The 118,796-nt window shown below is 42.4% G+C and overlaps 3 protein-coding genes and 1 pseudogene across 4 annotated transcripts; 3 read left to right on the top strand and 1 right to left on the bottom strand.

Annotated features, from left to right (window-relative positions):
• Positions 1–41,630: 41,630 nt before the first annotated feature.
• On the top strand, positions 41,631–59,092 carry PNLIP (pancreatic triacylglycerol lipase). The gene is made up of 13 exons (XM_010969847.3): positions 41,631–41,709; positions 41,846–41,891; positions 43,332–43,486; positions 44,106–44,228; positions 45,444–45,578; positions 47,629–47,740; positions 48,993–49,112; positions 49,218–49,337; positions 49,847–49,965; positions 52,098–52,227; positions 53,312–53,420; positions 54,523–54,687; positions 58,971–59,092. Exons 2-13 carry the CDS (start codon positions 41,846–41,848, stop codon positions 59,032–59,034), a joined length of 1,398 nt encoding a protein of 465 aa, XP_010968149.1. The 5' UTR covers positions 41,631–41,709; the 3' UTR covers positions 59,035–59,092.
• Positions 59,093–59,204: 112 nt separating this feature from the next.
• LOC141579000 (inactive pancreatic lipase-related protein 1-like) lies at positions 59,205–79,722 on the top strand (annotated as a pseudogene).
• A 321-nt stretch (positions 79,723–80,043) lies between these two features.
• On the top strand, positions 80,044–101,475 carry LOC105080757 (pancreatic lipase-related protein 2). 2 transcript variants are annotated; one of them, XM_045506572.2, is made up of 13 exons: positions 80,044–80,075; positions 83,427–83,479; positions 86,105–86,259; positions 87,642–87,767; positions 89,523–89,657; positions 90,366–90,477; positions 91,430–91,549; positions 92,765–92,884; positions 94,952–95,070; positions 95,522–95,651; positions 97,796–97,907; positions 98,774–98,941; positions 101,362–101,475. In XM_045506572.2, exons 1-13 carry the CDS (start codon positions 80,053–80,055, stop codon positions 101,423–101,425), a joined length of 1,437 nt encoding a protein of 478 aa, XP_045362528.1. In that variant the 5' UTR covers positions 80,044–80,052; the 3' UTR covers positions 101,426–101,475. The 2 variants fall into 2 exon arrangements, with proteins under 2 accessions (XP_045362528.1, XP_010968152.1); XM_010969850.3 differs by lacking the exon at positions 80,044–80,075 and adding an exon at positions 83,047–83,115.
• Positions 101,476–111,311: 9,836 nt separating this feature from the next.
• Positions 111,312–117,683, bottom strand: SPMIP5 (sperm microtubule inner protein 5). Its single transcript, XM_010969851.3, has 5 exons — positions 117,629–117,683; positions 115,975–116,193; positions 112,377–112,563; positions 111,791–111,891; positions 111,312–111,671 (listed from the first exon to the last, which is right to left on the bottom strand). The coding sequence occupies exons 1-5, from the start codon at positions 117,681–117,683 to the stop codon at positions 111,526–111,528; spliced, it is 708 nt and encodes a 235-aa protein (XP_010968153.2). The 3' UTR covers positions 111,312–111,525.
• Between the last annotated feature and the right edge of the window lie 1,113 nt (positions 117,684–118,796).

The following is a 118,796-nucleotide window of genomic DNA, read 5'->3' as shown; positions in this document are numbered from 1 at the left end:
CCTTGAAATTTAAGAACAACAACATGTGTAAAGTTAGAAAACCACTTTAAAAATCTCCTCTGAGCAGTGAACTGTTGCTCTTGGAGTAACAGTGTGCTTTCGGTTATATAAAACATAGAGGACAGTCCATTTTGTTCACCAGATGCATGAATTACATCCATGAAGAAGGAGAAGCTTGAGGTCCTGGACGGTTTGCTGATTTGCTATTTCCCCGAGCACAGATGTCAGGTAAGACAGGGGCTGTGCCTGTGGAACCGCGAAGGTGAGCACTAACTATGATAGTGATGGTCCAGCCGCACAGGATACCTAGGATGTGGGAGCAGAAACGACACACATTTTAGATGTGCTTCAGGTGTCATCAGGTTACATAAGAACTTGGGGGCCCTACTCACTAACTTGTTTTGATGTAATTGCTGTTGGCGTAGTAGTCAATAAAGATGTTTCTCTCCAGAGATTGATTTCCCCTTGGTTGAACAGCACCCAACATTGTGTGAGCACAACATTTAAGCTCTGTCCACAAACCAGTTTAACACAGTTAAATGGTCAGTTTTATTTTTAAAAAGTGACAAAAGCATTTTAGTCAAGCAGCAAAGTTAATATTTTTAAACAGTTTTACCACTTACTGATTCAAATTTAATATGTCAGTGCACCAATTCATCCAAATATAACATTGGTTGTATATGGAGAGAGTGTTACAGAGAAAATAGAAAGCTAGAAAGAGATGTGGATACAGGCACCCCAATGTTCACAGCAGCACTATATACAACAGCCAAGACAAGGAAACAACCTAAATGTCCATCGACAGATAACTGTATAGAGAAGCTGTGGTATATTTATGCAACGGAATACTACTCAGCCATAAAAAAGAATAAAATAATGCCATTTGCAACAACATGGATGGACCTAGAGATCATCATTCTAAGTGAAGTAAGCCAGAACAGAAAGAAAAATACCATGTGATGTCACTCGTGTGGAATCTAAAAAAAAGCAAAAAGAGGACACTAATGAACTCATCTACAAAACAGAAACAGACTTGCAGGCATAGTAAACAATCTTATGGTTACTGGGGGAAAGGGGGTGGGAAAGGATAAATTTGGGAGTTTGAGATTTGCAAATGTTAACCACTATATATAAAAATAGATTAAAAAAACAAGTTTCTTCCATATAGCACAGGGAACTACGTTCAGTATCTTGTAATAACCTTTAAAAGAATATGAAAATGAATATATGTATGTATTTGTGTGACTGGGACATTGTGCTGTACACCAGAAATTGACACATTGTAACTGACTGTACTTCAATTTAAAAAAGGAAGAAAGAGATGTGGTAACTTGAACGTCACAAGGATAAATAACTACCTTGATTAGTATTTTATAGGGCGACATTTGGTGTGGTAAGTTTCTACAACAACTCTTCATATTAAATTTACATTACTCCTCATAGCAAAAGGACAATGGGTAGCTCTATGACAACTGATTTGAAAGTTAGATGCATTTCCATTTTTATGTAACTATGGGAAAATGTTATGATTCATCAGTCTTTGTGGTGCTGATACTTCTTGCATTGAAGGGGACAAAACCTTGACATTTCTTTGTAGCTCTTGTCATCAGAGTGGCTCATGTTTGCAGGACTTCTCTACGCCTTTAATCCTCACACTTTAATCCTCCCCTTCATTCACTCCATTGACCACAGGCTGGGCTGCCACACTACTGGGCAAGTTAGAAGTAGGATAAATGGGGCCAGTGGGTGAATCACATGTTGGTAAAAAGAGTGTAACCCAGGCCACTGTATAGGACAGAAGACTCCAGGGGAGGGACTGCCATGGTTTGCTTTCATTTAAATTTTTTTTTAGTGAAGTAGAACAAACATACAAGAAAGTGTTCAGATCATAAACATACAGCTCAATCTGTTTTTTCAAAGTAAACACCTATGTAATTTAAACAACAACAACAAAAAGAACATTAATGACATTACAGAAATCTCCTTTGTGCCTTTCTAATCATTATTCACCCAAAAGGTAACCACTATTCTGATTTCTAGTACCCTATGTTACTTTCGTTTGTGCTTATTAATGTGATATAAATGGAATCAGACAGCATTTATTCATTCTCAGTTTGGCCACCATTATGTCTATGAGATTGTTGCAAATAGCAATAGTTTGATCTTTTTCAGTGCTGTGTAGAATTCTTTTGCATGACAATTTTATCTATACTTTCTACAGTTGATGGACACTTAGGCTGTTTCTAGTTTGAAGCTATTACAAATAATGCTTCTGTGAATATTTTTGTGTGTATAAATACTTTGTATGTTTTGGGTGTATTATTTTGAGTATAAACCTAGGAATGGAATTGCAGGTTCATGAAGTGTGCACATACTCAGCTTTGATAAGTATTGCCAGGAAGCTCTCCAGGTGAGTGTAGCCATTCATACTCCTATCAGCACTGCTGAGAGTTCTTTTTGCCCCACATCCTCATCAACTTGGTATTATTGTCAGTCCTTCTATCTTGGCCATTCTGGTGAGTATGTAGTGATAGCTCATGTTTGTTTTAATTTGAATTTATCCGATAACAAATGATACAGAAACACCTTTGTATGTCTTTATTGGGCATTTACATATCCTCCTTGGTAATTATTAAACACTTATGCCCATTATTGATTTCTCTATCTTTCCATCTTTTTCTCATTGATTTCAAGAGTTTTTTAATATGTTCTGGATATTAATCTTTGCTGGATATATGTATTACTAACATCTTATTGTCAGTAGCTCACCTTTGCTTTTTTGCTTTCTTAATAGTGTGTTTTGATAAATAGAAGTTCTTAGCTTTAATCAGTTTTTAATTCAACCTGTCAGTCTTTCTCTTGACAATTACATCTTTTATGTTCTGATTAAGAAATCCTTTACTATTTCAAATTCATGCAGATAAGAACCCATGTTATCTTATAAAAGCTTTAGTGTTTTATTTTTAAAACCAAGGAATTGATATCTTAGTATGATGTGAGGTAAGAGGAAGATCCACTTCAAGATGGATATTTTGTGGATACATTCTTGAAAAGATCACCTTTTCCCCCACTGAATTGCATTGATACCTTTATCATAAACACAATGATTTGCATATCTATAAGTTTGTTTCTGGACTCTTCTGTTTCATTGATCTTTTGGTCTATCTTTGTTTTCATCTTATTATTTTAATTACTGTGTCTTTATAATTAATATTGACATCTAGCAGTGCAAGTCCTCCCAACTTTGATTTTATTTTTCAAGGTTGTCATTACTCTTCTTTAATCCATCTTTTCCATGTAGCTTGTTTGGGGCAAATTAACAAATTAACATCTTTATAATATTGATCATTTCAATCCATGATCATAGTATATCCTTACATTTACTCTATTTAGTTAGCATACACATACGTCATGAAATGATTAGTACTTTAGAATGTTTGAAGAAGATTAAATAGGTTGACCTGACCTCATATAGAAACAATCTAAATCAGGAAGAAGTCAGCAAATTTTATAACTAAAATCCATTGAGCACATACTGCATACCAGCTGTAGTTCCAAGGGTTTTGCACATTTTCTGATTCAGTTTTCACAACAACCCTATGAGGTAGGTATTATATACATATGAGGCGCCTGAGGCACAGAGAGGTTAAGTGACTGGCCAAAGATCATGCGGATAGCCAATGACAGAGACAAGACTCAGATCCAGGCAGTCTTCCTCTGGAGTCACCAAGCAATACTGCAAAAGGATGAATTAAGTTGGTGTCATTTAGTACTGATAGTTTTGGCAGGGGAGAAAGGAGGCACAGATGCAAGATTAATGAGATAAAGTAAAATCTTATAGTACTGAATTTGAATTGGAAGTTCCAGTATGAACTCATAATCCAGTTTATCTTCTTTAAAAAAACTTTTCTCTAAAGCAAAATTTTTAAACACCAAGAAACAATAACCAATCCAGTAGTGATGAGCACCCTAAGCATCCAGATTGTGGCCTCTAAAGGCCATTTCCTGCTAAAAAGAACCAAGGCTCCTTGGAGCAATGACTGATTCCACATAAAAGATAAAGCTGGAACATCTTGTCAGACCTAAAAGCAAGGAAGCCAGCAAGTGTTGGTAGAAACATATCAAAAAGACTAAGGAGCCAACAACTCCTTAGAAGTGCCTGCTGGTTGCAGATAGAGCAAAATAAGCATCAATAAACAGTAATTATATGACAATGGACTGAAACATTTTAAGTATATTTTTACTCATGAGTTCAAATTGATACTTTAAAAAAAACAAATTTTACTGATCACCTCTGGAGGATACTGAACTCATTATTTTGAAAATTAACAAATAAACAGGAAATTAATCCTTTATCCTTCATTTCCTATATGAAATGTAACTCAAAATAATTAAATAGTTACTAGAGAGGCAACTAATAGTAATTAAAGGGCAAATTTCTCTTTATAGAAATATTCCAGCTAAAATATGAAAAAGGAATGACATCTGTAGAATATCATTATTTTTAAACCCTAGGAGGATCTAGGCAATGATCCCAATGGCTACTAACATCACAAAGAGACGACCAGATACCTGGACATCAGAGTCCAGAAATATACTACTTTCATTGCTGTGTAGAATCCCTAAGCAGCAGCTTTGTCAAACAGCTTCCTAGGCATTCTGTTGGGAAGGACTCAGCTTTCAGTTCTCCCTAGGAGATTTTATCACTGTTTCTCAAACTTGCATGTGCATCTGAGTCATCAGAGAATTTTTTTAAAACACTGAATCCTAAATATTGCCCTTAAGTGCATGATCCAGTAGGTCTCAGATGAGGAATTGATATTATAAAGTTTCACAGGTATTTCAGTTGTTCAGTTAGGTATGAGAACCACTGATTTGTGTCACTTACTGTCCCCAAAGCCTCACCTAGTATCCTACATGGAGCAGGCTACAGGCAGGTGAAACCTTGGGATTTTGGGGGAATTCATCAAAAGGCTGATATTCTCAATCACATCCCAACCCTACTTAAATTCCACCATCAGCATTTAAAGTGTTTAGTTTTTTACTGTCAAAATAACTAACTGAAGACCGGAATGGAAAATACATGGCCAATGAGATGCCATTTTTCACTCCCAACCCACAGCCCCACTATTAATTGATCACCATCCTCTTTGCCACTGAATTCAGATGTGACCTCCAAATCCTTCTCACTCCAATGCACCAGGCAGTCACTACCAGTTAATTATCGTTGACACACAAATCGAAATCGATTTGTCATCCTGGGCTCAAGGTGTGACTGTTATCCCTTGTGCACTTTGAATAGGCAGAAAAGTATAATTTGTTTGCATTTACTCTTAACCTGCACAGGGCTCTGAGAGTAGAAGATAATAAAGTGGCAGAAATCATGAACTCTTCACGCAGCTGAAGCTGGTGATGGTGGATGTGCGCACTCCTTCAACAAGTATGTACAAAGTTGACCATGTTCAGGAGTTTCCTGTTCCACATTTCTCGGGGGATTTGTCGAGGGGTGAGCATGTGGCTTGGGAGTTTCAGACAGATGAGGAGGTGAAAGTTTGGTTCATAAACATTTGACAGATATGGAATGTAACATTTGCTATGATTTCCAAGGAAATCTTATTCGTTTGTTAACAATTGCAGCATGTGCTGTAAGGTTCCAACAAGTCCTTTGGCCTCAGCAACCATTTTACTTAACAAGAGCAATTCTCAGATTCCCACATGATTTGTGGGCTTATTTGTCAACTGAACTTGTTAATTTGTGTAAGTTTTTGTCATTCCTGTGTTTGATACATCCTCAGCTTTACTAAAAGAATCAATGGCTCAAAAGTTGTTCACTGAGATGGAAAATCAGTGATGATCATCACCTAAGCACAGAATAATATAATAAACCCAAAAGCATCTCTGCCTCAAATGAATCTGGAAGGATGAGAGGAACAAACTGAATAGCAAAACTTCTTCCATTTTCCTTGAAGGCCCCAGTATGTAAATATTTCCTCAAAAGTGGCATAAAGTTTCAACATTCTTAAGACATTTTTAAGCAGAATATAGTGACCTCTTTGTTAAGTATATTGAGTATTTTTTAAAACAAGCAAAACATCATACCTTCTAATATGAGGCTTATTAATAGTGGATGAGATCAAGAACACAAAGGCATCCTTCAAGCTTGCGTTCCTTGTAGCAAAAACAGGTGCAAGTCACAGTATCCCAGAGGAGCTTATAAAACCAGGTTCAAGGTCAGTGACAGACACTTTTTTTTACTTGTAATGATTTTTTTTGAAGTATAGTCAGTTTACAATGTGTTAATTTCTAGCATACAGCGTAATGTTTCAGTCATACATATATATGTATGTATATTCACTTCATATTCTTTTTCATTATAGGTTACTACAAGATGTTGAATATAGTTCCTTGTGCTATAGAAAATTAACTTGCTTATCTATTTTATATACAGTAGCTAATATTTACAAATCTTGAACTCCCAATTTATCCCTTCCCACCCCCAGTGACAGACATTTTTGAGAGAGCACAGAATAAGCTGTTGTTGAAATTCCTTTATCAGGTGAAATTGTTGGACTTGCGTAGTATTTGTAGGGTAAGAAAAATATACCTTTTCCCTCTACCCTTTACATTTTTGACCCGTGTAATAAAAAACAGATTAACAAGAGAAAAGCATACAGGTTTATTTAATATAAGTTTTATGTGACTCAGGAGCCTTCATCAGGAAATGACGGCTTGAAGAAACAGGTAAGCTTGAGTGGTTTTATGCTAGGTTTGAAGAAGAATGGAAAATCATGGAAAGATGTGATGAGCAAAGAGTGTGAGCTAAGTGTGATAAACTGGGGGAAATTTATCAAGATCTATGCCTTTAGATTCCTCTCTGTGTCCCTTCTTCTGGGTATGAGGAGGGCGTCTCTCACATGAGGATTTTATGACCTGCTTCAGGGGAGGAGCAGAAAGTCCTTCCTGTACATGCCATTTCTCAGATTCCTTCCATTTAAAATGTGCAGCATGCCAAGGTGTCATATTTCGGGGTGGTGTGTCCTGAACCCCATCAGTATCAATAACACAGCACCTCGTGGAATTGCTGTCACCTGTGTGTGCTGTAGGCGTGTAGCTGTAGGAAACCAGACATGTAAAGCCGTGTGAGGGGAGACATTTGATGACTTTTCCTCCCCTCCGCTGAAAGTCCATGCTGCAGGAGGAAAGGCTTCTGTCCAGTCAATGCCTGGTCTGTGAGCCGTAAGATAAACTGGAAGAGGTGTACTGGGATCAGTACAGACAGTACCAGCTGTGCTTGCGGCGAAAAGGCTGTGACTACACAACCGAGAAGCACCAGAAGGCCAGTTAACACGTGGCTGGATTCAGAAAGGACAGCTGGTCAACAAAACGCCTTCTGATCCCAGCACAGGTTGAAAAAAGTGGTGATGTTCTGCATATGAGAGTGTCGTGGCCGTGGAATGTGTGTTGAGCACACTTTGTGTGAAGAAATGCACTTAAATTCCCAGGGGAAGTGTGTTCTAGTGATGGAGACAAAAGCACTTTCAATACCCATTTCCAATGCCCCTGTTGATACCTATTCCATGATTTCAAGTGGGGCACCTCAGCAGTATATTCATTTTCTCAAACAGCCTGCATCTCTCACTTCTTGGATAAAATACAAATTTTAATGCTGACGATAAAATTTTAGAATTTCTAAGAACAGCAAAATGTGGTGAAAAACGGCTTGATCCCCAAGATTTTATTCTTTCCCATCACTTGATAATTCTCCCTTCCACCCTCTGCCAACAAATAGGCACATTTTTGAGAGTAAAGAGATTTCCTGAATGTCCTCCTCTAGGATGTTAAGAATTCCTAGATTCTCAGATATTCTTCATTCTCTCTGCAAAGCACATCAGCTGATATCTACAGCACAGTGACTCAGTGTGTGCTCCTGCTTACATGTGATCTCAAAGATATTTGCCAATTGTTAATATATGCAGGCAATTTAATTAAACATTTTGCCATTAGCATTGTAAGTGATTATACCATATCATTTTAACTGATGATATAAAAATACACACCAGAATCTCACAGGGAGCTTTAAAAACCCCCAACATCCAGATGACCCTCCAGCCCAATCACATCAGCATCCCTGGGGGGGTGGGTCCCAGGCATCAGTATTTCCTTTAAATCTCCAAGTGATTTCAACGTGCAGCCAAGGTTGAGAAACAAAGATTGATCACAAGGCTATCTTAGGTAGGGAACAAAAGAAAAATTTTGGCACAAATTATTAGCTTAGTGTTTTTTTCCCCCTCTTTTTATCACAGCTCACAACCAACCAGGCTATCTTCACTGGTTCTGAAGAAACTTTTACCTCTTTTCTCTTCTGATTCCTCTTACTGAGTAGTGGCATTTGACAAGTCCTGTGATGACCATTTTCGGGCTCTGGAATGTAGCTCACCTCTATGTAACAGCAGATGAAGTTTGAAATCTTGTGAAAGAAGGCCTCTTCCCTCTGCCTGTACCCTGCGCCGGGAAGTCTAGCGTGTGTAGGCATTTTTGAACACCTTAATAGCCAACTAAACAGACAGTGAAATATTTAAAAAGAGGATGAGAGAAAAAAATAGTGCAGGGGATCTGGGCTGGAGGAGAGCTCCAAAGGACAAGATTTCATGCCCAGGAGGGAATTACTGTACAGATACCCACTTACTGCCAGTGTAGCTTGGTGGGTCGTTGGTGAGGGAGGCTCCCCAGTGTTGCCAGGTGTGGGGGAAGCAGGAGATAATGCTTCTGCTTGAACAAAAGTGGGGAGGGAGGAGAGGGGAGAGGCTGTCAGCCCTGTATCCCCCGGGCCTTTGGGGAATTCCACTGCTCTACAGAGCTTCATTCTCGGAATCCAGTCTGTCACCTCTCTGGAACCCACGTGGAAAGACACAGGAACAACTGGACTTTCTGCAAGTCTTTATTTCTCAGACTTTCAAACTCATGCTCATTTATTCACTTAAGTATTTGCCCCAAATAAGAGCCTGCTTGTTACGTCTGAAGAACAGCTCAGGGTACAGTGTGGTCGGAGCCTAGAGCACTAGGCCGAAAGTGAGAGGACATAAGTTAGGAAGCAAAGAGTCCAGCCCTAAGAGTCATGGTAAGGAACTTGGAGTTCATCCCAAGAAAGTTGGGAAACCAGTGGGAGATTTTGAGCAGCTCTGTAAGTTGACTCCCTAATGGAATACCTAGCTTTTGCAGAGCAGTTGGCTAAAGATGTGACCCAATTTTTGTGAATAGGTTTGCCATTAACAGACTAATATCAACCTGGTGACTTTGGCAATCTTGTGTTTCCTTAAGTTCTTGTTCGGTGATTTAGTTAATGAGCCAGTCCTTCTGAAAAATGACTTCCTTGCAACTTCTCTGCAAGAACTGTCTTCTTTTCTTTCTCAAACGTTTTTGTTTCTGAGTCCTTTTTTCATACAACCCACAGTACTTAGTGACATCCTGTGCTCAGAAAGGAGAGCAGATTCATGAGAACTGTCTTCCCTCCTGTCTGCAACTGAGACTCGTGGGGACCTGAGCTGAGCAAGGGAGACCATGGTTGGGCAATCTCAAGATGTGATGTGTGCCCAGAGGACAGGTTTTGGTAGCAAGTGCACGTAGCCCACCTGTGGTATTTGAGTGCCCTCTGTGCTAGCCCATTGGACAAACTCAGTCTCTCAGAAACAGTGTCTGAAAATCTAGGCTGCACTTGGTAAATATGCAGTGGGACTTTGGGTTTCACTTGACCTCAGCCTGCCTGGGAATCAGTTCCCAGAGGCATGACAGGTAGCAAGGGTTGTATTCAAGTGCTCTACCAAGTCATGAATTTTAGGTAACTTAGGGACAGCAAATGGAAAGGAATTGCTTTTCTCATATAGAATAGCTCCTTATGTACAAATAACATTTCTTTAGAAATATTCATAAATATGACCCAAACCATTAGGGATGTTTGCAGCCCCATAGGAGATTTTCTTTTCTTTTCTTTTCTTTTTTTTTTAACTTGAACTTTTAATGGACTGTAGGGGGAAATCAGTGAATAATGAAATACTGAAATACTCTAAACTACTTTTCTACTGGGAGATAAATGGCACTCTAGAGGCCTGAATAAATCACTATAGCTAATAAAATTTCCTGATATTGCCTCTAGTAAATTTGCACCAGGAAGATTGCATTTGTATAGATTTATATAGTCAAATAAGGGCAGTCTATATAAAGTTATGCTGTTTACCCAGCATTTGGGCCACATAAATTTCAACTATTCATCATGCAATCACATTTGCAGGGGGTGCCCTTTGGAGATTTCCTGAGACTGGAGGATAGAAGGCTTCCATTGCTAGTAATACTTATTACTGCCAGTAAGAGAAGGCACTGCAGGATTCATTCCAGGCGACTTGACTCAAAAGTCTGTGTCTTCAGTCATTGCAGGTTTTTGTTTTTTTCCTTGGTCAAAATGATATCTCAATTTGATTTTTCATTACTATATTTTATTATTGTATTTTATATAATTTGTATTTTATATAAAATTTTCACTTTTCATTATTATATTTTATCTATATTTTTTCATTTCTGCACATCCTGTTTGTGTCTTTTGCCTGTATTAACTGTATGTTTGTCTTTTCCTTATTGATTCATAAAAACTCTTTGTATATCAGGGATATTAATTTTTTGTCTGACATACATATTGCACTTATGTTCCCCAGATTGTGGTTTGTATCTTGTCTTTGTTTTTATGCTGTGGAGATTTTTTTAAAGTTTTATGCACTGTCTGAGTTGGTGTAAGAAAAGAGGTTGGGATTGACTTTTTTTTCAAGTGGTTTATTAATTATCTAAAATTCATCATTTTCCACTGGTTTAATGACACCTTTATGTGAGGTTATATTTCTGTAGATACTTTGGTCTAATGCTATATTCTCTACTCTGTTCCATTCATTTGTCTATTTTAGTCTCTCAACCTTGGCACTATTTACATTTGGAGGCCAGATTATTCTTTATTTGGGGTCAGATTATTGTCAAGACTGGGAATGAGGGGCTGTCCTATGTGTTGCAGGGTGTTTAGCAGTGAGCTTGACCTCCATCTGCCCAATGCCAGTAGCACCCTATCCCTTAGTTGTAAAAATCAAAAATGTCTCCAGACATTGACAGATGTTTTCAAGGGGCAAATTTGCTCCAGTTTGAGAACCCTCGTCTCTCTATCCCAGTACCTCATTACTCTGAAGACTTCGGCTTTATAATATATTTCAGTATTAGCTAAGGCAAATTACCCTCCTTTTTTCAGATTTTCCTTATTTAAACTTCCAGACACAACATTGTAAACTGACTATAACTCAATAAAATAAAATGAAAAAGTATGTTAAGAGGGTAGATCTCATATAAAATGTTCTTACCACAATAAAATAAAAATTAAATTTAAAGAATAAATGCCAAGTAAAAGGGTACACAAGGAGATCCATGGGACAAAAGACAAAACTCACACAGATATGGAAATGATACATTATGGAGCCAGCATCTGCAGACCAGTGGGAACAGATTGGATTCTTCAACAGATACGGCTTGGACAATTGGTTATACATGTCAAGTTGGGCTCCCCACATCATACTATATATTTTAAAATATCAGTTCTAGAAGTATTAAGACTTTAATATAAAAGGAAGAAATATAAAACAATTAAAAGACAGTATCAAATATCTTTTTAATTCCTGAGTTAAGAAGAGTAACTGTTAAAGGAAATAGTATATATTTAATTACATTAAAATTAATCATCTCTGTTCATGAAAGCATAAGGAAAGTAAAAATCCCACAGTCCCACAACCAGAATAATACAGTGCAGTATGTGTAACTGACAAGTTTTTTATATCCGGAATATGTAAGGAATGCTTATAAATATGAAAGAAAAAAAAACAATTAAAAATGGTCAAGAGACATTTTACCGAGGAAGAAACCCAAATAGCCAAAGAAAAGATGCTCAGTGTCATTGATAATCAAAGAAACACTGATTGAAACCACTAGGTGGTTTTATTGACAACAGATTGGCAAAACTGTAAAAGTCGGATAACATTGAGTTATTGTGAGGATGTGGAGCAACCGAAACAGTTGTACAGCGCTGATGGAGAGGTGACATGGAGCAATCTCTTTAGAAATAATTTGACACTATCCAATGAAGACTAAGAACAAAAAACTCTACAGCTGATCAAGTCCATTCCTAAATATGCCATTTGAAAACACACAATCACACAGGTTCTGTATAAGAATGTTCACAGAGATAATTTTTGTAACACCACCTCTGATAGGGGAGGAAAGGATGGAATAGAGGAGGGTCATGCATGCATCCCCAAATCATGCAGGGGATTTGTCATACTCTGTCAACTGAGTGGTAGATACAAGGGTGTTTGCTCACATATATGCTCAAGAAATATTTATTCAGAGCCCTCAGTGTATCAGGGGAGATGACAGTGAACAGAACAGACATTCTGCCCTTTGGCGCTGACTTCTGGCGATTAGAAATAGACAACAAATATAATTAATAAATAATGAATGTTATCTAGTGATAAATGCTAAAGATTTTAAAAGTGAAGCACAGAAGGAGATGAGGAAGTGTTGACTGGGGAGAGTATTGAAGGCCAGGGAGGGCTCACGTGGAGGTCGCATTTGGGTGAAGCCCTGAAGGAACTGAGGCTCAGCCCTGTGGCAGTTACAACAGAGGAAGGACAGAGGCCTGAGTTGGGAGCAGTCAGCTCAGTTCCAGAAACAGCAAGAATTCCGGCAGCTGGAGCCGTGCTGGGGAGGGGGCAGTGGGAAGCAAGGTCGGGGGTACCAGGTGGGAGTAGATCACAAGGAAGATTTTGGTTTTACTGTGAGGGAGACGCAACACTATTGGGAGTTTTGAGAAAAGGATTAACCACCATTTTATCATGATTCATTATGCCATACGTGTATTTTATGTGTTATTTTGTGATAATTCAATATTAATGTTTAAAGCTATTTAAGAACTAAAGTACTTCTCTCTCTCTCTTTCTCTGCTTTATTCCCATGGATTTATGGAACGGGAGGTAAGTGAACATGCAATTCAAATGATTTAATTGGTAAATAAACTTAGAACACAATTAGAAATAGCCAAGGCTGCTGTCATTAGGAATTCGATGGTATATTTTCTACATAGTGGTCAGGAGATGCTGTGCAGAACTCACCTCTGTGACAAGCCCAGCCTTAGTCTCTGGCTGTGACTGAAAGGTTAGCTTGATGTTCACATGACCAAATGCCTTGAAGAATTAAGACTCTGGTTCTTAGAAGTTTCTGTTCTCTGATGTTTTAACCCAGTTCTGAGATAATGAGAGCTCATTAAAATCCCCATGCAAGATTTTACAGGCAGCCGGTGTGACTAGGCTCATTGTACGAGATAATTTACTCTCCCTCTCTCCATAACTAATGTGGTTTAATCAGAAGTAGTTCTTTTCTCTGTGTATGTCATGACAAGCAGGTCACTCACCAAACCTCTCCATCATTCATTATGCACAAATGTCTCTGCCCTTTTATTCACCCTGATTTCTTTTTTTCTGCACCTGCTGTCTTATGTGGGCACAGAGTCATCGTTTTAGGGACACATAGTCAGGACTCAGTGGCACTGACTCTTTATCATGATCCTCCTGGCCTCACAGAGTATGTAAGCTGGTAGACCAGATAGACACTGTCCACAGGCTCTCCAGTTCTCCTGGTGAGAAGACCTGTTTTACTTCCTAGACAACATTTTTCAAATTGAATCTTGGCTTTCTCTCTCTCTTTCTCTCTCTCTCTCTCTCATAATTTCATCAGGTAGCCTATAATTCATTCTTCCCTTATTCTTTAACTATTGCTCCTTCAGTTAGCTCACTTTTTCTTCTGCATTTTTGTCGAGAGGTAAATTGGCCAGGCATACTTTATTTTCTAAATCAAAATAACACTCATCTTTCTAGAGTGACTGAATTATTTTATTGGGTTAGCAGTGAAGAATTATCTTTAATTTTCTGTTTCTGAATTTACTGTGGGTTAGACAGGCTGTTCATAGAAAAAAATACATGGGCAGATTATTTTTAATGTTTGCTTCACAGCCTTCCCTAACAGGCTCTGATATAACAAAGTCCTTTCAACCACAAGTGTATATATACTCAGAATTGTGAGATAAAAAAGAACCATATTGAAATAGTAATTCATTTAAGCATTGATTATTCAAATGTAGAGATGAATTTTATGTATACATTTGTGACCTTTCCTCAGTAGTTATTAATATGTTTTTCAATGGTTAATATTGGAAACATATACTTGGACCCTTCTCTTTTTTGTTCTTTTTCCCATGGAATTACAGGTAAAATGAAACATTTATCCATAAAAGGGCATTTGTACTCTAGCATGATATATGGAACCCCCTGGAACTGCCTGGTAAATTGGGAAGATTTGTCCTATTTAGTCAGATATTAGAAATGCTCTTTTAAATATGTAAAATTTATTTCATATCTATCTATAGTTAAATTAAATTTAAATATATCGTGGTTCTGAGTTTTCTGAGTCATATCCACATTAAAATATCAGTTAAACATCTTTGAAAGTTTTTTAGGTATAATTTACATGTAGTAAAATGTAAAATATGGCTTGATACATTTTTATGTATACTGTGGAATATCTACCCAAATCAAGATTTGAAACATTTACACCACCCTAGAGAGTTCCTTCCTGACCTTTTCCAGTCAGCCCTCCCCCACTCAGAGGTAGCCACCTCTCTGACTTTGTCACCATAACATATTTTTCCTGTTCATGACCGTCATATAGTAGGAACCATACAATATTATTGCAAATATTTTTAAGTTTTTAAAAATTGATTTATTAAATAAAATTACTATGTGATCCAGTAATTTCATTTCTGGATATATATACCCAAAGAAATTTAAAGCATGGCCTCAAACATACCTGTACACTCATATTCATAGCAGCAATGTTCACAATAGCAAAAGGCAGGAGTAACCCAATTGCCCTTCGATGGATGAATAGATCAGCAAAATGTAGTACATATGTATAACAGAATATTACTCAGCCCTGAAAAGGAAGGAATTGCTAACAGAAGTCACAACATGGATCAAACTTGAGGACATTACTCTAAGTGAAATAAGTCAGTTACCAAAGGGCAAAAACTGAATGATTCTGCTTCAGTGAGGTACCTAGAGTAGTCAAACTCATGGAGACAGAAGGTAGAATGGTGGTTGCCAGGGACTGTGGGGAGGGCAGAGTGTGGAGTTATCCTTTAATGGGCACAGAGTGTGAGCTTAGCAACTTTAAAAGAGTTCTGGAGATAGGTGGTGGTAATGACAGCACAATGTGGATGTACTTAATGCCACAGAACTAAACACTTAAGAATAGTCAACATGGTAAGTGGTATGTTATGTGTGTCTTATCACAATTTTTAAACTGAATTATTTGTTATTTTTTCATTATTTTAAAGCTAGATTCAACAATTTTTTGGACTTGTTTGTAGATGTTGCTGTTGGGTGCAATGGCAGATAAACACAAATAGTGTGTTTAAAGAGAAGTCTCATGAAAGCTTCTGTAAAGTGCAAAAATTGCATGCTTTCAAATTACTCGGTGTGTAAAAGTTTGGATACACTGAATTTTTTTCTGTAAAATCTGTATTCATAAAATAGTCTTAGAATCTTGAAAGAAACCCACACACTGTTTTGTTTATAAAGGCACTTACATCCAGGACACCCCCAGCTCAAGCCAGAGGGAAAAGTTCAGCTCTGCATGGAAAGGAGAGACTTCTAGCCAGGATGAGAAACTTAAGCTCTCGGTTGAAAGCCTAAACCAAGAGAGCTTGAAAACCAATATTGCTCTTCCCTCTGAATTAATGGTCAGGGCTACCAGCATTGGTAGGAAAAAAAAAAAAGATTCTAAAAGTATGACTGACCTGAGAAGCAGCAGGGGTAAGACACATCCTTGCTTAGAAAAGAGCATTATCGCTGCTGATATTGAAGTTAATTATTGGCACATTTGTTTAGATGTTTGGATGTGACTTGCTAGGAAGGAGGAAACAGGGAAAAGAGATACCTGCTACAATGTGTGTGCATGTGCACGCATGTGTGTGTGTGTGTGTGTGCGTGTGTGTGTGTGTAGGTAGTAAGAACTCTCAACATGAGATCTTCCCTCTTAACAAATTTTTAGGTGCACAAAACAGTACTGTTGACTCTAGGTACAATGTTGTACAGCAGATCTCCAGAGCTTATTAATTTTGCTTCACTAAATCCTTACACCATTTGATTAGAAACTCCCCATTCCCTTCCCCAGCTCCTGGCAACCACCATTCCAATCTCTGTTCCTATGAGTTTTGACTATTTTCAATGCCTCATTTAAGTGGAATCATGCAGTATTTGTTCTTCAGCAACTGGCTTATTTCAGTTAGCTCATGTCCTCAAGATTTATCCACATTGTCACATATTACAGAATTTCCTGCTTTTTAAAGGCTGAATAATATTCCATTTAGGTATCTGCCACATATTCTTTATCCATTCATCTGACAATGGACATTTAACTCAATAGCATAAAAACTAATAACCTAATTTAAAAATGGACTAACGACTTGACTAGCCCTTTCTCCAAAGATATAAAAATGGCCTACAGATGTATAGAAAAATGCTCAATGTCATTAATCATCAGGGAAATGCAAATCAAAATCACAATAGGATATCACCTCACATCTGTCAGATTGGCTATTATCAAAAGAACAAAAAACAACAAGTGTTAATGAGAACATGGAGAATTTGGAACTCTTGTACAATGTTGGTGGGACTGCAAAATGGTGCAGCTGCTATGGAAAACTATATGGAGCTTCCTCAAAAATGTCAAAATAGCACTACCATACCATCCAGCAATTCCACTTTAGAGTGATTATCCAAAAACATTGAAATCAGGATCTCAAATAGATATTAGCATTCTCATGCTCACTGCAGCATTATTCAACAATAGCCAAAATGTGGAAACAAACTTTGTCTTAACTCATCATGTACCATTTGGCAGAGAGAGGCCCTCAAATCACATTCTGGATAAACTTGATGCTCATTCTGGAGTGCTTTCCACATAATTTTCCATGAGCAGCCATTCTGGAGGGAGCCTCCTCTGGGGAAACACATTAACATCTGTTCCTCTAATGGTAACAAAAGCAACCTTCAAATCAGACGACTTATTATTTTTTGATTTAATACCTACGTATTTTATCTAGTCAAAATAAAGTTAATCTTACAGTGCTTTTCTATTTATGATGCTGTAATTCTACTCTTGATTTACATCCACCAGAAATTATGGTTTCTTCTTGCTGAAGAGATGTGATCCAGAATACTCATAGCGGCTTTATTGTAATAGCCAATAAGCAGAGACAACCATTGTCTGTCAATAATGGGGTGGCTAAATAAATTGTGGTGTGTTCACGCAATGAAATAACACACAATGTTAAGAAAGAAGGAACTACTGATACGTTCAACAACATGAGTTACTCTCACAGACATAATATTGACTGAAAACTGTAAGACACAAAGAATACATACCATATGATTCTACTTATATAAAGCTCAAAAATGGACAAAACTAATAATTGAAGTTGATTTAGGTCAGAATAGAACTCTTGGGAGTAATTTCTGACTGGAAGGGATCCCAAGGAAGTTGTCTGGGTGCTGGAATATTCCATACCTTGATCTGAGTGATGGTTACATGGGTGTATACATGTGTAAAAGTTAACCAAGTGATGCACTTAATATATATGTACTTTATTCTAATAAGCCCTTAATTTTTAAAATGTTAAATTTTTTAAAGTCTAGATAGCTTCAAATAGTGAAACTGTATGTTTGGAGATTTTTTAGAATCAGTAAGCCCAATTATCATGTATGTAATTTAATTTTAGCTGATATATTACATTCATACTATTTTTGTTCTTCCATGTAATCAACATATTCTATCATTAATTGCTTTTTTCTATGAAATGAGGATTTTAGTAACATTCCCTCATAGGGCTATCTTTTAATCAACTTTGTTATAAAATTTGGTGGGGCTTTTTTGGTGTTTGCTTTATTGTATATATATATATAATTGAAGTATAGTCAGTTTACAATGTTGTGTCAACTTCTGGTGTACAGCATAATGCTTTAGTCATACATGAACATACATATATTCGTTTTCATGTTCTTTTCACCATAAGTTACTACTTGACATTGAATATACTTCCCTGTGCTATACAGTATGAACTTGTTGTTTGTCTATGTCTATTTTATATATAGTAGTTAGTATCTGCAAATCTTGAACTCCCAATTTACCCCTTCCCACCCCCTTCCTCCCCTGGTAACTCAAAAATTCCCTCTTGCCCCTTTGCAGTCCATTCCTCCCTCCACCCTAGATCCAAGCAACCACTTATTTTCTCTTTATGCAAAAAAGATTTACTTACTTTTTTTTAACTTTTAGATAAATGGAATCAGACAGTACATGTCTCTTGTGTCTGGCTTCTTTCACTCAGCATCCTGATTTTGAGATTCATCCATGTTCTTGCATGTATCAGTAGCCCACTCCTTTATACTGATAAATATTATACCATTGTATGGTTTTGCTATATTTTGTTAAATCCATCTACCTATTAAAATATACTTGGGTTTTTCCAGGTTTGGCTACTGGGAAGAAAGATGCTATGAACATTCATGTGTAAATCCTCATTTGACACATTTTCATTATTCTTGGGTAAATACTTAGGAATAGAATGGCTGGGTCATTTGGTAAGTATATATTTAACCTTAAGAAACCAACAAATATTTTTCCTAAGTGGTTATATCTTATTATGTACCTACTAGCATTATATATTCCAGTTTCTCCATATTCTTGTCAATCTTTTAAATTTTAGGCAATCTAATAGGTGTAGTGTTCTCTTATTTTGATCTTAGTTTGCATTTCCCTGATTATGCTAATATGTATAATAGGATAAAGGAAATTATGCTAAAAGGAATAAACACGGAGGAAATCTCAACACAGAAATAAAAGCTACGAAAGAGAATCAATTGGAAATTCAGCATGAAATGTAAAATACATTAAATTAAAAATTCCACAGGCCTAATAGAAGATTGATTATGATAGAAGAACTTGAATATATATCACAAGAAATTATCCAATCTTAAAATTAGAGGAAAAGATTGAAAAAAATAATAAAGAACAGAGCCTCAAGGACCTGACTAATATCAAAAAGTCTTAGATACTTATTATAATTTAAAGCCTAGAAGAAAAGAGACAGGTGGTACAGAACAAATATTTGAAGAAAAATCTCCAAATTTGTTGAAAGATATAAATTTGCAGATTCAGCAAGCTTAGCAAACTCTAGGAAGGATAAGTACAAAGAAACCACATCTGGGCACAATATAATCGAATTGCTGAAAAGAACTCTTTAAAGATAAAGAGAAACTTGAGAGCAGCCAAGGAAAAAACACATTACACATAATTTAAATAGCTGCTCCTTTCTCATCAAAAACTGTAAAGGCCAGAAGAAAACAGAATGTCATTAAAGTACTAAAGAAAAAGCCATTAAGCCAGGTATCTACATCCAGCAAAATATCCTTTAAGAATGAAGTGAGAAGAAAACAAAAACACTAGCTCAAAAAATACATGCATCCCTATGTTCATAGCAGCATTATTTACAATAACCAACATATGGAAGCAACCTAAGTACGCATCGATAGTGAGTGGATAAAAAAGATGTGATATAGGTATAGGTACACGTACACACACACACACACAAAATGGAACAATGGAATACTACTCAGCCATAAATAAGAATAAAATCTTGCCATTTGCAATAACATGGATGGAACCTAAGGGCATTATGCTAAATGAAATAAGTCAGAGATGGATTCTGTATGATCTCACTTACATGTGGAATCTAAAAACAAAACAAAACAACAGCAAAAAAAAAATGCAAAAAACAAACAAACAAAAAAAACCCCAAGCTGATAGATACAGAGACCAGATTGGGGCCAGGGAGGGGCAGGTGATATGGATTAAGGAAGTCAAAAGATAGAAACTTCCAGTTATAAAATAAATAAATGATGGGATGTAATGTAAAGCATAGTGACTATAGTTAATAATACTGGATTGTATATTTGAAAGTTGCTTAGAGAATAGATCTTAGAAGTTTTTATCACAAGAAAAAGAATTGTAGCTATGTATTGGGACAGCTGTTTACTGGGCTTATTGTGTTGATCATTACACAATACATACAAGTATTGAATCTATGTTGTACACCTGAAACAAACAAACAAAAGTTATATTTCAATTATACCTTAACAAAAAAAAAAAGGTTTTTAAAACTCAAAGAATTTGGGGTCCCTCACTAAGAAGAGTAATGCAAAATTATGAATATAAAGTTAGGCACAGAACCTTGGAAGGAACCCATGCACTTGAAAAGGGCCCTGAAATTTAAGCTCCATTAGTAAATCTGGCTTGGTATGCTTCCTGCTGGTATTCTGATTGCAGAAACGTTTCAGTTTCTCCTTTTTCAAAGACATAACACCAATCCTTAAAATATAACCTTCTGTCTTGTCTGTCTTGACTAGGGCTTAATAACTGGACTTCTGTTCCTCATTCTGTTTCTATTTCTGTTCCTAATTGCCATTTCTCAATTTGAATTAACTTGAGAGCTATCAGAAATTGAAGTCTCCTGGGAAATTCCTTCACAATGTGAAAGTCCTCTGCTCTCACCAACCATTCTTTTGTAGTCTGAATCTTATTGCATGCCATGATTTTAGGCAAGAAAAGTATCTTTACACTGAATTTCTTTTTAACCTAGAGGACTCTCCCATCTGCATCCAGAGCCCTTTCCTCGGTAGTCTGAAGTCTCTCCTATTAGGAAGTCTTTGTTCCTTTTCCATTCGTCTCTAATCCATGCATTAGCTACTTTTCTGAGTTGGTGCTATTTCATCACTCCATATTCCTGCTTATGAATAACTGGCATGATAGACAGACTGTCGGATTTCAAGTCAGAGGAACTGGATTTCAGTCCTGACTTACTCTACTTGCTAGGTATGTTGAACTTAGTACTCTGGCCTCAATAACTTTTCACTGAAAAGTTACTATGAGAGGAAGTCATATGGGAAAGCATGTTGTGAAATTCTTAAAACGTGTTTTTGTTTTAAAAAAAATGAAGTAAAATGAAGCCATTTTCAGATCAAAGAAAACAAAGTGAACGCATGCCCACAACCCTGAACTACGAGATATGCCAGAGATGGAAACTTGGAATGAAGCACATGGGAAATGGGAAATGTGTGGGCAAATAAAAGAGATTGTCTTTCCACCATCATTTCAAAAAAAATTGTGACTTGATTTTAACATTGTCTTGTGGGGTGTGTAAGTAACATAGATGGAATGAATGGATAGACAGCCATAGCATAAAGGGTGGTGAAGCGTGGGAAAGGGACCTACACAGTTGCCAAGTTCTTAGCATTGATGTGGAGTGGTACAATATTAGCTCTAAGTAGACTGTGAAGTGTTAAAGATATGTGTCTCCCTAGAGCAACCACTAACAACCAATAGAGAAATTAAAGTAAGATAGTGGAAATTAAAATCAATGAATTTACATGATCAGAACTAGCGACAGCGACACCTGAGGGGAAGCCTGGGACATAATTTAAGACCAGAGGCATGTGGTAGGAGGAGCACAACTCCACCTGTAGTATTACCTGATGCTTAGCCCAAAAGTCAGTTCGAGACTTTTCCCAGCACTTGAGAATCAGAAGGATATTTATTCTAGATAGATAGAGATGTCAATAGAGGTGGAGAATACTGTTACATCAGACAATAGTAGGGAGTGCACAGAGCTGGTGCTTAGAGTCTTGTCCAGACACTGTAGTAACTGGCACTCTGGCCCCGGGCAAGTTATTTCCCCTCTTTGAGCCTTGTCTTCTCCAATTTTGGTGAAAATGAGAATGTTAAAGATTATTTATAAAATTGCTTCCTTTTAAAAAAATTTTAGAGTGAGGATAGGGTATTTGTAAATTAATTATTTTTAATTTTTTTTGACGTTTCCATCCAGCACTAACACAGTAAGATTCTATTTTTTTAAAATTTTGCTTATGATATTCTCCTCTGATCACAGATTCCCCACCTTATAAAGTGCTGGTTGAATATCTGTATGTTTTCATTTGAAATAACTTTGCACTGATACACATTAATGGTAGAGATTTAAAAGCCTTTTGATTAAAAAAAAATTTTTTTTTCCATCATAAAACAAACCTTTTTCACTTCCCTCCAATATATTTAGTTGAGGGGCCCTCTAGTGGAAGAATCTTGCATTTAGCACTACGACAGTCAAGCTACTTACAGGTTTAATAGCCCATGATACTACATTTTATATATTAAAAAATAAAGCATCTATGCCTATATTATAGTAAAATTCTCAAGATTCAAGTTGTCACTCAGATTTGAATTCAATATTAAAATATATGAAACTACAAATACAGGATTGTAACAAGTCAATTTTTTCTGTCCCAGTTACTGTTTGTGCAAATTAGATTAAGTGTGTGCATGAGAATGTACAAAAGAGAGGTGATCTTATGCTATTTCCCAAAATGTGTTAAAAGGGAAGACACTTGAGTTCGGAATCATTTACTTCTTTCCTAGGGTGTTCTTGCATTTTTCAGGCGAAAGAGAAACACGTCTGCGTGGACTGGAGAGAAAGAACACTAAGGAAATAAACTCGGGTCCCACAGAGTGATGGCGGGAGCTGGTGTGCATCTTTTGTGGGTGTTGATCAGGTAACTATCTCCAGATTCCACAGGCTCCATTCTCAGGAGTTTGTTCCAAAGCAATTGCATAAGTGCAATCATGGATAACAGACGCTTCTCCCTTAATTTAACAGAAAATTATTATGAATGGCAATGATTTTTAAGCTTCATTCAGAAGCCAGTTTGACCTCATTTGCCAATCAATTCTGCTTAAGAAATATAAATATATCTAAAGCAATTTAATTAAGTAATTAATCTGGTCTTTAAACTGAATTTCAGCCATTATTAGTTTCAGTTTTAACAAATTGATATAATTCATCTAAAACATCACACTGATTATACTGTAAGAAACCTCAAGGAGCAAATGAAAAGCTGAACTTACTTACTCAGCAGAAAGAGATATGAAAATCATCTTAGACTTTAATTTCATGGAATTAAGTGATTATTTCATTATTAGTTTTTAAATCAATTTCCTAAATTAGTTTCTAATAGCAAATTCCTAAAGTGACTCATTAAATTTAGCATTCTTTTCACTGTAGAAGGGAAAGATAATGACCCATGACAACTACCTTAACAGTTAGATGTACCCTTATTTTTTTAATAAAGGCTAAGGAATATTTGGAATGCTTTCATATCTTCCCTTGAGTGGACCTAAATCCCACTGTTTCTCTGTAGATGTTATTGTCAGATTATCTTGGCAAATCAAGAGGTTCCCATTATTTACATTGTTTTATTATGGACTCATTTCGGCACATTCTGAAGCAGTTTACTCTGCAGAAGTGGGCACTCGTCTTCTGAGATTCACATCACTGGAGACCCCTAGGCTACCAGCCTGTTGGGGAGACTGGAAGGAGGACAGATGGGGCCATCAGGCAAATCACAGCCTGTCCATCCTGCAGTCCTGGGTAGGAAAGGCAATGCATGTAAGAGGGGACTTCAAATAGTTACATGTGAGCTTGGGAGAGTGGATCCCAAGTGCTTTCTTTCAGTCCTGGACCACGTGATCAGAGATCTAGTGTCCAGGGGCTGGTGATAAGTAGGGTGCTCTTTTTTTGTTGATAACCAACCTTGGAGTTGGCAGAGCACGTGTTTCACATATAAATATTACCCGAGATCCCAAAGCAGTCATTGGGTGCTTTAGAGCCCTCATTCAGGAGGTTCATACGCTATATTTGTGGATGCAGTTTCCATCATCTCCAAGTGGCTGAGCTCCTCAGCCCATTTCCAAGGTTGATCAGCTCTTATTCTTTAGTTGGCAGTTTATTAGGTTCACCTTCTCCCTTTTAAAGTATATCAGGTTTTGGAAAGAGCCAAATTGGGGCCATCCAGATTAGCGTTTCTCAAATTTGAACGTGCACACAAAAATCTCCCACAGATCCTGTTAAAGTGCGGATTCCAACTCAGCAGATGCAGGTGGCTTTTGCATTGCTGACTAATTTAGCTTCGAGGTGATGCTGACCCTGCTGGCCCACAGACTACATTTTGAAAAGCAGTAATCTAGATTTCTAGCAAATGGAGGAAAGGAGGTATCACATGTAAAAAGTATTCTCTCCTACACTCTGCAGACAGACTGAGTCTGGAACCGTAAAGCCATTATATGTATAAAGAGATTTCTCTGGGAAAATATTATGTTTTGCCAATCTTGCTAAATATTTGATATTATGTAGTTCTTTTTTCTTTATGCAGAAGAACTTTAATTATCATTCCAAAAACTTTCAGTATTCTGTGAGGATTCTACTAGGGTGAGAGAAGATAAGAAAACTGTTGTCCTAATTGACAGGAATCTATCCCATTGATATATCCTGATCAGGATACTAACTAGAAAAAAAAAACTGTCTTTATTATGTAATCTAATCTGATTTCATAAGGGAATTTATGGTGTGAAGATATATAAGAAGTGGTTACTCTAGTAACATTCTCAACTCAGGGAGCTTTGCAGGATATCCTTGCCCTTCCTGTAATGTTTAACTGAGAAAAGTTATTTGTCATGACATGGCAATGACTACGGAATGATATCACCCATAAAAATAGGATTGTATTTCCAGTAATTTTTATGACTCATGTAATTTTTTCATACATTTAAGAAATGCTTTATATAACTGCTTATCCAGGAAAAGGAAAGGATATCTTAGAGAAAACGGAATTTAATTTAACTTTAAACTATATTTAATTTAACTTTGGTTATCCAAATGACTACCTCATCTGAAATATTTACTTTTCAGCTACGTGTTCAGTACTCTCTCGACAAAGTTACAGTCATCATATAAATGAAAAAAAATGTAATTTGCGTAATTATCTGTTATTGTGGTAACTGTGATTTTCCTTATGCACTATTAATTACTTGTCAATTATTTCATATAATCAAGTTTTAGAAAATTACATGTACTTCTTAAACTCAGATGGTTCTATGTATCACTTAACAATTAAAGTAGCAAATTACACGATAAGCATGTAGTATTAATCAGAGACAAGATCTATTGGCTTAGAGGAGGGAAAGATATTGAGTTTAATTAGAAAAAATAAAATAGATTGTTGGTAAATTCTGCAAAGCCTTATAGAAGCACAAATAAAAGAGGAGAAGTTCATCCGAATAACAAAAAGAATAATAATACCTATTAAGTGCCTACTATGTGCCAAACCCTATTCTGCATGCTTTACCTGTCTCATTTATTCCTCACAGGAACCCAATGAATGTTCTAGAACATTCCTATTTTACAGATGAGGAAACTGAGGTACAGAGCATAGGCAATAAGTCCAAGACCACATCAGTACACAATGGAGTCTGGTTTCAGAGCCCATATACTTCAGCACACAAGTGTAGAAAGTTTTACATTCTTTAGACCTGGGAGCTGCAAACTATGGCCCACAGGACAAATCAGGCCTGTCACTTTAAGCCTGCTGGTCCAGATAGCCATTACCAACTGATTGTAATAGACACACAAACTAAAACCTATTTGTTATCCTTGGCTTTAATACCTGTCATTACTGTTATCTCCAATGCAGTTTATGTTGTCAGCATAACAGTGTAAATAGTATGCATCTCTCTTCATTTGCATAGGAGTCTGAGAGTAGATGCTGATAGTGTTCAAGAATACACGAATGCACAATGTTCCTGGAGCTAACAGAAGGAAATTGATTAATTAATTAATTTGGTAAGTACTTAACAGAATAAATTAACCCTGTAACAGGCCCTCATCTAGGTGTTAGGTGGCTGAAGTTGAAAATGTAGTTATGATCCCTACCTTCAATGGAGTTTTCTCTCTAATTCAATATTTCTCAAGATGTGGTCCATCAAATAGAACACAGGTGATGAGTCAGTTACTGCTGCATAACAAACCATCCCAAAACTCAGTCACTTAAAATAATGAGCATTTATGATTGTCCTATATGTCAGCTGGATGATTCTGCTTATCTGGGCCAGGTTTGGCTGATCTGGCTTGGTCACACTCATGTGAATGTGGTCGGCTGTCAGGTCAGCAGAGGGCTGGCTGGTTAAGGATGGCCTCATCTGCCTTGGCTCTCCTTGACATGATCTCTTATCCTTCCACAGGCTAGTGTGTGCTTATTAATCTTGGACTCCCAGGGGTCCAGGAAAATGAATGAAAGCACGAAAGGACCCTTAAGGCATAGGCTCAGAAGGTGTCATTGTCACCACTTCTAGTGGCAAAGCAGTCACAGAGCAAGCCCAAATTCAAAGGTGGATAAACAGACTCCAGCTCTTGATGGGAGGAACTAAAAAGTCAAATTGCAAAAGGCTTGGGTGGAGAGAGGTAGGGAACTGGGACCATTTTTGTAATCAGCCTAGGTGGTTTGTCAGTTTCAGTAGAGAATGTGATGAAACAATTTTATTCACTTCCACCTGACACATTTGAGAAGTAAAATTTATTAGAAATTCACAGAAATTCCTTTCCCTTCTTAATAATCGTGGCCATATGTGGTGCAGGTGGCCCTGGCATTATGCCCTCAGCACCACTTCCTTACCAGAGAACAGTTCTTATAGGTTAGTTATTTTCACATCATTTGTGTTAAATTTGTACTTTATGTCATTCCTATTCTCTTGAGTTATAGTCTCATTTTGACAAAGAAAGGATGAACAGCTTAAAAGTGGTTCATTGAAGTGAAAAGGCAGCGATGACAATGGTAACACAAATAGTAACACAGATGAAAATAGTAACACAGAATAAGCTCATAAACCTAAATAGTAGACTAGACTCCAGTGAAAATCTCACATATGAATCTTTAGGACTTGGAACAAATGTGAAAATGTGACGGTGATAATAGCTTATACAAGGATGATCAAAACCTGGATTGTATTAGATCACCATTCAGTTGTCATTTACACCCTGACCTCCAGTCTACAGTGGGATTAGTCATTCACATTCTGTCCAAAATGAAGCTGATGATGTTAATGTCTTCATAATATTTTCAATAATACACTGGTTTGCTCAAGTAAATAAATTATTTTTTCTCCAGAACAAGCAAAAACTGATAATAATAATAATGCTTTCCAGCATGAAATTAATTAATTTTACCCCTAAATACAGAAGTCAACTCAAAACTACACAGGCATTATTCAAAATTGCACTTTTTATAATAAAAATAGTTGCAAATCACACTATCACTGAGGAGCCTGTAAAACCATCCATCAGCCACAATGATCATGAAACATTATTTTGGGAGAGAAAAATGAAGAATGAGATATCAGCCAAATTCCCTTATCAAATGATATGTTGGATGTTCTGTAGTGTTAATGGCAGACTATGTGAAATGATTATTTCGAGTGTACTGAAGACCTATTTCACATTACAGTTGGATGGCCTCTCTCATGTGCAGAATGGGAATTGGCTGCTGGCCCGTGTGGCTCAAGAAAAATCACTTTACACATTTTTTTGTCTAGCTTAAACCGAATTTCAACACAATGGTTATTTTATGAGCCATAATACAGACTGAAGAAGACACACTGGCATCAGTAAGGACAGAAACCACTGGGTTTGCAGCAGGGAAGGGTGTGGTTCTCAAGCTATAACAGGTAGCACAGAGCTCGGAGCCTCAGAAACCAGCTCAACCAAATGCTTCAAGCCCCTGACTGAGTGTTGAAAGACAGTGAAAATTGTAACTGGAATAGAAATCTCTCTTAATTAGCCTCCATCTAGCCAAATCGCCATATTCTCTCCCATTTTTCATTCTAGAGGTCAATTCACTTTCTCAGCCTGGGAACCTTTTGTTCATCTCACCTCCTTAAAACAGTTTCTTCGCTGGGTCTCCATGACACCACTTCCTCTTGGTTTTTCTCCATCCTCGCTAATTGCTCTTTCTCAGTATCTTCTTCATTTCCCAGAGATTTTGACATTGTAATACCTCAAGGCTTAGTACTTAACATCTCTCTTTAAGTGATCTCATCTAGACTAGTGGCTTTATCAAAACCAAGTGAATCCCAAATTTATATTTCATACTGGAACTTTCCTCTGAACTCCAGAATAACTGCCTACTCTTCACCTCCACTTAGCCTCCACTAAGATATTTCATGTCCAACATGTCCGAAACAGATCCCTGGATCTCTGCCCCAACCCTGCTCCACTCACACACAGTCTTCCCCGTCTCCGTTAATGCAGCTCCAGCTTTCCAGGGGCTCAAATCAACATTTTGGAGTCATTCCTGACTCATCTCCATTTCCCATACTCCCATCCAAATCCTTTCCATCTTATCCTCAAAGTATACCTAGAATGTGATCAAGTCTCATCATTTCAACTGCTATAAGAAGGCTCTGGGACTTATTCATCCCCAGAACCTGGGACAGGAACTAGGAAACATGCAGTAACTTAGGAGGCATGCGGAAGATAACTGCCTTATAACTGAAAGAATGTATGAGTGCATGAGTGAATTACCAGCCTCAGAATTTCAAGAGCGAATTTAATTGGCAGAATCTTCCATGTGGTAGCCACCCTTCATAAGATTCAACTCCACAAATTGTTTCTGAGCACTTACCTTGGGCACTTACCTGGCACACTTTTCTCAGTGTTACTGAGGTATCGTTTACCAGTAAGGAAATGTATGTAAATATGTTTCATAACATGCATCCATTTTAGAAGTACACTTCAATAAGTTTTGACAAATATGCATGCAGGCATACCCCCATTTTACTGCACTTCACAGGTACCGTATTTTTACAAACTGAAGGTTTGTGGCAACCCTGCTTAGAGCAAGTCTATTGGTGCCATTTTTCCAATAGCATTTGGCTCCCTTAAACCAAATGTTATTTGAGAGGAAGAACCTAACTCTTCAGATCTATGAAGACATAGAGATGCAAAGGCTGCAGAAGAAAAAGTTTCAAGCTAGCAGAGGTTGATTCATGAGGTTTAAGAAACTCAACATCAGAGTGCGAGGTGAAGCAGGAAGTGCTGATTTAGAAGCAGCAGCAGTTTATCCAGAAGGTCTAGCTAAGATAGTTAATGAAAGTGGATACACTAAACAACAGATTTTTCAGTGTAGACAAAACATCCTTCTTTTGGAGGAAGATGCCAACTAGGACTTTCATAGCTAGAGAAGAGAAGTTGATGCCTCGCTTCAAAGCTTCAAAGAACAGGCTGACTCTCTTGTTAGGGATTAATGCAGCTGGTGACTTTAAGTTGAAGCCAATGTTCATTTACCTCCGAAAATCCTTGGGCCCTTAAGAATTACACTAAATCTGCTCCACCCGTCCTCTATAAATGGAATAAAACCTAGGTGGCAGCACATCTGTTTGCAACATGGTTTACTGGATATTTTAAGCCCACTGTTGAGACCTACTGCTCAGAAAAAAAGATTCCTTTCAAAATATTACTGCTCATCGCCAGTGCACCTGGTCACCCAAGCTCTAATGGAGATGTACAACCAGGTTAATGTTTTCATGCCTGCTAACACAACATCCGTTCTGCTGCCCATGGATCAAGGAGTCCTTTCAACTTTCAAATCTTATTATTTAAGAAATGCATTTTGTGCGGCTATAGCTACCGTGGATAGCATGGCTGCCATAAATAGATAGGAATCACCTCTGATGGATCTGGGCAAAGTAAACTGAAAACATTCTGGAAAGGAGTCACGATTCTAGATGCCATTAAGAACTTCATGGGAAATTTGCCTGTTCTAGAACCTGCCTTTTCTGAAATATCATATAATTGAAATCAAATAGTATAAAGCCTTTACAAATCAGCATATTTTGTTTAGTAATATGCATTTGAGGTCCCTCCATGTCTTTTAATGGCTTGAAAGATTATTTCTTTTTAGTGCTTAATAATATTACATTGTCTGGGTGTAGAATGGTTTACTTATCCATTTACCTACTGTAGGACTTCTTGATTGCTTCCAAGCATTGGCAGTATGAATAAAGCTGCTGTAAAAATCCATGCATAGGTTTTAGTGTAGACATAAATTTCAGCTCCTTTGAGTAAACACCAAGGAGAGAAATTGCTGGATTATATAGTTAGAGTATGTTTAGTTTTGTAAGAAACTGCCAAATTGTCTTCCAAAGTGACTGTACCATTTTGCATTCCCACCTGCAATAAACAAGAACTCCTGTTTCTCCACATCCTGTCAGCATTTGGTGTTGTCAATGCTCTGGATTTTAGCCATTCTAATAGCTAGCTGTGTAGTAGTATCTCATTGTATTTATTTGCACTTCCCTGATGACTTAGGATGTGGAGCACCTTTTCATATGCTTATTTGCCATCCTTACATCTTTGGTGAAGTGTCTCTTCAAGTCTTTGGCACATTTTTAATCAGATTGTTTTCTTATTGTTAAGGGTTAAGAGTTCTTCATATATTTTGGATAACAGTCCTTCATCTGACGTGTATTTTACAAGTATTTTTTCCTAGTCTGTGGCTTTTCTTCTTATTCTCTAGACATTGTCTTTGAGTGAATGTTTTTAATTTTAATGAAGTCCAGCTTGCCAATTATTTCTTTGATGCATCATGCCTTTGGTATTGTATCACCATACTCAAGGTCATCTAAGTTATCTTTAGTTTTATAGTTTTGCATTTTACATTTAAGTCTGTGGGTTTTGAGTTAGTTTTTGTGAGAGGTATAAGATCTGTAGTGCATGTGAACATCCAATTTTTCCAGCACCATTTGTCGCAAAGACTATCTTTGCTCCATTGTATTGCCTTGGCTTCTTTATCAAAGATCAGTTGACTGTTTTTATGTGGGTCTATTTCTGGGTTCTCTATTCTGTTCTGTTGATCTATTTGTATATTCTTCTGCCAAGACCATACTGTCTTGATTACTGTAGCTGTATAGTAAGTCTTGAAGTAGTATCAGTCCTCCAATTTTTTTCTTCTCCTTCAATATTATGTTGGCTATTCTGTGTCTTTTCCCTTAGAATTGGTTTGTCAAAATCCACAAAATAACTTGTTAAGATTTTATTGGAATTGCATTGAATCTATAGATCACATTGGGAAGAACTGACAGCTCTGCCAGATTGAGTCTTCATATTAATTAAAATGGAATATCTCTTCATTTATTTAGTTCTTTGATTTCATTGATCAGAGTTTTGTAAGTTTTCCTCATATAGATGTCTTTTGAATATTAGGGTTTTAATTAATGAAACCCAGTTTATCTATTTCTCAATAGAATGCTTTTTATTTCCTAGCTAGTAAATCTTTACCTATTCTAAGGCATCAAATTTTTTTCTTATGTTTTCTATATGGGTTTTGTTTGAGCTTTTCCATTTAGGTCTATGACTTTTAGCACTTTAAATAAGCCATTCCATTGTATTTTTGCTTGTGTCTGTTGAGAAGTCTGCAGTCATTCTCATTTTTGTTTTCCCTGTATATGATGTGCATTTTTTCCTTGTCTGCCTTTTAGACCTTTTTCTTTTATCATTGGATTTCAGAATAGGTTTACTATGTTGTGCCTCTGTATGATTTTCATTGGATTTATCCTGCTTGGGAACTCTTGAGTTTCTTGTATGTGTGGGTTCATTTAAAAAAAAATCAATATTGGACATTTTCAGCCATTATTTCTTCAAATATTTTATTTAATACTTGCCCCAGGATTCAGTTAGTGTATGTTAAACTGCTTGTTATTTCTTTTCTTCTTCATATGCCTAGTAATTTGTGATTAGATGTTGGGCATTTATAATTTCACATGATGGAGTGAATTATTGTCTTCTAATAAAGAGAACTGTAGGAACTTAACTTTTCTTTTTTATTTGGATGGGGTATGCAGTTAATTTATTTGTGGATCAGTATAATTTTTTGAGGTTTTTTGTTATGTTTTGTTAGGCTAGATTGGGATTGACCTTTATTCTTGGGCTATGTTAACCCTCCTCCTCCTAAGGCATGGCCTTTTGGGGGTTATCTACTGAATGCCTTGATCATTCAGTGAAATCTCTTACTCTGTTAGGCTGAATGTCTCCCAGTTTTGTGTGGGCTCCAGGGATTGTTCAGATCATAAATTCTCTCAAGAGTTGGTATTTCCCTAATAGTTGTTTTTAAATCAGCCTCATGGAATCTTACTCTTTGCAAGCATAGCTTAGTATTCATCCAAAGACTCTCATGGACCCCTATATCAGTTTCTAAAAACACTCCATCTTTGTAGCTTCCTCCACTCCAGTACTTTGCTGCACAAAATCTGACTGCTTTAGCCTCCTTGAACTCTGCTCTCTGTCTTCTCAGCTCAGTGAGTCCACTTTGCTCTGATTGGAATCTCCCACTTTGAGCTGGTGTCCAGGAAGTTCCTCCAGGCATATAGCTAGAGTGATTAAAGATCTCACTTCATTTGTTTTCCTTTTCTTTTCATTTGTTACAGTCTTGCACTACCCATTGCCCAACCTTTGCAAATCATTGTTTTATACATTTTGTCCAATCTTTTAATTATTTATGGTAAAAGAGAAAATCTTGTACCAGTTGCTCCATCATGGCTGGAAGTAGAAATCCCTCAGCTTATAATTTTTTTAAATGGAATTTGCTACTTGCCTTACAAAGCTGGTTATGAAATGCACATAGTGAGACAGCCTCTGGCTTTGCCTGCCCCTCTGTAAGTTTTCTCAGATCATTTCTAATTATTTGATCCCCAAAACATCCTAGGTATAAAACAGAAAAATTTGGTACAAATTATTAGTTCAGTATTTTTCTCTTTCTTTTGCTTCTTCTCTCTCTTTTGTCCCTCTCTCATCATAGCTCTCAGTATCCAAGCTGTGATCCCTGGGTCTGTTGAATTTTACATTATTTGCAGGCTCTTCCTGCTCAGTGACATCTGGTAAATCTTGTTATTCCATTCTTTAAGTACCCTATAGTTGGATCCCATTAAAACTTCTCAAGAGCTCATGTCTTGAAAAGAATTCAGAGTGACTGGAAAATGGGCCAAATGGGTATGCAACAAGGTTAGGAACCTCAGAGAAGCTATCAGATCTGTAAAGCCTTACTTGTGATAGGAAGAGTAAATTTGATCTAGAATTGTGCTATCCAATACAATAGGCACTAGCAACATGTGACCATTGATCACTTGAAATACACCACATGTTGAAATGATAATATCTTGGATATTTTAGATTAAATAAGTTATTAAAATATATTTCACCTATTTCTTTTACTTTTTAAATTATGACTTACAATATATTCCTATTAGGCAGTGCTGATCTAGAAAGTACAGAGCAGGGAAAGAAGGCAGTGATTTTAAGCAATAGCATAGGCAGTCTGCATTTTAAACCAGACTGCCAGGCACTGTGTAGAGGATAGAAATTGTCCTTCTGAAGGCAAGAAAAGCAATTAGAAGACTACTGTGATAGCCCAGGAAAGTCATGATTATCATATTTAATATGACAAAAGTTGTATTTCTATTTGATAGAATTGCCACTTGCTGCATTTGTAGTAGGGGAGCAAAATACAAATAAAACAATTATCCAAAAAGGTATGTGTGTGACTTTATTTTGGAAGGCAGATACCCAGTCTTATATAGTCTTATACACATGTATTTACACACACATATTAACACTTCCTGCTGCACCCATTCTTGACCATTTTTTAGATCAACTCTAGACTAACACATGGAGAACATGGCCTTTTGTAGATTTACACCAAAAAAGTCTTCTGGGACTGGAGGAAAGGATTTGGCCCTCCAGACTTACCAACAGCATGACCCTGGAAAGATTGCTTTAACTCTCTAAGTCTCACTGTCTTCTTAAGAAAAATAGCTAAAGCTTCCATAGGTTCTCCGGGTAGTTAAATGCAAAAACTTTAAAAGTATGTAAAACTGAATAATTAATGCTATAAAATTTTAAGTATGCTTATTCTTCTTTTTCACAAAGTAAACCATCTTCATGCATAACAGAATAGGGTTGACTATAATTTCAATCCCTGGATCTGGGTGAATTTAACCCCCTCGCATTTGGCAGGACAGTTGCTCTGGAAGGTGTGAGGGAACAATAGCTCCCAGGTTATTGCAATCTCCTTCTGCTCAGGGAGGTTGGGCATCCTTGGGCAAGCATGTTCTCCCTCCCACTGATGGCCCTGGCAGTGGACTGAGCTGGGTAAAAGAGGACAGGACAGACGCTGTGAAGGTTAAGTAAATGAGACCCCACTTGGCTAATATGCTGGTTATCTAGCCACACAGGTGTCCCAGGGTCTTTCTTTCCCTCACCTGAAATTTAGTATCACAAGGTTGCCAGGACAGAGCCTAAACATATGTCAATATTTAACTTCTCTGCAAACATAGCTACTAGATTAGAAACTTCTGTCTTTTTATTTTTATATGTCCAAGTCTTCAGAGTAAAAACTAAGTCAATGTAATGTAATGCTCTACTGAATCCAGGAAATGTAGAATTATTTTTCAATGAAAGCCCATTTTCAATGCCATGAGATACCTGGGGAAGGACTGCCATGGCTCATGGTTCTATCACCCTTTGCAGGGTCCACCTTCCAGCCCACAATCCTGAGATGTGAGGAGTAACAAAAGCTGGAGAGCAGAGTTTTGGTGGTAGCACCAATCCACCTACCTATGTTGAGAGTTTCCTATATACTCAGCCCACTGAACCGCTCTAACTACACGTAAGTTGCATGTTGAGGGTCCAGGTAACATTGGGTGAATTTTCACTAAAGCCTGAGGTATGTTATGACTTCAACTGCTTGTGAAACAATGGTCACTGAATTGAAAAAATGCCCATTAAAATTAAAATTATACGAAAATTGGGTGGAGAATTGAGCAATTACTTTTTATAATTTGGGAAATGGCAGGAAAGGGGATTTTTTAAATCTGTCAAAGTATTAATGTTTTGCATAATGTTTGCATTCAAATCTCATGGTAAAATTTGCAGCCCAGGATTCAGTCTTTGATTCCTAAACTGTTCTTGGAAGTAGGAGAAATCATTGTACAGTAAAATAATCTCTGTTGGTTAAGGTAATGCTAATTGCTATCACCTTAAAATATCAGTGACTTAAAACAATAGGAATTTTTTGCTTATGACAAGGTCAAAATGGCTGTCTGTGATTGTTGAGCAGCTTTCTTCTAAGCAGGGAAACCAGACTCCTTCCATCTTGTGTCTCTGTCAGTTTCAACACATGGTCTTCAGAGTCATTGTACTTGTCTGCATCAAGCCATGGAAAGCAAGGCAAATGGAAGATCATGTGTGGGTTTTTATGAAGAGGACTTGAACTGGCAAACATTTGTGTACTTACATCTCATTGGCCAGAAGTTGATCATGTGGGCCATCTCCCTGCAAAGGAGATTGGGTAACAAGAGTTTAGTTCTATTCCCTGCAGGAAGAGGCCAGCAATCTCTGCTCCATACCCTGTAACAGACATTCCTAGATACACGTCAGTGATCTGAATGAAACAACATGGTTCATAAAATTTTACAACCCAGCTAAGGAGTTTAGCAAGATTGGATTTAGGGGAAGTCATTCATCCAACGTTGATGTGATAGACTGCTGTTTATGTACAATTCCTTTCTTAGTTTTTATAACAGTTTGGGAGATTGACTCTTTCCAAAACCCTCAAAAATTTGAACCTATTTCATTTTATAAAATAATCCCCCATGGACTCTAGTCTCTGTTTCAGAACTTAGTGACTTTTGGTGTATTGAACAAAGGTCATCCTAATTGTGGATTAAACTTTGTACTGTCTAAAATGTCAACTGATAAATTTTGCGTGAATTATTTGGTTATTCACACCGAATGTGTTTTACTTTATAGTCACCTCCAGAGAGAGCATTAGCTCCTCCTTTTTCCTTTTCTTTCTTTTTTTGGTATGTTTATTTGCTTGTTTTGAGTTTAAAAATCTTCAAAAAATCACAGTTCTTTACTGCAAGATCGTGTAGGCAGCTGTTACTGCGGCAATTATGCAAAAGAAATTGCTTTTTATACTCATTCTCTCATTTGTTTGTTTATTCATTCAAGAAGGATGCGTTAAGGGCTGCTATGTGCCAACTGGGCGAGGTGCTGAGGTGTGTGACAAGGCCCAGAGAATTCCAGTCTTCTCCGAGTTTGTGATCAACCTAATGAGTGCTGAGAACAGTCCCTAAGGAGTGAATTCAGTTCTGAGACATGAAGGACTCGGTGAGAATTTGCCACAGCTCCCATCCATGGAATCCCTTCCTTATGCCTTCTGTCCTGATTTTAACATCTCCCTTGCCCACCTTTCTTGAATTTTCTTCATACACAACTACTTCTGTTGCTTTCTTTCTGTGCCTGTAAACTTTTATGAGTTCTCATTGCTGTGAGTGGTGCTCACGTTGGGATCACCAGTTGTGGGTTCTGTTCCTTGTGGGTTTTGTCCAGCAAAGGTCCCACCATGGAAGGATGAAATTACTCAAGACTTCATCAAGTCAAGACAGTGAAGGGAAGCCAGAGACCAACTCCCGGAGCTCCTCCAAAGCTCTTGTATTTATTGAGAAGAGTTAAGCAAAGAATCAAAGTGAAATATGTCATAGGAATGAGTAAGGGGCTTGGTATACAGCAGGGACGCAGGTCAGTAGTTTCAGTTGGTGAAAAACAGAAACACTATCATCTTAATTTATACTTAGAGAGAAGGTTACAATATTGATAGTACAAACCGTTATTTTAAACCTCAGACAATCATGAGCAAGGTTCCAGTGTGCCAAACAAGTGATAATGAAAACCGGACCACCACAGGGTCTCCATACAATGATCAGAAATCGTCTAAGCATGTAAAGCAGCCCAAGTGTTCCCATCTAAGGGCTAAGTCACTGTCTTCTGTGAGCACGAGCAGCCTGTTCTATCCGCCTGTGCCTTATAAGCAAAGCATGTCCTGCCAGTTAAGGCAAGGGACAAAGTATGATTTTCCATAAGCAAAGCAGCTCCGAATGTATGACCGCAAACTAAGCAAAGCAAGCAACGCATGTCTGCGCTTCCTATGGCAAGGAGACAGGTTGCAGCTGATTCCTGCTGGCAAAGCAGCTTCAAGGCAACTGAGCTAAGTTTCATAGTGACTGGTATTGAGAGTTCAGTCCGTGCCCTTAGACAATTTGCTGTGAGGTAGCAGTATAAAGACAAATAGGGAAAGCATTGGTTTTGATTATACATTTCTTACGTGCTTACGTAAAGGTGAGAATATGATTTGGTAAAAGCAATACAAGGTCAAAGTTTGTTAACCCAGGTTTGTGCCCCCATAATCCCCCTTTTTTGTTTGAAATAGAGTCCAAAGGTTTTGACTGAAGCAGAGTCATCATCAGATGTTGTTGCTTGGACGCAGCTTGCAGGGAACAGATCACTTTGCACACTACGAGAAAACCAATAAAGACGAGGACACCGAGCGCTCCAGTTACCCAAGTGCGGAGGTTAAGGCCGTGGAACCAATTAGATGGATTTAGCAATTTTAAATTGTCGTATAAATCTTGTTCCATATTGGTTTGAGTTTTTTTGTTTGTTTGTTTGTTTTTGGTTTTTTTTTGAATATACAGAAGCTGCTGATGGAGCTGCCTTAAAAGAGCATCAATGTTTAAGTGGAGACTGGAGGAAAATACACCTTGAAGGTGTTTTTTAATATAATTTTAGGAGTATTGAGAATGATTATAAGGAAAGGGAGTGACACATATTTTGTCATGTTGCCAATCGCATTGTGGCGGTTGTTGATTGACCAAATCTTGCTGTCTATCACCAAGCCATTCCAAGGCAGCTTTTAAGGCTTGAAGCCCATGTGTAATATAATTATTGATTTGGGTTTGAGCAATCATAGTGTGAGTAACATTGGTTATGACACGGCTTACAACTTGAGCTGTGTCAGTAGATTTGGTTAAAGAAACAGTAGCCACAGTAGCTGTGGCAAGGATAATTACAGCAGAAATAATAAAGGCCATAAGCCATCCAATAAATCGTTTAGGTCTCCATTTTGAAACTGTTTGACAGGAAGGTGTAAGGACTTTGGAAAAACAGATACGAGGAGAAGATGAGATAAAAGAAACAGATTTATTAAGAGAGAGCCAGTCACGGTGTAGGGTTAAGTGACCTTGTGGAGGAAGCCAGATTCCTCCGGTCCTTTTGAATATCATTAGTATTAACAGAGGGGTTAGCATCCCACCGAGTGACTGGCCTGAAAACCGGAGGATCAATAACGTGAGCCTAACAGATATGAGTTTGAACAGGAGGAAAAAGAAGCAGAAGAGAAAGAGTGGCAACACCTTAGCTGAATTATGAGTAACTATAGCCAGGTATGCCAGAAACCTGGTTGCCACTGTTCCCGTTGCATCACTTTCGTGTCCTGGATGCTGAGTTGTTTTAGTTGTGCCCAAGTGGCATCAGGGGCATTTCGAGTCATTGGACAGGTTTTCAGTGGACAGGTCTCCGTTGGTGGGTCCTGAAGGAAGAGACTAGCCATCTCCAGAGCGGAATCGTACATCCGCGGGTGTGGGAAGAACGGATAGTATTTTTAATTTATGAAAGGGCTTGACATGACAAGCAGGCAACCAAAAAGGGTCTGTGGGTAAAAGAAGCTTTATAATCTGTTATTAAAGGCAGATTAACAAGTTAAGAAAACTTTGTCCTCTTAACAGAGAGAAAGCCAGTTTTAGTCTTGTATCAGGTTACTTTTAAGATTCATTTACTTTGACTAAATTTATTTTAAACTTAGCCGATCCTGACCATGTAAAAACTCTTTTTGGGGGGTTCCTCTTCCACAAACCTTCCACAACTTTCTATATCCATATTATTTTGTCCCTTATTTTTTCCTTCTATTCAGAAGTAACCAGCTTTAGGACCAAGTCACTCTTTTTCAATCAACAAAATATAATTTCATCCCTTATGCCTTCCTTTACACATTCATCTTACCTTACTGAGATTTTTTTTAATAGTAGAGAATATTATGGTGGCACCAAACATTTATTAATATTTTTCAATACCTTTAGTTTTTTTTGTAAGAGGGACTCAATGTTCGGCAATTAATGTTTCAAGTTTATTTTATCTGAAAATGGCATAGCTATTTAATAAATTTCCATCATTTAACTTAATTTAGCACAACTCTAGACTTTTAAAACACCAAATATTTGTAGATTATTTTAATCATACATTTTTAAATATACTTATTTTAAAGCATTTATTCAAAAGCTCTTATCTCATTTGTGTTTATTTATAAGAACTTTATTACACTAATTACTTTTTTTTTTTTTTTTTTTACAAATTTGCAATAGATATAACAAGACCTTATTTGACCTTTATTAAACCTAGGTAAATGGCATTATACTTAATATTGACCTTTCTTAAAACATTTTTGTATGGCAGATTTTTTTTTTCATAATTTTAAATCTATTGTTCCATGATCAAGAAACCATGGACAAAATTCATGCACGATCTGAAGCAGCTTTATCAATTCATCCTCGGACACCATACAATGAGTTGCCTTTAGCAGCTGCTGCAATGTTCTAGGATAAAGGAGCTGTTCCTTCGTCATTTGTTGACCCGTATTACAAAAAGAAAGAAAAGAAGAGCTCTCACTGAAATCTAGACACGCTGGCAACTGTCCCGAGCGGGCAATTGCTGTCCCCTTACCAGGGCGAAGTTTTCTTTGAAGTCCGTGGATGAAGTTTTTCTCCTTCTGAGCACGCCGGTCCTGCCGCTGCTAACAATCACGTCGGTTTTGCTGCTGCTGACTGTCACATAGGGGTCCCCAGTTGTGGGTTTTCATCACCGCGAGCGGTGATCACGTCGGAGTCACCTGTTGTGGATTCTGTTCGTTGTGGGTTTTGTCCAGCAAAAGTCCCACCAAGGAAGGATGAAATTACTCAAGACTTTATCAAGTCAAGACAGTGAAGGGAAGCCAGAGACCAACTCCCCAAGCTCCTCCAAAGCTCTTGTATTTATTGAGAAGAGTTAAGCAAAGAATCAAAGTGAAATATGTCATAGGAATGAGTCAGGGGCTTGGTGTACACGCAGGGGTGCAGGTCAGTAGTTTCAGTTGGTGAAAAACAGAAACACTATCATCTTAATTTATACTTAGAGAGAAGGTTACAATATTGATAGTACAAACCGTTATTTTAAACCTCAGACAATCATGAGCAAGGTTACAGTGTGCCAAACAAGTGATAATGAAAACCGGACCACCACAGGGTCTCCATACAATGATCAGAAATCGTCTAAGCATGTAAAGCAGCCCAAGTGTTCCCATCTAAGGGCTAAGTCACTGTCTTCTGTGAGCATGAGCAGCCTGTTCTATCCGCCTGTGCCTTATAAGCAAAGCATGTCCTGCCAGTTAAGGCAAGGGACAAAGTATGATTTTCCATAAGCAAAGCAGCTCTGAATGTATGACCTCAATCTAAGCAAAGCAAGCAACGCATGTCTGCGCTTCCTATGGCAAGGAGACAGGTTGCAGCTGATTCCTGCTGGCAAAGCAGCTTCAAGGTAACTGAGCTAAGTTTCATAGATAATGTGGTGACTGGTATTGATTATTTATTCTTTTGTGTTTAGTCATTTTGCTGTGAAGTAGCAGTATAAAGACAAATATAGAAAGCATTGGTTTTGATTATACATTTCTTATGTGCTTATATAAAGTTGAGAATATGATTTGATAAAAGCAATACAATATCAAAGTTTGTTAACCCAAGTTTGCGCTCCCATTAAGTGTCAGGGAACTGAATTATTTGACTGTTTTTGACCTACAAATGTGGCAATTTCATATGATTCAACATATGTCTTTGATTCTGTCAGGCTACATGTCCCTGGTCTCTTAAAATTATGCTTCCGTATTATAGTCTTTTTAAAATTTATTTTTAACAACCCATCACCAACTGAAAACATCCCAAATCTTTTCTATCACAGACTTTTCTTTCATATTATATTTCCCAGACCGTTGTTTTCCTTGTGGAATTTTGTTTTTCTCTTATGCATAATTTCATTTTGGTGATGGGGTCACTGATTTCACCTCTATGCTCTTAGAAGTATCCCTAGTTTCTTTTATCAGTTCACTTATTCTTTCCTGGATGATATTGTTGAGAAATAAATGAGTCCAATGGACTATCAAAATAAAATATCAACAGCTTTCCTAAAAGAAATGAATTCTTTTGAAGAATTGCCTCTATTTCGCTGTTTTGGAGGGTAAGGCAAGGTTAGACAAAAATTGCATGAGCTGGGAAGCTTTTAGTATTTGTTGTCAAGACCGCTGCTATCAAATCTGTGAAAACAATTTAGTTTCACACATACCCACAGACCTGCACAGAGAATTATAAACTAAAAAACAGGCAGAAGAGAACCTTCACTACCGTGAAGTCCTGGTGATTCTGAGTGTTGTATAATCACATTAAGAGAGAACTCTTCATATCTACCCTTTCCTCATCTTTCCAAAAATACTGTGGAAAACTTTACCTACTCTATCAATCTTGGTTTATTTATGATTAAAATTAGAAATAGTGCTTGGTACCTCCTCTTTTTTTCATGCCACTTTCCCACGGAACTGCTCAAAAAAGATAAGGTCTGCCTACAAAAGGACCTTTGGGTGCTACTGGTTGTGCGCAGGACTTAATAGGACTGCCACGGTGAGTCGGAACATGTTTTCCAAGTCCTGTTTGTTAGAATTGACCCACTTTCCCCCAGAGGTCTAACTGCACTTAAATTATGCCAATCGTTTAAAAGCTTAGTCAGACTCAATTATATTCTTTTAATTTTATTTAGATGCTGCTAATCTGGACACTTTCGCTGTTGCTGGGAGCAGTAATAGGTAAGAAAAGATAGTTATGTCATGCTAGGGGAGATTTACTGTTCAGTACTTTGAAGAAAAACAGTAACGGCTGAATTCAGGCCACTACGAGAATGAGGAGCACAGTGAGCAGGAGAGGTCGTGATTAGGAGCACAGCACTGGGAGCAGGGCTGCCGGACAAAAGCGAAGCTGCCCAGTTAAATCTGAATTTCAGATAAACAACGAATATATGACATATATATATAAACAGTAAAATTTATTCTTATAAAAAAAAAAAACAAAATTTCGGGGGAGAGTATTATAGCTCAGTGGTAAAGTACATGCCTAGAACGCATGAGGCCCTGCAGAGGTTCAATCCCCAGTACCTCTGTTAAAAATAAATAAGTAAATAAAACCTAATTAATCCCCCTCAAAAGAAAACCAACAACAACCCAAAAAAAGGGTAAAAAAAAAAGTTTGCAAAAAAAATACAATGAATAAAAAATAACAAAAGTTAAATTTAACAAAATTTAAACTTATTGTTATTTTTATAATAAAAAGTATTGTTTATCTGAAACTTGAATTTAACTTGTATTTTTGTTTGCTAAATTTAGCAAATTGGAGTCGAGTGGAGGAGTTGAACCCCAGTTCCACCAGCCACAACTGTACTTCCCTGAGCAAAATTCTTAACCTCTCTGTGCTTCACAGTTTTCCTCTGTGAAGTGGGCATATAACACCGCCCCCCTGGTAGGGTACTTATGAGACTTAGGTCACGTGAATCATCTTACCCAGCACCTGGCACATAGTAGGATTCTGAGAATGCAGCCCCCACGACGATGACGACTCCTGCTCCCACTATTAATCTAGACTTTATCCTCCTGGAGAGCCCTTCCTTTGTGTTGTTCTTTTATGGATTAACATCCAAACACAGAGTCGTGTCAACCATGGACTTTCTGTTTGACTGTTTGAGAGCAGCTTCTCATCACAGGAACCCAGCACGTCCCTCAGATATAGGTCAGAGACCTGAATACTCAGACAGGTAGAGATCGAAAGTTTTGGCATTTGCATGAAACTTAAGGTCTCCACCCAAAGCCCAAAGCCAGAAGATGGCTACAAGGATGTGGCTGCCTCATCCCCCTCTACCAAAGCCTGGGGACACAAGGCTGCTCCCTTCTTGGGCACCAATAGCCCAAGGAAGAAATCTAACTTGAGAGGCTCAAACCAGCCCTCGCACGGGACTGGACAGAGACAGGCGGGGTGCAAGGCAGTCCTGTGCGGTGGAAACGAGGAGCAGCAGCCTCTCTTAGCTGGGATGTTGTCTACTGAAGCTGTTTTGTGAATTGTATACAGGAAGGTGCATGGGGATGTGGAGGAAGAAAAAATGCCACAAAATGCAATTTAACTCAATTTTGGAAGAGATACCATTAGAAAGAGCATTCCGGTTAAACTAATACCCTTCAAACACTTCTGGGTGACTGCAGGAAGTGAAGTCTGCTTCGAAAGACTTGGCTGCTTCAGCGATGATGCCCCCTGGGCAGGAATTATAGAAAGACCCCTCAAAGCATTGCCCTGGGATCCAAAAGATGTCAACACCCGCTTCCTCCTATATACTAATGAAAACTCAGACAACTTTCAAGTAAGAACATGCATCGTTTTCATAACTACGTTTCCTCTGTTTTGTGTAATAATGATATTGAATTTTGTCTTCTAAAGAGAACAAATCAGACAGTGGAATTTGCATCTCTGTGGACTTTTAGGGCAATGAGCTTAAGTATTATTTTATGCAACTTGTTTATGAAAGTTTTATTTTATAACTTGTTTAAAATATCCATTAACTTGATATTATTTTTATTCTACCTCTATGGTACCATTTAATAAATATGCTAAAAAGGGATATTATATTTATATAATCTTCAAGTATTGTATATTACCTTCAACATATTTTGCATCTATAAAACGCACATGCACACACACACACACACACACACAAAGTCTTTCACTGTGTAAAGACTAGACCCCTAGCACCAATATTATAGGAGACATGTAATCCCAAGTATAGCAAATGCAAAAATGTTATGACATCTGGAAAGCAGTGGCTTGGTGATGATTGCAAACAGTTTAGTTGTCGTGGGAGAATCCTTACAAGAAACTCACTCCCAGCAGTCATCTCCCACTAGCCACTTCTCTCCAGGTGAAAACAGTTTTATCGGATACTTTCAGAAACCTGACATTAAACACTTTTCTCCCCCAAATAGGAAATCGTTGCAGATCCATCAACTATCTCGGCCTCCAATTTCAAAACGGATAGAATAACCCGCTTTATTATTCACGGATTCATAGACAATGGAGAAGAAAGCTGGCTGGTCAATATGTGCAAGGTGAGACTGGAAATCTTGTAAGGGAAGATGGTTTCTGGAGTGATAAGTAACAATGGAGATGGCACAGGCTCCACTCAGTCAGGACAAATGCCTGCCACCATGACACTGGAGGATCCTCTGACCCTGCCTGGGGTTCCCAGGGGAGAACGTGGGGTGGAGGGGACCTGGGACAGTCAGACCAGCAAGGTTGGCAGGTACTTGGTGGCTCTGGGTGGTGGTTATTTAATAACTAATACAGAGATATTTCAGAATTTTAGCAACAGATGTTGCCGTACTGATGCAACATTTGTTGCATTTTCATTAGCTTTTAATTTCTTCAGTAGGTTTTGATTTCTATGTGAAGAACTATGATAACTCATTTTGCCCACACTAATTATTTTCCCTTGATTTTCCCTTGCTACTCTTTGATCTCCTACAGCAGCAATAGCTAAGGAAACTAGGTTTTCATTTCTGGCTTCTGTTGTTTCAACAGTAGGGATCCTATTTTCTTAAATTTGCCTTTGGCAATGTGCCCTGGGATAATGAAGAATTAAAAGACATAAAATCAAATAGAACAAATGTCCCTGGTAACTGCTAGTACTTGAGGAACATTCTCATTAATTCATTTCTTCAACAAGCTTTTGTGGCCAGCTGTGGCACAAAGATGAAGCCATTTCTTTAGAGGTCTTATGACGAAAGACACTAGGTCCCAGACCCGTTTAATTTCAGACCTGCCTATGACTCAAGCCAAAGGCTACATTGAGTTAACTTCGAGGTTTTGGCTGACCCTGAAGAGAGTTAAAATGAGAGGTCTAATTGACTTCACAAGTTTTGAAAAAAACAGTAAAACCATAACTTGTCTTCTAAAATAATTTATAATTATTGGGTAGTTGATGGTTATTGGAGTTGGGGAGGGAAGAGGGCAGTAACAGATTTCTATACAGTGAAGAAAAAAATGATTCTCAGCTCAAAAGGAATGTAGATTTTCAGATATGTGTATATAATTTATTTCTGAGATTCCATATGGCCAAACCTCTGGTTTGGACTCAATGTTGAACTTTAAAAGGGATTCCATAACCATAACAGATTAGAACTTTTGTTTATTGGTTTGGGGTTAAAAACGAGCATCATATTATACAGGTCAGGGAATGAATATATCCTAGTCTTTAAATGTGTTCATTAGTAATTAGTAAAGATCCTGAATTATTTACCTGTCTATTGGGCCTCTTCCACCAGAACCTGTTTCAGGTGGAAAGCGTGAACTGTATCTGCGTGGACTGGAAAGGTGGCTCCCGAACTACGTACACACAAGCCGTACAGAATATCCGGATTGTGGGGGCAGAAGTGGCATATTTTGCTGAAGTTCTTAAGGTAACTAGCTACCTCTGGGTTACATAAAAGACGGGCACATTACTCTCTAGATGCTCTCTTTTTTTATATATTGCTGTCAATTGCCAAAGATATGTTTCTGTTGAGATTCGGCTTTCTCCTTGACTGAAAAGAAAAATGCGGGGAAAAAATCTAGATTTGGGCTTCATCAATATATTTATTAAAGTGAATAAACTAATTTTTCAGTGCTATTATTCAAGCAACCAAGTAGGTTGTTTCTACTAAATTCCATCAATATTTCTTTTAATTTTACCAGTTATTAAACTAAGTTGACATGATAATGTCAACCCGAAGATTAAACTAGGGGTTTTTTGTTTGTTTGTTTTTTATTTTTTTAAGAAAAGTGCAATAATAACAAGCTAACCTGATTTGGTAACTAAAACTTAGAAAATGTTAAACTTGGAAGTACTTGAGTAATTTCTTTCATTATTTTGTTTTTCTCTTTAACTTTTAATTTTTGTCTTTTTCTTTTTTTTTAACTGAAGTATAATTGACATACAATATTATATTAGTTTCAGGTATATATACATATATATATAGTAATGTCTGGTTAGTGGAGCAGTCAGAACATTTATCAATTAAGTGTTCCATCTTACATGCGTGCAGTTTGTGATGCCCCAAAACAATTACAATAGTAACATCAAAGATCACTGATCACTGTCACAAGTATAAAAATAATGAAAAAGTTTGAAATGTTGTAAGAATCACCAGATAGGACACAGAGACCCAAAGCGAGCAAATGCTGTTAGAAAAATGGGGCTGATAGACTTGCTCAACCCAGGTTTGCCACAAACCTTCAGTTATTAAAAAAAAATACAGTATCTGCAAAGCACAATAAAATATGCCATGCCTTACCACGTCGTCTTTATCTATTCACCTAGTCAATGGACACTTAGGTTGTTTCCGTATCTTGGCTATTGTAAATAATTATGCAGTGAACGTAAGGATGCATATATCTTTTTGAATTTGTGTTTTCATTTTCTTCAGATAAATACCCAGAAGTGGAATTGCTGAACCATATGGTAGTTCTATTTTTAATTTTTTGAAGAACCGCCATACTGTTTTCCCTAGTGGCTGTACCAGTTTACATTACTACCAACAGTGTATGAGGGCTCCCTTTTCTCTACTTTCTCACCAACGCTCATTATCTGTTGTGTTTTTGAGAACAGCCATTCTGATAAGTAGGAGGTGGTATCTCATTGTGGCTTTGATTTGCACTTCCCTGATGCTTAGTGATGTGAAGCATCTTTTCATGTGTCTGTTGGCCGTCTGTATGTCTGATAGGAAAATGTCTATTCAGGTCCTCTGCTCATTTTTTAATCAGATTACTTGGGGGTTTTGATGTTGAGTTATGTGAGTTCTTTGTATGTTTTGAATATTAACTTCTTACCCAATACATAATTTGCAAATATCTTCTCCTATTCAGTAGGTGGTCTTTTTGTTTTGCTGGTGGTTTCCTTCACGGTGCAAAAGTGTTTTGGTTTGATATAGTTCCATTTGTTTATTCTTGCTTATGGTTCCTTCACCTGAGGAGACATATCCAAAAAACATTACTAAGATGGATGTCGAAGAGCATACTTCCTGTGTTTCTTCCAAGAGTTTTATGGTTTCATGTCTCACATTCAAGTCTTTAATCCATTTTGAGTTTATTTTTGTGTATGGCTTAAGGAAGTGGGCCAGTTTTATTCTTTTGCTTGTAGCTGTCCAGTTTTCCCAGGACCACTGATTGAAAAGTCAGTGTTATTTTCTAATCCAGATCCTTGCTTCGTCACCTCTGAGTAACAAGTCCTCATCTCCATCAAGGGTTTCCTCCACATAGTAAAACAATAAAAGAAAACACTGCTTCCACCAGTTTAAATGTTAAACCACTGACATTTTCCATTATAGATGAAAAGAAAAAATCCTTGAAAATCAATTGTTTTGAAGGGGCAGCATGTCTTCTTAAAAGCTGAGTTTTCGGAGAATCCTCTTCTGCGCCCATCTTGAATTTTGCTAATTTGAATACATTCTGAAGCAGTTTCCTTTCTGACAGTCATCATTTGGATACTCACTTTCCAACGTCCACATCATTGGCCATAGCCTGGGTTCCCATGCCGCTGGGGAGGCAGGAAGGAGGACCAATGGGACCGTTGGACGAATCACAGGTAAGTAAAACGATAAAAGCTGCAAACATAGACTAAATGTAGCCCATGTGGGGTCTAAAAGGGTAGACATTTGACACAGACCCGTTTTTGACCTGAGGAGACAAGTTTTCACATTTTCCCAATTAGGCCACGTAATCAGAGAAATCAGTGTGTTCTGAGACCCTGTGAATTTTTTATTAATACCGATCTTTGGTCTACAGAGCTCTGTTTAACATATAAATATTGCATGTGACTAAAATGTGAGTTAAGAACATCTGGCAGTCTTATTCATGTCTACTTTCTCTTTGTCAGGCATTCATAAAGGATGAGTTTCATGAATAGAATAAATAGCATAAATAATAGAATAAATGATAAATAGAATTAAACCCAAAGAGCTCAAAAATGTATAAGTAATTATATTCTGCTTCAATAGCAATTGATAATTATCCAAGTTCTCATCAGCCCCAACCCAGATATTGTGGGGACAGGTAGTCTGGCTGCCCTGGGCTGCCATCTCTGCAGACTACTAATTAGATTACAAAATATTATTTTACAAACCTCAGGTTGGTTGCATGCAGCCAGTGGAGTCATGTGTTGGATACCCAGGGTCCTACAGCAACCTTGTAACTTTCAAGACTTTGCTATCCTGGATCTGAGAAGTGACTGATTCAGGGAATGATAATTTTTTTCTTATATCTTCCCCCTCTGCCTCTGACCTCCTGATTCTCTTTTTTAATACTTTGGACGAGTTGGTTACATTTAGGTTGGTGGGGACATCCGGAATATCTCTCGCTAACTTGCTGGAGAGAACACTCTTTCCCATAGTCTGTACATGCCCATGAGACCCTGCTCAGCCAGGCACTGTGCCAGGCTGTGGTCCTGGGGGCTGCGAAAGCCAAGATCCTCGCCCTCGTGGGAGTTTGCAATACAGGTGGAACTTCGTTAGCCTGAAGATATTTTAGAAGTCCAGAATTTCCCGGAGCCTGGCTCTTTCCTTGTAACTGCTGCTAGTGAAGGGGATTGTCCCAGTAACTAAGCATCCATAATTAAGGCCAAATTCCATGGTTTGAGGAAAATTCACTTTAATGCAAATAGTAAATTAGACACAGATTTCTCTTCAGAAAATGGTAAGATAGGGAAGAACCGGCTTACCTCTTTCCACACATTACTCATGATTACCACTGATGCTAGCACTCAGGTCTGTAACTCATGAGAAAGGTGAACGGGCATGGACACTGATGGACACTAACATGACGCATCCCGTCTGCTTTAGGGTTGGATCCAGCTGAACCTTGCTTTCAGGACACACCTGAACTAGTCCGATTGGACCCCAGCGATGCCCAGTTTGTGGATGTAATTCACACAGATGCTGCCCCCATGATCCCCAACTTGGGTGAGTTCCTCAGTTTGTTCTTCTGGAGTCTATACATAAGAGTGTTTCAGAGTGCTTTGAGTCTGTATGTTAACATCAACTTTCCCACATTTAAAATTTCCTCAGGGCTTGGAATGAGCCAAACTGTGGGCCACCTAGATTTCTTTCCAAATGGAGGAGAAGAAATGCCCGGGTGTCAGAAGAACATTCTCTCTCAGATTGTTGACATAGACGGGATCTGGGAAGGTAAAACTATTATGTGCATGAAGAGATTTTCTTGGGGGAAAATCTGTGTATCCTTTCGATAAATTTGCTACATACTTTAGTATTATAAAGGCCTCACATTTTTTGTAACAAAGAATTTTTAATTGCATCCCCAAGATACAGGTTTTCACTGGGGGAAGTGGACTTGAGAAGACTATAGGAAAGAAAATGTATTTGTAGTCACCTTTCCAAGGATCTAATTATTCAGGGAATACATTACCAATTTATATTTACATCTATATGGACTAATCTTTTCCTTCTAGAGTTATTTTTCCATTTCATTTAGCTATGGCATAATTATTATTATCTTAAGCAGTACTTAACTTCTGGCTGCATCTTGAATCATAACTACCTTTCATAAACGATTTTGTTCTGTGACTACCGTGAGTTCACACTAAATAGAGAAATTTATCCAACAACTATATCCTGAAGGTGGTATTAACTTGGAAAAAACAAAATCTGCTGATGTGTAATCATGTCTGATTTCAAAGGAACTCGTGACTTTGTGGCCTGTAATCACTTAAGAAGCTACAAATATTATTCTGATAGCATCCTCAACCCTGATGGCTTTGCTGGATTTTCTTGTGCCTCTTACAGTGTTTTCACTGCAGTAAGTAGAATCTACCTTGCACCTAAAGTATTTTGTGCCCATCACTTCTCATGACCGATGTGATTCACTGTACACAGCATGCATTCAGTAAATGTTACAACAGGACTGCCACACTATTTCTACTTTCAATCATATATGTTTATTTTAATAGTGATAAGGCATTGGAGAACTTTAGAGAAATGAGCTTGTAAACTGAAATGTCCCACGTCTACCTGGTTCTCTGTCACTTCTGTGTGTATCAGGTTCAAACTTGTTTTGGAAGTAATTCTAAGTAAACAAATTGTCTGTAGAAATCTGAGCTAAGGCTACAGGATGCTGATGAACATGGAAATCTTGTCTTAAATGTTAACCTTATAGAAGTGTATGATTATGGACGTGTGGACATTTCTGTGCAGTCTCATAATTACCAAGATGTTTTTTGAGTCTTCATCTTTTTTGGTGTTCTCTGGGTATCTAAGTTAGGATCCTTAAACATGACCTTGAATATGGCATATCAATGGCCTGGGTTTTCTGTTGTTTTTTTTTTTTTTTATTATTATGGCTTTTCCTTTCACTATATATTTTTTTCAAATAAAAATGTGTATACCCTATATTAGTTACTAAAGTTTCAAGTAACATGCCAGGTGAAATTATATCAAGGGCATATACTTTAGCAATGAAGAGAGAGGATCTGAATCCTGGTTTCACCACTAAATAGTTTAATGATTTGGGCCAAAATACTTAACTTCTCTAAGGCAGTTTCCTCATTTTGCAATGTAAATAATAATGGTAGACTCCATAGATTTGGTGGGAGGATTTAGTGAGATATTCAGCTCAGGCCCTAAAATATAACAATTAGCATTCAACAAATGTCAGCTATTATGTGTAGGGAAGAGGGGGTGGGTGCATATTTTATTTGCTGTACAGCTTGCATATACAACAAGAACACCTCCCTTTCTTTGGTCTAGCTTTATTTTTATTTTCTCAAATCCCCATTTTCTAGGTAATGGGGAAAACAAACAAACAAAGAAGCTTTAGATTTCATCCAGTTAAAACTTAATCTGATTTAATAATCTAAATAGTCCTTTTAGGTGATGCTCAGACACTTTTATAAGAAAAAATTCTCAGTTTTGCAGACTTCTCAGCCTCTGGATCACCTCATCAGCTTCTCCCCAGTCTGGTATTGGGCAAGGTGATCACAGTGGTGGCGGTCAGTGTGGAGGGCAGAGAGGAAGGCCTGGGGGGGGGGGGTCCACCTTATTGATGGGCTCATGATTGACATCTGCAGATGACGTATGGGCACATCCACTCCTCTGGCTTGAGTAATGCCCTCAGAGAGCTTTGGCCATTTCTTCCTGGCTGGCTCAGCCCCCTTCACTTTTGTCAGATGCAGATTCAGATTCAGCTGAGTCCCCATCTAGTCCATTGATTCAGGACTTCACCACTTGCCTCTACCGTGGAGCAGCCTTGCCCTTCCATCACAGGAGTTTCTGTTTGTCTGCCTCCTCCCTCTCTTCTTCCCACAATTTCTTGGCCCAGAAAGAGAGGACATTTTCTTATATGATAGCCATCTTCTCCAGACCCTGACCTCATGGCTAAGCCTTAATGACCAACTGGGGCATTTTCTCTTCACTCTAGGAGAATTCTGAGATCTGAATCATTCAGACCTTGATATGCTAAGTGGGAGCTAAAGGAATTGAGGAAATCTTGACTTTTAAGCCTGTTGTCATCCCAGTGGGTCCTGTTGGGTACCCAGCGGGTATTAGAAGCTGATTATCTCCTCCAGCTCTTTCTTTTGCAATTTTTAGAAAAATAAATTTAACCACCTAAGGGCAGATCGGTGTCTTGGGGCACCTGGAGCAACTTAGAGACACAAAAGAGAAAAAAATTTAAATATATTAATATACATATAAATTCTCAAGTGATTTTTATAATATTTTTGTTGGTATCGTGTTATTTAACAGTGAAATTGCTGATTTATCATTGTAAATAGTGAGATTCGTTTTTAACCTTTGCTGAGACACTATTAAAGTCATCTTTTACTATCAGAACAGAATTGGCTTTAGAGTATTTGAGAATTCAACAACACATGGAATAAGATGGTACATGATTTATAAAAAGAGCATCCTCATTCATCATTTGTTTATTGCTAGAACAAGTGCTTCCCCTGTCCAAGTGAAGGCTGCCCACAGATGGGTCATTACGCTAATAAATTTCCTGGAAAAACAAAAGATGTGGGCCAGACATTTTACCTAAACACTGGTGATGCCAGCAATTTTGCTCGTAAGTCTCTATTTTATTTGTCTTAAATTCTCAATGCTGGGTATTTTATCATGTCTAGTGAAAATATGCGAAAGTGCTTTTCTATACCAAAGTTTTAAACACTCCTCCTCAAAATGGAAAAACACCTCAATGCCGTGCTCAGTGTAAACATGGCTAACGTGGGTGGCAGAACAGAGTTTAGGGCTTGAACTACCAACGATATAAAAACAAATGTCTTCATATTTGATTCTAGGGCTGAATTCAGGAGACTTCTGCTCTAGCCTCTTCATACTCAGTTAAGTTTCACTGCATAAAATTTGGAGGTTTTTTACAAGCAGAAAAGTAACCCAGGAGAGAGAAAACAGAGGTTGTGGGACTGGAAAGGAAGTGACAGATTCAAGAGATATTAGGTTTGTAGACTCCATGGCTGATGGGAATCAGAGGATGCAGGGATGATGAGACTTGGGGACAGACTCCACGTTTCTCTTCTGGGTAACAGGGGAAGAAAACTATTTGGATGGGAGTCAATAGGGTTAGCTGTACTGTAAAAACTAGAGCCAAATTGTATCCTCTTTCCAATTTGGCCCAGGCTAGCTCTAAATGGCAAAAACTGGTAGCTCACTATTGACTAGCGCCGTAAGATGGTTACCATAAATTAATACAGTGGAAAGCTGAATTATAGAATGTTAAAATAAATGTAGATTGTTTAGATAAAAAGATGACAGTACTCTCAAATTTCATGATCTATAAAAAGGAAATAAACTAATGAAAATATCACATTTTATTATTTTTCCATTATCTTTTAAAATAAAGTTCTTATAATGTCCAAGAGTAAATTATTAGGTTGAAAAAATTGAAAACAAAATATATTGCTTAGTCTCTTGGCTTGAAATCTTTTGACTTTGAAAAGATTCTGTGTTCCTCCCCTCCCCCAGTTTCTATCCTCTGAGCATTTCGATAAAGGAGTATCTATCACTATTTGATTAGAAGAAACCAAAACCGTATAAAAATTATTCAAAATTCAGCAGTAATGGAATCCAGGTTAGGTGGTTTTCAGAGTAATTTTTCTAAAAACGAATATTTTGTAAATATTTCCCCCTTGCAGGTTGGAGGTATAAGGCGACTGTCACGCTGTCTGGAAGGAAGGTTACAGGATACATACTAGTGTCTTTGTTTGGAGATAAAGGAAATTCTAAGCAGTATGAAATTTTCAAGTAAGCTGCTACTCCAAGCTTCTTAAATGTTGGAATACTTCACACATATAATATATGTTAGGGACGTAAGAGTTTACGGGAATGTAGGGAAGGACATTTTTTTCCTCTGCCTTTCTTGGCTCTTTGGCTGGTCTGACGGTCAAATTAACACAGGACATATTAAAAGGAGAAAAACTAATCTAATTATGTACATATGGGGGCCCACAAGAATATAAGAACCCACAGGCAGTCAGACAGTTCAGGCTTCCATGCCCCTCTGAGCTAAGGAGGAGGGAGTAGAGGTCTGGGACATCAAAGGGAAGAAGACAAACCACAGGAAGATGGGAAGAGCCGATGTTTGGTAAACCATGTCTGCCATGCAGAGACACTGGGACAGAGAGAAGAATTTGATCTCCAGGCCCAGCTGAACTCCCCGCCAGCTTAGCACACCAAGCTCCTATTCCTTGTAGTTATCTCTAGTGATAGTTCTCTTCCTGGACCAGGTTTTCTATCTAAATTCTTTTAGGCAGTTAAGGGAGAAGTAAAAATTATTCTTAAATCTGCTGGGTCTTGATTTCCTTCAGCTCAAAATAGTCCACATGCCAAAGTGGCACATTCAGGGGAGGCTTGTTCCGAACCTCTTCAGGAGTACAGTACTACCACGTGTCCTTAAAAGGAAGAGATTATGTCCCCCTTGTAACTTAATACATTTTAGAATTCTGTTTCTAAAGTTTTTCTTTGTGATTTCCTGAGAAAATCAGAGATTTAATTTGATGCATAGCATCTGATTTATAATCACTAAGTAATTATTCTACCCACAAAACAACTGGAAAAGGATGATATAATGTTATTACTTATTAAATTGTGGGAGGATTGTGACCAAATCATGTTTGAAGTTTCATTAAATTAAGGATGACTTTAAAGTAATATGAGTTATTGATGGCAAATGAACTACCACTGAGTTAGCACACGTGTCTGCATTTATTTAACCATTAGATTGACAGGTGTACTACCAATCATCTTACTAGGAATACATTGTAAGCTGGTTTTAGAAACATATATGTATATATTTATATGTTTATTTATGTACGTTCATGTATGTTTTAACTTCTCCACTCCCAAGGGGTACTCTTGAACCAGGCAGTACTTATTCCAACGAATTTGACTCTGATGTGGAAGTTGGAGATTTGCAGCGAGTTAAATTTATTTGGAACAACAATGTGATCAACCCAACTCTACCCAAAGTGGGAGCATCCCAGATCAGTGTGGAAAGAAACGATGGAAAAGTGTAAGTAATAAAAATCCAAAAAGATTGGAAGTATTGAGTCACATTTATAATTCTTTTCCCACTGAAAGATGACTTTAAGTTAAATCACCTACAGCAGTTCCCCTATATGTCAGCCACAGCTGCTTCCTAATACCTTTTGTTTCTTTAGGAGAAAGTATAGAGCTTTAGGAAAACAGCTTTGATAGATTTGTAGATGACTGTTGTGTTATCTGATACAAGTGTTAGAATAAGAATCTGGCTTCACAATCCTAAGGTGCAAAGAATGATTTCATTTAGCAGCTGTGCCTTGTGCTATGTGTGTGCTTAGTAAGTGCATCTTCCCTGAACTTCCTAGATTCACCAAACTGCCACTTAAATTACCAGGAAGATGCTTAACTTATTATGAAATACAAATAGGTTGTTGTGTATCATTGGCCCTTGTAGTGAAGACAAACCTCAACCCTTGGTTCTAATCAGGACTGAAGCATGTGTGAGCGGAAGGATATTTACCGTGGTGAACTACCAGAAAGAGTGAGCTGATGATGGCAGTAATCATAACAATACCAATATCAGCCCAAGTGTTCTGAGTGTAAAGCCAAATTCTGAGACGAGGTGTGATGCTTCTTCTACATCATATCATTCAGTCCTCCTTTAAGTCCAGTGAGGAGACTTTTTCTTCTGGCAAAGATGGAATAACAGAGACCAGATTTACCTTCCCAAGTGAAACAAACAAAAATTCAGACAAAATATATCAAGTAGCAGCTTTCAAGGCACTGAACATTAGGCAACAAAGGACAGTGATCCCTGAGAGATAAGAAACAAATAAGGTGGAACCTTAAAATTGTCCCTTGAGAGAGCCTCCAGGATGTCACACAAGAAGGAAAAATTCAGGCAGAGCCCAGAGGACTACCTGAGTTGAAGAGACAGAACTAAGAATCCAGAAAATCCAAGGCAACTAGATTTCACAGAAAAGAGGACCAGAAAGGAGAGAGCTACAGAGAGAGAATCTCAGAAATCTGGAAAATGTCCTTAAACACTCAGCAGAGTACTGATCAGCACATATATATCAGGAAACTAGCCGAGGCCTGTGAAAGATCCAGTCGAAAGGACTGTAGAGAATAGTACCCAGTACTCTTGCAGGGCTGAGAATCATGCCTGTTTCCACCAACCAGACCAGAGGAGCTCATAATTCAAGAAACACTGGGTGGAATATTTGGGATGGTCTTCCCTCCGTAGTGGAAAAAATTAGCATAGAATGAGAAAGACCTGAAAGGATCAAACTGTTTCCAAATAACTGTACCCCAGAACAGTGCTCAAGAAAATTTATAGGAATGCGAAATTATTCAGCAGCTACCAGGCTAAAATCCACAATATGTGACGTTCCATAGAAGTTTCACGTGTATATGAAGAAGCAGGACAACTCAGCTTGTAATGTGGAGAATAATCAATCAATTGAAACCAAACCATAACTGGCCCACCTGTTAGAATAGCAGACACAGACTTTAAAACAGTTATTAAACTTGTACTCCATTTGTTTAAAAATGTCAATAGAGGTATGGCATATATAGAAAAAAGGCCCACGTTGAATTTCTAGAGAGGAGAACTACAATATCTGAAATGAAAAATACACTAGATGAGATTAACAGCAGATTAGACATTGCAGGAGAAAAGATTAATGGAGTTGAAGACATAATAGAAAATATCCAAAATGAAACACAGAGAGAAAAAAGAATTTTTAAAATGAAAAGAATATCAGTAACTTGTGAAATAATTTCAAGAAGGTAATATAGTTCTCATTGAAGACTCAAAAGGAGGAGAGAAATATATATTTAAAGAAATAATGGCTTCAAAATTCTCAAACTTAGTGAAAACTTTAAACCAATAGATCCAAGTGATATCACACACACGCGCACACACACACAAAACTACACAAACACACATCAAAATCAAACTGCTCAAAACCAGTTAGAAAGAGGAACTCTTAAAAGCAGCCAAAGGAAAAAAATACACACATATGGAGGAATAAAGATAATTTAAGTACAGCTGATCTCTCATCAAAAACAATGCAAGTGAGAAAACAGTGGAACCTCTTTAAGTACTGAAAGGAAAAAATTGTTAACCTAGAATTCTATATCCACAAAATACCTTTCAAAGAAAAAGATGAAATAAAGACTTTTCAGACATATTAAAGCTGAAAGAATTCATCACCAGCAGGTCAATACTATGAGAATTGTGAAAGAAAGGTCTTCAGAGAAAGGAAAATTATACCAGTTGGAAAAGAGTCTACATAAAGGGATTAAGAGTATAGGAAATAGTTAACTACACTGGGGAGCACGTGAGATTTTTAAATATAGTTATTTAAATATTTAAAAATAATTGGCTATTTAAAAAATAAGGACAATATGGGGGCAGTTATAACATGTAGAAATGAAATATATGAAAAAAATACATGGTAGGAGAGAAGAAATGGAAACACAATATTGTAATGTTCTTTGTAATGTAAATTGGAATATTATCACTTGAAGGTAAAATGTGATAAGTTAAAAATACACAGGATAAATTTTAAAGCAATGACTAAAATAATAAAGAACTATATAGCTAATAAGCCAACAAAGGAGATAAAATGGAAAATTTTCAAGGCATAAAAAGATGGGGGGAAAAAACCCAAAGTAGGGAACAAATCGCAAGATAGTAGACTTAAGCCTAACCATGTGAATAATCATATTAAATTAAAATGGTCTAAATACAACAATTAGAAGGCAGAGATTATTGAATTGGATTTTAAAAAATCAACACACAACTGTATGCTGCCTACCTGATATATAAAAACTCAAATAGATTAAAAGTGAAAGAATAAAAAAATATATCCCACTAGTTATTAGGGGAATACAAATTAAAACCACAGTGAGATACCACCATAAACTTATTTAAATGGCTAAAATTTAAAAGATTGACAAGCGTTGGTGAGGATGTAAAGAATCTTGAACTCTCATACACTGTTGAAGGGCATGTAGAATGATACAATCACTATGGAAAACAGTTTGACAGTTTCTTAAAAAGCCAAACATACACCTACTTACAATTCAGCTATTCCTCTTTTAGGAATTTATCCAAGAGCAAAGAAAGCATATACTTATACAAAGATTTGTGCATGAATATTCATAGCTGCTTTTATTGCAATAGTCAAAAGCTAGAAATATCCCAACATCCACCAACAAGGGAATGGATAAACTAATTATAGTCTTCCAGACAGTGGAATACCACTCACCAGTGAAAAGGAAAGAATTGGTGATCTATGCAAGAGCATGGATGAATCTCTAAATAATTATACTGAACAAAATTACACTGAATTAAAGAAACTAGACAAAAGGATACATACACCTTTGATTCCATTTGTATAAAATTCTACACAGTTCAAAATACTCTATAATGACAGCAGATCAGTGGTTACCTAGGGGAAGAGATGAAAAGGAGAGATTACAAAGGAACAGGAGGAAAGTTTTGGAATAATGGATATGTTTACTCTCTTGATTGTGGTGATGGGAGGTAAATACCATTACTATACCCATTTTACAGGTAATTAAATGAAGGCTCAATGCTAGAATTCACATGTGGAGATTGGACTCTAGCAAATTTGAAACTACCACAAAACAAATTCAGTTCACCTTTGTTCATATATAACTTTATTTCTTATACCCTTATCAATATTAGTTTTTAATCTTTAATTTACTATTTGCACGTCTGCTAGCCATTAGATTGCAGGGAGGAAAATGAAGTTGAAAAGAGCATTTCCTGAACACTTCTTATGTGCCAGGCACTTTACATATGGTTATATATTTTATTAAAGAAAATTAGCTCTGAAGCATCCTAAGTATTGTTCAGTCTTAATGAGTAAAATCAGTCATTTCAATTCAATATTGAATTAAAGTAAGAATGCCAAGCCAGTGTAACACCAGGACCTGAGGATTTTTCCTCTGGCTGGTTTCTGGTCATGCTGCTAACCTGAGTCTCCCTCAGTTGCATTTGTTGCCAGTGTGCCTTGTTTAGTAGGTGATTTGTAGATGTGACAAATGAACCCTCCCTGTCCAGTGATAGCTCTTCTCTCTGCTATTACATGGCCATGGAATAAAATTGGAAAAGAAAATTCAGTCCTTTCTACCAAAGAGGAATTTCCTCAGCCAACGTCTAGTCTTGGGCACAAGGTATGCCCCTCGCTCAGACTGAGGGGACAGCAGAGGCTATCTTCAAACTCAACGCACCAGCTCTGTTCAGGGAAATGCCGAATTTTTGTTTTCTCTCCACAGGTTCAATTTCTGTAGCCAAGAAACTGTGAGGGAAGATATTCTGCTCACCCTCAACCCGTGTTAGGAGCCGCTAACCTGTGAATACTGAATCTTACTGCTAATAAAATCTAGTGATGAAGCAATACATTCCTTTCTTTGTCATCACGTCCAGTTTCCAATGAAACTTTTGGATAATGCGATTTAGATCCAAAATTTGGAGTTGGTCTGAAGAACCAAGAATGACTGTTGAATTTTGCTACATATGACCTCGCATTTGATCTTGGGAACACTGTTTCCTTGATACAGGCATCGTGCCCACTGCTAATGTTACTGATGTCGTTCTGATCACTTAAGGCAGATTTCCAGGTCCAAAATGACCCTCCTGAGGGTGGGCACATGTGACAAGTACACACCTTTGCCTCTTTATCCATCATCTTTAATCAGACATCTCAGGAGGGATAAGGAGTAAGGAATCTCCAGTTCTAACCTGAAATCTTCTCATTCAACTCCTTGCCTTGTCTATTTCTGTCTGTGTCAGCTGGATCTTCTGAGAAGCAGATGCCAGGATGGGATCAGACATGCAAAAGATTGATTCAGGGAAATGTCTGTAAAGGATAAAAGGGGAGAAAGCAGGAATAGGTGGGAGAAACCTCAGGCCTCAGCGCAGGTCATGAGAGGGGCAGAGGGGGGAAAGATGGATTGGGAAGTACCCCAGCCCTCAGCAAAGGTCTGGAAAAGCCTTGGCCAGGTCTGCGAGGAGTCCACAATTGAAGATGGCCCTTTACAGGAATCCCACTTCACGCAGGCGTGGACGGGCTCTCTCCTACCTTTGCCACGCTCAGTCAGGGTTTGAGGGCAGCCAGTGGAAGCACAGCCTCTGTGTGAGAGCCCCCGTGAACCCAGGGGGTGGCAGCTGGGCTGTCAGTCATCTCTGTTCCTGCAGCAAGTCCTCCTGAAGGGATCTGAGTGGCCACCAGTGTCTCACTTTGTTCCTTTTTTAGTTTCTCTGGAAGGGGCACCAACTTGGTCACTTCATTAGAACTGAATCTAAATATATTACTTCATTCAACAAATGCTTATGGAGCCCCCATGACTATATTCCAGACATTGCTGTCAGCACTGTGGATGTGAAATAGATGAAATACATTTCTCACCCTCCAGGAGCTTGTAGTCTGATGCGGGAGCTACACAGGAAACAGTGATGCAACAGTGTCAGGAAGTATGAGTTACTATCCTGGGAGGACAGAGGGGCTGGCATTCAATTTAGGGAGAGAGGTTGAGAGCAGGGGTAGGATGGGTGGGTAAAGGGGAAGTAAAGGGAAGTTACTTCCTCCAGGGGCAGCCCAAAGGAGGGCAGCGGGCAAAAGGAAGAAGGTAACCAGTGCCCCAGGTACCCATCGTATGAACAATTCTAACACTTTCTGTCTGTGGTTCAGAGAGCCCAGCAGAGTCAGTCCCTTTTAATAACACTTTTCCTCCTCCTCTCCACTCACTTACTCCTGCTTCCTGGAGTCACCTTTCAGATAAACTCTCTGCATCCAAGCCCTTGTCTCAGACTCCGTATTCAGGGGAGCCTAAAATAAGACCAGGGGTGGGCATTCCAAGAGGGGACAGCTTGTCCAAAAGTATAGTGCACTGAGTATGGAGTATTTGGCAAACTCCAATGTGTTACGTCTGGTGGACAATATTCAGAGAGGGGGTTGTAGGGGGTGGGATTAGGTTGGCCTTGATTGACCGTTTATTTCTCCAGTAAGCACGTGTCGAGCACCCACTGTGTGAGGCACTCTGCTAGGCACTAAGGACATGTGGTTAGCAAAGAGAGGACTGAAGGCCCGTGGCTGTCAGATGATGGAAGACTCCCTCAATGACAAGCAGAGACCCCAAAAGTCTTTGAGAAGGTCAGTGACTTGACCCAAGTTTGGGGTTTAAATCAATCCCATTGGTACTTGCATGGAGTGCAGGCTCCAATCATTTCTTGACCTTAGTCCTGCTCCAGTTGGCCCAGAAGTTCCCAGTGCTCTGGGATTCTGAAAGCTGGGGCTGTTATGGAAATTCCCCGGGCCCCTGCAGAGGGTGCAGACTTTTGGGCCTAATGCTCCCCATCTGGCACCAGGGTCTGTGTGATCTGAGACTTTTACTTGTGAGCCAGCCCACAAGGACTGGTGGGCTCTACCAACGGCCATCAAGGACTTCGGGAAGTCTGAGCTATGCTTGGAAGCTAAATTCACTTCCCACAGACAGGGCATCTCTGATCAAAGAAAAAGAAAGAAGTCAGTAGTTGACTGGTGATACGTTAAGTCTTGCATCTCACTTCCATTTACAACAAACTCAGGGAGAAATTCAGCCAGTTTGAGGGATATTTAGAACTGTGGTTCAAACAAATGCAGGTGAGTGTCCAGGCTGTGGAAAAGACTTTAAAAACTACTTTCTCAAGACAAAAACATCTTTGGAATTAGGGGCTGTAAGAACCCAGCTTGAACCAACTTACTCTTCCCCCAGAATTTACAAGATCTTTTTTTTTTTACAAGATGACAAGGTATCTGTACATTCTGAACTTGAAATTGAAGGAGAAAAGACGGACAGAGCTGACTGGCTGGAGGAAAGCAACTACTCAGCTTTGTCTGGACGTGTGGACATGGCAGATGATATCTGGTGACCTCATTCTTTACCTTTGTGACTTTCAAGGAGTCATATGTCTTGAAGACCGGAGAGCTGTCTGGTGGAAATGAAGTCATAGTTTCAAAAGAGATCCAAAGATTTGTGTGCATATGAATCCTGCCTTAACTCACTGAATTTGACCAGGATGTAAGTTCATTCAACGTATTTCAGTTGTTATTCTTATTTCAAAGCCTCACCAGGGAGTCCTTCCGTCCAGTGTGGAACAATGAATGACGCGGAGCACATCTATATGCACCAATGAGGAAAGGTTTTCAAGACACACAGGTAATTTTTGAAATCAGTTTGCAAAACAATGTTAGAATGTGTTAATCATTTATATTTTAAATAAAATATAGTATATATACACCTAATGCAGAGAATACCTCTGGAAGGACACACAAGTTGCTGGTAAAGCATCATTTTTAACTTTGTATTGTAAAGTCCTCTGACTGCACATACTAAGCCTCGATAAATCTTGGCTGCTCTTCCTTATTACTCTAGGGGAAGCCCTTCCTGTCTTCTTCACAGGAGAGCCCTCCAGCCCAATGTCCTGGTTATTCAGGAGCAGTGTGAACTTTGACACTGAGGTATGTTTAACTCAGGGGTAGGGTAGGACACCATGGTGTTTGCCACATGAAGGTTTATCTTACTGTCATGTGAACCAGCCACACTGCTCACAGATGCACTGGTCAGCGGGAGATTCGTGACCGCCTCAGAGGGTAAAGTCTTACAGGACAGGTGTGCACCCTTCAGAGGGTCTGGGGAAACACAACCAACTGTGTGTGGTCTGGTGACATGGACTTTTAGGGGCTCCTGAACCCAACTATTCAAAATTATAACAGGATAATATAATACTTGCTGTTGTTTTAAACCACTGCATTTTGAGTTGGCTCATCCAATAGCAACAGGTAACTGGGACACCAGCTAATGGGGGATGGTGGTTAGAGGCTATTTCATGGGCTGTTGAACTCTGTCTCCGAAGTTCATGTACTCAAGTATCATTAGACTGCCAGAGACAGACAGACAGACAGAAGGAGATTTCCTTCATCAGACCGTTCCCTTCACTGTCAGCGATTTGGAAAGGCACTTCCATCTATTCTAAGTGAGAAATACGACCCTCCATTATCAGAGTTTGCTGCAGTGTCCATACCAGAATTTGTAAAGTACTAGGTGATAAAATAGAAAATTGGACAGTGGGGCCCACTCGGCTCATAATTACATGCACAGGTACATAGGTGCAAAGTTAGAGACATTTCGCCTCCTTTTAATTAAGCGTTTTTTCATCTTCCAAGACATCTAGGAGGATTTGACCTCTATTAATGATTTTGTTTTGTGTGTTTGTGCAGATTAAAATATTAAGTTCACGCAGTGAGTTCTATCACCACCTGCTGTTCCCTTGAAGCAGCGTCTAAATGATACTGCTCCAGTATAAAAAAAAAAAAAAAAAATGACCTGGCCAACTGATCCAGAAGGAAGGCCCGGAACATCGAACAGGGTGAGTCTCCCACCAGCTGTGGAGGGAGGTAGGGCAAAAAGCCTTGAACTCCTGGGTGTTTGCTCACTGCTCTGGCCATATCTGAATTTATTATAGATGGTGAGCATCTGGACAATCGTGCTTTTCCTGCTGGGAGCAGCCAAAGATGAGAAGCATCATACCTGCCCCTTGGGAAGGGCTTAAATCCAACATCCCGGCACTGGCCAGAGAAAGTTTCAGCCACGGCAAGCCTTCCAGCCTCTCTAAGGTTCCAGAGAGAGGTGGGTGGGGCTGCCCTGCCTGGGAGAGGAGGCAGTTTGAGCAGGACCCACTTCAGAGCATCTCCCCAACATGCCCAGGGTGCCCAAGGCCAGACTTTTCTAGGTAAAGCATTAAACACCTGCCTGGGTTAACATATTGATGCATCAGTATCCATTATCATATTGGTCAAATAAATACACTGGAAGAGCTGGGAATGGAACATAGAACTTTTCAGTTCTGTTGGTGGTTCTGAGCAGAGACGTCTCTGTGGGATTCAGTGGGACTGTTCCCAGATCATAAGGTGGGCATAGGGCAAGGGGTCAGGGGCGAGGAGGTAAGAAGAGAGTAGATGGGGCAGAGGCAGGTGTCTGCGTCGTCCCCAAGCAGAAGAGTGACCAGGCCTGAGTGACAGTGATGTCTCACGGCCCAGCCTTGGGAGCTAATCCCTGAATGGAGTCATCCTTTCTCTACAGGAAAGGAAGTTTGCTATGATCCCATCAGGTGCTTCTCTGACTCTCAGCCCTGGGCCAGCACCACAATCAGGCCACTGAACCTTCTCCCCTGGAGTCCCGAGAAGATAGGCACCCGCTTTGGGCTCTACACCAACGAGAACGCAAACAACTTTCAGGTGAGACCTCTGCCATTTTAACACCATTGTAATCGGGTGAGGTGTAGACTCACTTGGGAATCGGGAGTTCCTTACCTCTGCACCCTCCTCCTCTACCCTTTCCTGCCAGCTGCCCCTAGGCCTAGCCAGACCTGGACAGAGTAGGTCTCCTGTAAAAATGTTGGCTTGAATGAATGAATGATTCATATTTGTTAGAAACTCTAATTGCTTATTTGATTCTGGTCAGGGGCAAAGAGCAATCCAGACCCAGTGGAGACAGTGATTCCTGACTTGGGGACGTGAGGCAGGGGAAAGGAGATCAGGGTGGGCTTCCTGGAAGAGGTGGCTTTTTGTTAAGTTTTGAAAATTTGTGGCATTGGGACAGGCAGCGATAGGAAAGAAAGAGACAGCCCTGAGTGGCTCAGCTACAAAAACGTGCAACCCTTCTGTGTTTGTCACAGATTCTCCTTCCCTCTGGTCCATCAACGACTGAGGCATCCAATTTTCAAACAGACAGGAAGACCCGGTTCATCACCCACGGCTTTATAGACAAGGGAGGTGAGAGCTGGCTGGTGAACATGTGTAAGGTAGGGTCCGGCTCTAACCCCTGCAGCCAGGACTGAGGGCCACTGCTGCTACTTCCTGCTAACATCCTTGCCTCCCTTTAAGCGATCGCAATTAGTGAGCTCCAAAACAAGAAATCCTGGCACACTGAGGTACCTCTATGCAATAAAAATGCCTCTTCGTAAAAATAAAAATCCCCTTCACATTTCAGGACTACATCTGTAGTCTGAAGCAATGACATTTGCTATGAGAACAAACACTTCCACTATCTCATTTCTGGTTAAATCAAGCCTAAATGTCATCTCCTTCCATTTTCAGCGAGGCTACTTTGTATTCCTATAAATGAGGGATTATGTTCCTTTTATTCAAGTCTTTCCCACGTCCCTGAGAGTCAGAGATGCATGCTCTGACCACTTATTTGAGCTACAGACAACTAAGACTGACCGGGTGATCAAAGTAGAAGAATGGAAAGTGGCAAAAGCCACTGTAATAGAGCAGCTTTCGGTCAGAAGGACAGACAACATAAGGACACACGTGTACACACACACACAAACTCACATGTTCACAGGCACACACACACACAAATACACACATAATATACCACCTTCCTGTCTTTCCATGTGAACACTGATTCAATCTATTTTTCTGACACCTAAGAATTTACCGTAGCAGCTTGCCTTCCACACACACATTAATAACTCCGACCTAAAATGTCAACAGGAGAAATTACACACCCAGAAGATGAAAATCATTCTATATTTGACCTTGGTTTACCAGGCATTTAAGTCTTGGTACCTCTTCGGCCCCATCATGAATAAATATGTTAATGTATAAACTGTAAGATATAGTTTATATCCCCAATTTTCCAGGCTTGTAAGAGATTCCTCAGGGTTGCTTTAAAAATTAAAGTCCTGTTGGGAAAATGTTTGTATACCACATTGGAAACAAATCCTGTAAACTCTGTCTTTTGTCAACCAGATCCCAAGGTTGATTTTCCATTTATATTCAATTCTATTGCACCATCTATAAAATTCTACTATTCTTTATATGTGATTTATTACTCAATAAGACCGATCTTTCCATACAAGGACTAGCACAGGAAATGCATATATTTTCTTATTGTGATGAACTGGCCAGAACTGGAATTAACTGGCTTTATAATCTTGGTGTACCATAAAAACTGTAATTTCCTGGATAGAGTTTTCTGTTTGACATGAGATTTCCAGGCTGTTCTGAATTCTTTTGTAACAGATACTTAAATTTAGCAAAATAAAATCCCTCTGATTTATTTTAAAAAAAAATTAAAGTCCTGAGAAAACAACTGTCGGTATCCATGTGTGTGTAATCACACATATTAGTATCGTGTAAGTGAAGAGATTCTACGTGGATGTTAAATATATAGTACTACTTTATTTTTTTCTTTGTATTTTATTTTATTTTTAAAATTTTTAAACTTTTTTTTTATTGAGTAATAGTCATTTTACAATGTTGTGTCAATATATAGTACTATTTTAAATTTAAGCTGGTCATACGTGCTACCTGGCAGAAATTCCAAGGATATTATCCGCTCCTTTGACATCCAAGAAGTTTCCCTTTCAGAATTCTTCTAAGTCAGTGCAGTTTTATTTTTCATGCATCTGCAGTGTGTGTGTTTTCTCCGTGAAGTCCAGTGTGTGTGTTTTCTTCATGAAGTCATGAAATAGTGACACTTCGCTCCCACCATAAAACCTCCGTAAACGCCCAGCAGACTGGGGTGAAGGCAAGCCCAGGCACTGCCAAGAGGCTGAAGGGACCTCTAGTGGCCAAATCCAGAAGATCATTTTGATACTGGCCACTAGAGATTGAACTTGAGACCTTTTCTTTTCGAAACAGGGCTCTTTGATGGACGTGGTTGTTTCAGTCACCTTATTGAATCGACCGTATTGAATTTGATCAGGGAAAAAAACGAAGAGTGGCCAGCTTTTAATTAATTGCTAAACTAGAGAGGGAATTGATATTTGTCTTTCTCATAGCATCCTCCCTGAGGGATAACTCCTATTGGCAACAGGATTCCTAACAAACTCAAGTTCATCTCAGCACTCCAGCTCAGAAGGGACAGAAGAACGGCCAGTAGTGACTCTTGGCGGCCGTTTCTGAGCGCTGGTTGGATGTGGTGTCACGAGCCCCCATGATAACCCCCCGGTGTCTCTCCAACACCAGAACATGTTCAAGGTGGAGGAGGTGAACTGCATCTCTGTGGACTGGAGGAAAGGCTCCCAGACCACCAACATGCAGGCGTGCGGGTGGTGGGCGCCCAGCTGGCCTGGATGCTGGCCACGCTCCAGGTGAGTGGCAGGTGGGCTGCTGCAGAGGTTGGGTAAAGAAGCAGCTGAGGGTTATATGTTTAAAGAGGAAATAGAGAGAATCAGTCTCTCTCTCAGAGTCTTAATTCTAAAACTCTAAAATTCACCTTAAAACTGAAGGCTGATGGCTAGACGGTGTTGACATGAACTGGGCAAGTGGTTGAGGGGCTGGCTGACAACAGGGAGAGGAGTCCAAACCAGACCCTGAGATGAGAGATTAGGGTGTATTTGAGGGCCTGAAAGTTCCACAAAGGGTTTGGCCAAAAAAGCATCTAGAAGAGTAGGTGTCCAGTCAGGAAAGCTCTGAGGCCCTCGTGATGAGCTGGGCTTGACCCTGAGGCCAATGGGAGCCATGGAAGGTTTTCAGCAGAAGAGTAATGGTGTTAGGTTGGCATGCTACAAAAACCCAGCCCAGAAATATCCTGAAAATACAATCTCCCCTCTCCAGTCGAACTACACCTACTCACCTACCCAAGTCCACCTCATCGGCCACAGCCTGGGGGCCCGCATGTTAGGAGAAGCAGGGAGCAGGACTCCAAGCCTGGGCAGGATTACGGGTAAGACCTGAGGGCCAGGGCCCCAGGTTTTATTGCCAGTGACCCCAGAACATGGTATAAGACAGCAGCCTTGCTTGGAGCTGGCCCGTAGGAGTCCATCCCCTCGGCTGTGGCAGAGCCGGTTAGAACCTGCACTGGACACTTTAGGAAGCCCCCCAGAAGCCTGTCTTTGGGGCAGGGGAGGTGGTGGCTTTGTTCCCTTTGCTTCTCCCACCTCTGTCCCCATCCATCCTCCCCAGATCCCTGTTTTCTGGTGATGTGGGTGTCTCAGCAGGACTGGGCACCCAGGAAGATGCAGAGTAAGGCTAATGTGAACATGAACAAACACAATTACGAACAGTCCTATTGTCCTTCCCTTACCCCCTTCTCTTTGAAATCAACGGCAGGATAGAACACAAAAGGTCTGCTTCCGCTGCCTTGGCTGGCAGAAGAAACCCAGCCGCCATCACACCTAAAGCATCCTTTTAACCCAAGCAAAGCCTGTAAATTATGACAACAAAGTGTATTCACATAATGTAATTATTATAATGCTAATGTAATTACTGTAGAAAGCACAGATTAAATGCCAATTATCTCAAATACTGTGCAGAGTGCTTTACATGTTCTCATTTAATCTTCAGAAGTAAAGGAAAAGGCTGAGAGAAGGAAATGACTTGCCCAAGGTCACACAACTAATCAGTGGTGGAACTGACATTCAAATGCAGTTCTGATGTTATTTGGCTCAAATAAGTCTCTATCTTTATATGAATGCTCACTTTTATTTTCAACATTTATGTTCATGCCTTTTCAGCTGCTCTGATCAAACCTTCAAAAAAAAAATTGACAAATCTAGGAGTCCTCTCAAGAAGGAAATCAGGAAGGGGAAATTTCTCTCCAAATTCTGCTAAATGGGCTAGGACATAGGGTAGAGCTGGGCATGTTTCAGCCACTTTGTGCCAATCTGCCCTGTGATAGTTCCCTAAGATGTTCACTGTAAAAAGACGCTGTGTTTATATAAATACATAAATATATCTTATATATATTAAGGTATAACTTATATATAGCAAAAGTCACCCTGTGTAGTGTATAGTGCCATGAGTTTTGATAAATGAATAGTCATGTAACCATCTCCACAATCAGGACATAGAACGTTTCCATCACTGTATACATTTTTTTAAAAAAGGCATTGGTTAATCAATCCTTCTGATGTAGTGATGCACGAAATACTTGCCCATATTTTAAAGCAACAAATTAAATATTCAAAAACCATATATTCATTCCTCGACTAACATTTATTTATGAGCCACAGACTATGCCAGACGTGGGGGATGTGGGGTCTAGCATGAAATATATAACCCGGCAGAGAAGACAGGACCTGAGCCAGCAACCACAAGTGTGCTGGGCTCCACGAGTTGCTGCTGTGACATTGTGACAAGAGGACCTGGCCCTGACCAGAGGAAGGGACAGGGAGAACAGCTCTGAGGATGTATAAGGACAATAAGGAGTTAGGCAAAAGATGTGTGTGTTTACATCCGTGTGTGCATGTGTGGGTGTGTGTATGTTGAGTGTGTGGTCATACGTGTGTAGGTTTGTGTGTGTGTGTGTGTGTGCGTGTGCATGTGTGTGCACTCATGGACACTGGGACAGCCCTTCAGGTATAAATCTGGATGACCACTATGTCAGAGACTGCGCAGGGTCCTGGAGAGGCAGAGAGAAGACAGGCTTTGCCCTTGAGGCTCACAGGACTGCAATTTTGAGTGACTTTTTCATTTGTGGGGACAAGTTCTGGTTCCTTCTCTCTTCACCCGAACTCAAAGTTCTGTCATTCTAGAGCAGAGCCATCCAACAGACCTTCCAACCCTGATGGACGTGCTCTGTGTTGTCTAATGCAGTAGCCATTAACCATAAGTGGCAAGGCAGCACTTAAAATGTAGGGAAAGTGAGGAATTGATTTGTTAGTCAATTTAATTTGAGTTTAAATTTAAGCAGCCACATGTGGCTAGTGGCCCCTTTACTGGGTGGGGCAAGTCTAGAAGGGGATGCTACCGATATGTACTTCTCCTTCTGGCCTAGTTTGAGTTGTAGACTAACACATAGAACTTCTCATACTTTGATGCCTCAGTGTAAGGATGGGGACAGGAATCTGAGATTGGAGTCAGCTATTTTGTGCGTGAATAAATGGAACTCTTTTCTGTGCCCTGTGCAGGCTGGAGATACGGAGTTTCTGTAGCACTCTCTGGAAGAACAGCCACTGGTCAAATCAAAGTGGCTTTGTTTGGAAATAGGGGAAATACTCAACAATACGATGTCTTCAAGTAAATTTCCCCTTTTTAGTATCACATCTCACCTGATGACTTTCACGGCCTTTGCATCCATGCGCTGAAATGCACGTCATCTCTTTATCAGTGGCTTTTTAATTACTTACTTTATGTATTGAAGTTAATTTCAGACTTCTGCTAACAATTGTTCTTTTTCTCTATTATGAATCCAGGCATTTAATTCTTCCTCTCTCAACAGATCAGATTTTTTTAAATAAATCTAATATTATCCCAGATGTCATGTTTTCTGATTAGCCTAGTGACACATGCTTGTTTTAAACTAAGTGGATAACTCATCACTGTACAAATAATTCTACCAGAAAAAAAATAATATGAAGGAATTGCGGAATTTTCTATAAGAAAGTTTTACGGGGAAATTAAATTTGAGGAAACAACATTTCAATTAATAGTTTGAGGCTGCCGGCATATAGGTGACTTTTTCATTTCTCTAACCCTTATTTGAGAGTTAATTTGGGAAAATCATCCTGTTAATCTAGAGTAGAAAAGAGTGACATGGCCTCCTATGGTCCTTAGAACTTGTTTCAGTGAATGAGAATGTGTCTATTTCTCTATTTCAGGGGGGATTATCAAACCGGGCTCCACCCATTTCAGCGAGTTTGACGCAGATCTCCATGTTGGAACCATTGAGAAAGTCAAGTTTCTTTGGAATAACAACGCGGTAAACCCAACCCTCCCTAAAGTGGGTGCAGCCAAGATCACCATGCAAAAGGGAGAGGATAAGACGGAGTACGTATCTTTGGTGGCTTGTGCCTAAAGATGTGTGCCTAAGGATTTGTATTTGTCCTGGAGACTCACCCCAGAAAGTCAGTTACAGCTCAGCCAGAAGAGTCAATACCTATCTGGGGCCCATTTTCCCCAGACGAATAAACAGCTGATAGATTGCAGACCATTTCCATTGGGTGTTCTCAGCACTCCCTGCGGGAGGCACAGAAGACATGGCCCTGCCTTCAACAAAAGCTAAGGATGGAAAATAAAAAAGAGAAATAAGAAATAATTTCTGAAGGTATAAGGTTATAAATATGGGCTAGAGAGTAGCTACATGTTAAAGAGGGCAAGATCAGTGAACGTTCAGGATAATAGAAGGAAAAAGAAATCAGTGTTAGCAGAAGATGTAAGTTTTGAGATAAGACAAGAGAGAGCTGAGGTGACAATACTTGCAGAATCTTCATCCTGACCCAATATGTCCCCAGTTGTTGCAGCTGCAGGGATGTGAGGGTAATGACCCCAAGTCTAGCCAGCAGGACACCCCCATGTGGCTTGGTGGGCAGGGGATCCTGGGCATTTGGTCACTGATGGAGGTTTGGGAGGTTAGGTGGGGTCCCTAAACTCAGGCCTCAGGGAACGTCACTCCCCCAGGCAGGCAATGGATTGGCAAACTTCACAGTCTTAAGCTGGATGGCCCCTGTGAGGTCCTCCCTGTCTCTGTGAGGAGAGGACAGAGGGGCGGGCCCAGGCAGGTGGTCAGCAGAACAAGAAGGTCCTCTCAGCAAAAGCATAGCATCGAGAAGGCTGGTGGGGAGCCCTGCGCAGGCTGGGGATGCAGCCAAGGCCTCGCCGGCCGGCCCTCATCAGAGGACACTGGGGATCTAAGGTCAGTTCCCCAGGGCCCGTTAGGAAGCATGGCCTTCTAGAAATGGAACAGAATGTACCCGAGGCCATGACCAAGGCCCTGCGTCCATCAGCTGCCACCAGGACCCTCCAGGAGCCTGAAGGCAGCTTCCCTGCCTGCCAACCCAGGAGGAAGAGAAAACCAACATCAAACCTCACAAATGAGTTTGTGGGGTAAAAACGCTGAATTTGTTGAATTATTCAATTATGTTGCTGTTAAGAAAACAGCCAATAAATAACATTTTTAAATAATGATAATAATAATGGGGAGGCTAAAGAAAATCAAGACTTTATCCAACCTCCTCTCAGATCCCCCCTCAGATTTTTCCAGTCACCTCAGCGAGGGTTCAAGTCTGATCAAGGAAACTGACAGGGATCCCACTGGTGACGTGGACTCAAAAGAAAAACGTAGTTCCCCTCTTGATTTCTCTTTACCCCAACACTTCCTCCCTGACTTTTTGATGTTCCAGATATGCCTGGCAGACAGGGGGAGGGGCAAAGACGGGGCCTGCTCTGTTGTTTACAGAGTAGCTGTTGAGAAAAATTAGACAGATGGTTCCCATGAAAGATCAAAGGACAGAATTAAGAACTCCCTGTAAGGTGCCCAAGGAGAGTGGCCGGGGAGGCCGGCAGAGGGCCGGGGAGGCCGTGAGGGAGGGAAGGGGGCCCTGAGGCATCTCTCTGGATGCGGGGTTTTGACTTGGAAGGGTGCTAGCAGGGGACCCGGCTTGGTGCGGGAGGGACGAGGACCTGGAATATGATTGGAGATAAGGGTTAGGGCTTCCAGGAAAAACAGATAAAATACAAAAGAGAAAGGGGGTGAAGATGAGGAAAGAGCTTGACACTTCAGAGATCAAATGTGGTGAGAGAAGCCCGTGGTTCTTGGAAGATCCATAAGGAGAACCACTTACATCGGCATTATTGTTGTTGTTGTTGTTTTAAGTTTATTTATCTATTTAATGGAGGTACTAAGTATTTTAATGAGGATTGAACCCAGGGCCTCCTGCATGCTAGGCATGCACTCTACCACTGAGCTATACCCTCCCGACCTGCGTTGTTTTTAAATTAATTATAAAGCTTTTTTACGTTTATTGTCATGAGATGCTGCGCTATTGACATGGGATTCTCACCAGACATGGGAGGGAGCTACGCCCTCTTCTACAAACAAAAACACCCATGCTGAAACTCAAGTAACCAGCCCAGTGTCACCGCCGGAAGGCTGGGAGGGGGGAAACTAGGGGGAGAGCCAGGCCCCCAACTCCAGGTTTGGAAGGCAAGCTCAAGGAAGGTTTGAAGGTGACCCCACCATAGGAAATGTGGAACATCAGATGGACCTGTATTGGCATCTTGGTTCTTCCACGTAGTAACTGAGAGCCCCCCTGCCTCAGTTTCCTTTCCTGCGATGGAGGACTCATAACAACACCTCCTCACATGTGTGTGGTGCTGGTGAAGCTCACACGAGTGAACCAGTTCGGGTCCTTGCCCACAGCTCGTAAGAGCTCAACATACTGTGGCTACTGTATTTTCTCAAGCTGCTATAAGGTTGAGTGGGTTCCCCAGAGTAGCTGGGCCAAGAGTGAGTCCATCTGTAAACCAATCCACTGGGTTTATGGGGCTGGGCGAATGTATTGTGGAGAAGGAGAGCTGGGAGAGGTCAGTCTCTGCCTCAAGGAGCCCACAGTCCTGGCCACCCGAGGACCCAGAGGCCAGGGGCCACTTCTAAGCTACAGCTGACCTAGTCCTGGGACCGCGCCAGCCCCTCCCTCTGGGAGCCCCAGGCAATCAGCTCTCCTGGAATTGTGTGAAGCTTCCACCCTCGTGCTGCCCTCATCCTTCTGAATTGTAAAATCAGCAATTATTTTTGCTTTACAACTCAAATTGCTGTGTAAGGATGCCCAGCACTGAAAAAGCGTTCATTTTTCTCCACAGGTGCAGTTTCTGAAGTGAAGACACCATGAGAGAAGATGTCCTGCTCACTCTCACGCCCTGTGAAACTCCAGGCATGACACAGGTGCCGTGTTAACAACCAATAAAATACGTTCCTGCATCAATCCATTCACAGCATCTGTCGCTGATGTCAGCTGCCCCGTGGGACATTTGAGAAGTATTTTTAAATGTCCTGCACATTTCCATCTATTTGGGTTTCCTGCCCTTGACCTCCAGTGACCACCCCTTTTCTTCCCAGTTTCCTTGGTCCTCGTGCCCACTGTCTTCTCACCGGAGGCGCTGGCGATGAACGAGCGGCAGAACTAGAGCCTGGGGGTGGGGCCTCAGCAGAGCCTTTGGCCCCGCCCCTCATCTTACAGGTGAGGAAACAAAGGCCCAGAGAGGAGAGGTCACTGTCCAAGCACACAGGGTGGATCAGTGTCCTGGCAGGACTCACTCTGGTCCCAGGGCCTCTCCCTGACTCTGCCATCACCTTGAGAAATCACAGAAAGGCCATGCTATGGCATGGCCTCTCTGTGGTAGTAAATTTGGTGGCGATGGCACCACTTGGTGGCTCTGGCTCTCGGTGAGGTTAAGGGGCTCCAGCACCCAGAGACTGTGGTGGGCACACTTGCAGAGCACAGACAGACTTCCAGCCCCCGCTGGCCCTCGGCCGGGGTTGCCTCATAGCCTCCTCTCTGCCTGCTGGGCAGGCGCTGTCCCAGGGCAGGACCGGGCGATGAGTTGGGCTCCAGGGGGTGGCTTCAGAGAGGAGCGCCCAGTGCAGACCCTGCTGGAGGAGGACTGTTCTGCCACCCCGGGAGCACTCAGCCAATCAGACCTCACCATGGGCCTTGCCGACACAGATGTTCTGCACCCGGGGGTGGGGGTGTTCTTCAAGGTGGCCCAGCCTATCCCATGATCATCCCCAGGGGCTGTACAGGACCAGGAAGGCCACTGCCCTGAGTGTCCCCCGTCTTGGCCACCCCCCACCGCAGCAGTGTCAGTACCCGGCTTCTGCTCCTAGCTCCCAGCACGTCAAGCTGTTATGGAGCCTCAAACTCGAGTGTGAGTGAACTCCAGGCTATGCCTTGAAAGTAGATGGTGTGGTGAGGACTCAAGGAGCGACTGTAGCAAAGGCCTCACAGTAAAGGGCACAAGGTGGATGCTCAGGAAATGGTGGTAATTGGGGTGGGGAGGGTGGAGGCACCGAGCAGAAGAGGACGGTGCCCAGGGCTGGGGCCCCTTTGTCACAGTTTGCTCAGTGCTGGCCGTGACCTCACACCCCGGGTGAGGTAGCACACTGTGGGCAAAAGGGCTCAATCAATGGGATGCAGGTCCTGCAAACACTAACAAACACCAGCTCTGGGTGGGGCACTGGAGGGAGAGGGAAGCCGACTTCGCCGACTTGGATTCAGTGTTCGAGGCGTGAACGGTAGTAGGGAGCCCAGCACCCAGATAAACACTGCCATGCTGCCCCATGGTGCAAAAAGCAAGGTATATCCCAGGAATAGGGGGGCCTAGGAGGGGGAGGAGCAAGATGGGGAAGGCTCCACAGAGCCGCTGGTTCTAGGCCCAGGCTTGCAGGAGAACAACTGACTGAGACGGCAGGCTGGGAGGCCAGCGAGGAGGAGGAGGCCCCCGCAGCTACACAGGTGAGAGGTGATGAGACCATCTGAGGGCGGGGTAGAAGCAAGTATAATGCAGGGGGCGGGGACTGGTTGGCCACGTGGGAGGCCTCTTCCCTGGTCAAGGATAGCCTGTCTCACCTGGTCCCCAGACTAACAGATGTGGCCGATGACTTTGGGGGAAAATTTTAAAATGAGGAGGAAGCTGAGAAGACCACACAGTGCAGTGGGGGAGGCTCCCCTAGGCTGTTGGCCACACCATATGCTCTCAGCTGAGGCCCTGTCTTGAGCCTTGAGTGACCTTGGTCTTGACCGCAGGTGCAGTGGTGACCGTATGCTCTGGGGACAGGGAAGGAAGGCAGCTGATGGAGACTTGAGCTGGAGCAGGGCCAGCCTCCTGCTCTCTCCCCCCAGGTCCCTTTCCTCCAATGAGCACAGGTCCTTTTATCAGATAAACAGCTGGAGAAAAATCCCAGGAAGGCAGAGAACAGCAGGTTCCAAGATCACAGCCACGGACCTTGTGTGTGTCACAGGGCCCAGCAGTAGGGACAGGTAAGAATCCCGGGACTGGAGATGTTGGAAAAGTAGTCAGTATTCAATTAACAAATCACTTGGTTAACTGCACACACATAGCACACCACACAGCTTAGTCAGAGTAAGGGAAACAGGAAAGCGGGTAACAAACCCCTCCAAGAGGAAGTCTGGGAAGGAGGCATCAGCACGAACGGTGGTCCCCGACCAGCCACAGGTCCCGAGACAAGCATAAACGGAAAGTTGCCCTCTGCTCTGACAGAGGCTCCAGCAGCTTCCACCTGCAGCAGCTCAGCACCGAGGGGTTGGGTCCTCCAGTGAGGAGCTGGGCTCAGGGGTCTCTTTTTCAGGCTGTGTCAGTAGGTGTAACAGTTACTCCCAGGGTGTCTTATCTCTGTCAGTTGCTCCTTCAGTTCCAGTGATGTATGTTGCCCATCAAATTTCTTATCTAAAATACCACTCTTAGTTTATTGCTCTAAGACACTCACAGTCCTACTGCAGACGTTTCGAAACAACTAATGTGGAAGTTCACATTGGCCACTGTGACTCCATTTTGAACTACTTAAAGTAGCTTAAATCCTGAGTTTCACACAAAGTGAGTAGGAATCACAACACAAAAGAAGTTATAATTGTGATACCTTGGACTTATCAGCGTGGCTATGGAACCTTCACTTCCCGCCACCGCTGGGGAGTCCATGCTCAGCCCCACTCATCCAGATTTCAGGGGCTGCATGTGGCTGGCTTGATTAGACTTTGTTCTGTTTTGTTTTTTAAACAATAGAGGTGAAACAAAATAAAACTGCTCGTTTTGCTACAATTTCATTTTCATTAATATCTACTCTCTCTCGAGCTCTCTGAAAAGATCTTTTGCTGTTTGTATTTGCGGCCAACACCAAAATTAGCTTGATGCAGGAGTTTATTCCATTGCCCAACATTTCATTTGTGACGACAAAAGATTTGTCTTCTTTCTCTAAAAGAGAAGGAGTGGATTTAAGGAGCAAAACAATTACATGTGATCTTTGGACTTGTTTGGATGATGAACTGAGCAAACCAACAACAAAAAGCCATCTTTGATATAAACAGAGGTGGTGCATTGTTCAGAATGCACATGGATAAGGTCTTTGGAGCAATGAAAACATGCCCCATTCATATTCAGTTTAACATAACACTCAGAAGGACATTCCGTCTGGTTGGAAGCAACAGGATAAGGCACTGAGCCAGCAGTCAGCATTCTAGTCAAGCCTGGTGACCTTGGGCAAGGACTTTCCACTTCCCTGGACCTTGGCTTTCTCATCTGTAAAATGGAAGCCACAGCCCGGCCCTTCCTTCCTGGTATTGTTGTCTTAAGGCTCTAACAGGACAATTAACAGCGCCACCAGAACAGAAGGCTCCATCCTTAAGTTAACTGTAAGATGCTGCAAGATGAGGGAGGCACCCTAAGGAGTGGTGGCCACAGTCTGACCCCAGACCCAAAGCTATCGGAAGACGGGAGGATGCAGAGCAGTGCTTGTTAGGGTGGGCTTCGTGCCCATCGATTCAGGCCCTGCATGCTCACTCCACGGTGCTCGAGGCTAGCCCTGCCTCCAGGGGCATCCGAGGGCTCATGGGACTAGCTGAGGCAGCTCTGGGAGTACCAGGCGTGTGCCATGAGCTGGCAAACCAGAACCACCTGCAAGCTTAAAAAAGAGGGGGAGTGGACCTCAGGCCCCACTCTAACCAATTCAAGAACAATCCCAGGTATGGGTCTTTTTGAAAAGCCCCCAGGTGGTCCTCCCATGCACCTCGGTAAAACTCTGCCAGGACACAGGGTTTCCATGATGCTCAAAGTGGAGCCTTCTCATCCTAGGGCTCCTGGCGTACTCTTGCCTGGGAATTTATTAATTTTGTGTTTTGATTTTGACGATAATCTTTTTTTCAGCCAGTTATAAGGGCAAAATGTTCTCTTTGTGGCGGTAATTCGCAGCAAGAGTTTTGTTTCCTGCGTTGATGTGCAATAAATTGAGGTTAATGGGAGTGTCCCCAAGGGTATGAGAATTTTTAACAAGGATGGTGTCCCTGCATTTATTTATTCAGGTCTGAGAAACTTTGGAGAGTAGGATCTGGGACTGAAAGTGTGGAAGATACGTCCAGTGTCACAGGCTTTGAGTGCAGAGAGAGTTTGCTGTGGGATCTGGAATGGAGGAGCAAATGTGGCTGGAGGAGCAGGGAGGGATGGGGGAAAACGAGTCTCAGAGCGCGAGGGCAGGGACCTCAGTGGGTTCCTCAGCCGGAGATAGATGCAGCTGACATCCCTGGCAGGGGCAACCACAGGTGCAAAAGCTCAGAAGAGAGAAAAGAGCCGGTTCATTCCAGAACTATGTGTCCTTCAACCAAAGCAATTTTGGGATGAGATGGCATCAGGGGAACAGCAGAAATGAAGCTGGGCAGAGGCCACATGGTGGCCATATTGGTTTGCTGGGGCTGCCATAACAAAGTACCACAACCGATGTGGCTTAAACAGTAGAAACTTATTTTCTCACTGCTCTGGAGGCGGAAAAGTCCAAGACCAAGATGTCACAGGGTTGGCTCCTTCCCAGGGCTGTGAGGGAGACCCTGTCCTCACCTCTCTCCTGCTGGTGGTTGCTGGCAACCTTTCCCATTTCTTGGCTTATACAAGCATCCCCCAGGTCTCCTTCCTCGTGCTCACATTGCCTTCTCCCTGTGCACAAGTCTCTGTGTCCAAAGTCCCCCTTTTTATCAGGACACCAGTCATACCGGATTAGGACCCACCCTAATGACCTCATTTCACCTCTGTTAATAACGCCGTATCCTGAGGTCCTTGGGGCCAAGACTCCAACATGTCTTTTTGGGGGGGAACACAACCCAACCCATAATAGTGGCCAACCTTGCAGGCCCAACTTAGGAGCTTGGATTCCACCTAAATTGAATCGCTTTCCACCCGATACTCCCAAATTCTTCTCTTTAGATAAAGCCTAAACTCCGTAGCCCTGGCACAAGCTGCCATCAACGTGCTTTTTCTTCTTGGCCCACTCAGTCACTTGTAATTGTGTATATATTTTAAGCCATTAGTGCCTGTGCCCTAAGGGACCATCAGTCCCGTGAGGGCAGGAAGGAGGCTGTTCTGTTCACTGCTGTACCCTCAAGGCTGGAAGAGCATCCAGCACATTGTGGCCACATAAAAATGAGCACGAATAAGTGAACAAACACGTGAGACACGCATCTGAGGGCATTCAGGAGCCACGCACAGGATTCAAGCTGGGAGGGAGCTGGGGGGGAGCCAGATGCGGTGGCCTGGAGAGAGGTGCTACCCACCCTCGAGGGCAAGGGCAGAGGGAGTGGACGCGGGGACAGATAAAGAGGTGATGAAAGCAAGGAGCAAACATGTCTCAGTGGGCTTCAGGGTGCAGGAGAAGGAGGACCCGAGCCACCAGCTCCCTTCTGGGCAGCTGCTAGGCCAGCTGGCAGGCCTCCCCCAGACCCTGACCCTGCCACCCGACAACATGTGGCCTGTGAACGACTTTTCCCACAAGTGCTGGCCTTCCCATCCTCCCCAGGGGAGACAGCTGGCAGAACCTCAGAACCTCAGGCCCCCAGAGAGGAGAGAGGAGCTGAGCTGGCCCCGTCACGGGCAGCCAAGTGGGAGGCAGCAGAGGGCTCTGCCGGCCTGTGCTGGGTCACCCTGCCACAGAGACCAGTCAGGCTCGGGATTGCTTGGGAACACCCAGTGGGTCTGCCCCCAACCACTGGTAACGGCTCCCTTGGAGAGCAGCTTGGTGTAGGGGCAATGCTCCTAAAGCTACCTAGATTCCACCCATTTTACAAGTCAGCAAACTGAGACCTACGTTTTCCAGAGAGCAGCAGCACCACAGTAGGAGGCAGAGCCCAAGATCAAGGCCTACACTTCCATTCGCACTTAAACTAAGCCCCTTACTTTCAGGGCCTCTGTTGCCTGGGCTGTAGAATGGGAAGAAGCAAGATTCTCTAAGAGCTACGATTTGCTTGCTGTCATTGTCTCTCAGAACACCTTTTGAAGCACCACCACCTGCTTCTCTTCTGGCACCCAGCTCTCCCTCTTGGCCCTCAACACCGCTTCTGGAGATGGTATTCCCCACGTGTTTGCACAGCGTGTTTCTCATTACCTTAGGTGATGTCGCCTGCTGGGTGATTTCTCAGCCACTTTGAAAAAGGGATTTAGATGTTGTGCTGCTTTGGGGTGACTCCTGCTTGAATGGAATGGTGAGTCCTTTCTCGAGGTTGAAGTTTTCAAAATTTCTTGTGGGATCCGAGATTTGAAAACGACCTTAGAAGTAGATCACCTAAGTCAGCTCTCACCTGAAGCTTGACGTCCATCTCTACTCAGTCGTACTGTCCTCCAAGTGAGGCAGGGGGTCCCTTCCCACCAGCAAAGCCCTATTCTCTTTCCCAGTGATTCCAGCCTTTAGAAAGTTTTCCCTACATTGAGTAGATCTGCCTCAGTGAGTCCCTTAAGGACAGGGGTGACCACCACCTCCCCTAGGCATTTAGAGTAGAGCCTGGTAGCCTGGAAATAATAAGAATTGCTTCTTGCCTAAAGGAATTATAATCGTCTCCTTTCTTTCCAGCTCTGCATCTGGGGTGGCTGTTGACCAGATGAAACACCACTGGCCACACAGGTGAGAAGTTTTCCCTGATCTTGACCAACCTATGGCTGGAACCAGGAGAGCTCAGATGATGGGAACCACAGGTTATCTGAAAGCATCTTAGTAAACCTTTATCAAAAATGACAAGTCACAGAAAGGGTAGGCTATTAGTATAGGTTGCAAAACCAAAAACCAAAGAACTACACCATCCAAAATTCTTCCCTAATAAGGATGGAAATTCCCTCATGAGGAATACAGAGTCAGGACAGGGAGGTGCCCAAGGCCTAGCTAATCCCCCCAGATGGACCGCAGGCTTCTGAACCACTGTGGCTGTCCTCTCTCAGGGGATGTCCAGTGACCTGCACCTGTTGGGGCCCCAGTAATAAGAAAGAACCCACTACAAGGACTGATCAAAGGGACTATTTACAGAGATGTGGACAGGGTTACATGAACCCACCAGGGCGCTAAAGCAGCCAGGGATTCACACCAGCTGGAAGCTCTAACTTCCTTGGATTCTGAAGCATGGAGGGAGGGAGCTGTCCTCAGAATCTGGGAAGAGCTGGGGCCCGGGGAGGGAGCTGCCTGAGAGGAGCTACAGCCCCCAGGAGAGAAGTGCCCCAAATACAGCGCAGAAGCGAGGGAGTCTGGGGAAGGAATACCCAAACCTCTCTGTCCTCCAACCCTCCGATCTCCAGATGGTGCCTCCCATTGACTGAACCCAACTAGAAGGCCAAGGGCAAGTAGCATAGGGAGGCCACCCCCAGAGACAGCCCCCAGGGCACAGAGCAGGGAGGAGAGGCAGGAGAGATCTGGAAGTTATCCAGCTCACCATTAGCTTTAAATGCCCTATTCTTTCATCCAGCAGATGTCTATTGGCCACTTAGTAGCTGTCAGTTGCTGTGCTGGGCTCTGGTGAGGCATACAGACCTTGACTCTGCTGCCAAAGCAAGATCTAAATAAATAATCACTGAAATGTAATTACCAACTGGGATGCATTTCATGGAAGAAACAGTAAGGACCATGAGAAGAGATGTAAAGGGAGGTCTGGGTCCTCCATGGGCACTAAAGATGGCTCCTTTGAGGATGTGACGTTTAAGCTGAGCCCTGAGGGAGAACTTCGAGTTAGGCAGGGGGAGAGTTAGGGTGGTGTTTTCCAGGAAGGGGAAACGGAATATACAAAGACTTCAAGAGAATACAGATGGCTGGCGTGCCCAGAGTTTGACAAGTGAGACTCAAGGTGAAGGAGGGGAGGCAGGCGTGGTCCAGGTAACACTGCACCCTGGGAAGGAGTTTGTATGTTTTCCCAAGGGCAGTGGGCAGCCACTGGTCCCATGTCATGGGTCTAGGGCTTCCATTCAGCCTAATATAGTCATTCTGGTCTCCTCAAAGGATCCTTTATGAACGTGATTGTCAAGCCTTAGACCCAACCTCCTCCCTCGGCTGCAGGACAACTCCAGGGGCCATGGAGTGGCCACATGAGGCATAGGCGACCTCATCTAGTTCATCAAAACTTTACCAGTTCCACAAATCTTAAGCCTGTTTGAGATAGAGAAGTTCATTCCTTGGTTCCCCTCAGCTCCACACTGCTCACCTCTAGCCTCAGAGTTCTCAGAAGGGAGGTTCACAAAAAAGAAGCCATTTTCTACACTTGAAACCCTCAGGAAACTGCAGGCAACCTTAATGCGTCTGGAGTTGTCGAAGGGCAGGAGTAGAATATGGAGCAACTGGAACGCTCACCCAGCTGTCGGGGGGAGTTGATGCAGGTACAATTGCTCTTAAAGTTAAGCGTGCACATACCTGAGGGCCCGGTAATTCCACTCCCAGGGACAAACCTGAGAGAATTGAGTGCATGTATCTACCAAAAAAAAAAAAAAAAAAACTGTACTGGAGTAGACTGTTCCCAGCCACATTGTTCATAACAGTCCCAAACTAGAAAGAACCCACATGCCCACCAAGGCAGAATGCATACACCAACTGGGGCACATTCACACAGAAATACATCCATATGACACAGCCATAAAAAGGAGCCAACCCCTGAGGCATGCAACAGCCTGGATGAATCTCAAAACCCTGTTGTGTGAAAGAAGCAAGACGCTAACAAGCACATAGCATATAATTCCGTTTCTACATGATTCCAGAAGAGACCACACTAACGTGCGGTGATAGAAGTTGGAGCATTGTTACAAGGGTGGTGGAAGAATCATGAGGGAAATGCTGGCTGCTGGACATGCTTTCATGCTGAGGCATATATCTAGAGGTATACATTTGTCAAAACCCACTGAACTGTACTTAAGTTTTAAACTGAAGATGGATGCACTTGGGACTACCCAAAGTATAGGTCAATTTAAATAACGGCAGAGCGGCACCCGGCTGTTCACCCAGGTTCTCCTCTCAGCCCTGAAGGAAAGAAAATACTTTCCATCTTCTCATCTCCAGGTCAAGTTCCAGCTGATGAGGCTCAGAATTGCTTTTAAAACAGACTATTGCTCCCAAACAAAGCTATATTTGAACAGAGTTCACTTACTCTTTTGAGCGCCTCCACCAGCAGGTCCAGGCTCTTTGGAGGGATGCTCTCCACCCACCCCACTCTCAAAGTAACCAGGGCCCGTGTTTTCATAAACAGGCCCTTCCACTGAACAGCACGTCTTCCATCTGTCCCCTCCTGCACAGCTTTGCCACTGTCTGCAGGGCCCCAAGATGGGTTCGGGGTTCCTGTTTCTGCAGGGATTTTTGAATGGGAGGCATCACCGCTTGGTATTTCCCTGCTACCACTTGGGGAATACAACTTTTTGGCACCTGTGCCTGTAACTTCAGATGAACAGAGCCCTTTCCATCCCCAAAGTCAGTTTTCTGTTCCTTGAATCTCACTTTTTAAGCAGTCCTGCTCCCCCCGGCTGAGCTGGCTTTATGTATTTATGATAACGAAGGTTCAAAGCAGGCATGTGCGGCGCCCTATCTCCCCCCTCCCACCCCCGTCCTTTGCTCTGAGGAGTCCATAGGATAAAGCCTGGTCATAAAAGGCTGTGCCCAAACCAGCCTCCTGGGCTGCATCTGGAAGCTCTGGAGCCGCGCAGTAATTCACGGCCCCGCATGAGCAGGGAGCTTGGCGGGGCTGGGGCTGCCAGAGGGACGTGGCCCAGAACCGGGGAGCCACTGCAGTGGGAAGACCCTGAGTCCGAGGTCCTAGAGAGGAGCTGCCTGATTCCTTGTGTGCAGGGAGGCCTCAGCCTCAAGGTCCTGGCCTCAAGGGAGGGCCCCGTGGAGCTCAGGCCGCTAGGCTTCTGCTTCACTCACTGTCCCGCACGTGCTGAGGGCTGCCTGCCCCATCTGCCAGCCTCACAACCGTGCACCTGGGGGTCTGTGCATGTCTCTGTCTTTATCCAGGAAGATGCTGCACTCCTGGACTATCGGCCTTCTCCTGCTGACCACAGTCAGAGGTAAGGATGCTGTCACCATCCCCTTGGGGAGAAAATGACAGTGCCTGGGCTGGCCTTTGGGTGAGACAGAGAGAGGCATCACATCCTTCTCCTCCTCCTCCTGATTAATAGCACTGTCATTATTTCAAGAAAAACAACAGTCACCACCATTCAGGGCATGTTGACTCTGTGTCACACACAGGGCACCATGCTCAGCACGGAAGATCTCGGGTAATCATCCAGCGTGTCTCGTTCCTCCTATGAAGGCCCAGGTGGCTGCGAAGCTGGTAGCAGAGGTGGCAGGCAGCTGGGGCAGGTGGAGAGTGGGGTGTTCCTGTCAGGCCCCCAGTACCCTCAGTCCCTGGGAATGGATAGTGCATGTCTGCAGACTGAAACCACGTGGCTGTGTCCTCCTGAGACTCCCATCCTGCCCAGGCTCCTGCTCGTTCACCCCCCACCCCTCACTCCTCTCACGGTTACCCTCCCTGTCCCTCCAGCACTAACTGGCCCTCTCCTCTGGCTTCTGTCCAGAGATACAGAAACCCAAGATCTACTTGTCCTAAAACAAAATAAGCTCCCTTGCCACCAAAGCCCTTTTGAGCCCCAACTTGCTGACTCCCATCCCCCCACCTCCTCACAGGTGGACTGTTTCCCACGCTGCCAGGTCCCTTCACCTCCTCTCCCATCAGTCAGAGCCCCCCCTGCCTGGCTTGGCCTCCAAATCTTGCTGGATGCACTCTCCCCAAGGGCAGATGTGGTCTCCTCTGGTCCCTGCAAAGGCTTTCTTCTGCATCCAGGCTCTTCCCTCCTTGTCTCCTTGGCTTGTCCCCAGCCCCCTCTTGCCTTTCTGGAATTCCATCCTGGCTATGCAGCAAGACCCAGCCCCTGAAAGCAGAGCTCCGGTGGGTCCGGCTGCTCCTCCTGCCTTTTCCCACCCCTCTCAGTCTCCTTCGCTGATCTGCTGCTTCCTCCTGCCCAAGATGTGGGCATCCCCAAAGTTCACTCCCAGGCATCCTCCTCATCGCTCTCTGCCTCGGGGCCACCTCTTGCCCAGTCACCCCCCGGCCTTCTCCCTAGTCGTCCCAAGTTCAAGGCAGCTCCACCAGGGCCTCTCACCATGCCTCAAACTCACTTGTCCCAAACCAGGCTTGGACACCACCCCACCCCGTCTCCCCACCTGTGTCTTCACTTCCACTGCCCTAAGAGGTCAGAACCCCCATCACCTCTCCAGACCCACAGGCCCTGCGTTCCCAGGCTCTCCTGCCTCTGAACTACTTACACTTGGCTCCTCAAAACACTCCAGGTAGCACAGCCCCCCACCCCACTCGCTAGCTCAGCACCCCCCAGCACTTCGCCACCATCCACCTAACAGCCCAGGTGTCTTAACCTGACCTTCAAGCCCCTGCATTTATCAACTGAAGCAAACATTGCTTTAGCCTTCTGTAGCCCTTCCTGTGGGACTGGACTCTTCCCAGAATGAACCCAACACCGTCACTAGTCCTTCCCGGTTAGATTTCCTCTCTTGCAGGGACGGGTTTGGCTCTGATTTGTCTTTGTGGCTCCCCAGTTCCCAGCTTTACTCCCAATTAAACTTCTCGAGTACAGATCCGGGCTCCACCACTGGCTGTGACCTTGGGCAGCTTACTTTGTCTCTTTGTGCCTTGGTTTCCTCTTCTGTCAAAGAGAGGTAGTACTAATTCCTTACTCATGGGGCTGTTTGGAGGCTAAAATGGGCCAATACTAGTAAAGCACTAGTGTGGTATCTGGCATATGGTAAATAAGTATTAACTAGAACCAATTTTGAATGAATGACCAACATTTGGCACCATGAGTTGAGGAAGCCTAAGAGAAGATTCATTGTAATCCTCTGGATTGGAAATTGTGTCACCCCTGGTTATACTGGGGGTGACGCAATTATGAAAAAGTGAAAATGTGTCATGGACCAGAGAAAAGACCCTCAGATTAGGTGGGGTTATTTAGGGCATCAGTTCTGTCTGTTGAGCCACTACCACAGTCAGTAGGATGCAAAAATAAATTCTCCCTATTCTTAAGACATGTACCTTTTCAAAGGACAACAGGGAAATCTAAAATAGCAGAGAGTAATTTGGAAAGAAAGGTGCAGACAAGGTGCCATGGAGACACATGGATTGGACAAATGCCCATGAATGCACGGCCTGTGCTGGGGGTAATGGTGACATCAAGGCTCAAGTAGCATCTCTGGGCTACGGCATTCATAGGCACTTGACAAACACTTCATGGTCGATGAATGTATGTATACGGCCATCTGAGAGTTTCCTGGAAGAAGTTGTTTTAAGGCTGAAGGAATTCTCAGGAATTCCCCAACTTGCCTGATAAAAGGGGCACTTACTAAATATGCTGTTTCCAGGGCCCCACCCCAGACCCTCTGAATCAGAATCTCTGGGGGAAGGGCCTAGGAACATGCATATGCAGTGCACATCTTCACCCAGAAGCCCCAGCTGATTCTTATCATGGAGGTTTGGGGAACACTGACAGCAAAGATACAGAGGAGCGGGGGCTCTGGCCAGCCCTGGGCTGCACCCTGCAGAGTCCTCCTGCGTAGCTGAGATGACATTGCTCCTTCTCAGACCCTCACAAGTGTCCTGTTTGTTCCTCTTCCTGCCCCAGGAAAGGAGATTTGCTACAGACCTTTTGGATGCTTTTCCGATGAAAAGCCATGGGCCGGGACCCTTAAGCGGCCGTTAAAGTTATTTCCCTGGGCCCCCGAGGACATCAAGGCCCGCTTTCTTCTGTACACAAATGAGAATCCAAACAACTACCAAGTAAGGGGGGCGCGGAGTGACGGCCTGGTGGGAGGATGTGGGACAACCCACACCAGAGCCTTCACATGGTTGTCCAAAGAAGAGGCACTGCCTTGGAACTTTCCAGATGATGCTTCCTCACCAATGTTAGACTTAGGGCCATCTCAGCTCTCAGGATCACAAACCCCTATGCGTATCTCATGGAATCTATGGACACCCAACCCAGAAACTGACACATCCACACACTCGTGCATAGAACTTTAGGGCTTCCCAGCTTTAGAACGCGGTTCCTGGGAGGAAGACGGGAAGAGCAGCTTTTATGGAGAAACCCAGGCCTGGTGTACCCCTGGGAGGGTCTGTGTTCTTTCCACACCACGCAGTGGAGGGAGAGAAGTCCCTCAGAGGATGGGGTTGGGGTGGGGGTGGTCTTAATCCTTCCTCAGAAGCTAGAAAACAGGCAAGGGACAGGGGACATTTAACCACAAAGGAGAAAAGTTGGGGACCCTCAGAGCAATCTTCAGTTCCCTGAAGGCCTGCCTGGTGGAGGCTGGCAGGCTTTCTCCAGATGCTCAGAAGTGAGTAGAAGGAACTTGCTTACAGCTCTGGTCCCAGACCAAGTTTTAAAGAGCCAGATGTCTGTCTCTAGGTCCCCAAGGTCACCTACTGCGGGATGCTTGGTGACAAACTTCCCACCCAAAGTCCCCATTTAAAAAAATAAATTTGAAAAAATAAAATTCATTTTATGCAAAACAAACAAAAGTCCTGAGAAGGGGCTTGTAGGCTTCCCCAGATGACGAAAGAGGTCCTGGCACAGAAAAAAAATGAAAAACCCCTGGACCAGAAACATCAGTCGTGAAGGGAGGAGATGTAGCTCAGTGGAGCATGAGGGGCTTTAAGTGCATAAGATAAAATACCTTGGATGACTAAGGATATTAATTATATTGGAAAATAGTTATCAGAACATTTAAATAAAGGTAAATATGGGGTATAATAATAGATGTGCTGCTTTATTATCTCACTGCATAACATGGTCCAGGGGTTGGTCTAATAATTTCTGTAATTTTAAATAGCAGTGAGTACAAGTGATATTTTAAGATATCTGTAACAACTGTAATGTGACATGAAAATATTTGTGACTTCCACTGGTGACAGAGTGTCACTAAGACTACTGTGGTTGTTGCCCAATTTTACATTCAACAAAAATGCCAGATTTCAGTATGGAAAGTCCATAAACTTGGAGTTTCTGAATTCTATCCTTGAACCCCAGGTCAGGAACTCCTGTTCTAGGCTGATCCAACTTCATGGGAGTTGAACCTGTGACCTCAGGCTTATAAGAACTGGCTCTATTCGGTCTGTGGCTTGGAGAGGCCAGCATTCAAATTCATCTTTTCAAATTTAACCAGCTGATCAACGTCACTGACCTAGCCACTATTGAGGCTTCAAACTTCCAACTGGACCGCAAGACACGCTTCATCGTCCATGGCTTCCTAGACAAGGGGGAGGAGAGCTGGCCCACTGACCTGTGCAAGGTAGGTGCCTACCCTCCTCACCTGGGGACACCAGCAGCCAGCACACAAAGTCAAACTATGCAGCTCCTGAGGGCAGCAAAGGCAATACTCCAGGGAGAGATGGGTCCTTCCTAAAACCACTGAGAAAAACCTGGGTCCTCAAGAGCATCCATTGTCAAGTTCTTCCAACTCACCAACCTCTAGCCAAATGTCTCCTCATGAGGCTGAAAAGACCCGGAGTCCAATCATGAAGTCTCAGAGGTGAAGACCACAGCAATCTACTTGGCATTTGTCTCTGATAGTTTACATAAAACCCCTGTGTGACATAAAAAAAAAATACTTAAACTTTACCCTCTACAGCATTACTAGCCAACAGAACTTTTTGTGATGATGGAAATGTTCTATATCTGCATTGTTCAAGTCAGGAGCCACTAGCCTGTGTTTACTGAGCACTTGACATATGGCTAGTGTGACCAAAGAACTGAATTTTAAATTGTATTTAATTTTAATTAATTTTAAAGAGCCACATGTGGCTAGTGGCTGCAGTATTGAACAGTACAGCTCTAAAGTTACCACGAATGTCAGTAATGAATTATTATTCATAACATCCATTTCCTGAGCACTTACTATGAGCCTGACTCTATGCTTATCATTTCAGAGTCTTTGTCCTGTTTAACCCTCCTAGCCACACTGTGAGGAAGGTAGAGGCATGGTTCTCATTTATAGATGAGGAAGTTAAGGCACAAAAAAGTTCAAAACTTGCCCAAAGTTAAATCCAGAGGGGGAATGCAAAACCAGGTCTTCTGTCCATAAGATACCCGCATGTCTACAGATTTAGCCTGTGGGAGATGCCCACCGCACGGCTCACAGAGGCTTAGTCTGCGCTGGGATAGACCTCAAGGAGCTTCTGCCCAAGGGCTCTACTCTTCTTGGGGTTGGGGTGTTCACACCTGCCCCACTGTGTCCCAGAAGGAGGCTGTGTGGACCTGGAGATAGGAAAGTCGGCATCTACCGTGATGCCCTGACCTCCAGCCAACTCATCCCCACCCCAAAATGCAGTCCAGGACCTCCAAAATGAACAAAGGATATGGGGTGACCCTTTCTAATGTTTATTTCCCCCCTCAGGGGGCCAGTTATCTATGGGCAGTAGATTGTGATCAAATCACATGAGAGAAAAGATGCTTGTACCAGGAAGAGTTGTTTCCTACCTCTATTTCCGTTTGATCTTATTAAATTTGCCCCTCAGTAGTTTTCATCTTCCACCAAAGCATTGTTGGGAACAACAAAAAGCACTCACTCAACCATCTAGTACAAGGGTCTGCAGATTATTCCTGCAGAGGGGCAGGTAGTAAATATTTTAGCATTTGTAGATCATACAGTTTCAAGTCAACTCTGTTGTAGCTATGAAGCAGAGATGGACAATATGTAAACAAGTGGGTGTGGCTTTATAGAACTCTATAAAGGCAGGTGGATTTGGCGCTGGGTAGTAACTTGCCAATCCCTGATCTAGTAAGCCATCTTTTTGACCTGGTTGTGTCAATGACAATCTGTAAGACCTTAGACAAGGCACTCCATTCCAGGACTCAGTTTCCACATCTGCTAAGTGGGGATCAGTACACCCAGTTCACAGCGCTCTGGTGGGGATCAGGACAAGTGTGAGGAAGATGGAAGCTCTGACACAAGCTAGATGCTTGGTGATTGTGAATTCCTATCTCTGGACTGTGCAACCTGTGGCTGTTAATAAATTGGTTTCTCCCTCTTGTTTGTCTTTCCCAGAAAATGTTTAAAGTGGAGAAGGTGAACTGCATCTGTGTGGACTGGAAACATGGAGCCCGGACGCGATATACCCAAGCAGTCCAGAACATTCGCCTCGTGGGAGCGGAGATAGCTTTCTTAATACAAGGGCTGTCGGTAAAGCCCTGCCTGGGCCACATCCTGTGGGGAGGGGGCTGGGAAGGGGTAGGCCAGCTCGGCGGGGCACCTAGAGGCAGCCTGGGGACCCGTGGACAGGGGCGAAGCCTGGAAGCCTGGGAGCCTGAGTTGGGCCTTTGCTAAAATGAAGCTGCAAATTTCCTCCTGCGGGGTTTTCCTGAAGATCCCTAGTTATGGGGCCTGGGGCAGACTAACGTCTTTGAGCCTCAGTCGCCTTTTGAAATAAGCCATCCTTGGAGGCTGTTCTAGGAATTGCAGAGCTGAGTGGGTTGCCCAGCAGTTCTCAGCCCAGGAAATGAGTCTGGGTCCGTAGGAAAGTCAATCTGGAGACTCTCACTCACGCTCCTCCAGGCTGGCCCACTCCCTGCGGGGACGAGGTGGGGGAGTCCCGCGGTGGGGTGCGGGTGGGAGCAGGCGGGAGCAGGCAGCGCACATCCAGTCCCAGCCAAGGCGCCCTGCAGTAGACGCGGTGGCCACTGGTCAGCACTGTTGCCCCGCGCGCCGGCCAGACCCCGGGACTGGCTGACTGTGGCCACCCCGGGACCGGATCGCGCTGTCCTAGGCGGCGGCCTGAAGCCGGGAGTCAGTCCTCCTGAGTTTCCAGCCCGGGTCCTGCCCCATCCCCGTTCCCGGAGCCGGCGCGTTCCCACCCGGTCCTCTGGGACCTGACGCTCCATTACTCCGCAGACTGAGCTGGGCTATGGCCTCGAGAACGTGCACCTCATCGGCCACAGCCTGGGCGCGCACGCGGTCGCGGAGGCGGGCAGGAGGCTGCAGGGCCGCGTGAGCAGGATCACAGGTACAGCGCCGAGGGAAGTGGGGCGCGGAGGGAAGGAGGTGGGGCGCGGGGCCCAGCCGGGAGGATGGGAGGTGGCAGGCGAGACCCCCGCCCCGCCCCGCCCCTGCGCACTTCCCAACGCCAAGGGCGCCCCTTCCGGTCTTCCTGGAACTGATTTTAGGTGGTTCGTGGGATTTAAAAAATAATTGTCCATGTATTTTCATGTGAATTAGAAAACATGTGATTGTAAGGAAAAATACATTTATTTTAAAAAAAAGAGAAATATAAGAGATTAAAATCATGACTTCAGGGTTATTATTGCTAAATTATGGCAAAGTTTTTTTTTTAAGTGAGCTGATTTTTTTTTAATCAATTCATCAGTTCCACAAATATTTATTGAATGTCTTTGTTGTGCCAGCCAGAGGCAGAAAATCAAAGTGACGGAGACCTACCACAGAAGGTGCTAAGTAAAGAATGAATTAATGAATGAAACACTAGGCAAAATGAATATGCACAAGACATAGACACAGACAACTATTTTTCGCAGCCAAATCAGCATGTACTTTGGCAAACCGTTCAATTCAACATTTAATAAACGTGTTCGTTGCTGGGGCCTGGGCCAGGCTAGGGAACTTGCAGTCTTGAAGAGCAGTGGCCTGATCGTAACACGTGTCAGGAAAAAAGATGTGAAAGATAAAAAGGAAAAGGGAGACAAAGGAGGGCAAGAGCACCAGCCCAAACCTCCGTGGAGCCAGGCAGTGGGGATTTCTTTGACAGGCAACGACCCCACTTCCAGCCTTTCTGTTCCAGCCTCTCTCCCAGGTAGACCAGGAACTGCACATCCAGTTCTCCAAACTATGAATAATGGGGTGTGGGGCCCTTTGCCTAGAAATCCCTGTGGTTTTGTGGATACAGGGTTTAGATCCTGATTCGTCTTAGAGCGTGGCCTCCCGGTCCCCCTCTCCCCTTTTAGGGCTGGATCCGGCAGAGCCATGCTTCCAGGGCACTCCCGAGGAGGTTCGGTTGGACCCATCCGATGCCATGTTTGTGGATGTGATTCACACGGATACTGCTCCCATCATCCCTTTCCTAGGTGAGGTCCTCACTCCATCTCTCAGTGACCGGGGCTGTCACTGTTGAGAATAAGTCCAGGTGTGTGCCCCCTGCCGCCCTTCTCCAACCCACACACACACATACGGCAGGTGGTAGTCAAAATGGTTAACCACTGGAACAGTTTGGGTACCAACCTGTCAAACGGGTGTCAGCCACAAATAAACAGCCAGTACAGTGCCAGCGATGTCAGCCTGAGGCCCCAGGTAGGACGGAAGTCTCTTCTCTAGCCTTTGGAAGGCTGTCACTCAGTCTTCCGACTCTGCACCCTTCCCTAGTCTGCCAGTATCCAGAGTGGCAGATTATTGGTGTTTGACCTGTGCTTGCAAAATGCAAAGTTGATTTTTGAATTTTTTTCTTCTTTTGTCAAATCTTTGGTTACAGTTTGTTTTATTGGAGATTAAATGTAGCCCTTTATTTAATTCTTCTAAACTCAACTGAGTTTTTTTTCAATATTTTCTTACATTACTTCTCATAAAACATGCTAATGGAAGGTACGTTTTTTGATGATAATGATGATGATGATATAACTTATGGAGCTTTGCCATATGCTGCATTGAACAATTGGAACACATTAGCTCGCTAATCATGTAACAACCCTCGAGAGTAGATACTGTTATTATCATTTCAGAGTAAGGAAACTGAGGCGCAACAAGGTCAAGTAATTGGCCAAGATCACTGAGTCTCTAAGTAGAACCAGGATGTGATCACAGCTTTGTGTTCTTCAAGATCTAAACCGTCTAGCCATTATGCCATGGTTCTCAATATAGCAACATAGTTTATATGGTCTCAATGTAACACAATAATGTAGAAATCAAAATTTTAAAATGAAACAAATAATAAAAATTGCACCCACCCTGATATGTTTCTTCTGGTGCATAATGGTATCAGGACATAGCGGTGTTTTTCAGAGCCTTCCCAAGATGAACAGACACGTACAAATACACGTGTGTGCATGCTTACCCAGAGCCTACACATCCCCTCATCTCTCATCCTCTGCTCGCTCCTCCCCTCTTGTCTTGCCAAGTGCTCATCTCTGAGAATTTTCTGCAGAGCCAGAGACAGGGTGGCTGTGCTGAGAGGAGAACTTGCCAAGAAGGCTCTCCTGCCTGCTGGAAGGAGTTGAACACTCTCTGTGGCCACCACCTAACTCTGGGACCACTTCCCTCCCCCCTCACCTCTGCTGCCCATGTTTCAGGTTTTGGGATGAGCCAAAAGGTGGGCCATCTGGATTTCTTCCCCAATGGAGGAAAGCAAATGCCTGGATGTCAGAAAAATATCCTTTCAACCATCATTGATGTAAATGGACTATGGGAAGGTACGTAAATTCGACTATCAGGACCGCAGCTGCTCCGTCCACCTGGGAGAAGGCGGAGGTGTGGTCCGGCCTCCCATATACAGATTTGCCTCCACTGATGGAGTGTTTATCTGTGCCAGGCATTTTCACCACAATGGCATGAGATAGTTACTCTGCTAGGCCCCATTTAATAGATGAGGAAACTGGGTCAGGAACATTATAAAACTTGCCCAAGGCCACCTTATACTTAAACCCAATTTCTGGCTGCAAAGCCCGACCATGTGGTCCAGCCTGCATCATCTCCCCCATCAGGATGCTGAGACGTGGGCTGCACCGGCACATCGCTGTTACCCAGCTCTGGTTTTGGCCCCCATCCTTCCTTCAGTGCAGGCTCCTTGAAGGACTCCACGGTCTAAGCAAAGATTTGAAGGGCTTTGACTTTCTCGCCATTTGCTGTTGTCAGGTGCTGGGAGTAGAGAGGGGCTGAGCTGGTAAGAAGACAATGGCGGGGGGTAGGATGTGCTCTGTGGGTCTGGGGAGCAAGTGCGTGAGGGTGGAGGCCTGGGGGCCTGGGGGATGAGCCCCTGTGTGTCCCTGTTTCTGAGAAAGCAGGCTCAGTGCCCCTAACATTAGGTGACTAAAGCACCATCTCTATTAGCTGTCCCTTGGCTATTCGTGTCATCTTCCCCTGAGAACAGGCTTCACTCTCCTCCCTGAAAGTGGAGGCTTTGGTCTGTGATGATCTCATTTTAGTCTTTATTTTTCTGAGCTGGGAGTCCTCCAAGGCCAGGGGCTGTGTGGTGGGCATCCCAGACGCCCAGTACCCTGCTCAGGGCCTGGCCCAAAGCAGGCTCTGGGCGCTGTTCCTTATGTTGAGCTGAGTGGCCTGCTGTGACGTTTTAATATTGCACGTGCTTGCTGTGAAAGAGCGGAGCTGATAAAACAACAGCCAACATCACCAGCGGTCAGGGGAGCTTTTGAGCTCCTCTCTGCTCAGCACCTGGTAACTCCAGGGAGGGCTCCCTGGCTGTTCTGCTCTCTGAAAGAACACCAGAGTCACCATGAGGGCGCCCCTCCGAGAAGGGCTGTGCAGGGCAGACATAATAGGAAGGAGCCCAGGTTTAACTAGGGAGGCGACGGAGAGCTGACAAGCCCCCAGCGCTGGATGTGCTTCTGTCGTGTGTCGCTCTGAGTCATCAGGTGCCTGCACTGAGGAACAATGAAATCCGTTCACCCCTCTGTTATGGAACCCCTGGGCAGCAATTTTGGATGAAAGAAACAATTAAGTTAGAAACAGGTTCTGTTGTCTGGTAATGAGTGTTGGTGTGGGGCACGCGGAGCCGGGGGCTTGGAGAGCTAATCCCGCACCCCCAGCACAAAGGGCAGTGACCCTCTCTCCACGGGTGGTGGATAGAGCCCACCAGACCCCCCGGAAGTGGTCCCCCGGTAAGTCCGGGGTCACTGTGGATCACTCCATGGAAGTTTTGAACCAAGTAGCTGGAGAAATGAAAAAATAATTTCCCAAACAAGAGGAAGTTGGTTTAAAGTGAAAGATGGCAAATCAAATGCAGTGGATGAGCAGCCAGCGGCCCCGGTGACCTTGCTCTCCACTGGTTTACTTTGTGCCTTGGAGAGGATGAAGGGGGAATATCTCAACCTGAGACCATAGGCACAGAAAAGCTAAGGTCATGTGAAAGGATATACATATATATATTTCTCACTACCCCACTGCAACCCCCCCCCCCCAGTCCTCATCATTCATTTACACTACGTGCCAGCCCCCTGGAGGACTGGACCAAGGTGCTTGTTAGGACTTGCTTAGCCTTGAGGAAGACCTCCCCAGAAGGACAGTGCTGGGGAAAGGACAGTGACTCTGGCCAACTACCACTACTAAACAAGTCCCCACATTTCCTACTTGCCCTGAAGTATGTCAAAATCAACGATAGAAATTTCAAATTGTGACCAAGGTGTTCAGGAGCACCGACACCCACCTGTAAAATGTGGAGGTGATTCCTCACTCGGTCAGAATGGTTCAGGCTTCAAAAGTTCAGTGCCTCCTGTGAACTCCCAGGGCCTTTGCTTTCTCAGGAACCCATGACTTTATTGCTTGCAATCACCTAAGAAGCTACAAGTATTACTCAAGCAGTATCCTCAGCCCCGATGGCTTCCTAGGCTACCCATGTGCCTCCTACAATGAGTTTCAGGAGGTAGGTCACACCAGGGGTCCAGGGAAGATGTTGGTGGTGGCCCTGGTGGTGGTGGCTTTGTCCCTGTGGCTTGGAACAAAACAGAGGTGTCACCCCATGGCTAATGAAAAGAGGTGCTAGAAATGCTGAGCGTCATGGAGCTCTCCACCCGGGAGCAGGGTGGGCAGGAGGGGGACAGCACAGTCCTGGGCCTTCCCTAGATCCCCAACTTTTCATTCTGGAAAATTCCCAATGGATGCATGCATGGATGCAAGGGCAGATGGGTGCATAAGCAGATGGTTCAGTGGATGGAAGAGGGGGTAGGATGGATATATGAATGGAAGGAAGGATAAGTAGATGAGAAGATGCATGAGGGATGGATAGGTAGATGGGAGGACGGAAAAGAATATGAATTAAGTGAGTGAGTGGGTGAAACGCCAACAACTTAGACAAAATTTTTTTTCTCCACTAGAATAGCTGTTTCCCTTGTCCAGCTGAAGGATGCCCCAAAATGGGGCACTATGCAGACCAATTTCAGGGGAAAACCAGAGCTGTGGGACAGACCCTTTTCCTGAACACAGGAAGCAGCGGTAACTTTACTTGTAAGTTTCCATTTTCCTCATTTAAAACTTCTTGCAAATTTTTAAAGTGTATCAGCCTTATTAGGACCCTTGGTAGCAACTGACAGAAACTCAACTCCAATCAGTTTAAGCTATAACGGAAGGGCAGTAGAATGGCATTTGTCTTGGATCTCAAATTCATCCCTTTAACCAATAATCCTGATCAGTGGAATAAAATACAGTGATTGGCCCAGGCTGGGTCACATATCCACCCACCCATGTGGCAGGAAGGATGCATCCATTAACAGAAGAGGGCAACGTGCGGCAAAGTCACAGTAAATCAACAAGTCACCCCTCTAATTATTTATCCTGCTAGTCCCCCTACACACACACACACACACACACACACTCTCACACTGTGTTTTTGTTATTTTGCCCACCTTCTCGTTTGAAAGGTGCAAGATAGTCAAATGATCAAGATTCATTTGTTATAAGTAATATCACATGGTAGCCAAATAGAAAAGCAATCATTTTCAAGGGAGTTTTAAATAAAAAATATGTATATAGCGCTTCACAAAACCCTTCACATACAGTCATTTCATGTCATCCTCACAATATTTATCACTAAAGAGAACAGTTGGGCAGTATCTATAAAGTCTTCTAGGCATATTCCTTTAACCCAGTCATTCCGCTGCTCAGAACGTAACTTAGGAAAACCCTCGCATGTGTGCACGAGCAGGGCTGCTCAAGGGGCCCCACTGCGCCATTGCTTTTAATACCAGAAGACTCGGGGGAGGAACCTAGATGCCCAGCAATTACTAAACAACCAAATACTGTATGTAACCATGAAAAAGGAGGAGGAAACCTCTAAGGTATGCTAAGTGAAAAGGCAAGTGATAAAACAGCCTGCAAAACATCCTGTGTCAGTCAGGGTCCCAACAGGAGACAGAACTCATCCAGTGGTTCAAGTAGGAAGACTTTACTGGAGGACCTCCTTTTAGAGGTGTGGACGGGTTACAGGAACTCACAAGGGATGCTGAGGCACCCGGAATCTTGCTGTGGCTGGGGGCTGCTGGAACAGAGAACCATCACAGTGGGAGGGAGGGGGTAGCTGCCAGACTCCTGGTACTAGAGCAAGGGAGCAAATATCCCCACCCCTCCCCTCCTGCGCTCTCATCTCCTGTGTGAGCCTCTCGTTGGCTAAATCCAGCTAAAGCCAGCAACAAGGATCCTGGGTGGGATTGGGGTGGGGACCTTCTGGAACTCAGCACAGTTCAGAGAAGGGCAGTGAATCAGCCTGGGGTGGGGATGGGTGGAGGGAAAGAGAGAATAACAGCTCATACTATTTTTTAAAAGGAGGAAAAGCGTATAATCTTTTAGATACAGACATAAAAGCTCAGAGAAAGCTCTGGACCAGTATCGCTCAGCCTCACACTGCTGACATTTGGGGCTGGATGATTCGCTGCTATGGCGGTTTTTCTGCACACTGTAGGATGTTTAACAGATTCCTGGTTTCTACCTACTCGATGCTGGTAGCTCCCCAACCCCATCTGAATTCGCCCCCCCGGGGGACAACCAAAAATACCTCCAGACACTGTCAAATGTCCACAGGGAGGCAAAATCGCCCCCTGACTCAGAACCACTGGGCTCAATTAAATATAGAGGCCAAACTGGTTGCCTCGGGGAAAGACCTGGGATGGAGGGCCAGTGGTCGGGGTGCTGATGAAGGGTGTTCTTTAAAAATTTATCTGGGTTGTTTTTCTTTTGAGAATGTGTCCTTTGGATGTGAAAATGGCAAAAACCTAAAAGAGCAGTAGGTGATTTATCCAAATGTTGGAGCCACAAACATCTCCTTCTCCCTGTGGCCTTTCTGGTGATGGCCAGTGATGTGTACTGAGGGTACACAGGCGTGGTAACCGGCTGCCCTTCATCGTCAGGGCACATGCATTGCTGTATTGACAAGAGGTTGTGCTGAACTGTAATATTTACTTCTGCTCTGAGTCCCTCGCCCCGACCTAGAATCTGGACTCCTGGGACCCCAAACTTTACCAAAGGAAATCATTACTTACATTCCCCAATACCTCTCATTCACTGGGGATTCAGAACTTGGAACAAGATTGACTCCCTGGGGCCTTTTTTTTTTCCAACAAGATGAGTTAATTGAATGATTGTGTTTCTTTGAACAGGTTGGAGATATAGGGTGTCCGTCACACTGGCTGGAAAAAAGAAAGTGACTGGGTACATCAGGGTTGCTTTGTATGGAAGCAACGGAAACTCAAAACAGTATGAAATTTTCAAGTAAGTTTGATAGCAAAGTGAAATGACCACACTTTCCAGAATAGACTTTTCGTAAAAGGTTGGGTATAAGCTGCTTTATAAATCTAGCCATCTATTATACAAAACCACTGAATCCTAGAGTGTCAAAGCTGGAAGGAGGTCTTAGCGTCTAGTTCAATGACCCCCATTTTATACATGAGAAGAGCGAGGCCCAGAGAGGGGGCTCGCTACTTAAGGGCTAACTCCTTTTAGATGTCAATCGGTGTTTCCTGACGTAGGTTTTATGAATTTATCAAATCCTCCTTAGGCAAAGCACATTGACATGGCCACTCCCTCCCCTCTGACACACACACACTCCGTCCCCAACACACGTGAAGCCTGAGGCCAGCTTCTCATTGCTGTGGCTCCCTCAGCACCTGCTTTTGCTGGGCTCGTGAGATGCTTGGTAAACGTGTGTTGCATGAATGCAGAACTGTGCTGTAAAATTAGATTCTGGTTTTTGCACTAACTTTGACACAATAATTTTCATATTACGTTAAAGTTCTTCAACAACTTCCTCTGTGCTACAGGTGATGGCCTAACAGATGGCCTCTGCACCTTTGAACGTAAGACGTTGCATTAATTAGTCCTGCAGTGAACTAATAGGATGAATATGCCACTCCAAATATTTGCCTTCCCTCTAGAGACAAAATAAAACGTGGAAATCTAGAGTCCAATATTTTTTAAAGGTGTGTTCTTCAAAAATACATTTGTGGATATGAATGACATCATACAGCTATTTGCAGAAAAGCAGAAATGGCAGCTGTTGTTTGGAGAACCAAGAGATCGCTATCATCCTGTGTATTCATATATCCAGCTTATTTAACATTCTGTGTCTACATTTTCAGAGGATCGCTCCAACCAAATACAAGTCATATGCATGACATTGATGTGGACCTCAATGTTGGAAAAATCCAGAAGGTCAAATTCCTCTGGAACAACAATGCGATAAATCTCTTCCAGCCCAAACTGGGAGCCTCTCAAATCACAGTGCAAAGTGGTGAAGATAGGACTGAGTATGTATCTCTTATTCCATCTAAGTTTTATTTTCTATATTTAGCTATCAATCTATTCACACATCCATCCGTCCAATCACCCACCTAACCATCTTCCATTCATCCAGCCCATTCTGTCCGTCCACTTACCCATCTAGTTAACATCCTGACATCTGTCTTCTTATCCTTCTGGTCATCCAGCCATCCATCTATTCATCTACCTAACTCTTTATCTCAACTCTCCATCTATCCATCTAATTTACTTTGAAAAATCAATCATTTTCCTTAAGCCAAATTCAGCTTGTCAGTGGTAAGGCATAGATTTGAGAAATAGGCACATAGGGCACTCTCATCTTAAACAATAAAGAAAACACCTGGGCAGGACTTGTAGGCAATCTCTGAGGTAATTTCAACTGGGGTGCAATTATTAATGTAAGTTGTTTTATTTGGCACATGTATACATGAATATATTGGGATCTAGTTTATAGTGGCAAGTGCTTCTTATTCTGAGGGAGCAGAATCTTACTTGTTAGGAACTGGGAGAGGATGTGACTGCTTAAAATACGGAAAGAAAGAAGGCCACCTTAAAGGAGAAGCATCAGAAAATAACGGGGTATAGAGTCTGAAGGAAACAGATATCACCTTTCAGTGGCTCTCATGTTAAGATGAGGAAAGTGACATTTGGAGAGTCAAGTAACTTGTCTAAGGCCACACAGGGAAGCCAGAGGGAAGAATATTGGACCTCAAAACATTTTCAGAAACACACCCCAAGCCCTTGCTCAGCTGCATGACTTAACTGTGCTGGATGTAAATGGTAATGTTTCCATTTCTTCAGCATGCTGTTGGAAAAATCAGATATCACCATGGCTGTGCCATTACTTTGTATCCTCAAGAGCAGGGCACACGCATTTAGGCACAACAAGGACTTGGACCCAGGTCTTCTGACGTCCAATCCAGCCTTCCTTCCGCTGTGTCCACCCTGCTCACACAGCCAGACGTGCAGCTGACGCATACATAAAGCCTGGTGGTGGGATGCCCTGTGGACCTGTCTGGAATTTACAGTCTTCAGGGGGTGGGAGTGGAGTTACTGTTCTTCAGGTCTAGTACACAGTACACATAGCAAACACCAAGGTCCCCACCGCACATGAGGGCTCCCTCGTCAGGGGGCTACTTTCTGACATTGAGCCCTGAGGGAGAGTTGGCTTGGTCAACTGTCCTCCTTTAACCAAAGACACCTCATGGGAAGGAGAAGACCAGAAGTGTCCTGTGTCTCATGGCAGAGTGGTTGTCCCAACCTGACCGGACCCCACACCCTCAGGAGTGACAACCCATCACAATCTTTTTTTTTTTAACATCTTCATTGAGATATTATTCCCATACTGCAAAATTCACCCCTTTAAAATACACAATTCAGTGACTTCTGTGTATTCACAGAGTTGCACAATCATCACCACAATCAATTTTGGAACATTTTCATCACCCCAGAAAGAAACCCATTAGCCATCACCCGTTAATCCCCCATCCCTTTTCTCAGCCCTAGGTAACTCCTAACCTACTTTCCGTCTCTATAGATTTTCCTATTTTGGATATTTCATACATATGGAATCATACAATATGTTGTCCTCTGTGACTGGCTTCTTTTACTCAGCATTATTTTTCCAAGGCTCATCACTATTGTAGCACGTATCTGTATTCATTCCTTTTCATTGCCTACTAATATTCTGTTATACAGATATAGCGCATTTTGTTTATCTACTTTATATTATATTTATATATTATAATATATAAATATTTCATTTTATATTATATTTATATATTATATAATATAGTGTGTTATATTTATTATATACTATAGATATACCGCTTTTCCACTTATCAGTTGATGGACATTTGGGTTGTTTCCACTTTGGGGCTATTATGAATAATGCTGCTGTGACCATTTGTATACAAGTTTTTGTGTGGACATACGTCTTCATTTTCTCTTGGGTAGATACCTAGGAGCAGAATTGCTGGGTCATATGATAACTCTATTCTAACCTTTGGAGGAACTGCCAGACTGTTTTCCAAAGTGGCTGCCACATTTTACATTCCCAGAAGCAATGTATGAAGAACCCTCCAGGAAGGCTGGCTGGGTGCCTCCTAGAACTCATGGCTGAGCCCAAAGCTGCAGGCCCACTGGAGGGACACTCCCTGTGTTTTGGGGGGAAAAAAATCCTTGATCTGACACAGCTGATTCACTGTCAGCTCATTAAAAGCCCACAGGAGGGGAGGATGCTTTCTGAGTGGGTTTGCTTAGTGAGAATCACTTGGACTCTGCCTAGTGGAACAGAGTTTTTCAAAGGGATCTGAATTCCAGGGGGGGTGACCACATGCTGGTTATTCATCTGAGGTCACATTTCCCAATAGAAGGCGTCTCATGCTGAAAACATTTTCCTCCACAGGTATAATTTTTGCAGCAACAACACAGTGCAAGAAGATGTTTTACAAACTCTCTACCCTTGTTAAAAATGGTGCCCTCTTTGTCTTTGCATTAATAAACGTTTTAATGCCCTCGGTTTGACTCTGAGGTGTAGTTTGCAATGCTCTGTGATCTGGGGTCTCATTTCAGAAATGATTTTTGTGTGCAGCCAGCTTGGCTGCAGATAATGCCTAAAACATCTCACTGGCCCACCTCTGCCCTCATCTCTCTCTTTCAGGGCACCTAGTGTAGCCTGTTCTAAAGTACTTTAGATCCTTAGTGAAATTCCGTCTTATTTGAAAAGGTCATCGTTGCTTCCACGTGTTGCCCACTCAGCCTTTAGCATCCTAGGGAGGGGAGCAGGCCCCACATAAGAGCAGCCTGAGGCATGAATGACCCCGAGAGAGTGTGTGCCTGTGCCTTGGAGGATGCAGGGCTTTAAAAAAAAAAAAAGCTCACACATGCACATGGCCCGAAATGCTAATGTTGCAGGAGCTCTTACTCGAGGTCCGGGCCTTCTAGCCTTGCCCTCAGGTCTCTCGTTTCCTCTTCCCAGAGACAACTTGAGTTTTTCCCAGAAATATTCTACATATAAATATTCAGGTACCTGTCTCACACACCCCAGCCACACCCACCTTTTTTTCCAGACAAATGGTAGCACACAATACACACCATCCTCACTAACAATAAAGTGAGTATTATTCTATAATGGTCCAGAAAGGGCTTCTTCATTCTTTGTGGGGCTTCACAGATTCCGCTGAGGGACGCGTGTGGTGTGATCCTCCCTGCCGATGGACGTGTACGATTTGCCGTTATGAATATTCACGCAACTACCATCCTTTGATGATATTCTAACAAGATACAGATTTGTCCCAGAAGCATTTAGGCTGCTTATTTTGATCAGCATTGCCAAATTACACTCCACTGTACACTCCGACCAATAATACAGTGGGAAACTACCACTTTTGCGGGCCAAAAAAGTCAACTATTCACAGCATCGTATGATTTGTTCTAACATGAGAGAGGTTCGGACCCTCATCAACATGGTGAATTGTCCGACCTTTGGTCAATTTGGCGTGTAAAACTGCTTTTCCTTACGTTGTAATTTGAGTTTGTTTTATTATGAGAGTGAACACCTTTTCAGTGTTTAATGGCCCTTTGTATTTCTTTCTCTGTGAGTTGTCCAATTGTGTGTCCATTTTAGGCATCTTTTTGATATAATTTTTACTTTAAAAGCTCTTTAATATTAAGAAAATGGAATATTCTGTCGTATTCAGATTCTTTCCCCATTTATCCCTCTGCCTGGGAGGAAACAGAAAGGCAACCAGTCAACTTGGGGCAGCCACTCACAGGGCCTATGCCCGGCGGGCAGGTGGAGGGGTGTGGGGGAGCTCAGCTCATCCACAGAATGTTTTACAGGTGCCATAACCCGGGGGCTACCCCGAGGGCTCTATCTGCCTTAACGCACAGCTGGTCAGGGCCAGGTTTCTGGCTTTCCTGCCCGAGCTGGATGGGGCCTCAGCCTGCATGGTCTTCTTTCAATGAGCAGGTAGAGTCTGCGCCCAGACCTTGGGGGGCTTGGTACCACGGGAAGCGGAGCTGCTGGGGCGTGTGCAGACTGCGGCCCTTCCAGCCTGGCCTGCTGCCCACGCACAGCCTCCCAGTAGCCCCCCACTGACCTGCTCACTTGCTCCTGGGGCCCCAGTGAGTAAATAGCTGGTGCCGGATAGAAGGTGTGGGGATGGTGGTGTCAGGCACACCTGTTGGACAGAGTGGGAGGATCCACTGCTCAATTCTGAGAATCCAGAAATGGCTTCACTTAGCAATTCTCTGAATGATGTGGCAGCAGGGGCTGGTGCTTGAAGAGAACAGCAGGTGATTCACCCCCTGAGATTCCAAGAATGAGGGCAGAAGGAGCCGCCCTCCCCTTTACAAAGATGCCTCTAATTCACAGCAGAACTGAAGTGCTTGAGCTCCGTATCATGCGGTTTTTCTTTCATTCTCCTTTTTTCCTTGTATTTTCTAGAAATCTTTTCTTGAAGCCCTATACAGCATTTAAGATCTTGGCTGGTACAGTGAAATTGGTTTCTGTCTGAGACCTTCTGGACTTCCTAGATCTCAATAAAACTACAAATTATGGAGGAGAGGTGCTCAGCCTTGGCTGAACTGGGGAGATTTAAAAGAAACCCTACGTCCAGACCACACCTGAGACCACCCAGAGTTTCTGAGTTGGGGCCCAGCACCAGCACTTTTGAAAACTCCCAGGAGATGGATAACCAGCACCGAGAACTGCCATGTGTGGTTCCTTCTAAGGGTTTATGATGACACGTTCTGATCCTCACTCTTGCTAGTTCTCTGAGCGTGATACAGGGCTTACACGCCCAGCTCTGCAGGAAGGGGGAGCTGGCCTCGGGTCCCAGCTCTCTCCCTACCTGTACCACCTGTGTGGGCTTCTTCACTCCCCAACCTCGACACTTCCTTGGAATAACAGTAGCCCTCCTGCACAGGGTGGCTTTGATGATTAAATAAGATAAATCATGCACAACACTTAGAACAGGGCCCAGCACTTGATAAACAGCCAATGAATGAAGCAAGAAGGGCAGGCAGGCCTGAGTTATTCTTTAAGGATAACAGAGACCCCAAAGACAAGGATTGAAGACAAGCTCAGCCTCAGAGAAGGCATTTGAACTGGACACAACAAAGGATTAGTATTCAGAGTACATAAAGAAAAGGACAGCCCAGTAGAAAAGTGGACAAAGAGACATGAGCAAAGAGACGCACAAAGAAACTTGAATCATAAATGTCTGAGATTTGGGAGGAGGTTATAGCTCAAGTGGCAGAGTGCATGCTTAGCATGCACAAGGTTCTGGGTTCAATCCCCAGTACGCCCACTAAAAATAACTTAAAAAAAAAACCTAATTATCCCCCAGCCCCCCCGAAAATTCATTTAAAGAATAAAATAAAATAAAAATAAATAAATGTTTGAGATTCGTCTTCACTAGTAATTGGGGGAATACAAATAAAATTCACTCTGATCAGTTACCCAAATTACAACTTCAACAATGACAAAGAATGAGCTAGCATCCATATATATCAACATGAGTTTTTCCCCGAAATGTCCTGTTGAGGAGAAAAGGAAGTGTCAGGAAGATACCATTAAGATACAGAAATTATCATTTATGTACATCTGTGCTCACAAAATACTACTACTCACTGCAGATGTGGTACAAAATATCAAAACAAGGACATTTAAAATCTTCCTTTACTATATATAAAGATAGATAAAAAATGAATTCTTCTGTATAGCAAAGGGAACTATAGTCAATATCTTGTAGTAACCTTTAACGAAAAAGTATATGAAAATGAACACATGTATGTATATGCATGACTGGGACATTCTTCTGTACACCAGAAATTGGCACATTGTAACTGACTATACTTCAATAAAAAATAAAATAAAATAAAATAAAATAAAATAAAATAAAATAAAATAAAATAAAATAAAATAAAATAAAATAAAATCCTCCTTTATCAGTGGTGTCGTATTTATTTTTCATTGCAAAAGGATTTGAAGCAAATACCACAAAAGATTCATCTTTGCTAATTCCAGGTGGTGGCTCCAGTGGTATTTGTCAATGTTGTTTTTTGGTGGTTTTAATTTTTTTATTCAAATTTAAGAGAAAAAGGAACAAGAGAGAGAGATATTTGCTCTGACAATCTTGCCCCTCGCCCTCAGTGTCCTGCTGTCATCCCTTTGCCTGTGGCACTACTGATGAGGACCAAACCCAGGACCTGGACGGCATCTTGCTGGAGCCAGCCAAAACCACGTTTGTGTAAACAGCTTTATTTCTTAGCATTTACCTGCCCAAGCACAAATCACATAATTCCACAAAGATCTCACTGAATCAAGATGTGAACAGTAACGAAGATGCGATAAAAAGCTCTCCGTTAAGAACCAGCATCTTCACCATGTCTTCTCAGCCTCCGTAGGGAAAAAAATATATGAATACTTTACAAAGCTATCTCATAAAATGTTATGTTAAATGAACAACAAATTACTTTTTCTTTTACTAGCTTTTAATGCTAATAGTGCCATTTATGCCTGACCTTCAGGAATATGAGATATTTTAAATGACAGCATAAAAAGAGTTCTTGTTTGAAAACGCAAGCTACTTTAGACTGCATATTATTACTTATAAGTATAGCATGTGCCAGCATCACTCATTTTAGCATCCCATTTATATCTAACTGGTATGTGTTTCAGTTGACATTTATTGTTCTCCCGCATACGTGTCAAATTCCTTAATGATGACTCTGACAAAGGCGTAAAGCTTGGTATATATAAATCACATTTGCTACCATATAATCAGTGTTATCTATTAGAATGCTATTTGTGACAAATCATGTTCCAAATAAAAATTGAATTGATTTTTCTGTTATTTTAATATTGTACCACAAACGGCAAGCCTTTGATTGAATCTTAAACACTTTAATGCTCTGTTTTTGTTTGAGGCAGATCAGAAATGGAGTTTGCACAACTCACAAAGCTAAAATGATTTGTAAAACAACAAAATCAAATTTCAAAAAGCATCTTTATTTTCAAGCCACGGGAATAAATTTGGTAAAGCTATCGTTACAGGGTACACAGCTTAACAACGAAAGCCTTGCACGCACAGTTAATTTCAATGCATCCATTTTCATCTAAATTAGATTTTAACTTTAATGCAGGGTATGAAAAGCCTCTACAGCCTTTGTTTCTACCTTTTCTCTCAAGAAATTGCAGGCTTTCTCCCGGCTAATCTGAGCTCCACATCACTCCTGTCCCTTTCCCTCTGGACAGTGAATTGGGGCTACATTCTCAGTATTCTGGGCACATGGGGATTCTGTTTCCCAGATCCTCCAGAAGGGTCTCTCTCTCAGGAGGGCACCTGGTTGACCAATAGTGCTTACAAAATATACAAGATCCTGGCTGGCAACAGTCCCTTGGGTTAAGCTGTGGTTCAGAACAGGGGTTGGCAACTTAGGGCCCATGAGCCACCTGCTTTTGTACAGCTCTCCAGCCAAGAATGGTTTCCGCATTAAAAAAATCTTTTTAATTCAAAAGAATATTCTTTCACGATACATGAAAATGATATGAAATTAAAATTTCAGTGTCTATATGTAGTAAACAATCTTATGGTTACCGGGGAAAGGGGGTGGGAAGGAATAAATTTGGGAGTTTGAGATTTACAAATGTTAGCCACTATATACAAAAAGATTTTTTTTAAGTTTCTTCTGTATAGCACAGGGAACTATATTCAATACCTTATAATAAAATTTAATGAAAAAGAATATGAAAACAAATATATGTATGTATATGCATGACTGGGACATTGTGCTGTACACATAAATTGACACATTGCAATTGACTGTACTTCAATTTAAAAAAATATTTCAGCTTTTATAAATAAAAGTTTTATTGGAACGCAGCCACATACTCACATATACATTATCTCTAGCTGCTTTTCTGCTAAAATGGCAGAATTGAGTAGTTGTAAGAGGCCATACAGCATGGGAAGCCTAAAATATTGACTATCTGGCCCTTTCTAGAAAAAAAATGTTCAATGCCTGGTTTAGAAGGAAGACCTTTAGTGATTTCTGTCCTATTAAAAGGGTTAGCACCGTCAGGGCAGGAGGCTGAGGAAGTGCAAATAAAAAGCCTCATTCATAACAATAAATCCCATAGGAAGATTTTTTAGACATACCAGCTAAGTGAGGTCCTCAGAATGTTCGTAAGTAGATACAGTGAGAGAAAGGCAACCAAGGGAAACACCACCATCCCAGCTTTTGCGAAGCCACAGATGTGCTAAGCATGCACACGAATTATGAAATAAGTTAGATGTGCCCTTAAACAAATAGGTTTTAAAATACTTTCAGCACCTTCCAAAACTGGGCTGAGTTTAACCAAGTAGAAGTGATCTCAGGCGAACTGGAGCTGGGGTCTGGGACTGTGGAGGGCGGGGGTTGCCGCAGCCGGACAGAGAGGCCTTGGGGGAGCTGCCTTTGGTGTGAACTTCAGGAGAGCACATGTCAGAAACGAGGCCTGAAGGACCCTGGGGCTGGGCAGCCCGCTTCTCTAGGTCACGGAGGAGCTGTTGCCCCTTCCCTATGGTACCCTCGTCTGGTCAGGAAGGGTGGGGAGCACGCCTCCTTTCAGCCTCTGGAGAATCCAGTCAAATGCGGCTTGAACCCAAATACTGACGTGGGGCTTTTATCTGGGATTCATCAGCTGCCTTTGAAAGGGCCACATGTGTTTTTTTCTGGGAAAAATGACCCTGAGTCAATTGCTTAACCTCTGTGTGCCTCAGTTTCCTCTTCTGTAAGATGAAACTATCTATGCTAAGTAATACTAAATAAGTAAGCTATTTAAGGAAAAGTGTGTTGGCCAGAGTCTGACACAAGCAAGCACATTAGCCAGGTTGCGACTGTTTTTATTACTGGCCGATCGTAACTATTCGGCCTGCCTCGCAGGGTTAGGGTCCCTGGAGAAAAAGTGCGGTGGGGAAAAGAGCAAGCATTGCATTAGGGGCCAGGAGCCCTGGGTTCTGAGCCCTTCTAAGAACTCACTACGTTGGTTCAGAGACATCATGCCCCCACTGCCAACCCATGTCCTCTCTAGCAATGCCCCCATGTCCCTTTACCCCAATGGGAATTGATAACCTTTACTGAGCACGTGTGGCCAAGATATACGTGCCTAATCTCATGATTCTGGGTTGGTCCTGCTGTTATCTTCATTTTGCAAAATAGGAATCTGAGATGAAGGAAAGCCTCCAGAGGCACACAGCCGGGAAAAAAGCAGACTTGAGATCTGAACTCAGGGAGTGTCTGACTCCTGGCCACGCGCTTCACAGCCGTGCGGGGACAAAGTTAAAGCTGTAACTGAGATCCTGTTTAGAGCCACCAGTCACCACTCTCTGGGACGGTGAACAAGGACAGGGAACCCAGGCATCCTCTCCCAACATCTGGCCTCCAGGGGCGCTGACAGTTCTCCCACAGAAAGAGAAAGAACGGACCCCAAAGGAACGCTTTAACTGCCACAGAATTCAAACTATCCTCACAAAAGGGCCTGTTGTTTTAAAAAAAAAACATACAAACCCATACCTTCCATTTCTTCAGCATTTCCAGACCCAGGGAATTTTGTCTTAGGTAATGGAATTGTTTTTAGTGGCAAGAATGAGCTCATTACAGATGCAGCTTGTGCTAATAATGATAATTTGCTGCGCAGTAAAATCACCTCTCCACCTCCCCCGACAGACGACGCACTAAAATTATAGGCTAGGGAGAAGCAGAAAGGATCAAGATTAAGGGAAAGAACTGCGATGAGGAACTGCTTCAACAAAAGGAGTTTGATTTGCACAGTGAACTTGGTGATCTTAATCATGAAGCTGCAGAAGAATTAGATACTATTAAACAATTTTTTAATTGTCTTTATTCAATTTTGTTATTTCTGTCATCGGATGTATATTTTTTGTTTTTGTTTTTGTTTTACTGCTGTAAGCCATTTTTTAAAGGTTGGGGCCAAACAAATTAGCTAGTGACTTAAATATTGACGCCCAATTTGATCTCATGGATGAAATCAAGCTGAGGACAGTTGCACAGAGTAGTTTTGGTCCTGGCGTCCCTTAATTTCATGGGCAAAGACTTCAAAAGCCTTGAGTCCAGAGCAGTCATCTGCCAACTCTATGGGGGTCTGGGAAAGGGAAACAGGCAGAATTGCCTCCCATGTCTTTCATTCCCGGGGAGCCAGCAGAGGTGCAGCAGCCTGGACCACACGGCCCCCAGCAGGTGAGGGATCAACCTCCTGGTTTCCTTCCTGGGACAGTGGGGTCACTCTCCCAGGGTGTTAAGAAAGCTGGAAAAAAAAAATCCCAACTATTCACTGAGCTTGGTCCCAGCCCTTGGATGAAAATGCAACTAAATTCTATTGAGCTGTGGATTTTTTTTTCTTTAAACATGCAATCTCTAAAAGATTAAAATATCTTTTAATCAATCCAAATAAGGATTTAATTAATTCAAATAAGGAAAAAATACTTTTTTCCTGATTATGGAAACAATGCATGTTAGCTGTTAAAAAAAAAAAAGGAAAAAACACAAGAAGATACAAAAGGACCAATAACACCATCATCCAAATAACCACTGTGTGATGGACTAGCTTCCTTTACTCCTCCTCCCTTATTTTTAAACAAAAAAACAGGATTATAGTGTGTGTGTGTGAGTGTGTGTGTTAGTGTGTGTGTGTACATGGGTTTGCTGTTATTATATTGTCTTATGTCCTGCTTTTTTCATGTGCTGTATCACAAATACTTTTCCACTATAGCTTTCTTCTATCACATTATTTTTTAATAATGGGATGCACTGTAATCCCCAGTCCCACTGGGTTTGGGTTGTTGTTTTCTATGACAATAACCCTTTACACACACCCTTGGTTATTTCTCAGGACCAGGGCTCCTTTCCATTTCTCTTCCAGGGACCCTCTGGCTGTCTGGCGAAACCTGTGAATCTCTTCTTAGAACAATGTTTTTAAATGTGTAAAATATAATGTATGAGATTACAAAGGAATCTATGTATATTGAAATACTATCAAAATATTAAAATTAAATAATATTCACATAGATTTGTGAAATAGCCATATAAGCTTTTGCTTATACAGATGTTGAACAACAGTACGTTAGAGTAGATACAGTAACTCTAATAACGATTATAATTATAAAGTAGTGATCGACATTATTTCAAGCTTTTGCAAAATGAAAGTCATATGATATGAAAAGACCTAGGATTTTTACTGGCCAAAGGTGACAGGTACGTCTGTGGTTTGCCGCCTACGTTCATAAATGAAGGAAATAATATAGCTCACGTGGAGGTCAGTGAAAATAAAGACTTAACGTTTTCTCATCCGCGTTCTTTTTTTTCTCATCAGAGTCAAAGGTTTGACTCCTGATTTCTACTCATGGAAACCTGGGGATCCAGGGAGCCCAGGTGAAAATTCCTACCTTGGGAAAAACTCCCAAGCAGGGACTTGTTGCATCTTTTGGCCCTGCAGTTTTGAGTCTTTTGATAGCAAGGGCCTCATTGCCCCAGGAGCTGCTTTTGATGTCCCCTTCATACCAGCGGCTGCAGAGTGAGGTCAGAGCGAGTGCCTGCGGGTGATGAAATGTGAGCCAGCGTTATGGGTTGAATTGCGTCCTCCCCCGCCCAAAGGGTATGTTGAAATCCTAATCTCCAGTACCTGAGAAGGTGACTGATTTGGAAATAGGGCTGTTGCAGGTGTAATTGGTTAAGACCAGGTCATTCTGAAGAAGGGTGAGCCCTAATCCAGTGTGACTGGTGTCCTGATTAGAAGACAGCCATGTGAAGACACAGACACAGAGGGACGCCATGTGATGACAAAGACAGAGATTGGCGTTATGCACCAAAGATCGCCAAAGATTGACAGCAAACCACCAGGAGGGAGCTGGGGAGGAGGCAGGGAGTACTTCTCCCCTGGGGCTTCAGAGGGAGCAGGGCCCTGCTAACACCTTGAATATGGACTTGTAGCCTCCAGAACCACCAGACGACAAATTTCTGTTGTCTTATACCACCCAGTCCGTGGTACCATTACCACAGCTCTGGGAAACTAGTACAGCTGGTGTCTGCCAGCTGGGCTCTCCTGGAGACTGGGATTCGGAAACACCAGGGCTGAGGTGGGCACAATTCTGTGCCAGTGCTTGAGACGGCCATGCTGGGACCCAAGGTAGCTGATGGGGACCGGCTGGTTAGAGGGCTGAGCAAGGACTTCAGGGAGAGCCTGATCCAGGTGCATCTCGGGGTCAGGAAGAGACGTGCCCCACCCTGGCCCTTCTCAAGGTCGACATAACCTGGAAAACAATCCACAGAAACCTTTGGCATGCTAGGAAGTGTTGCTTCTTTATTTTCACATGACAATAAAAGGTCTTTATCATGAATGACGCGCTATTGCCAACCAGCCAGGGTGCAGGCAGCAGTAAAAAGGATTCTTAGGGGTTTTCCCTACTGCCCATCGATGAATGTGTGAGGGGCTGACTCTCAAGAGAGAATGGTAAGCTTCTGAGTCTCATTTAATATTCGCCTCTCCTTGTGAGGCTCTCCACTTCTACCCTTCTGTGTACTTTGCTGAGGACAGTGGCTCTAGATAAATCTTCCCATGGCAAGACACACTTGGCCTCTGGGTACAGTCACATGTCGCTGGAGGTCTGGGGTCATCCATCAGGGCTCTTGCAAGGGTAGGACAGCCGGCACCTGGAAGAGAAATCAGCTCTACAAGTTACAGGCAGGTGGCCCAGCAAAGCAGAGAGGCTACTGCAAACATTCCATCTCCTCTTTAAAAACAGTAGGAAGGAAAGAAAGGGCTCCTTTACCTGGAAGAGAGAAATCTGGATGTTTGGGCAGCAGCCCTTCATGCTGCAAAACTGGGGGAGAAGGAAGAGGAGGAGGTGGTGTGGACTTGACTCCATATATTCTAAAGTAGGAACAAAAATCATAGAGTTATTTTTTTATTAATAATAAAAATAAATATAGTCTATACAGTTCCCTATGAGCACGGTATGTTTATTTCTAATCTTTACCATTTATGCTAAAGGTAAGGATTATAATCTCCATTTTACAGAAGGGAAAACTGAGGCCACAAGAGACTTTTTCTTCCGCATCCTTGAGCCTTACCTTGCTGCCAGGACAGGGGGCCCTATTGGTTTTCTCTCCCATCCTCTCCCTACAAACCAGCAAAGACCAGAAGCAGGCCTTTTGGAGATTGCTAGGCACTGGTGGGGAGCGGAGGGTGGCTACTTACTGGGAAGGTCATGCAATTACAAACACAACCCCTTCTGTAAAACAAATCAGACACAAAAATAGGCCCCAGTGCTGGGCTGGGGGCTTCTGGAAACCCCTGACCTAAGATCTGCTCTGCCCCCGGTTGCTACCTGTGGTTACGACCCAAGCAGGACTTACTCTTCATACGGTTTCAGGTGCGCTCTCTTGGCCTGCTCCACGAGGTTCAGGAAGTCCCTGTAGCAGTTTCTGGCCATGACGGTGTACCGGGTGGCACAGCCTAATTCAGTGACCCTGGCTCTCGGCAGGTAGCCCGCCCAGCCAGGGATCGGGGGCTCCTGCAGCTGTTTCTTTATGTATTTGCATTCTGTAAAAAGATGCCACGCTTCCTGAGGGCTTCGGGAAGCCACACAGTGAGTGGGGCAGTGCTCCCAAATTAGCGGGCACCCCAGCAACGAGCCCTGGGTAAATCCCTAGGTCTCTGGATGCAACAGGGCCCGCGGCCACTGGTTGGTCGATTCTGTGTGCCCAGAACCCAGATCGGGCTTTACACACGCTCTCGTTTCATTCTCTCACAAAGCGCAAGAAGGTGGTGCCGTTATTACCCACACTTTATGGAGGAGGATACGGAAACCTTAGAGAGGTAAAGAGAGACTTGGCCAAGGTCACACAGCAAGGAAGTGGTAGGGCCAGGATTCAAACCCGCGTCGGTCTGAGTCCCAAGTTCTTGCTCTTAAACAGATCCTGCTTTCTTCTCAGATTAATAAAAAAGCTTCAGACATTGCTCTTTGACAGTTTAAATAAGGTAATCAAGAAAAGCGTGTGGGGCGGGGGGAGGACGTAGCTCAGTGGTAGAGCGCGTGCTTAGCATGCACAATGTCCTGGGTTCAATCCCCAGTACCTGCATCAGTACCTCCATTAAAATAAATAAATAAATACCTAATTCTCCCTCCCCTGCAAAAAAAAGAGAAGCATGCAGGTCAGGAAAAAGCACAGCAGACTCAGTGCTGGCTGGCTGACCAACAACTTCACATTTGTAAGATAAAAGATTACTGCCCCATCTGCCTCCTCCAGCTGCTGTGAGAATTGAAACGGGCTACTGAGTCCCAGAACCTCAGAGCTAGAAGGCACTCAAAGGAGTGCCTAGTCCATCCTTCCCTGTGCTGGATGAAGGAACTGTAGCTCAGAGAGGTGAAGCAACCCACACTAGGTCACACAGCAAACAGTCACAGAGCTGGGCTAAATCCAAAACTCTTAGGCAGATGTTCCTTGTAATGGCTTGGAAACTTCTAAAGCACGAGAAACATGTGAGTTAGCCTGTGTTCTTGAAAAGTCCCCAGTTACAGTAATAATAATAAAGGCAATCAGTCCATTCCTTTTCCTATAGGCCTTTAGATCTTAAAGACGGTCTAGGACAAATCATTGTTGTGATTATGAACCTGATATAATCTTATCATCAGTTGTTTTTGTCAGTGTTACTGTGGTTGTTGTTCCCTACAAAACCCCTTCCCACCCAGCTAGCAGCTGGAGGAGCTCTCTTAGACAAGGGACACTACCTCTCAAAGCCTCACTTCCTCCAACTCTAAAGTGGGAATAACAGTATCAACCTCATGGCTGGAATGAAATAACAGTGCTGGCACAGAGAAAGCAACTAAAAGGCAGGACCTACTGAGAAAACAGCTGATAACGGAACCTGTGTGATGATTGCCCAGGGGCTTTAGGACCCTGCACTCTCCTCCCCACCTGTCTCCCTCTCCCCCTGGAAATGATTCTTTCTCCCTTTAAGAAGCAAAGTCTTTCCATTTCCGGTCAAGATGGTGGAGTGGCAGGTTGCCTCTCCTTGCGACTACAACGAAACCACAACTGACTGCTAAACAACCATTGAAAAAAAGACTGGAACCTAGCGAAAAGATCCTCTGCAACTGGAAGCATAAAGAGGGAACCACAGCAGGAAGGTAGGAGCGGCGTGCTTGTGATATATTTGGGCCCTGTACCCCCCATACCCACAAGCTGAAGATTAGTTAAGTCTCAGAGGCCCTCCCACGGGAGTGAGAGCTCTAAGCCCCATGTCAGGCTCCCCGGCTCGGGTCCCAGCATTGGGAGGAGAAGGAGACCCCAGGACATCTGGTTTTGAAGGCCAGGGGGGCTTGGTGCCAGGAGCCCCATGGGACTGGGGGAAACGGAGACTCCATTCGCTTGGGAAGCGCACACTCGCGTGCGCCAGGTCCAAGGGCAGAGGCCGTGATTTCATAGGAAGCTGGACCAGGCCTGCTTGCTGGATTTGGAGGGTCTTCTGGGGGCTTGGGGGACAGCTGCGGCTCACTCAGGGGACATAAAAGCTCGTGGTGGATATTCTAGGAGTGTTAATCTTCATGAGTTTTCCTGGAGGCTGGTATCTTAATTGGATCATTAGCACCAAGACCTAGCCCCTCCCAACAGTCTGTAGGGAAGCCTCAGGCCAAATGACCTACAGGTTGGGAACACAGCCCCACCCATCAGCACACTTCCTAAGTCACAAAGGCCTCTAGACACAGCCCTACCCACCAGAGGTCCAGGACCAAGCTTCACCCAGCAGTGGGCAGGCACTGGCTCCCCCTGCCAGGAAACCTGCATAAACCTCTAGTCCAGACTCATCCACCAGGGGCAGATACTAGAAATAAGAAAACAACAATCCCAAAGCCTGTGGAAGGAATTCACAAACACGTAGAAAGATAGACGATATGAGGCGGCCAAGGAATATCTCCCAGGCCACGGCACAAGGTAAAATCCCAGAAGAAGAAATAAGCGATGAGGAGATAGGTAATTTATCTGAGAAAGAGTTTAAAGTAATGATGGCCAAGATGTTCAGAGAACTCAAGAGGAGTATAGATGCACAAAGCGAAGTTGTTAGCAAGGAGTTGGAAAATATAAAGACTACCCAAACAGAGTTGAAGAATAAAATCACTGAAATGAATAACACACTAGAAGGAACGAAGAATAGACTAAATGAGGCAGAAGAACGGATCAGTGAGCTAGAAGACAGATTAGTGGAAATCACTACTGAAGAACAGAAAAAAGAAAAAAGAATAAAAAGAAATGAGGATAGTTTAAGAGAACTCTGGGACAAAATGAAGTGCACTTATATTTGCATTATAGGGGTCCCAGAAAGAAACGAGAGAGAGAAAGGACCTGAGAAAAGTTTTGGAAAGATAATCACTGAAAACTTCCCAAACTTGGGAAGGAAAACAGTCACCCAAGTTCAGGAAGCACAGAGAGTAGTACCACACAGGATCTACCCAGAGGAACACACCAAGACACATAGAAATCAAACTGACAAAAATCAAGGATAAGGAGAAAATATTAAAATTAGCAAGAGAAAAGCAACAAGTAACATACAAGGGAACTCCCATAAGGTTATCAGCTGATTTTTCAGCAGAAACTCTACAGAAGGGAGTGGCACAATATATTTAAAGTGATGAAAGGGGAAAACTTACAACCAAGAATACTCTGTCCAGCAAGGCTTTCATTCAGACTTGATGGAGAAATCAAAAGCTTCACAGGTAAACAAAAGCTAAAAGACTTCAGCACCACCAAACCAGCTTTACAACAAACGTTCAAGGACCTTCTCTAGGCATCAAACCATAAGAAAAGAGAACAAAAATTCCAATTTGCACTGACGCCTGTGGGGTTTAGAAGTGGGCTGGACCCTGTGCTCTCTCTCAGTGGCAGCTCAGCAAATCTGTCAGGCCCTGGGCTTGGTCCCAGGGGCGAAGGGAGGCTGGTTTCCGGGGGTCAGTACCCAGACTCAGGGGGTGGTACTGCCGGTGGTACTGGTGCAGGGCGCGCAGGACCGTCTCCTCCGAGCAGACGGGCTTCAGTTTCCGGGCAGTGGCCACCGAGCAGCGAAATTCCTCCAGCTGGTCTTTATATCGCTGTGTGTTCTCCTGGAAGATTTTCAGACAGGGCGACATGTCATCCTCACCGGAGGTTCCCTGGCAGCTAAGGTAGGGCACGAAGCCTGCAAGAGACAGGACATCACCACCTTCAGTGAGGGATTCAGAACCTGCCCCAATGCCCCAGAATCTCACCCACCCCTTGCCATTTCTTCCTTGGCCAACAACCCTGCATTTTCCCAAAGGCCTTTAATACAAGCTGTGCCGTTGTTTCCACAGCTGCTGGGACCCCCCAAGGCCACAAAAAAAAAAAAAAAAAAAAAGACCTTGGAGCTGGGGAGAGAATATTCTTTGATAGCAAAGCCCCCGATGTCAGTCCGAACAGCAAGAAGGGAGAGCATTTAATGGGCCAAAATGATAGTCTGAGGAGTAACTGAAATTATTCATCTTTTTAGAGAGAAAGCTTATTTTCCTTGACGCTTCCCAAATGCAATTTGGGATCTTTCTTGTCGGGCCATCTGGAAATTGCGGGCTTATTAAAAGCAGAGACCTATTACACGCAAAGGTAAATTCATTATCTGTGAGATCCACCCCAGCACAATTTTTCACCATTTCCCACAAAATCACAGATAATCATTACAATTAGTATGAGTAAAACACAACTATTTATTTAAACTGCATGCTGAATCCTAAGTGCTACAATATTGTCACAATAAGACCATTTTTAAAAGAGCAAAGGGGGAAAAACTGGCTAAGAATTTAGTTTTAAACTGCAAATAAATAAAGAAGTCTCACTATTGAAGCCCAACAAGGGAAGGCCCTTGTCCCCAGGTAAGAAAACCTGGCCCCAGGGTTGAAAGCAGCAACCCCACCCCCTGAACCTGGAAGAAGCTTCTTCTGGAAGAATCCAGTCTGAGACTGGTCTTGGCAGAGTTGAAAGTCTTTCAACCACAATCCAGTCTCCTCAACCCTCAGGCAATCAAAAGACTTGCTAATATTATAGAGGAGACCGTGAAAACCCAGGGGCCCTGCCACAGTGGTTTCTTCTCCATTAGGGTCTACTTTGATCTGCATAGATTTCATTTGAGTGTGTATATTCACACACACATAGGAATACAGGCTACCTTTACTGAGTCTTGCTAAGGGCCAAGATATTTAAAATAAGTTATCTATGTGGCTCCTTTAATCCTCACAAAAATCTTACAGGGAATCTGTCACTACCCCATGTAGCGGGTAGAACTGATAGATTTATCCAAATAGATCTACCCAAGGGCATCAGCTTATTCACTATGTCTATCCTGGTCCAAATGCATATAACGTACATTAATTAAGCCCTTCCTGCATACCAGGCCATGTCCTGGGAGATTTGGCCTAAGTTGTGTCTCTCCATTGATCAGAACCCAGTTATCAGTCATCTTCAGCAATGGAGCGCTTTCAACAAGTGTCTTAAAAGCTGAGGTGCCTGCACTGGTCCAATCAGCCGGACAGACACGGACAGTGGGCCGAGGGAGGGACAGCGATCAGGACTGTGGTTCTCCTGCAGGGCACATCACCACTTACCACTGTAGCCTGGTGTGACCGGCAGCTGTCTCATGAAGGTCTTGGAAGACTTCATGATTTTGCTCTCTGCTATTGAAGAGAAGAGGGAATGAAACTGTCTCATCAGATGTCCTTGCCTCTAGAACTCACCGAACGTGTGCTGCAGGCCCTGGGAGTCCAATGACCTTGCCAGCAGGTCGGGACAGAGAGAAAGCTCTGCCATCCTCACAAAATCAGCAGACACAGCTGGTTTCCGTTAGAGAGCCAGCGGCCTGACAGCAAGGAGCATCACCTTTTACATGAACCCGGATGACAGCTGTGCAGATCACCACCCACCAGTGACTCTCTTCCCCTGGGCCCCGACCCCTTTCACCCAACCTGTCATCCATCCATTCAACTACTATGAACAGGCACACACTATGGCCACCAACTACGATAGAATACTAAAGAATACAAAGATGAGCAAGACCCAGGAGTCACCCACCCCCAACAGGTCAGGCTCACGAACCTCAGAGGGGGCGAGATAATGCACCCTCACCCCCAGGGCCTTTCTTCATCCAGGTGGAATCAGGTTGCAGTGGTGGTTTTTGCTGCCCCCAGCCCCAGCACCACCCTCAGGACATCTGGCAGTGTCTAGAGATATTTCTGGTTGTCACAACTGGGGGATGGGGTGCTGCTTGCCATCTAGTGAATGGAGGCCAAGGATGCTGATAAACATCCAAGACACAGGACAGCCCCACAACAAAGAATTAGTGTAAGGTGTGGCTGGAAGGGATGAGAAGTCCCAAAGGCTGGAATGGTGTCCGAGATCGGTGAGCAGAGGGTGGCGGGGGGGGGGACCACACAGCATTAGTTTATGTGGATGCTGTCTCCCAAGCCAGACCCCTTACCCCTTCCAGGATCCCGAAAATGGGCCAGGTCTTGTATCTGGCATCTGTAGATGTGCCAAGTCCTACCCTGCCAAGCCAGTACATCTCTCAAAAGTGATGCCCTGGCGGCCAGGACAGGAGGACTCAGGGATGGTGCAGAGGGCCTCATTCAGGGTTTAGTCAGCAGTGATGGGAATTTTTTAAAGGGTTCAGACATTTGAAGAACACCTGCTATGATACGGTTGAAGGCGGGACTGCATTCTTATTAAATCCTCACAGCCGCCCTAAGGGTTAGTTTCTATTTGTCCCCATTTTACAGG

The sequence above is a fragment of the Camelus bactrianus genome, chromosome 11 (genome assembly GCF_048773025.1).
Source record: "Camelus bactrianus isolate YW-2024 breed Bactrian camel chromosome 11, ASM4877302v1, whole genome shotgun sequence".
NCBI classification, from domain to species: domain Eukaryota; kingdom Metazoa; phylum Chordata; class Mammalia; order Artiodactyla; family Camelidae; genus Camelus; species Camelus bactrianus.
This window is presented reverse-complemented; position numbering and strand designations above follow the sequence as displayed.

Bases quoted from the DNA above. Each gene is read 5' to 3' on its own strand.
- LOC105080757 (XM_045506572.2), top strand. From the start codon at position 80,053: ATGAAACACCACTGGCCACACAG. The intron at 83,480-86,104 runs GTAAGGATGCTG...TTCCTGCCCCAG, and splicing joins CCTGCTGACCACAGTCAGAG to GAAAGGAGATTTGCTACAGA. The intron at 87,768-89,522 runs GTAGGTGCCTAC...TGTCTTTCCCAG, and splicing joins GGCCCACTGACCTGTGCAAG to AAAATGTTTAAAGTGGAGAA.
- PNLIP (XM_010969847.3), top strand. From the start codon at position 41,846: ATGCTGCTAATCTGGACACTTTCGCTGTTGCTGGGAGCAGTAATAG. The intron at 43,487-44,105 runs GTAAGAACATGC...TCCCCCAAATAG, and splicing joins AAAACTCAGACAACTTTCAA to GAAATCGTTGCAGATCCATC. The intron at 54,688-58,970 runs GTAAGTAATAAA...TTCTCTCCACAG, and splicing joins GAAAGAAACGATGGAAAAGT to GTTCAATTTCTGTAGCCAAG.
- SPMIP5 (XM_010969851.3), bottom strand. From the start codon at position 117,683: ATGAAGTCTTCCAAGACCTTCATGAGACAGCTGCCGGTCACACCAGGC. The intron at 111,892-112,376 runs GTAAGTCCTGCT...TTCCTACTTTAG, and splicing joins CACCTGAAACCGTATGAAGA to AATATATGGAGTCAAGTCCA. The intron at 111,672-111,790 runs GTAAAGGAGCCC...TTTCTCTTCCAG, and splicing joins TCCAGATTTCTCTCTTCCAG to GTGCCGGCTGTCCTACCCTT.